At 53.9% G+C, this 137,029-nt stretch overlaps 3 protein-coding genes across 10 annotated transcripts in view; all 3 read right to left on the reverse strand.

Annotated features, from left to right (window-relative positions):
* GATD3 (glutamine amidotransferase class 1 domain containing 3) overlaps nucleotides 1-2,676 on the reverse strand; it is a 10,370-nt gene extending 7,694 nt beyond the window's left edge. The window contains exons 1-3 of one of the 3 annotated variants that reach the window (XM_045036523.1): nucleotides 2,462-2,676; nucleotides 2,031-2,083; nucleotides 242-355 (exon numbers count right to left, since the gene is read on the reverse strand). In XM_045036523.1, coding sequence (XP_044892458.1) covers nucleotides 242-355; nucleotides 2,031-2,083; nucleotides 2,462-2,590 — 296 coding nt within the window. In that variant the 5' untranslated portion in view covers nucleotides 2,591-2,676. Of the gene's footprint in view, nucleotides 1-241; nucleotides 356-2,030; nucleotides 2,084-2,351; nucleotides 2,423-2,461 lie in introns of those variants that run through there. The other 2 variants (XM_023238654.2, XM_045036522.1) reach the window with 2 other exon arrangements.
* A 2,477-nt stretch (nucleotides 2,677-5,153) lies between these two features.
* On the reverse strand, nucleotides 5,154-21,243 carry PWP2 (PWP2 small subunit processome component). 2 transcript variants are annotated; one of them, XM_011285786.4, is made up of 21 exons: nucleotides 21,092-21,243; nucleotides 19,492-19,604; nucleotides 18,363-18,457; nucleotides 18,050-18,149; nucleotides 17,094-17,237; nucleotides 16,107-16,242; nucleotides 15,626-15,846; nucleotides 15,204-15,347; nucleotides 14,955-15,025; nucleotides 14,397-14,533; nucleotides 13,797-13,945; nucleotides 13,499-13,646; nucleotides 13,131-13,281; nucleotides 12,147-12,327; nucleotides 11,023-11,170; nucleotides 10,490-10,598; nucleotides 8,659-8,724; nucleotides 7,691-7,909; nucleotides 7,415-7,565; nucleotides 7,193-7,267; nucleotides 5,154-5,727 (listed from the first exon to the last, which is right to left on the reverse strand). In XM_011285786.4, the coding sequence occupies exons 1-21, from the start codon at nucleotides 21,107-21,109 to the stop codon at nucleotides 5,553-5,555; spliced, it is 2,751 nt and encodes a 916-aa protein (XP_011284088.3). In that variant the 5' UTR covers nucleotides 21,110-21,243; the 3' UTR covers nucleotides 5,154-5,552. The 2 variants fall into 2 exon arrangements, with proteins under 2 accessions (XP_011284088.3, XP_011284087.3); XM_011285785.4 differs by lacking the exon at nucleotides 21,092-21,243 and adding an exon at nucleotides 20,391-21,049.
* A 3,000-nt stretch (nucleotides 21,244-24,243) lies between these two features.
* On the reverse strand, nucleotides 24,244-111,803 carry TRAPPC10 (trafficking protein particle complex subunit 10). 5 transcript variants are annotated; one of them, XM_023238658.2, is made up of 23 exons: nucleotides 111,586-111,803; nucleotides 92,275-92,356; nucleotides 87,684-87,819; nucleotides 76,619-76,815; nucleotides 72,269-72,464; nucleotides 70,558-70,669; nucleotides 67,782-68,029; nucleotides 55,401-55,547; nucleotides 54,687-54,801; nucleotides 53,335-53,411; nucleotides 52,467-52,558; nucleotides 50,453-50,593; nucleotides 50,022-50,134; nucleotides 45,546-46,060; nucleotides 44,414-44,555; nucleotides 43,226-43,384; nucleotides 42,185-42,291; nucleotides 34,885-34,985; nucleotides 33,409-33,535; nucleotides 32,364-32,534; nucleotides 29,151-29,328; nucleotides 25,992-26,186; nucleotides 24,244-25,650 (listed from the first exon to the last, which is right to left on the reverse strand). In XM_023238658.2, the coding sequence occupies exons 1-23, from the start codon at nucleotides 111,650-111,652 to the stop codon at nucleotides 25,412-25,414; spliced, it is 3,657 nt and encodes a 1,218-aa protein (XP_023094426.1). In that variant the 5' UTR covers nucleotides 111,653-111,803; the 3' UTR covers nucleotides 24,244-25,411. The 5 variants fall into 5 exon arrangements, 4 of the variants coding, with proteins under 4 accessions (XP_023094426.1, XP_023094425.2, XP_044892459.1 ...); XM_023238657.2 differs by having other exon boundaries at nucleotides 42,185-42,414; XM_045036524.1 differs by lacking the exon at nucleotides 111,586-111,803 and adding an exon at nucleotides 92,553-93,676 and having other exon boundaries at nucleotides 42,185-42,414.
* Nucleotides 111,804-137,029: the final 25,226 nt, after the last annotated feature.

A 137,029-nucleotide genomic window follows, 5' to 3' on the forward strand; every position in this document is an offset into this window, starting at 1 on the left:
AAAACAAAGATAGGAGGAACTTAGCCGGAATTTTCTATCCTTTCCGTGTTTTGGGAGGCATTAAAAGATAACAACAGCACGACCACAGGACAGCCTGAGGACGGGGGCTCTGAATGACTGCGTTCAGAACTCAGAGCACCGGCAGAGTCCCCGCCAGGACAAATCCACCCAGCATGCCGGCTCTCAGGGAGTTTGTACCAGGCCCGTGCCCACATTCCGGGACGGAGGAGCAGGATCACACCTGGTCTCGCTCTCAGAAGGCTGCCCCTTGGTGTGGTCAATCACGTGCATCTGAGGGACGTCAGGAGCAAAGATCTGGACCTCAGCCCCGCCACGACTCAAGTGAACCAGTACCCTGCATGGAAGAAAATCACACAAACTGAAACATGCCCAACCCAGCTTTACCTCTTAGCGTGTTTCTACAAGCAGGGTTTTTGCAGAGCGCCCTGCAGAAGTCTCCCGTGCACGTTAATATCCTACTTGCTTTACAAAAAGTTACAGTCGGCCTGCCGATGACCCAAATGACCACAATCCAGATCCGCTGTCCCTGAACTAGCCCGCAGAGCCCAGCTAGTCCCCAAGCTCCCTTTACAAACCGGGGTGCAGGGACCGGTGATTTGACTGGTGTCCCAGCCTGGACCCCAGGCTGCTTCAGGGTGGTCTTCCTCCCACAGGCCAATCAACGCAGCCCTCAAGGGTTTGAGGGGGGCTTCCGGTCACGACACTCGCTCTCTCCCGCCTCTCCCATGATAGTCACAGGGCTGGGAGAGAGATATGCAGGTCTCCCTGAGGGCTGCTGTGTGCCAGGCACAAGTCCAAATGTGTCCCAGACACGGGGCTCTCACTGTCCCCCTTTCAGAGGAGGAGACATGAGGTGGGTGACCCGGTAGAACCACCCTGGGACTCAGGCTCTCGTCCTTGTAACCTGCAGGGCTCTCCACACAGGGCTCCCTGCCCACACCCCGGAGGTTTCACGCAGCCCGCTTGCTTTCTTGTGCCCCTGCTCCGAGCCCCGCTCTGGAAGCTCTCCTGGCCCTCTGCCGCCTGCCAGCTCTGCCCACTCCAAAGACCACTCCATGTCCAGTGCCCACACCCGCACACGCAGGCAGGTGCAGGACGGGGAGGGGCCTCAGGCTCCTCTGGGTACGCTCGGGCCCTGCACTTGGGAGGCAGAGGTTCCCCAACCATGACCTAACTCTCCCTGCCCACCGACTCCAAATCTGACATGTACCAGTCCTGCTCACAGAAGCCTTTAATAAAAAGCCACATGCTACTAACATCTGACAGGTTACATCAAAAACACCGTCCACAGCTGAAGGTGCCTCGTGCCTCACAGCCTTCTTTTAAAAACTTTTTAATGTTTATTTCTTGAGATAAACACAAACCGTGAGCGGGGGAGGGGCAGAGAGAGAGAGGGAGACACAGAATCGGAAGCAGGCTCCAGGCTCCGAGATGTCAGCACAGAGCCAGACGCAGGGCTCGAACCCACGAACCGCGAGGACATAACCTGAGCTGAAGTCGGAGGCTTAACCGACTGAGCCACCCAGGCGTTCATCGCCCTAGAGTCATGATGACGCAATCTGACCTCAAAGTTAACTATGGGTGGGGCGCCTGGGTGGCTCAGTCGGCTATGTGTCCGACTTTGGCTCAGGTCATGATCTCGCAGTCTGTGAGTTCGAGCCCCACATCAGGCTCTGTGCTGACAGCTCAGAGCCTGGAGCCCGTTTCAGATTCTGTGTCTCCCTCTCTCTGACCCTTCCCCATTCATGCTCTCTCTCTGTCTCAAAAATAAATAAAAGTTAAAAAAAAAATTTTTTTTTAAATAAAAATAAAAGTTAACCATGGGTGTTAAACACGAGATGTATTCCATGGTTGTCTCTGGGTGACAACGCTACAGGTGGCACTTAGAGAACTTATCTCTGGCTCCCGCTGTGTGCCTCCCCGTGCCTGGTGGCTCGTTTCCTCTGCCTTTCTAATCAAACATTTCTCCAAATGGCTCAGGAAAAGGCAAAGGGTCCTTCAGGGCTTACGCTGAGGCCTCGTGGAGCTCAGTCCCGTCGTAGACTCCGCATCCAGACAGCACCTGCGGGACAGGGCGGGAGGGGGGGGGGGAGGGTGTCAAAGGGGACTCCACCTGGAGGCAGCCGGCCAGGGGGAGGGGCGTGAAGAAGGGACTTGCATGGAGAGAGGTAGGGGGCGGGCCTCGGTGGGGTGGCGGTGAGGACCATAAGAACCGCCGCGGGCAGAGGTGAAGGAGGGCTGGGGGACGGCACGGGGGGTGGGGGTGAGGAGGGCCCGACCTTGGGAGGGGGAGAGGAGGGGCTAAGGGGGGCGGGAGAGCAGGACCCGACCTCGGAGGTGGGGGGTGAGGAGGGCCCGACCTCGGGCGGAACTGGACGGGAAGCGGCCGTGACCTCTGGCGGCAGCCCCGCCCCATGCCCGCCCGCCGAAGTCCGCTTACCAGCGCGACCCTGGCCCGGGGCCGCGGCGCGGAGCTGTGTAGGGCCGCGCGCGGGGCGGGTGCATGGAGCGGCGCGAACGCGGAGGCCGCCGCCAGCCTGGGCGCCACCAGAGCCCTGACCGCCGCCATGACTGCGCGGGGACAGTGGGTCGCAGGGGCCAACGACCGCGGAGGCCCGGGCGGAACGAGCGTGCTTCGCGCCTGCGCACAATGCGCCCGCCCCGGCCCAGACTCCCGTGAGCGCGCCGGTGGGCGGGGCCGCGCCTGCGTACCGTCCGCCCGCGCCGGCCCCTCTCCCGCGAGTGCGCTGGTTGTTGTCTGCGTGAGTCGACGCAGTGTCGTGTCCCGCCGCCCGGGGAGCTGCTGCTGCCCTGGGCTCGGGGTCCCGGACCCCGGGGCGGGAAGCACCCCCTACCCAGCTGGGGCGGGCTGTGGCACCCGGGTCGGGCGCGGCTCGAGGCCGATAGAGAGTCAGACTCCAGACTTCGTTATTGTCAGCACTCTTGGGAGCAGCTCCTTGATGGCGAATAACCCACGTTCACATTTCAAGTCGTCTTTTCGTGGTGTTTGACTCGGGATCCGGATGGGAGCCCCCTCGAGGCTCCGCCTTCCGCATTTCCTGCAAGTTGAGCTTGGTTGGAAAGGCTCCCCGGGTCGGTTTGGGGCGAGGACAGCCACGGGGATGTCTGTTTTCTGCTGCAGGCGCGCGCTGCCTCGGATGCACAGTGTCTCCATGCATTAAATCCTTGCTGAGTGGGGATAGCAGGACTCTTTCAGGTACTAGCTGGAATTCTCCCGTTAAAAATACCTAGTTGTTATCCTGGATTCAGTCCACGTGAGCCGCCTGGATAAGTTCTTTATTATACTTTCCCTTAATCTATTATTTTGCAAACTAACAGGTGTCCAAGAGTTTATATGTAATATATATATTATATACATATGTATAAAACGTTTATTCATTTTTGAGAGACAACGTGTGAGTGGGGGAGGGGCAGAGAGAGCAAGAGAGACGGAGACAGAATCTGAAGCAGACTCCAGGCTTAGAGTCGCCAGCACAGAGCCTGACGCAGGGCTCGAACCCACGAACAGAGAGATCATGACCTGAGGTGAAGTTGGACTTAATCCACTGAGCCACCCAGGTGCCCCCAAGATAATTTAAGTGGTCACTTTTGGAAGCCACTGGAGGACTGCAGACATATTGTGCATTTCAACCCAAAGCTGCCACTGTCATTGATGTTTAAATTTTTCCATTTTTTAAGACTTAGGGTAAATCTCTGCATAGAGATCTTCCTGGGAAACTACAATAACAAATTCAGGATATTCTAAAAGAACCAAAGATGAGCTTGGAACAATCACTGTCTTTATTCCTGAACCTTCAGCTGCGACCCCTCCATTTCGACAGATGGACCCAATTTCTTCTGGTCCCAAGAGAGCCATTCTCAATCCTTTCCCTGCAGCTGGGAACTCTCCCATGGGGATTCTGGCTTCTACACGGCTCCTGGGGGACCAGCGGGTGGGTGCGTTCATTTGTCCCCTCAGTGTCACCTCCAGAACATGAGCTGATAAGAGCGACGGGGTCACGGGGATGATGCTAACATGCACTATGTCTCCATTTTGGGGAAGGGAGGGCTACGATGGCAGATTCTGATTCAGTAGGGCTGGGAGCTGAGAGCCGCCTCCCTGCTGAGCGTGTAGGAGGCCGGCCACATCTCCAGGCCCTGCAGGGCCCCCACCTCCCACTCCTCTCTTCTCTCCAGGGTCTGCTCGGCTACACTTTGTCAAACATAACGCCGCCGGTTATTTTACAGGCAAAAATGGGTTTGTTGGAGACAGGAGCCCTACCACCAAGCTGAAACTACAGTCAAACCACGGGGCGGTCCAGTGAAGGCTCGTTTATAAAGTTGGGGCTGGGGGGGGTGCGTTGTAAACAGTCCATTGGAGTAAACTGGGAGTTGGAAGTGTAGCGGATCCCCGTTGGCTGGGCCGTTTCCGGGGCGGGAGGAAAGTCTCTCCTGGTTGGGGTCTGCAGTGGACAGGTAGCCATGGGGCTGAGAGCCGCCGCTGCTGGCCTCCCAACTGCACTCTAAACCAGTTTCCACTATCAATGTTCGTAACTTCAACGTGCACATGTGAAACTTAGCAAGAAAGCAGAGGTGAGTTGGAAAGACTGGCTGGTTTTCCAGCCTCCGCGAGCGTGGGGAGAATTGTGGACACAAACACCCGGTGACACCTGCACATGGGCCCCCAAGGGTTACAGGGCCCCCGGGCGCTGGCCCCACCCGCACCCGACCCTGTAGGCCTCCAGGCAGCCTCAGGGAAGAGCTGCACCCAGGTCGGCCCAGTTTCCTGACCCTGGTGGCCCTGGCTACTGAGCCCCTGGGACAGGCCCCCAGCTGGGGAGAAGCTGGTTCTGTGCCCTGCTCGGTGAGGCTTTCAGGGGCCTTCCACGGAAGAGCAGCTCGTGTCACCCCCTGCGCCTGCGTGAGCTCCCCAAGGGAGCTGTCCGGTCTCAGCTCTGGGGCTGCTAGCGCCCCTCCAAGGTCAGAGTGCACTGACCCCCAAGGCAGGCAGCCCAGCCTGGGGGCCGCGAGGGTGACCCCGCTGCCCTGCTCCTCCACGCCCCCTGCACAAGGAGGCCAACAGACAGGGGACCCTATCCCCCTGCACGACCCAGGATATGTTATAAACATTCTCAATTCAGAGTTCAGATTTAATCCACTTTCATGTACAAAACCTCATCTTTTTTATCTCTAAATCTGTCGTCAAGAGTGTATTAAAAATATAAATAAATAGTCCTACAAAATTTGAGCCTATAAAAATGAACCCTTTTGCTTCTGTAAAAGGCGTTTTCAACAGGAGATGAGCAACGTTCGCTGTTACACCGCGGGCCCCAGGCCTGTGTGACAAGCCTGCGCTCTCGCTGCCGCTGCTGGCACGTCTGGTTCTTGTGGGAACAGGAGTCCCGGCGTGGGGACCTCCGCAGCCCTCAGACGGCCCTCCCACTCGCTTCCGGGCCCAGGCCGCGTGGTTCCATCTCTCCGGGAGTCTTAACCAAAACACGTGGGATGTGGGGTGGCGAACGCGGCCGGCTCTACACCAGCTGTCTGTCCCCGTCTTCCTGTCCTTCCCCGAGCGGGTGCAGAGTGTCATCGTCGTCAGACGCATCCGCTTCCTCCTCGCTTCCCAGCGGCTCTGAGGGGCGCTTTATGCCCCGCTGCTTGGAAACTGCCAGAGCGTACTGGATGTTATAGCGGTTCCAGTCACAGCTGTGAAAAGCGCACAGGAGTCACGTCAGTAAGGGCAGCAGACTTTCTCTTCTATCCAGACTCTGGCTCACCCGGCACCCGCCTTCCCTGTGACCCTGAGAAAAAGCAGCCAGGGACTACAGGAGCCCCCTACCTGCCCCTCCTAACTCGGTTTCTGAGCCACCCAGCCCTGCAGGAGTGGCGGCCTTCAAGGACCCTTCAAGGACCCAGCCGTGAGACCCACCTCTTCTGGTCTGCCCTCACCGCCCCTGCCCTTGCCCGGACCCCATCCCGATAGCTTCCCCAGCCGCACCAGACACGGAGGAAGGGGCGGGTGCAGAGCTTGAAGGCCTTTTAGAGAGCAGAGAGGGACGCTCCCAATCAGGTCAGTCCCCACGTTAACAAAATGAAGGGAAAAAAATCACACCCTTGTCTCCGTGTAGGAAGCCACCCGGTGAGAACGAGTAAAAGGTAAGGGACTATCGAGGTGGAATGCCCTGGTGGCTCAGTCACGGCTCTTGATCTCAGCTCAGGTCATAGGTCGTGGGATCGAGCCCTGCGTCCAGAGCCTGCTCGGGACGCTCTCTCCTCCTCGCTCTCTCCTCCTCCCTCTGCTTACGTGTGCATGTGCTCGCTCGCTCTCTCAAAATAAATGAACTTTAAAAACAAACTGACCCCCCCCCCCATCTAGGTTTGGCAACGTAACCGAAGTGTTGCCTCCCCAATCAATACACAAAAGCCAACGGCACCCTACGCGTCAGCAGCACGGACGTCCAAGGAACGAAGCATTTATCACGCATCTACGTGAACGTGACGGAAGAATCCGTCTAACGAGAGGCACTTGGTCTCTGGGACTGAGCTCTGTCGAGTCACGGAAGCCTCGACAGAGAGAAGGCTCTTCTGAGCATGCGGCAGACTTTAACACAGACCCCTTTCGCCCCCTGGCGTGTTCCAGCGGGCGGCCAGGACACTAGAAGGAAGGGCTTGTTGTGGGCTGAACACTGAGGAGGCAGTCAAGGACTGACACAGGCCTGGCCTCTAGACACCGGCAGTCACCAGCAAGGGCAGAGAACACACTCTGGAAACAGGGCTGGGACACCTCAACACTGACCCGAAGACCGCAGGCCCCCTACGTGCCCAGTCAACAGGCCCAGAAAAGGCCAAGCGGTGGTGATCACGGCCGCTGTGACTCTGCTGAGCCTCAGGGCAGGGGGCAGAAGGTGCACGAACCACGAACGAACTGTCCGGCGACAGGACAGAGAACTCGTTTCGTTGGGGGATCGCTCGAAACTCCCGGCCACACCCGCAGCCCGCCAGCCCCGAGTCCCGCCGTGGGTGGCCCGTGCGCTCAGTTCACCAGGGAGGGAGGGAACACCTCCCAGTGTTTTGTCCCCAAAACAGACGACTCAGGGGGCAGCCCCCAGCGTGGAACCAGCCGGTGACGGGCCACCCCGCCCCACCCACTGACCCCACCAGCCACACGTACAGTTTGGAGACACTGTCCAAGTGCCGCTGGATGCTCTTCTGAAGGAACTGAACGGCCGGCAGCACCTTCCCTGCTCTGGAAAGGAGACTTGTCTCAGCGCACAGCACTCGCCGAGGCGCTAGCTGTGCCCGCGCGCGCGCGCGCACAAAGCTCCCCCTTTGACCTGCAGCAAAGCGCAGCTGAGCGACGGGAGACGGGCGTCACAGCTGACGCGCCCCTCACCTAGACTTCAGCTTCTGCCCGTGCACCAGGAGCAATTTCTGGGTCCATATGAGGTAGAATTCCAGGTGGCGAGACACTTCGAAGGAGGAAGCCAAGAACTCCAGCACTTTCTCCACGTACAGCTCAGGAAGCGAGGAGCTGACGACCTCGACTGCAGGGGGAGGAAACCGTACTCGCTCTGCAAAGAACCGTCCCGCGGGAGAGAAGGCGAGCGCGGCCTAGACCCCACCCCGCGCGCGCAGGGGCCGAGAAGCTGCCGGGCCGTCCGGCGCTCACCCTCGTCCCAGGGCACCGACTCCAGGACCTCCTGTAGCAGCGTCCGCTCGTTGAGCCGGAAGGCCATGAGGATGGCCCTGGTCAAGTCCTGCTGGCGCACGGCCGCCCGGATGCGTGCGGGGGTGACGTCGGTGTCCAGCTCAAATGGGTCAAACAGCATCTGGGCGTCCAGGGAGTAGACGAGGAGCCCCTCGGTGGTGGTGGCCGCCCAGCAGCGCCCTGGGAATTAGGCAGTCGGGGGGTTTCCTGAACACCCACTTTCACCTTCCCCGCTTTTACTTAAAAGGCACCGAATAAGTCCCCGCGGTCCCAAGAGTATCAGCAAGAAAAGGGCACGGGGACGCCTGCCCCCCGCTCCCACCCCAGCCACCAGCCGCTTCAGGGCAGAGCCCGTGTGCGTCCGCTCGCGTCCCGTGAGCACCAGGCCCGGTCAAGTCCTCCGTGAGCCCGTGGGCTTCCGGCTCTGCGGCAACGTGGCGTCCCCGCCGTGGAGCCGGCGAGACTGGACCACGGTCTGCGCCCCGACTCGCACGGCCGTACTCGGCCACGTGCCGTTCTGTGCCCTGCTGCCTCCGCCTCCCCGTCGATGCTGGGGAGTGTCGGCCGTCACCCCCCGGACGAGCCCACGGCAACCCCCCCTCCCGTCTGCCCTGCGGGACCGCATTTACCTAACGGTCCCAGGCCCTGCGGGCACAGACCCTCCCCTGCCGCGCCGCAGACTGGCACACGGGAGGACGCTCGGCGCAGCCGCCTGCCTCCGCCTCAAAGCCCAGCGTGTCGGGAGCGAACAAAGACTACACGTCACGCGTGGAGGACAGCGAGGCCCAGAGCCAGCCAGAAGCTGTGACCAACCTCGTCACTGGAACAGAGGTGCCAGGCCCACCACGTGCACCATGGGCCCGGAAGCCCATCGGGACCAACCCCCACGCTTCCCGGCACCCACGACCCACTGGCCGGGGCTCACCCACCGGTGGGAGAGAAGCGAAGCGAAGTCACCCGGATTTCAGGCTTCAAGCGCCGAGAGCTCATGTCACCTGGAACACAGGGGCCTCGCGGTTACAGGGCAGCCCTCCCCCTCCGCGAAAGGAGGGCTGCCCTGCTGCTCCAGGCCCAGCGGGAGCGGCGGCTCTGGCCCCTGGGCCCCGCGGGGAGTCTTGTGCCAGGGCCCCAGATGCTGTTTCACGGGCGCCGCTGGCCTCCGCGGACGAGCCCCTGGAGCACACGCTCCTGTGGGCGTTCAGCCTGGCCGACAGACACCTGCCCTATTCTGCGAAAAGGCCTTGGCACAACCCAAAGGCTGAGGGCAGGGTGGCTCCAGTCCCCACCGGCCACTCTGCCAAGCACTCTGTGCGGTGCACGAGACGCACGACCTCACAGGGCAGCTCTGTGGGGTGGGGGCTCGTCCTCACTGGTCACCACCCCATGCATCTGTAGGGGCTCGTCCTCACTGGTCATTGCCCCGTGCATCTCCTCTGGAAACCTGTTTTAGTTTAACTTTTTGAAGTTTATTATGACAAAGAGAAAGAGAGAAAGAGAGCAGGAGTGGGGGAGGGGCAGGGAGAGAGGGAGAGAGAGCCTCCTAGGCAGGCTCCACACTGTCAGCACAGAGCCTGATGCAGGGCTCGAACCCATGAACCATGAGACCGTGACCGGAGCCGAATTCAAGAGTAGGAGGCTCAGCCAACTGAGCACCCCCAAGGCGCTCCTGAAATTTGTTTTCAAATTTGCGGTGTGAGGGGTGCTATGTTCCAAGCTCAACGACACGTACATCACCTGAGAAAAGGCTCCTCTCTGCCTGGCCCCCAGCCACCTGGAAGCCAGCTCAGCAACACTTCGTGTGTATCTCCCCACAAATTCTCTCTGGGGGCTCTTGACCTTAGGGGGACCAACACATGGGGCTGGGTTCTCATGAGTCCAGCGGACCCCTCAGTCCCCCACACTCACCACCAACAGTGCCTGTTCTGCTCGAGTTGTGACAATCAAAGGTCTCCAGACACGGGGCGCCTGGGTGGCTCAGTCGGTTGAGCGACCGACTTCGGCTCAGGTCATGATCTCATGGTTTGTGGGTTTGAGCCCCGTGTCGGGCTCTGTGCTGATGGCTCGGAGCCTGGAGCCTGCTTCGGATCCTGTGTCTCCCTCTCTCTCTGCCCCTCCCACACTCATGTTCTGTCTCTCTCTGTCTCAGAAATAAACATTAAGAAATTTAAAAAGAAAAAAAAAAAAGGTCTCCAGACAGGCTGAGAAGCACCCTTGCCCATCACTGAGGGCTTACAGACCCCACTCTCGTTAAGAGGTTCCTGAGAAGGGGCTCGGTGCAGGCAGGGCTGCTCCAGGGCCCACGGCGATCGTGCGGTCCTGGGTCCGTCACCCAGCCGGTCGCTGAGGAGCCCCCACTCCCCAGCGTGCAGTATGGGCCCGCAGGCACGTGGTGGGGCACGAGCCAGGGCTGGAATGAGCCGACCCAGGCCAGCACGGGGAAGGGGGGGCGGGGAGCTGCACAGCAGCTGCTTGCCCAGGGCTGGCACAGGGGCTCTCTAGCAGGCGGTGTCCCCTCCTGACGGTCTACCAGGCCCCCGGCTCTCCTGCCCCGTCCCTGTGAGGGGCGCGCACCCTGTGGGCCTCCCGGACCGCCAGCTCCCTGACCCCGGAGCCCTCCCCGTGGCCCACGTGTGGGTGAGCGCGAGGCACAGGGCCGGGTGCCAGCCGCTGAGCCAGGCTGCTGTCACGCGGGTAAAGGAGGTGGGCAGCGCAGCCTGCTGCGGCCGGGGGCTCTGGAGACACGAGGGGTCCTCCGCTCACCTTTCTTCACACCCGGCAGTGGGATCGCGACTCCGTCCTCTGCCCCGGCGTCCTGATCGATTAGCGCCAGGTTGCCAAACTCTGTCATCTTCCTCCGGTTCAGAAATTCCTAGAAGGGCAAAGCTCCAGATGTCTCACTTGTCCCCTGTCCCCTGCCTTCCTCACGTGCCACAAATACTGACGGAGACCCGGCCCCGTGTGGGATGCACGTGGGACACGCGTCCCTACCCGCTGCGCAGCAGAACCCGCCCTCAGAGCTGCTGTGGACGTGCAGGGGCCCCGCTGCCACCACCACGGCAGTCAGATTCCCTAACGCGCTGCACCGAGGGCTCCCGTCAGCCTCCACGAGGCCGGCACACGTGGGGCGTCTGCCCCCTCAGCCTGACGTCCTCAGGGAAACGGGGACGCCCGCGCCCAGAATCCCTCGGGAGGGGGCGGGGACCCAGGCAGGCGCACACACGCCTAGAGCCTCCTCCCGGTCCCCGTGGCGCCAGGACGTGGGGAGGGCAGCCCAGGCCCGGGCACCCGCTCACCTCCATGGCGTCCAGGGAGAGGTTGCGGGAGATCTCGAACTTCTTCCTGAGGATCTGCTCCTTGACGTGATAGATGCACACGAACTTGGACATCCCTCCCGCGAGGACGCTCTGGCCGTCCGCAGAGTAGCACAGAGCAGTGAAGGCCCTGAGCAGAGGGGACACACACACGCTCACCCCCAGGGACCCCTAGCGTGTGGCGCTCCCTCAAAGGCCAGCAGGCATCATCCGCGGGGCTCTGGCCTGGGGCTCACAAGGCTCCGAGGCAGCAGGCCCCCCAAGAAGGGACCTCCCAACGGACATGGCCCTTTCACAAAAGGACCGCATGGCTCCAGTCACGATGTTTCCTTGCTGAAGTCAGAAGGAAAAGGAGGCCACCGTGCCTGTCACCCGCAAGGCAACCACGGGCAGGGGGGCCTCCTCGGCCCTGCATCCCCGGAAACCAGGTGCCTACGGGCCTGGCCACGGGAGACGACTGTCCCACACACCAAAGGGCACGACCGACAGAAGAGAAAATAAACACGTTCACGCTTGAAAACACACCAGAGAAAGCGAAGAGAACCCACAGAGCAGAAAAGAGATTTCCAAGGGACAGGTCTGTCGGGGAGCTCCTGTCTCGAATACACACACAACTAGAGAAACACACAATTAAAACAAACAAATGCCCTGGACAGACGCTTCTCCAGACACGACGTCCAGACGGCCGCTCGGCCTGCAAAAGCGTGTTTGACAGCATCGGTCCTTAAGAAAAAGATAAGTCAGCGCCACATCGAGACATCACCTCACGCCCCGTCCCACGCGGCTGTGATTTAGAAAAACTGGCAGTAATGGGTGGGGACGGGGACGGGGACGGGGACGGTGACGTGGGGAAACCGGGACCCTTCCCGCTGCCGGCGGGGATATCAGATGGTGCCGTCACTTTGCAAAACACTCCAGCAGTTCCTCGAAAAAGTGAACCTGGGTTACCTGGTGACCCCACCCCAAGAGCCACACCCAAAAGGAGCAGAGGCAGATGTGCAAACACCAGTCCCCGACGGTCCACAAGGCCAAGGGGGGGAAAGACACGGACACCCGCCAACCGCAAACCCAACCCGGGCTCTGCGCCCGCTCACTGAGGCACTCACTTCCCCTTGGCCGAGTGCTTGGCGGTGACCTTGTCCAGCTCCTTCCTACCCGTCTTGAGGTCGTGCCTGCCCTCGATGGAGCCCGTCTGCACGGCGTTCTCGGGGTCCCAGAAGGTGATCTGTGAGTTCAGTGTGGCGACGGCCAACTCTGCCCCGTCGGGACGGAAGGTCACAGCCAGGGCTGAAAAGAGACGCGTGATCAGGGCCAGAGAAGGAGCCCAGCGCCGGCAGGAGCCCACACCCTCTGTCCTCAGCCGGTGTCAATGCAGGAGAGCCAGGCGGGCACCAGTGGAGGCACACGGAAGCTCCCCCAGACAAGCCCCAACCTGCGAGGGAGGCCCCGGGCCGTGCTAGCGACGGGCAGGGCTCCAACTGCCTCAGGGGGCGAGAGGGTCCAGGTGGGGTCACCAGCCTGCTGGGAGGGGCCGGGGTGTGAGGGGCCAGGCCCGGGGGCGGGGGGGGAGGGGCGGTGCGGCACACGGAGAGCAGGACACAGGTGATTGACAGAACCGCGGGACGGACTGGACACAGACGACCTGGAGGCCCTGCAGACACAGGCCGCCGGCCGGCCGCGAAGAGCACAAACCAGACCCGAGCGGGGTGGCGGGAAGCAGAGACACCGCACGGGCCGCGAGTCCCAGGGGCCCACGACGCGGACGTCACGTGTGCGGGGCAGGAAAGCTTCGCCCGCACGCGCAGACGGCCGGAGCCCGGGTGGCGGGGCCTCCCAGCCTACCATCACCCCGGAGTCCTCCCCGAGGCTCCGCCCGACAGCGCTGGCTGCTTCTCGGGGCCGGCAGCTGAGCAAGCGAGCGCGCGAGGCCCCCGACTGTCCTACAGAGGAGCCTGACACCGAGGGACACCACGCCCGATGTCCCTCAACCCACAACCAAGATGGACGGGCAGCGCCCCGTCTAACGCAGCCTTCCTCCCTGTGTCAGAACTCCCGCCCGCCAGCCCCCCTCCCCTGGCCCGTGCACCCACCATCCGAGGTCAGGCCCAGCGTCTCCGTGGTCCTCCAGCTGTCTGCCATGTCCCACAGGCGCACCGTCCTGTCCCAGGAGGCGCTGGCCAGGACGGACTTCACCGGGCTAAAGCACAGACTGCTGATGGGGCCCTCGTGGCCGGACAGAACCTGTGGCGACCGAAGAGGAGGTATGAAGACGCCACCCGCCCCGAGGGTGCTGCGCACGAGGTCCCGCTGCCCCGAGGATGCAGGACGGGCTGGCTGTATCCCCGCAGGACGGGAGGAGCCCCGGCCGGAAGCCGGAGCTGCTTGCTCCCCGCGGGTCTGCAGAGGCGCCCCTCCTGCGTGTGGCTGCGCCCCCGGCCCCCAGCCGTGCGACTCTTACGTCCAGGAGTCTGCCCGTCTGCATGGACCAGATGAAGACCTCGAAGGAGTCCTGCGCCCCGGCCGAAACGACCTCCCCGCTGCAGTCCACGGCAACGCAGGAGAACTGGGTGGGCCGTGGAGACGTGAAGGTGCGGAAGTTCCGGTACCTGCCCCGAGACACGAGTCCAGCTGGCAACGCTCAGTCCGGGACACCCCCGCTCAGGTTCCTGGGCCCTCCCCGAACCCTCGTCTGTATGCCCGCGACCCTTGCCTCGCGATCACGGCCCGCCCCAGAGAAAGACTGTTAGAAAGGTCACCTGTGGAGGTCAAAGGCACGCACGGTCCCATCCATGGAAGAGGTCACGATGACATAGCCAGTGACAGTGAAGGTCACGCCGGTGACCCCACTCGAGTGCTCCGTAAAAGTGACGAAGCAGAAGCCACTGAGGGTGTTCCACACCTTGACCTGCAGCGTGGAGAGGGAGGCCGGCACCAGCTCAGGACCACGCACACGCACACGTGTGCACACTCCACCGTGTGCCCACCGAGCCCAGAGATGCCGTCTGCCCCTTGCCTCTCTGCCGCCTCCACGTGAGGGAGGGTAGAGGTCTGTGGGGCCTGTGTCACCCTGGGGCATACCCGCACCCACATGCCACGGCTGCCACCACGGACAAGCGGGCGCACGTGTGCGGGAATCCGAGGCAGAGACACAGAAACAGCCAGCTGGCCCCGGGTCATTTGTGAACCCCTCCCCGCGAGCCCAGATGGAGCGGGCAAGCCCGTGAGTTCCGGGCTGAACCCCAGAGCTGGAGCCTGGTTCTCCCCGGCTGGGCCAGCCCCCGGTGCCCCAGCCAGCAGACAAGGCCCCACGTCCTTCCCACCCCAGGCCACGGCCCTGGTCACCTGACCAGCCCCACCTTGCCGTCATCCCCGCCGGTGACGATGTACTGCCCGTCGGGGGAGTAGGCCAGAGACACCATGCTGTTGAAATGGCCCTGCTGCTTGAGCACGTAGGACTCACTCTGCCACTCCCACACCAGCAGCTGGCCCAGGCCTACGGAGCACACGTGGGGAGGGGCTGGGGACCTGCCCACCATACTGTGCCCCGCGCCCCATCGGGTCCTGCCTTGTGCCGGCACCGGACCGCCCGACCCACCGAGGCCAGTGCCTCTGTCACCCTCCACCTGAGTGAGGGAACCCGGCAGGGACGCTGCCACCCCGTGTCACTGCCTCGCGGCGGCCCCGTCACCTAACGCAGCCCACCCGAGGCCCACGGCCATGGGCCCGGCTGACGGAGACAGGGGCTCAGCAAGCGAGGCGTCGCTCATGGACTTGCGCCGCTGCTCCTGACGAGGGCCGCTGGCCGACCGGCCGTGCTCGCTGGCACCGGGCCCCGGAGGCGAGGGGGCAGCAGGCGGTCGTCCTGGGACAGGAGCTCCGTTCTTGTTCTGGCCGGACCCCGCACAAAGACGAACCTGCACAGCCAAAGGCGATCCAGTCTCCGGAGCCGTTGACAGCGATGGAAGCGACCCTCTGATCGGAGACACTGGGCAGGAAGGCGGGGCATCTGAAAAGGGCGGGCAGGCGGCACCACGAGCCCACTCTGCCCACCGCCCGCCTGGCCGTCCCACAGCCTCACCTTGCACGGCCCCGCACTACGCCCCGCCATCGTCCGGTGGGGCCGGCGAGCACGCGTGCAACCCGCCATTCCCCCCGGCCCTCACCTCAGGGAGTGGATGAGGTTGAACTCGGGGAGCTCGTGAAGGTGGAAGATTCCAGAAGCAAAGCCGGTGACTAAGAGGTGGGTCTTTTTGTGAAAGGCCGCGGCAGTCAGGTTGTTGAAATCTCCCTCCTTATTGAAAAAGTACCTAAATGGACAGGGGGGTCAGAAGAGCCGTGGATGGAGAGCCGGGGCGCCAGGCCCATCTCATGCCTGTGCCCCAGGCCAGGCGCCCCGGCTCCATGCAGGACACGGGCCCTGCTGCAGCGGCCTCTCCTTCCCTCTGCCCGAGGCTCTCCCCTCCCTGACCCTGCACCTGGGACACCAGGCGGCCTCCCGGCTGGTTCCCAGGCCCTCTGTGCCTCCTTGTCACATCTCAGCCTTGGAGGGCGCGAGGCCCCCGCCAGCCTCTGTGGGGACACCTACTTGGCCAGCCGAGAGTATTTCACTTTTCCCTGCTGCTCCTCCGGGGCCGGTGCGGTTTTCCCCCGGACTGTGGTCTCCTCCTCCCGCTCCTCCTCCTCCTCCTCCTCTTCCCCCTGCAGCAGATCTGCCTTCCAGCCCGTGGGGGCTTTCGGCCTCAGGCCTTCGGGGGAGGTGTCACACTGCCACACACACAGGGCCCCGTCCTGGCTGATCGTGTACAGCTGGAAAAGGAAGCGTGTGGGAGCGGGCCTGGGTCAGCCCGCGCCAGCCACGTGGTGGACAGAATCCCACGCAGCTACATCCGTCTGCAGCCTGCCCCTGAGCACTGGCAGAGACGATGGCCAACGGGCAGCCAACAGGTGCCGCTGGCTCCTGAACACCCCCAGGTAACCCGGGGGGCACCTGTGTCTACGGGGGCGGGGGGGGGGGGCAGCTGGCGCGTAGCTGAGATCTGGGACGCCATCGGGCGAGTGAAACGTACATCTAGGCTGCTGGATTCAAAGAAGCAAGCCACGATCGCGTCCTTGTGTCCTCCCAGCGCATAGTAGATGAGGTTGTCCCAGCGCTCAGCTCCGAAAACCCACGTGGACATGTCTTTGCTCCCGACCGCAAAGCACCTGGACAAAAGAGACTCAGCTCGTCCTCGGGGTTTGTGGTGGAGCTCCACACAAGCGCAGGGGAGAGACCCAGGGAGAGCAGCCGGGCCTGCACTGCACCGATCTGCGTGTCTTGGTGGACGGGTCACTGCCCTCCCCACAGGGCAGCCCAAGGGAGCCCTGAGAATGGACCACCATGCCCATGGGGTGCCGCGCGGGGGGCCCTGCTTAGGGCATGAACACAGGCAGACGCGGGAATAGGCATCGCCTCGCGGAAGAGGCAGGAAGGCATGGCTACAGGGCGCCGCCTCTGCCCATCCATAGAGGAGCCACGCACTAGGAGCACGAGGCCATCTCCCGCAGACGCACTGGGAACCGCCCGCGACTGAGCCCCACCTCTCACCCGGCGGTGGCCGGTGTGCAAAGCGGCACTGACCCCCAGCCTCCACTGTCCCCGTGCACAGAGTACAGGGCAGCTGGGAGCGAGCAAGCGGCTGAGGTGCCTTTCAGGGCGGTTAGGGGCGCGGCCGTGAGGGGACGGGGCCGGCCCCCGTGTCGGGAGCAGCTCCCGGCTCTGCCGTGGACACAGCTGCTCCGCCCATCTGGTGGCACCGACTGGGCCGTGTCACACCGGATACAGCATCCCCAGCAAGGCTGCCATCCCGCGCTCCGGTGTCCAGGGGCGGATGCCCCAGGCAGCGCAGGCCCCACTCAGAACCGGGAGCCCATCCTGCCTCCAGCACCTCGTGAGGCTGGACGGAGGCCACTCCAGACCGAAACTCTGGTCTTCGACAAGAGTCACCAGGCTCCCCCCCCCCCAACAAGAGGCCAGCTACTAGGCGTCCCCCTCAGGCCCCGCCCGCAGGCCTCACCGGGAGTCGTCCGTCCAGTCGATGCACGTGGTCTCATCGTACGGCCCAAAGTAGGTTTTGTCCAGGACGAACGCGTTGAATTCCCGCTTCCTCCCAGGGGCGTGGTACATCTGAGCGATGTTGCCTTTTGTGACAACGAACTTCCTGCCACAGAAAAGGGGCCACTGATCCATAAGACCCATGGAGTCCCGAGACCAGCTCAGCCTCTGAAGACAGTGCACGTGCTACGAGGCGATTTCCTACGAGAGGCAAAACATAGGGGCCTGCCTCTCCATGGCCCCCAGGTCCCCTCTCCTCCTACAGGGACTGAGGCCAAAGAAGGACAGGTGGACGGTCAGAGAGACAGACCGACCCTGCAGGCACCCTGAATGCTGCCGCACCTCTGGCCGCCCGCCAGCCTGGGACAGACGCCCCGGGAGCCGGAAGGACAACAGGGCTCTGCACGACGGGCGCTGGGGAGTGGCCACTGCCTTGGAGGCCGTTCTAAGCAGTTTCTGAGGGTGGACGTGGAACGGGGGCTCGCGGCCGAAATCCAGGGCTGCCCCCTCCAGGGCACATCCGGGTCAGCCTGGGTGTGAGCATGCTGGGAACCGGCCCTCTCTCCTGTGGCCCTTGAACCCAGAGCAAGGCTGGGTCCAGCCAGGGCCCTGTCTGCACACAACATTCTCACTGTGCACGTCGAGGCTGGGGGTCAGTGCCACTCAGAGACAGGGGCCCCTCTGTGGCTCTGCTGTCTGGAGGCGGTCCTGGACAAGGACCTTCGGAATCTCCCGCTCAGGGTGGGAGCCCCAGGCCTCAAGTAGGGGGAGCGGGGCCTGTGGCCGTGCAGCCCTGCGGGAGCCCAGACGCGCATCAAGATGAGGCCTGAGCACAGGCTCCCGCGCTGCCACCTCCCGTCGAGAGAGCCCCCCCCGAGCCCTGCCGCGCGGGTCACGGAGGCCGCGCCCAGCCCTCACCTGCCGTCAGGGGAGAAGGACACGCTGTGCACCGAGCCCTTAAAGTGGAAGTGATGGAGCACGGACCTGCAGACCAGGCTGACCAGCAGCGCATCCCCCCCTGCAAGAAGGGAAAGTGGCGGATGTGCGGTCGCCCCAGACGGGACACCCAGGCGCATCTGCGTCCCCCCCCCCCCCCGCCCCCAAACCCCCATCCCAAAGCCCACCCGGGCCGCAGGCAGGACCGCGGAGGCCTACACCCCCAGCGGGACAGGGTGACGGCCTCGTGTGCCCCAACCACCTGAGCCGCTGTTTCCCGGCCAAGGGCACTTACCTTCATCGACGATGATGGCCAGGCGGCCGTCTGGGGACAGCCCGACACACTTAACGTTGTACCGAGTGGCCAAGGGCAAAGTGCTGGATTTGTTGCTAGGAGACAAAACCAGAGCCGTGTCCTTGGTCTCAGTTGTCAGACGAGGGGGGCAGGGGTGGCCTGAGACCCTTCTCCTCCCCACCCTTCCTGTCCCTTCCTGGCTCTGGGGCCAGAGCTCCCGGTTGGGAGAGCAGAAAGAAAAACAGGTCCTCGGAGAGTATCTGGTAAAGCAGATTAAAAACCTTAAAACTGGGCTTCGGTTTGCCAATTTTGTTTGTAGAACCACATCTGGGGACAATTTTCCAGACGTTACAAAGTCGGAAAACTGGAAACAAGCTACACGTTAACAGAAAGGATTAACCACAAGGCCGGCGCACGTAGGCAGCGCTGTTCTTACAGAGCTGGGAGAGTGTGCAAAAACGCAAAAATAACGTTAAAGACGGGTAACCGCTGCTTAGTCTAACTTGGTTCCCTACTGTCCTACTTTCTAGTTTTCCTCCAACGAGCGCGTGCTCCTTGCTCCAGCAAGCCCCAGAAGATGTCATTTAAACGCCATGGCAGCCGTGACGGTCAGACCTGCACTTGGCCCTGAGTTCCCCCACAAGCACTGCTCTCAGGAGCTTCAGAAGTCCCCCTCGGCAAAGATGTGGACCATCGTCCCACCGTACAGACAGGCTGAGGCCTGCAGAGCAGGACAGAAACCTGGGCGACAGGAGGGTCTCACCCCGGCCACACGACTGTGGGAAGCAGTGACAACCGCTCAGGAGTCCTTCCCCTTGAGAAGGAAGGACAGAGCCACACGCTCGTCCGGGAGGACAGCACACCCAGCAGGCAGAACTGAGCCGCAGTGAGCCGGCGACAAGGCAGCCCAGCAGCGGGAGCTCTGCCCTGGAGGTGAGGTCAACAACCTAGATACTGGGCTTCAGCTGAGGGACCAGGCGCACTCCTGACCCGCTGACACTCCGTACACCCTGGAACAGACTTTCGGGCTGCGGCACTTAACGGGGGCACTAGTGAGAGGGAGGCGCGGTCAGCTTTTGCCCACACGCCATAGCGGTCACTGTCATTAACATCCTGGTGACGCACTTACTTTTTAAGGTCAAACACCGTCACTCTGTTTCCCACAGGACTAATAACTGAATTTCCATCGCATGTAAAATTTAAGTTTCCACACCGATAGACCGTCCCCAGCAAATTCGAAAACTGGAAAGAAAATAAAGCCATCTTAACACAACAAAAGTACAGAAGTCTCAATTTTGGGAAAGGGCTAAACGAGGCCTCTCTCTGGTCAAGGAGACAGCACAGACTCCCTGCTCCCCCCCAGGTCCCTGGTCATTCCTGGGGTCCCTCCACGCATCCCCTGGGACACTTGCTGGCCACCTGTGCAGCCCAGCCTTGAGCGAGAGGGAGGAAAGCAAAGTGAGCCCAACCCCCAGGGGCCATAAGCTCCTGCTGAGGTGGGAGAGGGGCACTGGGAGTATGTGGGACGCGTACAAGGACAGAGGCGTTTGCCAAGTGCAGAAGAGAACAGGACCCATGTTTCAGGAGGAGAAAAGGGCACTCCAAGGGCATCTGGGGCTCAAGGCTTCTTGAACAAAGTAACCTGCTGGGATCCAGTTTATTAGCTTATTCATTCATTCATCGCCAAACTCATGTGTTCCCTGGACATGCGGCTGGATGCTGGGGTCTGTGCCCTGATGCCCTCATAGTCTATGTCCAGGGGGCGGGGCACTGAAGAAGGAACTACAGAGCGTGTGTAGCGATTGGAAGAGAGAGGTAGTTCCGAGACTGGTCAGGGAAGGACCCCTGGAGGGGCCGCCAGAACCAGAACCTAGAGAGAAGGAGCCAGCAGGGCCAGCGTCTGGAAGTGACGGCCCTCATAACCTCAGGGAGCTCAGAGGGAGAAGCCTGGCCAGCCGAGAACATTTTAGGCAGAGGCCGGCTGTGATTCAAATCCCCCCCCCCCCCTTTTTTTAAGACCATGCTCACCACGGCAGGAACAACAGGGAGAGCAGAGAGGCGGTTCGGTGATGCTGTCCCGACCAGGAAGGTGGCCCCAAGGAATGGAGACAGCGGGTGAAGTGCAGCCGCCAGAGAGGAGCTGGCTATGGGCGGGAGGAGAGCCGCCACCCATCCCCTCCTGGTTTGGGTGGCAAGGGAAGAGAGCACTGAGGCGCAAGCGCCAGCAAGTGCGGGGTGGCGCTGAAGAAGGCCTGCGCTGTGGCCAGAGCCAGGCCAAGGCGCTAAGGACCTGGCACGAACCAGGGAGAAAGGCACGCGACCAGGCAGGAGGCCGGGGGCAGAACTACCCTCAAGAATTGGGACCCACAAGGTGTGGACGGGGTAAACCTCCAGTGTCCCCACCATCGGGCAGCCACGTGACCCTGACAGCGAAGGAAAATGAAGGCGACGTTCCGGGGCTCGGCTCCGCGGCTCCTCTGCCCGCGTGCAGCCGGGAATCAGGCCTTCAGTCCAGGGCTGGCCTGTCAATGCTCATCCCGCTAGGGCTCCGTTCTCTCCCGCCCACACCTGCCGCTTGGCGGCCGGGGCCCGCCTCTCCGTCCGGGTCCGGGATGTCCGCCCATGGCCCTGGGGCCGGCCGCGCAGGTTACAGGCTGAGAGACAGTGCGGCCCCACCGCCCCCCACCCCGGACCCAGCGCCGCGGCCCCGGTCCCGCGCCCTCGCTCACCCGGTAAGCGAACTTCATCGCGGCTGCCGCACGTGTGCTGTCGAGCAGCCTCTGCCTCCAGGACTGCCAACCCCAAGAGAGCGCTTCCGGGAGTGGCCGCGGCGCCGCACCACGGCGCCCCCAGGCGACCCGGAGGGACGGTGCAGCCCGAGACTTAGCCCTGCCCACAGGCCACGCCCCCTTCTCCCTGAGGCAGTGTCCCGGCCCGCAGGTCCCGCCCCCACCCCTCCCCGAGGCGGAGTCTCAGCCTCCGACTCCTCCCCGAGGCGGAGACCTAGCTCTCAAGCCCGCCCCCGCTCCTCCCCGAGGCGGAGCCCGCGAGCCACGTCCCCACCCCAGGCGGAGTCCTATCCCGCAGGCCCCGCCTCCGCTCCTTCCAGAGGCTGAGCCCCGCCCATGCCCCTTTCCCGTGGTGGAGTCCCCGCCCGCAGGCCCGCCCCCGCTTCCTTCCTGAGGCGGAGCCTCAGCCCGCAGGCCCGCCCCCTCTCCTCCACCAGGCGGAGCCGGAGCCCTTGAACCACGCCCCTACCCCCAGGCAGAGTCCTATCCCGCAGGCCCCGCCTTCGCTCCTTCCCGAGGTTGAGCCCCGCCCAGGCCTCCTCCCCGAGGCGGAGTCCCAGCCCGTGGGCCCCGCCCCCGCCCCGGCCGAGTCCTCCGCAGGCCCCGCCCCCACCGCACCCCGAGGCGGGGCTTGAGACTGCCGGCCCCGCCCCCCGCGCCCGGAGCCGCGCACCTGCGGGTACCAAGCAGGACTGGGGCTCTGTCCTTCTCAGGTCCCGCTTGCGCCGCTGCCCAGAAGGTTCACGTCCTGAGTGGGTGAGGCGCTCTGACCCCACGCTTAATTATTTAAGCTCTGCATTATGAATGGGGGGACCAAAAACAAGGAGACTGAGTAAACTAAAGAAATCGTATCAGCGATGCTACCAAACGTCACAAAGGCAATTAACTTCATTGGCAGACAGAGCTACAAAAACAAAAAGCAAAAAACAAAAAAACAAAAAACCCCACAACCCCAAGCCCTTAACACTCAAATGTCTTTGTTCCTGTAGGCTGTTGTTCCTGTAGGGTAATGAATTATGAACCAATCCCTCGTGCTCCCCACAAAGCAAATAATCTATGCTTCGAGTCAGGAAGAAGGATTAGGGAGAGAAAACCAGAAAATTCTTTAACTTCACACACTCAACTCTCATGCTCCTCACCAAAAGAATGAAGTTCAAAACAGCAAAGTTTCTTCTTAAAATCTGTATTTTCAGAATTATAATGCTTACATTTTAAACAGTCTTAATACAATGGTTTTAGTCTAACAATATATTACAGAATAATGTGAAAAATGACTCTCGTAGTAAACCATGAAAATGGAATTAATACCTGCAGTGTCAAAGTCACCAACTTGTCACTTTTTCCAGTCACAGAATCCCAGCAAATTGTATTAAGGATACTTTTGGGTCTTACGGCCTGACGTATATGATGAATAAATTTAGAGAAAGGGGGCACTTTCATGAAAAATCAAATTCCAAAATCACGTAGGGTTTATATTAAAGATCACAGTTGACTGCAGAACATTTAGATCAGTGTAGTTTGTTCTTTAAAAAGTAGTATCCTTTTCATTCAATGCACACTTCTGGAGTGTTTCTTTCATTTCATTTTGTAACTCACTCTTCTTTTAAACACTAAAGAAAAACTGGACAGTAGCCTGTGTGTATTTTCTCTACTAACTATGGGATATCAACCAAGACTCCCTTATATAAGAATCCAACCCACGACCGGCTGTGCTGACAATGGACCGTAGGTGATAGTCATTTTCAGATTAAATACAATTTCCACATTAGATCAGAAGTTATAACTTTTCCAATCATAGGAAACCCCATGAAATTCACCAAAATTATAACTTATTTCCTTTTCCACTTGCTAGTATTTACATGTTCCACAGATATTTGTAAAACAGCTGCACATTCTGCTTTTTAGCTGCACATTCCATATCTGGCTTCACAATTATTTAACAGCTGCTACATCTTTACTAACAAAACCAGCCTGTCGCAAACACATGACCCTTCTTTTATTGTAAACACAACGAAAATCGAATTACTGTCTTCAAGAAAAAAAAAAGACGAAGGTATAGGTAACATTTTTCTTTTGGGTAAAACGAAACAAAATAAAAACAGAGGCACCCTTGTAACTTAGGTTGCAAAAGATCTCTCAGGTGATTGGGGGGAAAAAAAACGAACCTCCAATAAATTTTATTTCATATAAATTGAGGACAGTAAGAAGCCACCATGAACATTTTGGATTTCCCCTTCCTTTTCTCCCTCTCTATATATTACGTAATTAGAGAATTTCATCCTGGGACTGGAACCTAGACACACACACACACACACACACACACACACACACACACACACACACAATCAAACAGAAATAAGGTAACCGTCGAATCACACGTCCCCTTCCGGAGTGTAGAGGGAAAGCCGCGTTAGGCACGGTGGCTCCGAGACTGACCACGTGAGGTGTTTCGGGCGGAATCACATCTCAAATGTCTCTTCATCCACAGGGCTTGGCAGATCCGTAGGGCAATCATCAATTTTTACAACAAAACAAACATTTTAGAAACCCTAAACTATCATTAGACTCCGAAGCTCTAATTTGCCTAGCTGACCAAGCGTATTAGTTTTAAAGTGCACCTAAGGAAGATTAATTTCTGAAAAGTTTAATGAAACTCACAAATATTGATCTTCTTTACGTATCTCCAATTTCTGTAAACGAAAAAGACACAGGGTGGGGTGCGGGGGAATCACACCACCTTATTTTCTGAGTGATTTGAGAGATAACACAGAAGCGTGGGAACAAGGACTCTGATCTGCCCCTTCACCGCCGCAGCCCCAAGTCCCCGCCACCCCCTCAACGCCAGCCTCCTCCAGCCTCTCTCTGGCAGGTGACAAGCAGGCCCCTTTCCTCTCCAGCTGGGCGTGAGGCCGTGCCCTCTGGGCCTGACCGCACCCCCTTTCTGCATCAGCGTGCCGGGCTCCGTTCTGACCACGCTTTCCCGGGGAAGTAAGAGTTCTCTATCTCTTATGTACAAAAATACATTGCTTTGGAGAGCTGGAAAAGGTTTCATACAGCCAACACTTATTTACAAGCTGTGACTCTCACACCAGTAAAAACAAACACACATTTATTTTGTCCTTGATTTTTGGTGCAACTTCTACATAAACATTACATCAGTTAGTCTGTACTTTTAAAAATAATAAATCAACCATATGTACAATTAAATTTACAACCGAGAGCAAATTAATCCATTGGTACGGTTACGACTGCAATTTTAGTGGACCGGCAGAGAATATTCCAAGACTTCCGTCATTCCCACAACCAGACTAGAAGCACACTGACAGGGCCCCGCCAATCTCCACTGAAATGGAGCCTCTTAACCTCTAGGACTTAAGGTGCGGAAGAAAGTATCGATTACACAGCGACAATGACACGGAAAGACTTTTAAGGTGAGAAGAAAACAATGTACCAACCCCCAATGTAATGATAATTAAAATAAATACATATTTAATTCCAAGTGCATATGATAATTCAATCAATATCATGGGGAAAAGGGGTTCCAGAAACGTTTATTCCTAAACTATTTCAGTACCAGTGGTCCCTTAGGCCCTGGTCTAGTCTCCCCAAAGTACCTTAAAATGGCTCCAGCTAACGGAGGCTCCAGACCCTCCCAGTGTGACGTCCCAAGGCACAGAAGGGGCTCAGTTCCCTCCCCCCTCTAGCACTCAGCCTCGCTGACCCGCTCTCAAAGGGTGTTATTCTCGAGAAGCACAACTCATCTGGGTAAAGGATGGTGTTTTATCCCTCAGGAGCCTTACAAATCCAATCGGTCCAGAAAGAGGGCAGCCGTGTGCCCAGAAAGGCATACACGTGTCACTACTAAGACGGCGAGGGTGGCCGTGTGTCCCCCTGGAAGGCCCACGGACTCCATAAGGAGCCGGCAGACCGGGAGGCTGCCGGGTGAGAGAGCAGGGCACAGACCTTCCAGGGGCAGGGAGAGGGCTGGCGGGGGTGGGGTCCAGGCAAACCCCAGAGGCGCCGGCACAAGGACAGGGAGGAAAAAAGAAATAACGGGGAACCTTACACCACGGACAACACGGAAATGACGCTGTCACTCGGCCGACCGGCTGCGCGCTGACATTATCTGACGCCTCCACGGCCAGGCAGAATCACCGCGAGTCCGGTTAGCGCTAGGATGGGACGATGGGGGAAGAGGAGGCGGGACCCCTTCAAGCGCACTCACGAACGGCCCGGGGCGCGCGAGGACCCGAGGCACGGTCATGTGACGCTGACTTCGAGGACGTGGTCGTCTTTGCTGGGGATGACCAACACCTGCGTGCCCACGCTGGCGTTGAAGACCTGGCCGGGAGGCAGCGCCTGCAGCCGGGGCATGGGCAAACCCCTGTGCTCGCCGCCGGAGGCCAGGTGCGCGCTGCCCCTGCACCGGCCGCCGCCGCCGTCCGGCTGCTCGTCCACGTGCTTGTCCACCGACAGCCCGTCGCTCTCTATCCAGCTATCTGCAAAACGCACAGGAAGTGAGGCGCGGGCCCGCGACGGGGACCTGCTACCTGCCCCGGGGAGCCGCAAGCCACCCAAGCTGACCTTCCGAGCGACAGAACGTTAAACGAGGCCACCCCTAAGGGGATCCGGCGCGCGGGCCCTCAGAGGACCCAGCCCCGGAGCAGGCGCCTACAACCCGTAACCCCGAGCGGGTTTTCGGTTAGACGCCACCGGCACCGAGCACACGCGACTGGTCAGGAAGCGCGGGCCCTGCGAGCGGAGCCCCCCTCCCCCCTCCCCGCACGGAGCCGTCTCTCGCTCCCACGGCGGCGAGCGCACCCCATCTCTGAGTCCTTACCAGCGTCCAGCTGTGAGGAGTGCGCGGAGTGGTGGGGGAGGTATTTGAAGAGCCTGACGTCGGGAAGGGGCAGGTAACCCGCAAAGAGGGGCATCACCTCCATGTGGACGCGGTGAGTGGCCCGGGCGGCCACAGGCATGGAGATGACGCCAGAACTTTTCCCACACACCGCCCAGTTGCTACTGTTGTCGACCACTGAAACACAGACGAGAGCACTGGTTTGGCCCCGGCAAGAGCATTCGGTTTTCACACCCAAAGAAGAGGCGTCAATAGTCCCACGCTCCAGAGCGCAAAATCCCAAACTGGACACAGTCTGTATTTTAATGTCTCCTAACAGCTTCTGAACATAAAACACATCGGTTTAATAACGAAAATACGTGTTAGACGCATAGGGAAAATCACTTTTTTCTCCTCAAGTTAAGAAATGAACAGCAGCAATTCAATTTCACTTGAAAACTTCGTGTGTGATGTTTCAAGACGGTGGCCGCCCTGGCTGTTCAACCTGGAACGCGGGCAGGGCAGGACGCTGGCGCGTCTGGTAAGCGGCGGCATAAGACTAGGGGTCCCGATCCCAACTCCGCCGCTCAGACAAGCCTCTCGATGGGACGGAAAGAGACGTATGGAGAGCACCTCCACCAGCGCCTCAGAGAGCCTTCGCACAGGGCAGTCATTGGCACCTTCTACAACACAAACGTGAGGTCACTCGGCACGATGTGAATCCCCAACTGGGAAGGCACTCAAAAGCAAAAAGGAGAGGAGCCTTGTCCTCAAGAAGTGGATGACCCTGCAGAGAGGTTACGGCGTCCCCTCTGTAGGGGACGCAAAGCAGGAGCCAAGGGGCTTCAAGGACTGGAAGCTTCACGAGCAGCAAAGAAGGGGCAGCAGAGGGCAGGCTGCCTACAGACGGGGAGGAGGAGCCTCTGGGGACAGGTGGTACCAAAGGACACGCAGAGGCCGAAGCCGCATGTGGGAGGGACACGCTGGAGCGGTTCTGTGTGTGGTCCCCAGGGCAGCACGGGGCCAACGCTGCCTTCACACTCCCGCCTTCCCCCCACCCCCCGTGTGGCCCTGCGCGCTGGGCGGGCAGGACCGCGGGTCCCAGCGTGAACCGAGGCCCCACAGGCGGGAGAGTCGAGGCGGTGGGCTCCCCAACACCACACATCTGGGGATAAAAACTGCCAGTTTTCCTTAAGCAGGTCCTTCCTGAAGCAGTCAAGTTAGTTTTATTAAATGCAACCCTTAAGTAAACATCTTTTTAACTTTAACTCAGAAATGGTTACGGACTCACAAGAAGTTGCAAAGCATTAGAGGGAGGTCCTGTGTGCTCCTCACCCTGGGCCCCCCGAGGCACCGTCTCCGGTAGCTCAGCACGTGGACCCGGGCGCAGCACGGGTCACAGACGACCGAGCTCACCGCGGACGGCATTGGCGGTGCCGTTCAGTCTGGGGAATTCGGCAGATGTGGTCTCGGGAACGAGTGGCGGGAGCCCGTCACTTCCAAGGTGCCAATGATACAATCTCAAACTCTGATCAAAGTTGGGCTTTTGGAAAGCTTGGCTTTGCCACTGGGATCCAGGCAGTGTCCCAGGACTCAGACCACCCTAATGAGCTCAGAGGGAGCTGGAAACGGGTGCGAACGTGTCATACGGTAGAACAGAAGGTGACAGCACATGCAGGTCCGCGTGCATCAGGAGGCCCGTTTCCCAAGTGACCAAGCCATGGTGTCACAAAATGCTGCCTGGGTAGAAGAGCCTTTCAAACCACAAGCCAGGGACGCCCGGGTGGCTCAGTCGGTTAAGCACGTGACTCTTGATTTCGGCTCAGGTCATGATCGCAGGGTTGTGACACAGAGTCCCGTGCTGGGCTCTGCCCTGCGCGTGGAGCCTGCTTGGGACTGACTCCCTCCCTCCCTCCCCCTCCTTCTCCCTCTGCCTCTCCCCACCCGCCCCCGCACCATGCACTCTCACTCTCTTTCCCTCTCAAAAAAAAAAAAAAAAGAAAGAAAGAAAGAAAGAAAGAAAGAAAGAAAGAAAGAAAGAAGAAAGAGTCAAACCACAAGCCAGATCAAAGGATTTAAAGAAACTGAGTACGAAAAGTTCATTCACATGATTTCAGATTCCACCCTGTAACTGGCCTCTAAAAGCCCAGCGCTTGTCACGTTTTGGTGTAGTATCACAGAAGGTTGTTTAAAATACTGCCCTGTACCAACTACAGATCTACGCGGGCCTGGGGTCCCATCACGCACTCCAGCCAGCACCATGGGTCACCGCAGACCGAGTGCGGCAGAAAGGAAGGCTCAGCTGCCTTCCGTGGAACCAGGAATCAGATTTGAAAGAACTCAAATCAAGGTCATACGTCTATTTTCTTTTCTCTCCTTTTTTTTTTCCAGTTTATTTATTTTGAGAGTAAGAGAGCATGAGATGGGGAGGGGCAGAGAGAGAGGGAGAGAGTCCCAAGCTGGCTCTGCACTGTCAGCAAAGAAGCTGAGCTGAAGTCAGACGCTTAACCCACAGTCACTCAGGCGCCCCTTCTCACTCTTTTGTCTTGTTTTGGAAAACAGCTATCTTTCAAGCATGAGTTCGTGTAATGTTATTTTTTAAGTAGCTAAAGAAAGAAATATTTGGCTCCTCAACCACTTTTTAGAGCCTAAGAGGTCCCGACACTCCACGCCGACGGCCCTGGCGGAGGCAGAGCGGGGCTTCGGGGGGGAGTCAGCGAGCAGAGGGGCCCAGGCGGGGGTCAGCGTCAGGTGGGGGACGGAGCGGGGGATTCCAGGAGGCCAGAGGGGAAAGGACAGGGGCAGGGACTCCAGGGCGCATGGGCCGCTGAGCGCCAGAGTTCCGGCCTCGCTTCCACGGCCACGGGAAGGCCCCGAGCCCCAGGCAGAGAGGGACGGCAGCTCTAGGGGCCCCCCTGTTGTCAGCACTGAGCCCAACGGCTGCTTAAAAATACCTGTAGGAAGAATGACTCCCCAGAACCAAGTCCAACATCCTGCCAGCCTAGGAACCTGCTATACAACGCAACATTCAAATGAGCTTTTTTGATTCTAGAACATTCTCTCTTCAGACAAAGAACACTATACTCTGAGAAAGGGAGGGCACCATCACTTCAAGCACTGGATTAGCACAACAGCCAGGGGAAAAGATGCCTCCAGACCTACCTTCATACATAAGCTTGGTGGAAAAATACTCGTCGGATTCTGTCAGTGCCTCATCCTTATCCACCTCCAAGAGGTCGGAGAGCCGCGTGATGGACACCTCCAAGGAGCAGAGCGAGCCCGTCCTACAGTGCTCCGTTCCCGAAGGGGGCAGGATCTCAGCTCTCACGTTATATAACGTCTGGGCAAGAAAGAGACAGACAAGCACAGATGCAGAAACAACCTGGAGAAACGCTATTCTGGGCCACGGGGGTGCTGCCCACAGACGTGCCAGAGCGCTGAGGGAAGGGGCCGGCTCAGCCCTTCGCGGAGGCGGCCAGCAGAGCTGCTGCGCACGGCCCCTAAACAATCGCCCTGGAGGGACGGCGTGCCTGGCAAGTCCCCACCTCAGGCACCTCAGTCTCTCTCTTTTTTTGGGGGGTGGGGGGTGGGGGGTGTTTATTTTTGAAAGAGGGTAAGCAGGGGAGGGGCAGAGAGAGGGGGACGGGAAGACAGAGGATCCATCCAGAGCGCCTGGGTGGCTCAATGGGTTGAGCGTCCGACTTCGGCTCAGGTCACGATCTCACGGTTCGTGGGTCTGAGCCCCGCATCAGGCTCTGTGCTGACAGCTCGGAGCCCGGAGCCCGCTTCGGATTCTGTGTCTCCCTCTCTCTCTGCCTTTCCCCACTCGTGCTCTGTCTCTCTCTCTTTCTCGAAAATAAATAAACATTAAAGAAAAATTTTTTTAATGGGCAGAGGACACGAACAGACATCTTTCCAAAGGAAAAAAATGCAAGCGGCCAAGAAGTGCATGAGAGACGTTTGGCATCATTCACCGTCAGGGAAGCGTGGCAACAGGGCCAGGGCGAGATGCCACCTCACGGCCCCGGGGCCGGCTAGAAGCAAGGAGACACCAAAACAAGTGTCGGTGTGAATGTGCAGACCCGGAGCTCACACGCTGCTGGGGGGTACTCAACGGTGTCCCTTCGAAAACCAGCACGGCAACTTCGCAAAACCGTAAACAGAGTTGCCACAGGACCGGGCAACCCCACCCGGTTATCTGCCCACCAGGGCTGAACTCGCAAACACTCGCACGGGGACTCTCACGGCATTACTGTTCGGAACAGCCCCCGCCACGTGTGTCCCCTCCACGGCAGACACAACCCAGACGGCCAGCCACCGACCACTGGGAAAGGAAACGTGGTCTATGCACACGGCGGAATACTCTTCCTCCACTGAAGTCTGATCTAAGCAACACAATGTGTGAACCCTGGGAACAGTCCGCCAAGGCAAAGAGGCCAGTCACAGAAACAGCCGTGTGACACGCTCCCGTGTGTAGGAAGTGTTTGGAACAGGCAGATCTGCAGGTTGCCTAGGGCTGGGGTAGTAGGTTTCTTTCCAGAAAGATCAAAGTGTTCTAAAATGAAGGGGCGCCCGGGGCGGAGTAGGGGGCCTCAGTCGGTTGAAAGTCTCGCTCTTGATCTCAGGTCATGATCTCAGTTCGTGAGATCAAGCCCCACGTCGGGCTCTGTGTGGACAGCGCGGGGCCTGCTTGAAATTCCCTCTCTCTCTGCCCCTTCCCACCTCGTGCTCGCTCTCTCCCTCTCAAAATAAAGAAACACTTAAAAAATATTTAAAAGACAAAATAAATAAAGCAAAATGTTTAAAGTGTCCTAAACTGAGAGCCTGGGGGCCCCTGGGTGGCTCGGTCAGTTGGGTGTCCGACTGGATTTTGGCTCAGGTCAGACCCCAGGGTTGTGAGATCGAGCTCCACATTGGGATCCATGCTGAGTGTGGAAGCCTGCTTGATTCTCTCTCTCTGCCCCTCCCCTGCTCACATTCTTGTTCTCTCTCAAACATTTAAAAAACAAAAATAAAATGAGACCATGATGATGGCTGCATAACTCTGTCAATATGCCGACTGTGCTGAACCGTCTACTTCGAATGGGTGAAATTCATGGTGTATAGACTGTCTATCTCAATCTCAAAACAGCTTTCCTTAAAAAAAAGTAGCGTCTTTATTTCTGGGCCTCACAGAATGTGTTTTCTTTTTTAAATTTTATTTTAACGTTTATTTCTTATTGAGAGACAGAGAAGGACAGAGTGCAAGCCGGGGAGGGGCAGAGAGAGAGGGAGACACGGAATCGGAAGCAGGCTCCAGGCTCCGAGCCGTCAGCACACAGCCCAACGCAGGGCTCGAACTCACGGACCGCGAGATCACGACCTGAGCCGAAGTCGGTAGCGCCCAACCGAGCCACCCAGGCGCCCCAGAGAATGCGTTTTCAAAGAGCGATCCACCAGAAACGTCTCTGTGCTCTCCACGTGGAGAGGAAGCAGCAAAGCCAGAAGCGACAGCGTGACCGCGGGCGAGTTACCTCGTGGTAGTAAGCAGGCCAGACACAGTCACGGCCTCTGCACCACGGGAGTGGTCGTGGCGCTGGTGTTAAAACACCAAAAAGGCTCCTGCTTGTGCCACGAAAAGACGAATCATGCTGGTGACTATACCGGAATCTAAGTCTGATAAAGACAGTGAAATAAAACAGTCTTTTGGCTGAAAGGGGTTACCGAAAAACCCGCTCAGAGCAAGAGCCACACACACAAACACACCTCAAAGAGCCTGACAACTTTAGCAGTAGAGAAGGGAAGGAAACAGCACAAAATCGTGTATTTGCGTTTTGATTTCCCTGACACAACATCCAGCGTCTCACCAAAGAAACGAACACACAGCCGCGTGTCCTCATCTAGCTCAAGGCTACACTCAGCTCCACGCTTCATGCGCAGGTTATGGGAACGTCTTCGCAATACTCGTGAAGTCAGTTTCTACATATTGTCAGCTTTTCTTTTAAAAAATCAGAGATGTGCCTTATAAAGTAACCCCCCCGAGCGGCAGCCAGGATCAGGATGAAAGGACTCTAAGAAATAGTTCCAGGACATTCTGAATGTGGGCGAGGGAAAAGGGAGCAGAGATCAGGAGCCTTGGGTCTTTATAAACACCCATCTGAAGGCCATCGGCAGGCCTGCGCCAGGGCCACACATGTCACCCGAAAAGGACCCGCGGGTCTAAAATAAACCAGCCAACGACTGAGCTACTCCAAGTGTTAACTATTTTCCTTGATCTGTTGCCTCATTACTCTGAAAGACTTTTTTCCATCCGATCTTCTCTTAATTAAAAGGAGTATGATGCCACCTTCCATTTTCCCACCCCACACTCCCACCAAAAAATAATGCGATACATACGAAAAAATTTTCCACTTGAAATTCGTAAGTGTACGGCTTTAAGGGGATGGAGAGCCGTCCTCCCGAAGCCGGGGAGGATCCAACGGAGAACCGGCAGCGCAGAGAAGGGGGAGGCTCTCGCGTCCACTTCAGCTCCCACACAAAGAACACTGACTGCTTGCTGCGGATGTGCTGCAGAAAGAGTCACTGTCATTGCGCACACGGGCGCAGCGGACACCGCACCCCAAGCCGCGCTCCGAGCCCGCCGCCGGGACCCGCCTCCTGGTGCTCCCGCCCGTGCCCCACGGTCCTCCTGCCCTTCTCCGCTGGAAGACTGCACCAAGTCAGTTAAAGGTTTTAATCTTCTCTGACTCCGTAAGCTTCATGGCACAGGGGACCATAAAAGTGCTTCAAGAACGTTTATCAGTACACGGTGCCTCGTACGTTTCCAAACTGGGAAATGCCATCAACCGATGGCAAAGGTCGCCTTTACGTTCAGGCCAATGACTTTAGACTTAACATCAGCCTGAATGAAGCACCAGCACCGCCTGTGAGCACAGGGACGAACTGGGCCAGCGTCTGAAATGGGTCAGCTCTTAGCTGGGGGAAGTCCTTCAAAAATGCTCCAGATCACACATCCTGAGAAACCCTTCGAACGTCTGCGACGGCAAGGTCTGCGCTCAGCCGGGCAGCGCGAACGCGGGTGGGACGCCTTACAAAGCTACACGGACACGAGAGGTCTTCCTCGGGCACGGACAGGTGTTCCCAGAAAGCTGTGCACACAGCAGGGCAAGCTTAAGGCTGAACCCCTCTCAGGACGCAGAGAGCACCGTCCCCAATCCGCCCCATGCCGCCCAGCCCGCAGGAGGCACAGCACGCACGTCACGGCAACGACGCGGCCGTTTCGGGGCAGACGCGCTTATCGCCGGGACGTCACTCTCGGGGCTGCCAGGCTCGCTCTACAGGCAAGACTATGTCGTCATCAAAACCTGCTGGAACCACCGTCGCACCCTGGCCCCCGCCGTTTCCTGCCGGGGGTGGACGCTCCACCCCAGAGAGCCGTTACCTGCGGGGACTTCGCGTTCAGCGGCACCAGCCGTAGGTCGGCGTTACTGTCAGGATCCACGAGGTGACCGTCCGACAGCTCAAAGTCAAGTTCCGACAAATTCTGGACACAAACTTGAATGTACTTCCTGAAGCAGAAAAAGAAAGAATATGATTTTGAAACTTAAGAACTTCGGGAAACGTACTCTGGTTTCTTGAGAAGATCTTCCTGGGGAAGTGAAGTAGGAACCACTTGGCACGTGTGTTTCCACCTTCGATTTTACGGGGGAAAGTGTCCCCACCAAGACCCAGTCTCCCCAAGCAAGCTCCTTCTGAGGAAAACCGGACCAAAGAACGTTCTGTTTCTGACCCAGTGCCGTTACACGGCTGTCACTGGATTTCTGCACACGCAGCAGCTTGCGGGGAGTTAGGCTGGAGAGAGTGACGGTCCCGGAGAAACGAAGCGCGGGGTCCACGTCGACCCCTGATGCACACGACGACAAGTCTGAATAAAGCGACCCAGGCTCTGCTCGGAAGCACTGGTGTCGCCATTAACATCTATGGTTCCCTCCCCGTAACGTGAAGGAAACGCAAGCAAGCCGCTAGCAGAGCGTCCGCTCTAAACACAGTTCCGACACCGTTGTTCCCAAATGATGCAAAGGTCATCCGAGGTCATCAACGGATGAAAACAAAAGGCATTTTGTGACGGGAGGCCAGACTCAGCCCTGAGCCCAGGGAGCAGTGCGCACGTCACCACTTATGGTGGGACAGCGGGAAACGGTCTCCTGGCGGGGACACACGGCACAGGGCTCCGCCTCCAAGCACTCGCGTCCAATGGCCGAATTAGAGTCGAATCCAGCTTCTAGAGCAGAAGCGCTTCTCCCCTGGAGGCGGTTTTGCCCCTGCAGGGGACGTGGTGCTACACCTCAAGACACTTCTGGTGGCCACAGTGGGGGTGGGGAGGATGGGGAGGGCCACGGGCATAAAACGGGAGCGGCGGGGGTGTGCAGAACCCCCGCGGCCCCCCCAAACAAGGAGCTACCAGACCCGAGCGTCAGTAGTGCTGGGGCTGAAATCCTGGCTCAGACGGAACTAAGAGCTGCCTTTGGAAACAGTTACACAAACCCACAAGATTCTGACCAGTCAAGTTCAGAATGGTGGACCTTCTAGAGGAGAAAGGACCCAAGTTTGTCAATGGGTCGCTGGCTTGAGAAACAGGAGAGAAGAAAGTCTCTAATAATCAAATGGGGGCCTTGGTTTGGATCCCACTGCCCACATCCTAACCGCACAAAGGCATTTCTGAGACAGCTGGGGAAATGTGAATCCGGACCGGCTGTTACAGAGCAGCAGGAAATCCCTGTGAATCTCAACACGTGGAAAGCGGCGTCACAGTTACGTAAGAAAACATGCTCAGCGTCCCTGAGGCCGAGCTCTGCACAGCCAGGGGCTCCGTGGAGGAGGGCGTGGGGCAAGAGCAAGGCCCGGGGGCCACCTTTACCGTGTCCCGGCGGACAGAAGAGAGTGTGTGGTCCTGAAGGGCACGCTGAAGGTCAGGGCGATGACGGTGGAGTAGATGGACCACGGGCAGTCAATGGACACCTGAGGAGAGACGGAGGGACACGCGTTCAGACCACTCGACGACCACAGCCACCGCCACACCATCCATCCAAATCAGCGGTGGCTGCCAATCTCTTAGACATTCGATGGCCTTGCCATTTCTTATTTAGAAAGCAAACCTCCATTAATCCCGTGCACGAACAAAGGAGAAACATAAAACTACGTACACAGACGAGAAAAATAAACACGGAAGCGGCCAAATGTGCGGGAGTCACCAGAACGGTCTCCAAAGCTCCAGAGCTGATGCCGTGGCAAGGAACACCAGCGCCACCTCGCTCTTCCCACAGCAAGGTGGCCGGGACGCCAAAGGCGGTTTTTAACGTGCGGGAGGTTATAACAAAGCGTTCTGTCAAGTCGACATGATCAATCACTAATACAAAATGAATTATCCAAATAATCCACACGCCAACGACTACGTAACAGAGAAGCAAGCACTTTGGGGGCGCGGTGTGGACCCAGCTGATAACTCCGCTAAGGGCACGAGCCTTGCTTCAAGCTTCCTTTTACTTCCCCCTGGAACAAATGACACAGAGCACAGACGCATGTTCATCCAGCCCTGGTTTCGTGCTCACATTGAAGTAAGTATCAACTTCACTTCCTGAACTCTGTTACCAGATAAGGGAAGAAAATTTCAAGGAATGAAAATTAAAACATTATCCCTGAGGTGCCGACCAGTCTCGTGTTCTAAGCCTCATCTCTCTGCGATGACTGTGTGTGTTAGCCTGTTATCCTACTGGTTTAACGCATGTTTTTTTTTTTTTAATTATTCAACTTATTTCAACTAAAAAAACACACAAAAAACAAAAAAACCCAGTTCACCCATTTCTCCTATGCCTCATCTCTCACCCCTGCCTCTGGCATCCACCGGTCTGCTCTATCTATGAGCTTGGTTTTAGTTGTTTTTAGATTCCATATAGAAGAGAGATCGTGTGGTATTTGTCTTTCTCTGTCTTATTTCAGTGAGCGTAATGTCCTCAAGGTCCATGGCAAGATTGCAAATGGCAAGATTTCCTTCTTTTTTATGGTGAGTAATATTCCACGGTGCATCTACACAATGTTTTCTCTATCCATTCATTCATCCATCGCTGGACACTTAGGGCTGTTGCAAATAAAGCTGCGGTGAACACGGGGGTGCAGATACCTTTTCAAGTAACTGTTTTCATTCTCTTTGGATAAATGCCCGGAAGTAGAATTGCTAGATTGTAGGGTAGTTCTATTTTTAATGTTTATTTTTGAGAGAAAGAGAGAGAGAAAGAGAGAGACAGGGGGTGAGCAGGGGACGAGCAGACAGAGAGGGACACAGAATCCGAAGCAGGTTCCAGGTTCTGCACTGTCAGCACAGACCCCGATGCAGGGCTCGAACCCACAAACCATGAGATCATGACCTGAGCTAAGTCGGACACTCAACCGACTGAGCCCCCCAGGCGCCCCTATTCTTAATGTTTTGAGGCACGTCATACTGTTCTCCAGAGCACCGCCCCAGTCGGCATCCCCACCAACAGCGCACGAGGGCTCCGTCTCTGCACATCCCATCAGCCTGACTAGTAATGTTGAGCATCTGTGTGTCTTCTCTGGAAAAATGTCTATTCAGATCTTCTGCCCATTTTTATCAGGTTGTGGGGGCTTTTGCTAGAGTTGTAGGAGTCCTTGATATATTTTGGGTATTACCACCTTATCAGATATACGATTTGAAAATATTTTCTCCCGTTCAGTAGGTTGTCTTTTGACTCTGTGGATGGTTTCCTTTGCTGTGTAAAAGCTTTTTTATTTGATGTGGTCCCACTTGTTAATTTTTGCTTTTGGTGTCAGATCCATAAAATCACTGCCAAGACCAATGTCAAGGAGCTCACCACCTATTTTCTCCTAGGATTTTATGGCTTTAGGTCTTACATTCTAGCTTTTAATCCATTTTGAGTTATTTTTTTGTGCATACGACAGGGGTCCGGCTTCATTATTTTGCATGTAGCTGCCCAGTTTTTCCAGCACCATTTATTTGAAGACACTGTCTTTTCTCCATTACACATTCCTGGCTCCTTTGTCATAAATAAACTGATCATATATGCGTGCATTTATTTCTGCACTCTATATTCTGTTCCACTGATCTGTGTATGTGCTTTTATGCCAACACCATAATGTTTTGATTACTATAGCTTTGTAATATAGTTTGAAGTCAGGGAGCATGGTGCCCACAGCTTTATTCTTTCTCAAGAAAGTGGTGGGTATTTGGGGTTTTTTGTGGTTTCATACATTTTACGATTCTCTGTTCTATTTCTGCGAAAAATGCCATCGGAGTTTCAGTAGGGATTACACTCAATCTGTATATTGCTTTGGGTAGTTACGGGCATTTTAACAGTATTAAATCTTCCAATCCAAGAGCACAGGTTATCTTTCCATGTATTTGTATCTTTTTCAATTTCTTTCATCAAAGTTTTGTAGTTTTCTTACTTTTTTTTTAAAATTTCACTTATTTGATTGATTTTTTAAATTTACATCCAAGTTAGTCAGCATACAGTGCAATAACGATTTCAGGAGTAGAATCCAGTGATTGGTCCCCTACGCACAACACCCAGTGCTCACCGCAACAAGTGTCCTCCTTAGTGCCCCTTGCCTATTTGGCCCATCCCCCCTCCCACAACCCCTCCAGCCACCCTCATTTTGCTCTCTGGATTTTAGACTCTCTTATGTTTTGTACCCCTCCCTATTTTTATATTATTTTTATGTTTTTAGATTCTCTTATGTTCATCTGTTTTGTAGTTTTCAGTATGTGGGTTTGTCACCTCCCTGGTTAAATTTATTCCTAGGTATTTTCTTCTTTTAGATTCAATTGTAAATAGAATTGTTTTCTTTCTCTTTCCAATAGCTCATCATTAGTATAGAGAACCACAACAGATGTCTGCATACTCATTTTGTATCCTGCACCTTTACTGAATTTAAGTTTTTTGATGAAGCCTTTAGAGCTTTATACACACACACACACACACACACACACACACACACACGCAATATGCCATCTGCAAATAGTGACATTTTACTTCTTTCCCTCCGATTTGGATGCCTTTTATTTCTTTTTTCTTGCCTAACTGCTCTGGCAAAGACTTCCAGTACCACGTGGAATAAAAGTGACAAGAGCAGGCATCCTTGTCTCACTCCTGATCTTAAAAGAAAGGCTTTCAGCGTCCAGCACATTATTAGTGTGGGCTTGTCATACGTGGACTTTATTACGTTGTGGTATGTTCCCTCTATCTCCACTTTGTTGAGAGTTTCTACCATAAATGGATGTCGAATTTTGCCAAATGCCTTTCCTGTGTCTCTTTTCAGCCTTCACTTCGCTACTGTTACCATGGTGTATCACACGGACGGATTTGTGGCTGGTGAACCATCCTTGCATCCCTGAAATAAAGCCCTTTTGATCATGTGTATGATCCTTTTAGTGTATTGCTAAACATGGCTTGCTAATATTCTGTTGAGGACTTTTGCACATAGGCGCATCAGAGATTTCTTTTCTTGTGGCATCCTTTTCTGGTTTCGGTACCAGGTCAGTGCTGGCCTCGTAGAATGAGTTTGGAAGAGATCCCCCCTCTTCTGTTTTCTCGAAGAGTTTAAGAACTGTAGTAAGAACGTACTAAGAACTAATACATCTTCTTTGAACATTCTGTAGACTTCACCAGTGAAACCTTCTGGCCGGACTTTCATTTGTTGGGAGGTTCTGATTATTGATTCAGTCTCCTAACTAGTAATCATTCTGTTCAGATTTTGTTTCATCATGGTTCACTCTTGGTAGGTGGTATGTTCCTAGGAATCTATCCCTTTCTTCTAGGTTGCCCGATTTGTCGGCATACGATTGTCCATAACAGTCTCTTGTGATCCTTTGTATTTCTGTGGTGTCAGCTGTAACATCTCCTTGATTTCTGATTTGAGTCCTCTCTCTTTTTATCTTGGTGAGTCTAGCTAAAAGTTTGTCGATTGTATCGTTTCACAGAACCAGCTCCCAGTTTCACTGATCATTCCTATTGCCTTTTTAGTCTGCTTCATTTCTTTCTGCTCTGACGTTTGTTATTTCTTTCCTTCTACTAAGTCTGGGCTTTGTTCCTCTTTTTCTAGTTCCTTCAGGTGTAAAGTTGTGTTACTTGAGACTTCCGGCTTCTTGAGGTGGGCATTTATCCCTACAAATGTCCCTGTTAGACCTGTCTTTGCCACATCTGGTCAATTTGGGTATGTCCCATCTCCATTTTCATTTGTCGCAAAGCATGTTTTGATTTCTCTTTTGAGTTCTTGTTTGACCTAGGGGTTGTTCAGTAACCTGTTGTTTAATCCCCGCATATCTGTGAATATTCCAGTTTTCTTCATGTAATTAATTTCTAGTTTCATACTGTTGGGGTCAGAAAAGATGCATGACGTGATTTCAATCCTCTTAAATTTGTTAAGACTTGTTCTGTGGCCTAATATACAATCTATCCTGGAGAATGTTCCATGTGCACTTGAGAAGAATGTGTATTCTGCTGCCTGTGGACAGAATGTTCTGTAAACATCTGTTAAGTCCATCTGGTCCAATGTGTCACTTAAGGCCAATGTCTCCTTACTGATTTTGTCTGGATCATCTATCCATTGATATAAATGGGACATTAAAATTCCCTACTATCATTGTACTGCTGTCCATTTCTCCCTGTAGGTCTGTTAACATTTGCTTTACATACTTAGCTGCTCCCGTGTTGTGCACACAAACATTTACAAGTGTTGTATCTTCTTGTTGGATGGACCCCACTAAGTAACACTCTCCCCCTTGTCTCTTATTATAGTCTTTGTTTTAAAGTCTATTTTGTCTGAGAGAAGTCTAGCTGTTGTAGATTTTTGGTTTCTTTATTTGGTTTCACTTTAGTCTGTGTGTGTCCCTGTATCTGAAGTGAGGCTCTTGTAAGCAGAATATCCACGGGTCTTGCGTTTTTCACCCATTCAGCCGCTCTGTGTCTTTTGACTGGACACGGAGTGAGTTTGTTTAAAGTAATTACTGACAGGCACATGCCTGTTGCCATTTCTGTCATTTTCTGACTGTTTCTGTAGTTTCTCTCTGTTCCTTTCTTCTTTTCTCTTTGTGGTTTGATGACTTTGGTGGTATGCTTATGTTCCTTTTCTTTATTTTTTGTGCATTTGCTACAGGTTTTTGCTTTGTGGTTACCACGTGGCTTACATATGACAACTTGTATCTGTAACGATCTATTTTCAGTTAATACTGAAGTTTGATCCCATTCTAAAGCTCAACACTTTTACTCTTCCTCGCCCCCACATTTGATACTTTTGAGTCATGCTTTATATCTTTTTATCTGTGTGTTCCTTAATGAGTTATTATAATGGTAGTTATTTTTACTACTTACTTTTTTTTAACCTTCATGCTAACTTTGTGATTAACCCAGTACTTTTACTATATACTTACCTTTCCAGTGAGATTTATTCTTGCACACGTGTTCTCGTGAACACCCTTTCTTTTCAGCTTAAAGAATTCCCTGTAACAAGGCCGGGTGAGTGGTGATGAACCCCTTTAGCTTTTGTTTCTCTGGAGAGCCCTTTACCTCTCCTTCACTTCTGAGTCGTAACTTTGCCGGGGAGAGCATTCTTGGTGGGAGATTTTCCTTTCCGTGCTTTGACTGTATCGCGCCTCTGCCTCTGGCCCGAAAAGTTTCTGCCGAAAAGTCTGCCGACAGACTTAGCATCACGTACGTGTGCATAACAAGTGGTTTTCATCTTGCTGCTTTTAAGGTTCTCTCCTGGCTTTTACTTTTTGGTAGGTAATTATAAGGTGTCTGGGTGTGGGTCTCTCTGGGTTCTTCTCCCTTGAAACTCTCTGGGCTTCTTGGATCTAGATGCCTGTTTCCTTCCCCAGATTAGGGAAGTTTTCAGCCATTACTTCTTCAAGGAGGTTTCTGACCCTTTCTCTCTCCTCCTCTGGAAGCCCCATGATGCAAATGTGAGTCTACTTGATGTCTTATGAGCTCCTAACTGTCTTCACTTTTTGTCATTCTTTTTGCTGCTCTCATTGACTGAGTTCCACTGACCGCGAGTGGCTGATCCTTTCTTCTGCTTCATCTGGTCTGTATTTCAGTTCAGCCGTTCTGTTGTTCACTCTGCGATTTCTCTTTGGTACGTTCTTGTGTTTCCCATCTCTTTGTTGGGGTTTGGTGTCCATCGGTTTTTCTCCTGTTTGGTGAGCGTCTTCGTGACCATCACTTTGAACTCCTTATCAGTAAACTGTCTCCGTTTCACTGAGATGCTTTTTCCTGAGGTTTTATCGTGTTCTTTCCTGGGAACATATTCCTGTTTGTCCATTTCGCTGGACTCTCCGAGTCGGTCCCTGTACCAACTGGGAACACCCGCCTCTCCCAGTCTGGAAGGAGCGGCCTCGTGTAGGAGATGAACCTCGTCATTCAGTCCCGTCCCAGCTTTCGGTTGTCACTCAAACCTTCGTGCTGTCCCAGCACCTGCTGTGTCTTTGATACCTCCCGCAGTGGAGGGTGTGCCAAGACTTGTCATCGTCCCAGAGCGGAGGGTCTCAGCACGCAGATTCAGGGTGACTGGAAGCCAGGCCCACCGGCAGCAGCTTTTTAAGGTGTGCAAATACGTACAGTCCTGTGGGGCCATTAAAAACCCTCAGAAGTGACATCCGTGTTGCAAGACACGGACATGCCCGAATGAGCACAACGGCAGCTACGCAGTCCTTGAGCTGAAGGACCGTGGATGTGGACCTAGGCCATGGATCTCTCAGATAACGGTCAATCGACATCAACATCAAAGCGTACAACGATGGCGCTTCCTCCTGGCTAAGTGTGATGGGGCGTTTCAGTGGACAGAAATGGAAGCACACCAAGACACGGAACTCAGCCTAGCCTCTTCGTCAAGACAAATGGACGACAGACCCAAACTTCCCTCCCCTAAGCAAACATTCTCTCTGACGATAAACCGTCCTGCCCTCTTGAGTTGGTGCAGGAAACTCAGAGCCTGTTCGTCTCTGTCCTTGCACGACGTGCCCCTTATCTAAGAAGGGGTGATTCGAAGCTACACACGCTAAATCCAACGAGAGGCCGTGACATCAGGAAAGGGCAACCTGCCACTTCAACAGAAGCCCCTCGTTCGCGCGAGTGCGGCAGGCAGAGGCCGCCTTCCCGAGCTGAGCGATTCCGGCCCCTCCTTACTTTGTGGTCTGTGGTAGCCATGCACTGGCCGGCTTTCTGTGTGTCCTTATGCTTCCTGTGGGACTCTGTCATCCCCAGCACGCTGCTCTCTCCTCCAGTTACTGGAGCTGAAGGTAAAGAGAGAACTTCCAGTTCAAATTCAATCATGTGGTACGCAGGAGCAGCGGGCAGACCGATGCTTGTGACCTTGTCAGACGACTGAACCCGGAGCAATGCATCAGAAGCCTTTTCTAGGAAAGACAGAAAGAGTCACTTCTAACACATTCCCTCCGCTGTTCCTTTCTCTACTAGTAGGTGATAGGCTCAGCAGTGAAGGTCCAGCCCAACTCCTGCTGCTGCTACGTGTGCAGAAGAGTGTACTAGAAAGGATTACGGTGGGAGGGCAGAGGCAGGAAAATCGGGAACAAACCCTCTAAGACAGTAATACCGTCTGGAGGCTGGCTGGCCGTGGGCCAGAGAACGGTCGCTGTGCTAAGTCTGAAAGCAGAAAAGGGACACTTCCCACAGGGCCCACCCATGGCCTACTACTGTGTGTTCCCTGCATCACGTGCTCCCGCTCCGTCCCACCACCAGACCAACGCCTGCCCAGAAGGGGACCAGTGTCCTCTCTCCACACCTCCTGCCTGGGGACCGGGGGACATGGGACTTTTTTAGGGCTTCTGCCCAGTGCCTAAAAAGGCTGATTTGCTTTTGCTGTTTGGTGATGGGGGTGGGGGTGGGGGTGGGGAGGTAGGAGGAGACTGGAGGCTGACAGGGCATCATCTTGGAGCAGGGACCCAGGCCATGATGCTGCATTACAAGTCCTTAGCAAGCTCAGCACCGCCTGGCCACCAAACATATGCACGGCTCTCAGTCCATCCTCCCCCCAAATATAATGTCCCATCCAGCGACAGGGTCCTAGCCCACCTACAGGCAGGCCATTGCCATGAGAGAGCTGCAGGGAGAAGTGGTCCTCAGACACCGCCTGAGCGCGGCCTGGACGACAGGCGCCTTACAGCTCACACGGTAGGGTCCGCCTTCACCAGGTGACTGCCGCCTCACCTCTCGTGTTGGAGTAGATCACTGCTCTGTTCTCTGCGTGACACAGGATGAGCATGGCTTCCGCGTTGCTGAGCTGCAGGCTGTCCCCGTTTTTTACTGTATAATGGCCAGTGGTGACAGTGAACTTTACCTTCTGAGGGATACCAGCCAGAAGGCTATCTAAAGGGAAAAAGACAGCGATCAGTATCACGATCAGTGGACGGAAGGCCTACCGTGAGGTTAAAAGGATGCTCCGTTTCTCCTACTAAACCAGATGTGTTCCCTTTAGGTGCTCCATGATCCCTCCACGGCCCACCCCTCCACCCTCACTCTTCATCTCGGTGATGTGGGGTGCACGGTTGGGGGGGCCCTCGCTGGCAACAAGAGAACCTGAGACCCGTCAGAACCGAGGAGAGACCTGGGGATCACAGTGGCAACCACGTCTGTGAGGGTCTCAAAACCGATCTGCCAAAAAGGCAGCGAGAGAGAATCCGGGAAGGACACTAAAGACCGGACGTGGAATCGAACGTACTGCTGCTATTCAGAACCGCTTCTGGCTTCTTCGGGTTAGGTCTGGACCTTTGGGCAGAAGGTGCGGCCACCGCTTTCTCCCGGAAGGAAATGGAGGGCGGAGGTGGGCCGCGGTCTCTGTGAATCCCACCCCAGGACGGGCGGAAGGAAGAAGGCAAGAGGCGAGGAAGGGGGAGGAGGAAGAAACAGGTGAGAGGGGCGGGAAGGCGCAGGCAAGAACGGGAGCGAGGGCCATGGCCGGGAGCAGGGTATGAGCACCGCGACCATGGCGCTCGGAGCACTTGGGCCCTCGGGGCCACGGCACTAGGTTCGTGTCAGCAGAGGCCCTCCGGTGGTGCCCTGGAACCGGCTGGGACGGCTCAGCACCCGAGGGCCTTCCCTGGAGGCCATGGGGGGGCTTTTTTTTTAAAAAAAAAGAAAAGTAGGGAGTATGGAGAGATTAAATAGAAAAAATGCTTTCCTTGACTCTTCTTCCCAAATGGAAGAAATAAGCCAAGTAAATACGTCGTCTTCGGCCTAAACAGCTGAGAAATTCACTCGTCTGTGCTTTCAATTAAGCGCCACGTGGTCTTTGCGCCAGTTCCTCCTACTCTGAGGACTTAACGAAAGGGCAGTGGCTGCGGAGAGGGACCGGGGGACCCCTCGGGAAGGGCCCCGCCCAGCCCGGCGCCCACTCACCGGCCAGCGGCTCGACGCGCAGTTGCGGCTCCTGCGAGTACACGTCGTACTGCACCGGGGGGTACAGGTGAGGGAGGACGAAGCGCACCGGGCCCACTGAGGCGCACAGCTGCCGCAGCGTGTACGTTCCGGGCTCCCTGGCCTAGAGGCACAAGCGGGCAAGTCACCCCCACTCCTGTACCAATCCGATCTATCGATCTATGGATCCTCCGAGGGAGGGCTGTGCCGTCCTAGTGGCCCGTCCCCGCCCCGCCCTCCCCCCTCCGCCCTGCACTTCCAGGGCCAGCCGCGCAGGAGGTCGCTCGGGAGTGCCCTCCATCCCCGTCGAGGATTTCCTAAGTCACTGAGGCGTAACTTTGCCCTTCTGCTTCTAGTCCGTTATTTTCAATAGAACAAACTGGCGTTCTCTTCCGACAGGTGTTTAATGGAACATCCAGCATGAGATCGGAGCCCTGCTCTGGGCCTACACTAAGAACTCGTGACCAACAGCGAGCGGTACTTTGCGCTGGCCACGTCGTCAGTCCAGAACTACAGGGCTCTCTGCCTGAGGGCAAGGTTTGAAAGAGAGGTCAGAGCCGCTAATTTGACAGCCGAGCAGCCAACAAAAGGAAAACAAAGTTTAGTATGACAGCTACCTTCTTTGAAAGCATAGGCCAACAAACGGTATTTTTTAATACCAGCGAGAGCAAACAGAATTATCCATGTTAAGAACTTCTTTCACAATGTATCAACTGCCAGGTGCCTGGGTGGCTCAGGCAGTTAAGCATCAGACTCTTGATTTCGGCTCAGGTCACGATTCATGAGATCGAGCCCCACATCCGGGCTCGCGGGTGGAGCCTGCTTGGGATTCTCTCTCTGCCCCTCCCCGGCCAGCATGCTTGCACCCTCTCTCTCAAAATAAATAAATAAACAAACAAACAAACAAACAAACAAACATTTGTAAAAAAAAATGTATCAACTGCCATAAATCTGTTTAAGTATAAAAGATTTTTTAAAACGTCAGTCTATTTTTCTTTAAGGTACAAACAAAACCCAGGGTAGGGCACAGAGATGCCACACTTCCAACAGCTGGGGCGAGCTCGACACCCTTCCCGACCCGTCTTTGAAGTCAGCTCCCCACCTCGACACGTACCTGCGTCCTGAACGTTATCCTATTGGCCCCCGGTTCCAGAGTCACACCACTACATTTCAGCACATGGGCCCCGTCCTCCAGAGCCACACCAGAGGACGTTTCTAGGGAAGTGCTGCTCTCCTGCCTTCTCAGGAGCATGTGAACATTCTTGCATATAATCCCCGTTGTGTTCAAGGAATTGTCCGAAGGACTTCTCTCAAACATCTCATACAACTCCAGCGCGGGTAAGTTGTTCTGCGGTGCGGGGAGAGGCGAGGTCTCTGTCGGAAAGTTAATGGTCCCATTGGACGTCTTGTGCTTGGTCAGCCACTCGGCGGTCTTGCGGTAGTTGTTTTTGTCGATGCTGAAGTGGACGTTGATGGTGACCTGCTCCACTTGGACGGGCATGGGCATCTGGCTGCACAAGGTGATCTCCACGGACAGAACCCCCCCCACGTGGACCACGGCGTTGGAAGGGGTAAAATGGAGGTCTCTCAGTTGTGCAAAACAGTGCAGAGGGAGTACTATTTTCTGACCTGTAAACGCACATTACCACGAGTTAGTCGCCAGGTCTCACCTCGGCTTGCCTGCAGGTGGCGGGGCCTCGGTCGCTACCGGGCACGAGAAGCAGGAAGCAACGCTATTCAAAGGGGACGGCATAAACCCCCCGGCCCCGCGCCGTCTTCGCACAGCTAAACGAGGTATTTGGTCAAAAGGGAAGCATAAACACATGCCCAGATAACTCCTGGAAGTCATAAAATGTGAAGAAATTAAGGTCTGTAAGCTCTGTTTTGGCAAACCTAAGAGAAAAACAGGTCAATTAACCCCTGAATTTCAAAACAGTATTCATAAATAGTCCAATTATTAGAATTGTTTCAAAGAACTCCACCGCTTTCCCACCTACATAAAGAAATTCTCAACAAAAAGAAATTCTCAAGTAAAGACGCCCACGTTCCCCCCATATATCCGGAAATAAACCCAGGTGCCTGCCAGCCTATGAAACCAGCCAGTGGGGAGCCCTGTGTCCTGGACCCCCAGAGGGCAGCGAGGCCACAGCCTCCCAGTTACCAAGCGGGAGAACCCGCTGTACTCTCTGGCCTTCTTTCTGGTTTGCCAGAAAAATGTACAAGGCTGCCAGACTGGTAAGTTTATTAAACACTAATCAACTTAAGGAAAGACTTGCGGAGATTAATGTTCTAAAAGCACTTGAGGGGCGGTGTGGGTGGCTCAGTCGGCCGAGTGTCTGGCTCTGAATTTTGGCTCAGGTCACGATCTCCCGGAACATGGGCTCCAGCCCCACGTCGGGCTCCACGCTGACAGCACAGCACGGATCCTGCTTAGGATTCTCTCTTCCTCTCTCTCTGCCCCTCCCCAGCTCTCATACATGTGCTCTCTTTCTCCCTTTTAACTATAAATTATAAATAAATAAACTTTAATTAAAAGGAAGGAAGGAGAGAGGGAAAGAAAGCACAAGTGGTCAATCATAGACTATCTTAGTCCTACAGAGACATCGTCAAGGAATGCTGGCAGGAGGCGTGCCTGTGCAGTCTCACATACGTGTCACATAAAGCAGACGTGGCACATGGCTCTGCCAACGACCATTTGGGGCACATTAAAGAATCTAAAAGGGGCGCCTGGGTGGCTGGGTCGGTTAAGCGTCCGACTTCGGCTCAGGTCATGATCGTATGGTTCCCGAGTTCGAGCCTCGGGATTGGGCTCTGTGCTGACAGCTCGGAGCCTGGAGCCTGCTTCGGATTCTGTGTCTCCCTCTCTCTCTGCCCCTCCCCCGTTCATGCTCTGTCTCTCTCTGTCTCAAAAATAAATAAACGTTAAAAAAAAAATTAAAAAAAAAAAGAATCTAAAAAAACACAAACAAACCAATGCCATATTGCTCCTGAGAAACCATCCAGATAGCTCAATTTGAGTGAAATGCACCCCAGCAATCAACAACCGTATATCTACCTACCTGAAGCCAAAATCTTTGGAAACACTGGCTTTCAAGTACTTAAAAACTGCTATAGACTGCACTGTGGTCAACCCCATCCTCTTTTTTAAGTTTATTTACTTTGAGAGTGAGAGAGAGAGAGAGAGAGTGCATTCACATGAGCGGGGAAGGAGCAGAGAGAGAGGGAGAGAGAATCCGTGCTGTCAGTGAGAGCCTGACATGGGGCTCAATCCCACAAACTGGGAGATCGTGACCTGAGCTCAAGAGTCAGAAGCTTAACTGACTGAGCCCTCAGGGGTCCCACTGTGGTCCCCCTTTTTAAGTGGAAGTCCTAGCCCCCAGTACAATGGTATGTGGACATGGGCCCTTTAGGAGATGATGAGGTTTGGATGAGGTCATGAAGCGTTAGTGTCTTTATCAGGAGACAGTAGAGCGAGCGCTCCCCCTCCCTCACCCTCCCCCCCCACCCCTCTCGGCCCTGCCCCCCCACCCCACTTCCGTCTCTCCTGTTGCCACGTAAAGACACGTCAGGAAGACAAGCCTCATCAGAAACCAACCTTGCTGGCACCCTGACCTTGGAAGTCCAGCCTCCAGAACTGCAAGAAACAATGTCTGTTGTTTAAGCATCTGGTGTGAGGCATTTTGCTATGGCAGTCTAAGTGGACTAAGGCAGTAACTATCTTAAATGAGCACTCTTCTTGAAAAACTAAACACGAGGAGCTAAATGTTACAATAAATTTAACCTCACCACACAGCACCACTTATGAAATGGATCTGCCGAATCTCTGGCCTAAATCTCAGCCTTTCAGACCTACCTTCCTGGCTGATGCTCCCTTGAGCAAACACTCAACAAATTCCACAAGGTGGGGAGCCTGTGAGACAATGGGCTCGATGCCTTTAAAAGGTCAGCATCTTACAACCCAGATGTCACACAGTGGACAAAGGGATAAACAGAGTGCGGTCCATCCATACAAGGACTACTTTCAGCCACAAAAAGGAAGGAAGCACCGACACGGGCTGCGACATGGAAGAGTGCTAAAAACGTGACGCGCAGGGACATGAGCTAGTCACAAAGGACCACGTGTGGTTGCTCCATTTATGTGAAATACTCAGAATGGGCATCTACAGAGATAGAAAGTGGATCAGTGGTTGCCAGGGGTGGGGGTAGGAGGAAGGCTGGGAGAAATAAGTATGAGGCTTCTTTTGGGGGAGACAAAAATGTTCTAGAATTCACTGTGTGGCGATGGCCGTGCGTATCTATGAATGTTCTACGAGCCACTGAATTGTACGCTGCAAATGGGTGAATTGTATCTCAATAGAGCTAGTATATTAAAAACAGCATATTAAAAAAAGGAAAAGAGATGGGAAGAACTGTTCTAAATTAAAAAAGAAGTGAGGCATCTGACGGCTCAGTTGGTTGAGCATCCAACTCGATTTTGGCTCAGGTCACGCGCTCACAATTGCGAGATCAAGCCCATGTCGGGCTCTGCACGGACAGCGCGGAGCCGGCTTGAGATTCTCTCTCCCTCTGTCCCTCTCCCTGCTGACGCTTTCTCTCTCCCTCAAAAAATAAAAAAGTAAAAAGTAATTAAAAGAGAAGTGAGATATAACAATCAAATGCAATTTGTGATCCCTGCCTGGACTCTACTAAAAATATTTTATAAAAACATTTCTTTTGCACCATTGAGGAAGATTTGAATATAGACCACTTAGTAGCTGAAGTCAGAACCTTGTTCTTTGGGTGGCTGGGGGTACCCTTGATTTCAGAAGGCCACACTAACCAGTTTCAGGGTGAAGTGTGTCATGTGGTCTGGAGTCACTGCCAAGTTCAGCAGAAAGAAAGATACAGATACATGTTTGCCACACGGCAAACGTTAACAGCTGCTGAATCTAGGTGGGCAGCCTGTGTTATATACTGTGTTATTTTTTTACTTTCCTAGAGTATTTGAAAGTTTTCACAAGAGAAGTTTTAAAAGTGAGTCTGACCAGGGCTGTCAGCTGGTCAAGTTGAGTATCTGTCAGAAAGAAATGAGACAAATACCACGATTTCACTCATATGTGGAATTTAAGAAACAGAACAGGGACGCCTGGGTGGCTCAGTCGGTTACACGTCTGACTCTTGATCTCGGCTCAGGTCACGATCTCACGGTTCGTGGGTTCGAGCCCGACATCGGGCTCTGTGCTGACAGCGCGGAGCCTGCTTGGGCTTCTCTCTCCCCCTCTCTCTCTGCCCCTCCCCTGCTCATGCTCTCTCTCTCTCTCTCTCTCTCAAAATAAAAAGGAGGAAACAAAACGAACGAACGGAAAAGAGACAAAGACCTCTTAAATACAGAACACACTGGTGGTCACCAGAAGGGAGGCGGGAGGGGTGGGGATGAAGAGCACACCTGTCGTGACGAGCACGGAGCGCACAGAGAACCGCTGAATCGCCACGCCCACACCCGAAACTACTAGAACGCCGTGCGCCAACTCTGCTTCAGCGCGAAGCGGGTTTTCAGAAGTGAGGTTCTTGAAAGCACCCCCCGCCCCTCCCCGCAAAGAGCGGGTCTGACCTGGGCTGTCCGTCTGTCGGCTGGCAAAGCTGAGTATCTCCCGGCAGAAGTGCTTCCGTTCGTCCTCAGTCAGGTGGTGATCGCTGGCCAAAAGGCTACTGGTCTGAAGGTAGCTGGAGGAGAGTCAAGGATCTGAGAAGAGGCCCCACTCCCCCAGCGGCACCGGCACCAGGGGCTCCCGGTCCCCAGGGCCTCCGCGTGCAGCCCGGCGCGGAGTCTCCTCGGGGCCTACGTTATCAGGAGCTCCAGGACAGACGCGAGACGTGCCGACCGGGCCCCTAACTTACAGGCGGCCCAGTCCGTGAGCACGAGGCGGGCTTCTCCTCTCTTCGCTGTTGGGTGTCTGCCAAACGCTCACCGTGGGCCCCGCTGCTCGTACGGACAGAAAGCAAGTCTCCTATTTCGCGGGGAATATTAAACCCAAAGGATACTTTTCGGTCTGTCCAAGGTGTTTCTGACACTCGGCGAGTTGCTTCCTCGTGTGAGTGATGGGCAGCGCCCAGCCCTCAGCCAGGTAGTTCTTCAGTGCTCCCTGAAGGTACACTTCCGCCTTCTGTGGAGACTTTTTCCTCCTTGCAAATCAACACACAGAAGCTTTCGTCATGGCTCAGGACAATCCCGCCCTGCCCGCCACCCTCTGCACCGACCCTGTGCCATCTAAGTCCCTCTCTGGCGCTCCCCACGGGAGCAGGACGCGTGGGAAGGCCAAGGGCGAGGCGAGGTGAAGGACTCATCCACGGGGACGCGGCTGGTTGGCCAGGAAGCGCTGACGCCCGTGTCCACCCGCGTCGGTGCCACAGCACCTGCTAAAGACGGGCACACGCAGAAGCGGTCCGTACAGCCCGACTGAGAGGGAGCTCGGATCGGCTCTGAAACTCGGGCAAACGGCCCTCGCCAGGCCTCAGAGATTTACAGAGAACCCGGAAGAATTTAAATAGCAACACACATCGCCCAAGAGGATCTTCCAGTCCCAGTTTAAACCTTCAAGATGTTTAGAGTAGAACAGGGCACAACTGAGGAGAGCTTGCCAAAGCCTCGGTGACGACACGGACCCCCCGTCCTTCCCTGGAGGGTCCGGGCTCTCCTGAGCTCGCTAGACAAAGGCCAGCGCGGAACAAGCACTCGTCCGCTCTAGGCACCCTTGGGAGACCTTCCAGTGTTGACTAGCCTACTCTTGAAGAAGTAAGGTTCTCAAATTCTCAAATCACATAAATTTGCAAGCTATCAAACGACGCACGTTGGTATTCCTACGTCCCCGTGTTTCAAAGGGGTCAGAACCTTTAATACTTCTTCAGTTACTATCTCTAGCCAAAGATTCTCATGTTCTAGAGCAGGCAGTCTACAGGCCAGCGCCCAGCCCCCGGACACGGAGGCCAGCGGCCCCCCAGCGAGCCTGCGGCAAGCGGGGGCCGGGAGCCGAGCCTCTGGGCGGACCAGCGCCAGCCCGCTGGAGCCCCCGGCCTCGCCAGAGCCAGTGTCCGGGGGGGCTCGGCTCACAGCATCCGAGGGGGCGGCCTCTTCGCTCCAACGACTAAAAACTCACTCCTCAGATTAACTAGATGGAGGCTCAGGAGTGCCACACTCTAGCCCTGTCCTCAGGTGTGTGACTGGCTGGCGGTTACGAGCGCGTGTGGAAAACTAGGAAGTTCCCTCAGACGATTTACGAAGCCCTCTGCGGCCACTTTAATCAGTGAAAGTAAGTTATCTTTTCTGGTTTCGGCTAATAAAATTACTTTATTAATGACAGATTTCAAGATAGCGTCTCAAACACACATTTAAGCAAACTTAACCGTCTCTTCCCTTATGATTTACATCCCTCTCCAGGGCTCAAATAGCAAGCACACCGCCAGCTCCTCGAAGGGCCGATTTCATCAGCCATGTGAGAAATCCGCGGAGTCTTCTCGACTCCAAAGCTGGCGCTAGTCTGCACCAGGCACACCGCCCCTCAACCCGCCACGAGCACCCCACTCTCCTGGACGTTGACATCACTGACCTCGAGGCTGTCCATCTTCCCAGAAGACAACTGAGGTAACTGGGGAAAATGCTATGTAACAAAATACTTACGAATAGGTATCCCAGTTTATGCCACTGAATATAGATTTGTAACCATTTCCTCATAACTCTTTCATTAAGTAAAATTATTACATACCATAGATGTTATGTATACCACCTGCGTATATGGTTACGTTACACTAATTTAATTAAAGAAACACAAAGATCACAGAGAGATCACAAAGAAACACAGATATTAAGAGTAACAGGCTGAGAAATCTCTCCATTTGGTTTTTAGAAGAAAGAGAAAAAAACACCTGATAACGGTCGGTTGACATATTCTACGTTTTTCATTCTGCACATTTACGTACGCTTCGTATTAACCCCATACCTGACATTCTTAGTACATGCGTGAAATGTCTGAAACTCAAAGCAAATTTCAAATTCAATTACATGTAAAACTCTGCCAGGTCCTTCCCAACAAACTTAGCAGACCGGAGCCTTCCGATGCTCGTGTGCATTTCGATGGCCGCGTGGGACAGATCCTGCGGGAAAGCGGAAATCTGCGTGAGCCCGTAGTTGATCACTGGGCAACCCCCCACGTATCTACCCAGCACTGAAGCAAAAGGCTTCGTTGTTAACGACATCACTGTTTACTTTACATCTATTTTCGTGCTGAGTTTTTATGCAATGTGTGATTTATGCAAAGTCGTTAACTGGTACATAGATTATGAAGCCTAATGATAAAAGAAACAGGAGCTCAGCAGGCATAGAATATTTAACTTCTCAAAGTACTTTCCATATAGGGTAACATTTTTAGTATTTTTCTCACTTTCTGGACAATAGGGACAAAAACGCTCTATCAAATGCTCCCAAGTTACCTGCAAGTCAGGAGTCCGGCTGGCCCACCGAGCTCCTACCTACACTGCGCTTCCTACGGTCTCTCCAAATCGAAATCTTTTAAAATGAAGCACAATAGATTTGTTCAAGTCTACCGTATTTTCTGGTATGCACAAAACCATTCATTAGCCTTTCTTACAATTTCTATTGTATTGAACGTGCAGTATCACTCTGAACAAAATTATAAACATCCAAAGATGCTTTCATGCCTAATTATGGCACCATGGATACCAATGCACATTTAACGAACAGCAACTATCCTGGGTGTCACCCGTAGCTCCCTAGGGCACCCACCAAGAAGTGGAAAAGGCCCACAAGGAGGAGGTCCCGAACACTATCCCATTCTCAGCCCCAAGGTCAACAGAGCCTTCTGGAGACAGCCTTGGGCCGCGGGTAGACAGGTATCATTTGTAATACTTACTAAGTAGTGTTTTTCAAAAGCTTCTACTGATGATAATGCTTCTTTGAGCTTCTTATAAGGACTCTGAGCTGTGTTGGCTTAAAAAGAAATAAGAGTCCTTATTTACTCTCAGTCCTTTTTCATCCTTATTCATCCATACCTGTGTGTAAGAATTCTGAGTGATTCTGAGCCTGGCAGTCCTAACTAACCAACCCGCATCGTCCTGAGCTCTCAAGGGCTCCCGCCCAGTCTGTGCCCGGCCACCCTGACGCCAGCAGGCCATCCTCTGCACACACGGGGTGACCGTCAGTCACTTACGCAGAAGCCACTTGCATTCCTACACACATCCTCGGACCCGTCATGAGTCTACAGTCACCCTCGAATGCCACGGGGAGAGGCACTCACCTGCACCTGCTGCCTGTGGACCCACAAACAGCCGCGCCCCCCCCAGAACTCCATCCCCACTTCCGTGCTTGTCCAAGCAATACAGTCACGAAATAGTCTGCAACCCTTCACATGGTGTTTCATTCTTGACTGAGACCAGAGTTTTTTTGTTTTTGTTTTTTTTTTAATTTTTTTTTCCCACGTTTTTATTTATTTTGGGGACAGAGAGAGACAGAGCATGAACGGGGGAGGGGCAGAGAGAGAGGGAGACACAGAATCGGAAACAGGCTCCAGGCTCCGAGCCATCAGCCCAGAGCCTGACGCGGGGCTCGAACTCGCAGACCGCGAGATCGTGACCTGGCTGAAGTCGGACGCTTAACCGACTGCGCCACCCAGGCGCCCCGAGACCAGAGTTTTTAATTCCATCACTTCCACAACGATCGGAAGTGGTCTCACCCAAGTGGTCACCGTGGAATGTGAACACCGCACGGCCCGCCGGATACTTTCGGTTTGCCCGCGGGCCAGACCTCAGCAAGGCTTGGGCTAAATCACACTCTTACGTCTCAGTTCACACCTCCAAGAATCGGGAAGGCTCCTTTCAAAGGGCTTTATGACCTAGGAGTAGTTTACTGAGTAAAAGGATTTCTCTGGCCATACTGTTAGGAAACTAGGTCCCCTGTTAATTCAGAGGGAGACTGGTGCATTTTGACTCCACACAGGCTGTAAAAAGTCATGATCCGCTCATTCAAGCCTATGAGAGACTCAAACGTTTTTTAAAATCCTTCCAATTTCTTACACCATCTCTAACATTTCTTGACACTATTAAATGGTAAAACACTCTGTGTATTAACCTGGTCAGCTAACAAGGAGCACAATCTCCCAAATGGGAGCAATTACACTGTCAGAATATGAGTTAAATGTGGCAAGATGCGAGCGACGTCTTCGTCCCTGTCCACTGTGCCAGTGCACAGACACACGTCCAGAAGTACCTGTTTCGGGTCGCTCAGCTCCCAAACCTGCCAGAAGGTCAACTGTCCTGTTGAGGTCCTCTGAGTCAGGTCCTTTTTCCGACACAAGTCCGCACAGATAGCCCAAGGACTTTAGCTGTTGAGATAAACCCACCATTTTCCGTTATTTACAGAAGCGATCAGCAGAGAATTTATGAATTTGAATACACAAATTAAAATCCAACTAAATCCTAGAAGAAATTTAGCCTTCCTATCCAAATAATTCTTATCTGCATATAAAAACGTATCTCACTGGGACCAGCTCGGATTCACACCCGTGTGCAAGAATCCTGAGTGATTCCGAGGCTGGCAGTTCTGAGCTTACGCCACTAACCGACCCACACCGTCCTGAGCCTCCCCAGGCCTCCCGCCCGGTCTGCGCCCGGCCACCCTGACGCCAGCAGACCATCCTCTGCACACACGCGGTGACCGTCGGTCACTCACGCAGAAGCCACTTGCATTGCTACACACTTCCGGCTCACCCTTCTTCGTACCCCCTCCCCCAATTCCTGGCGTGGAACATCTTCAGCAGTCAGGGAGCCATCTGGCGCATCCCTGCTCCCAGACACGCCCTGAAGTAACCAGAACGGCCCGTGCAGTGACCCCGTGGACGCTTCTCCAAACGGCTCCCTCCGCCCGTCCGCCCCAGGCGCACAGCCCACGAACAACGCCCACATCTGCATCTGGCACGGTTACCTTCTCGGTGGCATAGCTCCATAAGCCCACGGTGTGGGCAATGTTCGAGTCTATCTGTGCCCGGTCACAACAACCTTCTATCCTCTGCAGCACCTCCAGACAGCTCAGGAACACCCAGCAGTCCAGAGCGCCAGGCGGGACAGAGACCTGGAGGGTGTAAGTGTGGCCGTGAGGACAGCGCCCAGGGAAGGCATCGGAACCCCCACGTCCTAGTGCGCCCCTTCAAGTGCGGCCCAAATAACGGGCCGCCATCTGCAAAACTATCAGGGGAGAGAAGGGACGGAACAATAATCCCATCGGCTCGCTTATGGAGAGGGGAGGGGTGATCTACGTCCAAACACGGTATTTGGTTTTATATTTCCAACGACAGGAGAGACCGGGCAGGGATAGAACGTTCAATAATATAGTCTGGAAAGATCATTAAGAAAAGAAGCCCACAAAAAGGGGGACTGTCAGCACTCACTCTAAGTCTGAAGAGGCCACGTGACAAAGGGCAGAGGCCAGGACCTCACATGAGCACTGGGCCCCACTTCAGAAAGATCACGCTCCGTACGTGAGATGCGAACATCAAGTAGCTGTCAGGTGACACTCGGGAATTATACAACGTGGTAATCTCCTCAGGCGTCGTTATGTTTGTTAAAAAGAACTCTTGCTGCCTCGAGATACACAGTGAACGACTACCCACAATTAAAACATGATGTCTAAGATCTGCCTAAAAATAATGCAGGGGAAAGCGGGCAGGGACACGGATGAAACAAGAGAATGGTCGTCTGCTGCGGCTGGGGACGGGTCACCCAGAAGTTCATCACATTATCCTCTCGACTGTTGTATTTGAGTCTCTCCGTTAAAGGACCAGTAAGATAAATATTACATTACCACGTACACAAAAAACCATCAACTGCACGGAACCAATTCTGAGATGCACTTTTTCCCACACTTAAGCACCTCTGAAGTAGGAATGTGTCTCCCGTCAATGGCATCTTAACACAAAGTTGACAGGACCGACCGTTTTTCTTGGTGGCACTAATGTCATGAGGGATCTTACATCTGGTATCCCGCTTTGCTGCGATATGTTAGTATGAACTATTCAAAAATGGGAACGTCAGAGGTAATTCTACACCATGTGACGAGGGAAGCTGCTAACGCTGACAAAAAGCCTCCTTCAACACACCCTGAGCACAAATAAAAGGACCTGGAACCAACTAGAAGGAACCAGGGTGCCGTTTCATGGTCCTGTAAAAGCCAAACTGCCCCGTCTCTGCAAAATGAGATGAACCGTTTAGATGTTTGAGGAGAAAACCTGGCAGAGACAACGGACCACACGCAGGGACGCGCAGAAGAACTGTCAGCAGGACACAGCCCGGGAGCCTGATGGGGCACGTCCCTCCCTCCCCAAACCGGGGTGGGCTCTCAGTCAGCTGACTCAGCTCGGCGGGCCCTCCTGCGAACTAGGTGCCACACGTCCTGGGTACTGTCACCTTCCAAGACCCTGCGGCCACAGGCAGCCGTTCTGTGGAAACTTCTGCTGAACGCCACCTCTCCTCGGGCACACACTGGTTACTTGCCCGCGAGAATAAAGCGCACGTATCAAGGCTGCGCACAGTGCTTCTGATTCGGACGAACCCAGAGAGGGAAAGGGAAACCCCGGTCGTCACAGCAGGCAGCTGCCGCAGGGAAGAGCACAGGGAGAGCCTTGGGAGGGGAGCACCTGAAGGGACCATGGCGGGGAGCACTGAGAGGGGCTGCTAAAGAGGGCACTGACAGGGCCGTGTGGGGGGAGCACCAGGAGGGGCCATACGGGGAGCACCGGGAGGGGCTGCAGGGAGGAGCACTCGGGGGGACCATGGCAGGGACCACAGTGAGGGGTGCAGGGGGGAGCTCTGAGAGAGAACACGTGGGCGGGGGAGCACCGAGAAGGGCTGCAGGGGAGCAGGGGGAGCACTAGGAGGGGTCACGGGGCAATGGACGCTGAGAAGGGCCAGGTGTGGGCTGGCAGGTTTCCGGGATCGGAGCACTTGCTGGGAGGAGCGAAAGTGGCCAAGAACCTGAGAGTGAGGCACCCAGAGGGCACCCGTGTGCACGTGCAGACCCTAAAGAGGCACACGCCGCGATATGAAGGTTTTAGTTCGTGGAAAGACCGTGGAATAGGTATGTTCCTGGCATCTTTCTTTTCTGCAAGGAGCAAGCACCGCCCTCTGGAAAGCAGTGTGTAAGAGAAAGCGGCAGGGTCAGCGAGCGGCAGCTTTTCTGGGGGTAAACAGGGCAGCACTCGTGGCCGCCACCGGCCGCTGCTGGAGCTTCGACTTGCGCCGCGGCGGAGGCCAGAGCCAGCAGAGCGACCCAGCCGGCAGGTGCCGCACAGGAACCAAGGGGAGGCGCTCTACTACCCAGACCCGGCGCTTGTTCCGGGACCGGAACGGGTGCCCCCCAGCCGGCCCCTCCCCTGGCTCCCGCAGGTCCGCTCGGTAACCTCAGCGCTCTCACTGGCTCCCTTCGCAGAGGTGACCGCAGCTCCTGGCACTTTCCGGCACACGCCCTCTTCCGTGGAAGCTCCTCCTGGGGGACACGTGCGCGTTAATCGGCACGGCCCGCGGCACCTCACAGCACCCCCTGATCTCGGGCTTCGAGGTGCACCGGCCTCTCGCCCTGCTACTTACGTGTGTCCGTCCGTCTTGGCTCCCAAGCAAATCCCAACTAAACACCCCAAAGGGACCAGCGACCCTCTGCATGCTTCTCAACACATCTCCGGGCCTGACAGAGCTGGGCTCCGGCAGCCAGGACTTCAGAAGTGGCTCATCTAAGACTTCCAGAAACACTCGTGAAACAAATTTCGCTTAAAGTATAATCGTAGCCATACTTTCCTCATTGCTTTAAAAAACTAAGTTACAAACACATACGGGGAGATGTGTGAAGGATACAAATCCTAAGTTTAGAGCTCTGTGAAGTTGTACAAATATAAGCAGCACTCAAATCGAGAACTGACCACTTGCGTTACCTTAGAAGGTCCCCTCGAGGCCCTCTTCCCGGTCAACACCCACCCCAAGAGGAACCCCCTTCCGTCCTCTGTCGCCACCGGTGACTTCTGCCTGATTGCTGCCCTTCCCATGAGCGGAATCACATGGAACGGACGGAACAGTGCAATCCCACCTTGCCAGGCTTGTCAGAGGCCTGTTCCTACCGCTGGGCCATACGCCTTCCTACGGATCCGCCACAACGTATGCGTCCATCCACCTGTCCACAGGCCTTTGGGTGGTTTCCGGGGTTTGGCTACTATGGGCAAAACTCTTGGTAGTGCTGCCTGCCTCTCTAGGGGAGCAGCCTTCTCAGACTCGGGAGACCCCCAAGCCCCGGAACCAATCCACACGGGAGGAGAAGGCGGGCAGCATCAGGTGCCCCTCTCCTGCAGGGATCCCTGCGGCATCAGGGCAAGGAGGAGAGATCAACACCGGGTCTCTCGGGATGCCTCACTGCCCACGGGAGCCACGGTCTCTGGTAACAGCTGCACGGGTACGGCAAGGGGCGGTTACAAGAGCCGCCATCAAGGGGGGCTGAGAACACGGGCTCCCCATCAGACGTCTGTCATCTCCCAGTCCAGGCGACTGGTGACCCGACCCGGTCCTAAGCCAGGCTGTCTGGAACACAACTGCACCAGCTCCATCCGTTTCCAGGGAACCCAAGCCAGGACGTCAGCCAAGGTCAGACCCTCCTGCTAGTTCACAAGCTCCTACTGTCCTTCGGCGGGACTCATTTTTCTTGGCACGTACCTAGGAATCTGGGATTGCTGAGTCCACGGACAGGCACGGGTTGCAGCTTGAGCAGACAGTGACAAAAAGTTTTCCAAAGCGGCTGGACACATTCGCACTTGTATCAGCCCGTGCGAGTTCCGATTTTTGTCTGGTGTCGTCAGTCTTTTCTAAACGTTCTTTCCGTCCACCGTGGTACAGCTTGAGAATTGCTCCAAAGTCCCATGAACTCTGGGAAAGAGGGCTTGTTTACAGCCACGGCAGCAAGTCTCCACGAGATCCAGTTCTAGACCCACTCAAACAACCCCACTCGCCTCTGCAGGCCGGTCTGGGTGCGGCGGCCCCTGCGGGACACACGTGCGTCAACAAACACTCGAGTGTGCCACGGGACTCACCCGGGTGGCGACAGCCCCCCGAAACCCACAGCCCCCCAACCCCACGCCGCCCAAACCCAGCAAAGATGAGCCTCTCCTCTGCTGAAGGCGAGCCTGCCACAGCTCTTTGTGTCACTTGGAACCGGGCGGTGGGCTCAGCAGCTCTTGACGAGGATGGAACAAGAAGGATGCTGACCACCTGTCCACAGACTTCTGGGCCTTCTGGAGAACCTCTTTTGTAAACGACAGACTTTTAAAACTGATTTCTTAATACAGGTGTCACCCACTATCCGCAGGCACAGCGTTCCCATGAACCTTCGGCAAGTCCTAAACGGCATAAAGTGAACACGCAGTTACCCCTAATTTACATGGAAAAGTTTTCTAGCGTTTCCAGACCCCAAAACCACCTCTTAGGCTCTCCTGCTCCCTGGGACCCGTTTCGCTAACGTGCACAAAATCGGTCGCGATCAAGCCCGGCGCTCAGGGACATGGCTCAGAGCTGCGGCGGCTGGAGGCTGCGGAGCTGCGTGCAGGTCCCGGGGCCGCGCAGGTGCACGCCGCCTCGGCTACGGCCCCTGCAGAACAGACTGGACGCTTCTCACGTTTTCTTCCCTAAAAGCAGGAAGCCTCTCCGAGACTTCTCCTGGTCGGTGAGAACAGGTACCAAGACAAGCCCTTTGTAAAGCAAACTTGGGAAAATCGGGGATACCTGTGTTTCTTCTTTAGTTTCCTAAAGTCCCCCCTTTCCTTGTACCGCTGTTATTACTAACCCAAGAGCTGTTTTACCATTTTCTAAGCCTCAAGTTAAAGGCATTCTTTTTATTCTTGTTAAACTTACATTTTTTCTAAGACCAAACACTAAAAACATAGCATCCTAAGCACCCCAGCGTGCCCACCCCCTGCTGGAGAATCACACGTGCAGTGTGCCCCCCCCCCGACCCCCCACCAGCCCCGCCGGTTGCCATCCCCTTTGCAAACCCATCCCTGGTTAGACGCTTCACAACAGACTGCTTTTGCTTAATCTGAACGTTGTACACACGGATTTAAAACGTACATATTCCTCAGCGTGTGACTTGTTTTGCTCCCGTGTCCAAGTCCACCTGTTTTCGCTGCTGTCTGCTAGTCCACTGCCCAAACAGACCACGACTGTGTCCCTTGTACGTGACAGACATCCGGGTGACTTCGTTTCTGGCAATTCCGAATCCTGCTGCCACGAGCATTTCTGCACGCATCTCCTGGGGCACGCACGTCCGTGTGTCTGTGCGTCCGTGTGTGTGCAGACGCCGGGGGCGGCCGGCTGGGTCCCGGGGTGCGTGTGTGTTTCGTCCTGGCAGGCACTGCCGCACAGCACAGCTCTCCCCAGGGAGGCGCCGGGTCCCACCCGGCCACGTGTGGGCATCTCTCTGCCACCAGTCTGCTTTCACTGTGATGAAGGAGATGAAGTACCTCTCCGTATGCTTTTCGGCCATTTGGGTATCTTCTTCGGCCTATTTTTCTACTGATCTGTCAGTCTTTTTTCACTGATTTGCAAGGGCTCTGCATCCAGGCCAGAGCCGGTCCTGACCGCATAACCCGCGGGGTTCAACTCCACGGCCTCTTCACTCGCTCGATGCTGGGCGTTTACACACACGTAGAAGAGAAGTTGTGATCTCCATGCAGTCCGGCCTGTCACTCTTCTGCAGTCCTGGGTAAGAAATACCTGCCGGCCTCCAGGCCATGGAGACGTTCTCCCATGCTATCTTCCAGAAGCTCCCTTGTTTCACCTTTCATGCTTAGACCAAAACTCCACCTGGGATTACTTGTGTGCGGTAGGAGATCAAGATTTATCTCCACATGTATCTAGTAGACACACAGAATAACTTTTCTTGAATCCATTTATTTAAAATATACCCCAGGGGCGCCTGGGTGGCTCGGTCGGTTAAGCGTCTGGCTTCGGCTCAGATGGTGATCTCACGGTTATTGAGTTGAGCCCCACGCAGGGCTCCACACTGACAGCTCAGAGCCTGGAGCCTGCTTCGGATTGTGTGTCTCCCTCTCTCTCTGCCCCTCCTCCACGCACACAGTCTCTCTCTCTCTCTCAAAAATAAACGTAAATAAACAAACAAATAAAATGTGCCCTGATGGGATCACCTGGGTGGCTCAGTTAAACGATTCTTGATTTCGGCTCAGGTCATGATCTCACGGTTCATGGGTTCGAGCCCCGTGTTGGGCTCTGCGCTAAGAGCACAGAGCCTGCTTGAGATTCTCAATCTCTGCCCCTTCTCCGCTCATGTGCTCGCTTGCTCTCTCTCTCAAAATAAACTCAAAAAAAAATTTTTTTTTAATGTGCCCCAAGTGCCCTAGTTCCGAACCCTGTCCTCCCCACCGGATTACAGCCTCAGTCCCTGGCTCTCCTTCCCGCTCCATCTAATCGCTGGCCTCCCTCTGCCCTCTGCCCCACCAGATCCCTCACCTTCCATGGCTCCGCAGCGACTCCTTACCGGACTATGGAACAAAGCCCAGGCTTCAGGATGACATACAAATATTTCCATAATCGCCTCAAAACCCAGCTTCTTGTACCTCTGCAGCCTTCCCGACAAGGCCCGCCTCGTCCCTTAGGTTCCAGCAAGACCGAGCTCCTTTCGAGTTCCTTCAGTAAAACTTTCTCTGCCTCACACGTGCTCGTATCTGCCGCCACAGGCCACATCCGCCTGGCAAATTCTCACTCGGTCTACTCCTTCTATGAAAGCAGGCTCCCAGGGATGGGATTTGGTCTATCTTGCTCTCTGCTGAAAATGCAGTGCCCAGAACAACGCTTGCCCGGCACAGCCCGGGTGCTCAAGGAGTGCCTGCTGAATGGAAGTCCTTTTCAACCCAGCTCGTACAAGGCCACCTCTAGAAATCTTCCCTGGCACACAGCAGGCGCCAGTTCGGTTTGCCGAACTGAACTGAAGCAGCCGTGCAGAGCTGCGGCCTCTGCGGCCTTGACACTCCTCCCGCCCCGACCGCCTGGCGACACCGATCTCTGATGCTCTGCTCACCTGGCTGGCTCAGTGCCCTCGGGCGCGGGTCTCCCGAGTTCTTCCTCATCTGCGCGCCCTACCCCCCACCCCGTGTTTACCCCCGTGCCCTGCAGCCATCGACTGATTCCCGAAGGACTCTTGGCAGCCCCTCTTCTCTTTTCCCGAGAGCCACCAACCCTCACCGGTTCTTCCTCGGCAACACCTCTGGCATTTACCTGTCCTCCCGTCCGCTCCTGCTGCTCGGCCAGCTCAGGTCCACGTGGCTCACGGTCACGCAACAACTCCACCTGTCCACGGAGGGGCCCCGCGGAGCGCCTGGAGCAGCACACACTCAACGACCCGGAGCTATACCCCTCAGCCCCACCTCTGCTTCTGCCCTCTGCTGAGCCCGAACCTCGGGGTACCAACCCTAGGGGCCAGCCTGGAAGGCACGCCTTTTCTGTTCCATCCAGTTTAATGTGGAAGCTTCTAGCACACGTGGCCCCTGCTCACAAACCGGCAGACTGGCCATGACTGGCCTCTTGTGCATGGCTCCGGCCAGTCTCTAGACCAGGTCACTCTTCTGGGATCCCGAGCCTTCCTGGCCTACCCTGTGAACATAATCAGAACCGAACCCAACAAAAGACAAATCGGTACTGAGGGGGACACGTTTTTATTTACTTTATTATTATTTTTTAATGCATAACTTTTCTTTTAACGTTTATTTTTTGAAAGAGAGAGAGAGAGACAGAGAGAAAAAGCGTGAGCAGGGGAGGGCAGAGAGAGAGGAAGACACAGAATCCGAAGCAGGCTCCAGGCTCTGAGCTGTCAGCATGGAGCCCTGCGTAGGGCTCGAACCCATGTACCCTGAGATCCCGACTTGAGCCAAAATCAGACGCTTCACCGACTGAGCCATCCAGGCGCCCCATGGAGGACACGTTTTTAAAAAAATCATTTGGGCATTGTAACAAATGTATAACGGCCTTCTAGAAAATATCTTTCTTATATTCTCACTTATAATTTGGTAAACACTAAAATATCTGCACATTATTACTTTTTTCTTACCAAAAGTGCAGGGAAATAGGAACTGCTCTGTTAACTGAAAAGTGGGAGGATCTTTCTGGAAGGCAGTTCTACAATGCATACTAAAAGCTTTAAAAACACGTGTCCTTGAAAGGGCAAGTCCACTTGTATGAATACATCACGTAAAGACAAACGGATGAGAATACACACTGACACAAATTGCAAATAATTCTGAGCAATTCAAATGTTCAAAATAGGACTGATTAAACAACTCCATTCCTCCGTAGACAGAAAGGCCGTAGACCGGAAAGGAAACCTCCTGCCGTCAGGACACGCAGTGACGTTTTCTTCTGTATGTTTATCTTTACCTCCCAAATTTATACAGAGAATATATTCAACTTTTGGTAAACGGAGAAAAAATCTTTTTGAATGTTGTACAAAAAAAAGAGAAACCCTGTGAAAGCGTCATCTGAACGCGCGCAGCACTGGCATACTTTAGGGATGTTCCCTCTCGATCCCTCAGAGCTCACAGGGCAGGCCCGATCCCCAGCTGTACACATTTTGAACGAGAGCTGGCCCAGGCTCTTCACCGGCACCCGTGATGTGGGACGCCAGGTCCCATGACAGAGGTGGGGGCTTGCTCCCACGGCATCTGGCCACCGCACGGCCTCCGACTCTCAAAGAAGATACTTTACATCAAGGGCTAAAATCAACCAGGCAGTTGTTATGAGGACGAGTTTTACAAATCATAAAGGCAAACATACTAGCGTCTTCTGCTAAAGAAACGTCGTAATCGGAAATGCACAAACAGGCTGTAACACTTAGGCTTAACAGACTTCACAAAAGCAGCCTGACCCCAAAAGAGCCACTCACGGGCCCAGCCTGCAAGCTGGCCGGGTCGCCGGCCTCTCCCTCCGCACACGGCACCATCGCAAGCCCCCTCGGCTGGGGTCAGAGCCACAGCTCCGCACTGGCCACTGACACGGATGAGAGAAAACACCCCGCCAAAAAGCTATCCCAGACACCGGGAACTGAGTCTATTTTTTAGAGTAGAATTAAATGTACAGAAAACGTAAATAATTTGAGGTCTTTGGGATTTTGAAAGTTTCTACAAAAACTTAAAAGAAACCCTAAGAGTAAACTTTTCTAGGTAACTGCTAACGGAAAAACTGTTACTCAGGACCTAACAGTGTTCTCCCTCACCCAAAACCAACCTACAGAGAGAGGCTGAGATGACAAGTTGAGTCCGAAGGGCTGACACACGCAGGCGCTGCGGCTCTGCTCCCTGGATGCGCATCACCTCTTGAGTCCTCACCACCCGAATGGCAGCTACGGGTCTGCCTCCATCTCACAGATGGAAAAGGGGAGCTCTGAGGGGTAAGTGAGTCAAAGTCTCGGCGGGGAGGGGTAGGTGGGGTCCAAGCACAGACAGTCTGGCTCCAGAGCCCCCCCTCCCAGCCTACGCTAGACTGTCTTCCCCAAAGCCGACCGATCATGGCCAAATTGCTGGGACAGGACAGGGGACAAAGGGAAGCTCCCACTGGACAGCTACAAGCGGACGGCTGACCACACGTGAGAGCAGGTATTGCGTGAGGACTCCGCAGGCTCAGCCGTGGGACGAGCGGAGTCGACAAAGGAGGTCGGCAGCTCTGGGCCCCGCGCGGTTTAACCGGCAGGCCACGCTTCCAGGGCCCAGCTACTGTCCATGGCCCTCGTGCGGCGGGGACGCCGACGGATGGTCCGGCACGCGGAGAAGAGGGAACGAGAAGGTGGGTCGCTAGCATGGACAAAGGGAAAGCGGACAGTGGGGTGTGTGTCCCCACCCCGAATCCAGCTGTGGTCCACGCAGAGCAAGCAGGACACGGCAGAAACGGAGAGGTGCCAAGTACAATCAACGTGATTGAAAGCGGGGGGCGGCCTCCCCCGGAGGAACGGTCGATGACGATGACCACTTTACTCAGGAAAGAAGGGAGCGGAAACATTACCACAAGGGATGTGAAGAGCACAACACGACACCAAGCGTGTGCCAAGCCCTCGGGGCACCTGCACGGGGAGGACGAGAGCCTGCAGAATCCTACCACTTCCGGCTGACTTGCCGACCCCGAGCCAGGAGCGGCTCCGAACAGAGCCCAAGCCACCTGCTGCTCACGTGCCTCTTTCCAGCCGGAAGGGTGCCCCATTTCCGCGTACTCCTGCCATGGCCAGAAGTATCACAGCGCTCGGGAGACGAGCTGGGGTGGGCGGCAGGGCCACGGAAGAGCGGGCCACCATGCACGTCCCCGTGTAGCCCACTGGCCCCGTCTGGTGCGTCGGGACAAGAAGGGATCCGTGGTGGGACCAGGACACCTGGGAGCCGGCATCTGAGGAAATGGTCCCCCCATGCCTACCCTGTGCTGGTGTCCCCGGGCAGGCCTCCCAGATCCAGGGAGCTGTACTTAACACTTCCACAGGCTCCCCCGCCTCCAGCTTACAGAAGGTGTAAGGACGGGGCCGCAGGGGCCCGGCTCCCTCCCTGCAGGGCCAGCAGCCCTCACCACTCTCCCAGTGTCTCCTCTCCCCCCAGACTGGCTGCCGTGCCGGGACCAGTCAATTTCCTAAGGCGAGAGAAAGCCTCTTGGACAGATTTTTAAATCCTTCGGTTTGTGACAGGAGGGGGACCAGCACTAGAGACTGGCTGCAACACCCTCCGCGGTTTCCCACCCGTGCCCTGTGCCGTAGACAGTGCTTCCTAATAACCCTCCCGGGGTCATCGCTTTGAAGGTACTGAGTGTGAACTGCGTGGCCTCTCCCACACACCCTGCTTCCCCCCCCCATCCGCTAAAGGTGACAAAATCTCGGAATCAGGTGAAGTATCTAGGCACACGAACACAGACAGCCCTGTCCAATTAATGAACGGTTACCTCACGGCCCCCTGGTCTGTACGGTCAGATCGGAGAGGCCAAAGCAGATCACCCAAGTCTATGTGGTTAGACGAAGCCAAAAGAGTATCATTTCAAGGTGGAAAATGCTATTTCCCTCATTTGCTCGGTTTAGTATCTAGGCAAAAAAAATAATTTGATACAAATTCTTACATTCCTGAGTTTGTGGCTCAGCTAGGCTAAGCATTTCTCCTTTAGAAATCAACTAAAATAATTTCATTTGGGTAAAAAAAAAAATTTGTTTAAATTAAGATTATTCAAACTAAGTGGCTATTACTTGGCATTCTAGGATACACAGGATCCAAGTCACCGTATAACGAAAGACACTCCACCATGGTTCGGCTCATGCAGTACAATTATACGCCAGGACCTCTTATAACTGCGGCCCTCGACACACTGGCAGGGGTGTGACAGAAAGAACGCGAGTCTGGCGTGGAGGGTCTGATGCTGAGACTCGCTGTGTTACTGGGTAAGTCTAACCATTTCCAGGCCCACTTTCCTCATTTGTAAGATGCAGTTCAAACACTCACTTAGTTCTTAACCGGGGAACGGGGGGGGTGGGGTGGGGTGGGGGTGTCTACGAATCCTCTGAAATTGTGTGCAAGATTCTGTATGTGCATGTGTGCCTTTTTCCGGGTAAAGAAACAAAAAAGGTGAGGACACCCCCCCCACCCCCCACGAGACCGTCAATAAAGTTCCCTTTACTTCACTGCAACGTGTCTGGGTCCGTGGGCCGTGGGCGAGCGCAGCGGGCCTGCAGGGAGGCCATCCTTCAAGGCAAACGCCTCACTAGCGACGCACAGCGTCAAGCCTCACTGCCTGGTCTCCCCCACTCACCCGCACATGCGCACACGCATTCACGACGTACCTGGCCAAGGCTCCGTGCTGCTGACGCACGTGGCACAGCCGGTGTGCGTCCCTCACGGTGCTACCCGTGTGTTCACGTGCAAGACAAAAGACGGTCCTGCAGTAAGACGGAGGTCCACCTACAAAACCTAACACTGCGTGTCTGCCAGGTGAGCTCTCCTTCTCAGGGAAGACCAGCCCGCCCCCTCCGCCCCCCGGCCCTGACCCCCAGAATAAGCCAAAGGCACCTGAAAAACTTATATGAAGAAACACCTTGCTTCGGGCCACACGAACTCCACCGCGTTGAGAGCGGAAATGACACTTTTGAACGGTTAATTCACGTAAAGGGGAACAAACGGTACGCTAAAAATTAAGAACGTTCAGAAAAAAAGAAAACTCTTCCGTCAGGCACCAACGGTTCGATGCCTGGTGTTGGGGCTCGGAGTCCTGTGTTTGAACAACGAGGCAGTGGGGAAACGGAGAACGGGGGACTCACTTCCAGGAGCTTCAGCTCCTGCACGCAGCCGTGCAGCAGCTCCAGGGCGCGCTGGGCCACCTCCCACGGCCTCTGCAGGAAGAGGAGCAAGGTGCACTGGCGAGAGAACAGGTAACTGCGCAGGTCCAACAGGGTGGCTTCCTGCCTCTGTATCAACTCCCGCTTCTCCATGTCTATGGGCTTTCGGAGGATCAGTCCGTTCCAGCTCTTCACCGGCTGGCAGAAAAAAGTCAGCCAGTTGGCACCATCTAAACAGACACACATCATGAAAGGCGCTGACGACACATTACTTCACCTCACCGAGGTTCTCGCTCGGGGCTGCGGGACCCCGGGTACCGACGGGCAGCTGAACAACCGGTCGCCCCCTCGCCACCGGTCCGCCCCCTCAGCGTTGGCACGGAACCAGTCTAGAGACGTGCGGACCGGGTAGTGACGGCCCGCGGCCCGCCCGGTACTCGGCAACCGATGACAGGCACAAGGCAGCGCGCCCGGGCCACGAGGCACACCGGCGTCCCGCACCCAGGGGGTCACGAGCAGGTCGGGAGGCAACGGGAGACTGCCGGGCTCGGGGTCAGGGAGGCCCAGGCTCCGCGCTCGGCCAGCTCCGGGAGAAGGCTCGAGGCCTGGGCTGGGGCACGCTGTGCCGGCTCCCCTCCGCCCGGGCGCCGAGAGCAGCCCGTTCACGCGACCGTGCTGTCTGTTCCGTCTCCCTCACCCATTTTCACCCATCCTTAAGCCTCACGCCTGTCTCTAACTCAACCGTGTCAGCTACCTAAATCACGCTCCTAGAGGAAGGACAGGAGGCACACAGAAGGAGTAGTAGTGGGGGGCAGAAGGTAAAAATTCTTGCCTGTCAAAACCTTCCAACGAGGCTCCCCAATTCTCACGGACAGCCCCAGACTCAAACACGGTCTTAAAGGAAGCATAAGAGCCCATGATAACTAGTCATTCAATCCATATGGCAAAAATTCAATCTATTCACTCACTCCAAAAGAGAGCGGTTATACCATTTCAGGCTATGTCCCCACCGGGTATGACTCCGTGTTGGCACGCTGACGTTAGTAAACATCTCGAGTGCCAACTTACAACAGCATCCTTCACTGACTGGGATTTATGCAGAGCTGTCCAAGTGCACACTCAGGGAGGTGCCCCCCTCGCACCCCCCCAGGAGCCTCCACCAGCAGGCCCCTCGGCCAGCCCCCTGCCTAGCGTTCCCCTGGCTGCCTCTCACATTCCACTCGGGCCTCTGTGCCGGTGCCGCCTCCTCAGACGGCCTCCAGGACCGCACTGTCCGAGATCACCCAGCACCTAGCGTCACACTCTGCCCCTTCACCCACAACCCCTCCTGCGGCCCTCACCCATTACACTGCCTGACGTCAAGTTATTTATTCTCATTATCACACTGTCTGACTTCAAGCTATTTATTTTCCCACCGTAAGTTATTTATGCTTCCCCTTCGTCAACCCCATGAAGGAAGGGGTTTTGTTTTGTTCCCTATTACATTCAGAACAGCACCTGGTACCTACACAGCTCTCAATAAGCATCCACTAAATCAGTGAACAAAAATGAACAGTCTTCTCATTGAGCTGCACAACTTGGTCCAGGCTTACTTTCGGATTTTAATTGGTCCCAGATTTATTTTAAAACTAAGAGGGCAAAGATTTTATGTGAAATATGCTGAAAGAGACGTGTAAGATATTTAAACATGTACGATGTGGATACATAAAATGTAATGTTACCTCTTCTCAAAATTTTTAAATTTAATTAGTAAATATTTTGCTCTGGCTATGCTTACATTTGTGTTTCAGCAAAGTAAGAGATCCAAAGCTGAACCTCCCAAACTTGGGTTTGAGAGAGAACCAATGGGTGGCGTTCATCGTTTCTAGAAGAAAGCCGGTGCCCGGGGCTTCAGCGGGCTGTCCCGGTACCTCATCGTCCTACAGGTTTTCTAGCAGACACCGCGGTTCCCTGACATCACTCCTTTCGTCACACACCGCATCGGGGTCCTCTCGGGACACCCGACAAAGATGTCTGGCACCACACTGTTTGTGGCGGCGGGACTGGGGACAACCCAGATGTCCCACGCCGAGGGACGCTCAGATAAACACTGCACGGCATGATGCAGCTAGTGATAGTAACAGCTCAAAACCTCATGTGCTAACTTGGGACGATGCCCGCAGAGGGCTGTTACTAAGCGCAAACGTCCACATGATATGTATGATGCCATTTCCAGCAAAGCAAGTTATCAACCAAAAAACAGTGAGAATGATCGACGTTTTTCTCTGTACATGGTCTCGCTGTGCTAATTTTGTACTTCCAAAATAATTCAAGACTTTAAAATTTTAAAAGAGCGGTGAACACTCATTACAGTGGCGTCGTTTAACACTCTGCAACGAGCACCCAAATATTACAAAGACAACCTGCCAACACGGTACAGGAGGCCCACTCTTAGGCTAGCAAGGAGGCGCAGAATCGGAAGCATACCTAGGCAGCTGTACGTTGTAGAGATGATTCTCTATACCTAACAAAAATACCTTCTTCTTAAATGCTTTTATTTAAGATTCTTCTAACAATGAAAACGACCAATTCTCAATTCTCATCTCACTTCCTATTAGAACCACAAAAATGCATCCTATGAAATTTGCATAAAGCAGCAAACGGTGATTTAATTATTGGGGGAACAAATCATGGCTAAATAATGGCAGCCCGCAGACTACTTAAAAGTGAGGAAAACGATGCTGAGACACGAGTTTGCTTCCACAAGTTCACTACTCACCCCCAGCACCAAAGTTGACGACGTACTGAGAAAACAGGGCGTCCAGTTCATCATACTGTACGAGGGCATCTTCGAATTGCTGCAGCATCTCAAATACAAAGGCCAGTTCCTCCTGGTGATCCAAGCAAAAGTTTTTAAAAAAGCAAACATGTCAGTCGACTTTTTGAAACAATGTGTAGCCAGGAAAGATTACAATGGAGAAAAGCCTGCGGCACTAAGAGTGACGCTCAGGCAGGGCGCGCCCAGGGGGTCGGTCGGTGGAGCCGCCGACTCGTTTTCAGCTCAGGTCAAGATCTCATGGCCGTGGGTCCGAGTCCCAAGTCAGGCTCCAAGCTGACAGCACGAGGCCCCCGCAGGACTACACCGGCCCGAGAATCAACCACTGCTCCCAGAAGCCCTGGCACGTTTTCAGAACGGAATTTAGAATCTAAGACCTTATTAGCACTAAGTGGGTTTACCGCTACCGGGAAGTCATCTTTTCTCCAGGCCCTGTCAGAGGGCGGGGCGAGGAAATACAAGCGTACGTACGATCCTCACACACACGGATCTATATTCCTGATCTATCCATCCACCTGTCCGTCCGTCCGTCCGTCCATCCATCCATCCATCCATCCCACCGTGGGTTCACAATGGTATCTCAGAGTCCAATCTGACACCACTGGGTCCACCTAGATTGTCCCCCTCCGGGTTTATAACTCTTAGAAATCAAGTGTAGATACACTTGAAAGGCGAAGTGACAAGGCCATCGGAAAGGTCGGTAACAGGTCACTCATCCCGTGAACATGAACACACATGATTCCCTCATGCGCGCCCGATCACCCAAATACCACTAAGACATAAGCAACAGAGTCAGAGATAAACGTCAAAATTTCTAATCAGAATTGGTCTTTTATTTGTTCAAAGTGCATTATTTCTTCAGTAATTAACACACAAGTGCAATTTAAATATGAAAATTTTTTTTGTCTCAACATGGTGAACAAGAATAAGGAAACCTAAGGGCCACGTTCCTGTCACTCTTTGCAGTTTTAGAAAGGTTCACTGGAAACTAGCCTTTATTAGAACCCTAGATTATAAGTCAAAACTACAGGGGCGCCTGGGTGGCTCAGTCGGTTGAGTGTCCTACTTCGGCTCAGGTCATGGTCTCACGGTTTATGAGTTTGAGCCCCGCGTCGGGCTCTGTGCTCACAGCTCAGAGCCTGGAGCCTGCTTCGGATTCTGTGTCTCCCTCTCTCCCTGCCCCTCCCCCGCTCATGCTCTGTCTGTCAAAAATAAATAAACATTAAAAAAAATAATAATAATAAATCAAAGCTACAGAGGAAATAAATGTCCCCGGGGAGCCCTAATGTAATCAGTGCCATGCAGGCAGTAGACATCTTTGTCCTCAGGATCAACACCACGGCGAGGGCCCCTCTGCCTGAGACACTTCCATGGTGGATACCCCAGAAGGCCCGAGATACTAACAAAACCAAAATCACTCTGAGGGACAAGGCCCTCTCGAAAACGGATAGATGCTGAGCAGGAGAGCTGACGGCAGAATGACCCAGGAGACCACCTCTATCTGCTTCATGAGCCCAGAGACGGAAACATCTGTTAGCTACTACCTTGTCTCTTGGTTTTAAAAACCATGCCGATACGAGCGACCACAAAAAGCCTGCCTTATTTATAAAGGAAGAGAAGACGGAAGCGTCTAGTTCTATACTTAGTCCCATACCTGGACCATGAAATAGTCACAGAAGCTCCAGCCTGGCTCCGTCCTCTTCTCCCTCAACGTCCTCATGTCGTCCTCAAACTTGCCCAAGTTTTTGGTAAAAGACATAAGAAGTGAGGTCCTGAGTTTGGTCAGGAAGGCATTCCAGGATTCCTGAGTTCGAGAAGAGTCCTTCAAGGGGTCGGAGAGCACGACACACCTGCAGAGACACGAACGGACGGTCTGGAAAACACTGTCCGAGCACAGCACGCAGCCCAACTGCTTCCGCCCCTACTTCCTTCCTTCGTTAAGCGCTGGCAACCACCAGGCAGACGCTGAGAAGCCAGATTAGGAGAAGGTTTCATCGTGAACTAGTTTAGCACCACAGGAGCAGCGAGTGCTGCAGAACCGCGGCAGCGGGCGGGGGTGTATGATGAGTCGTCTCAGATCCGGCCTCCAGGGCCCCCTGGAAGGTAAGGCGATCCCCACACAATCAGCTCCCAAGCCTCACTCGCACTGCCCACTTCACAAACGTCGCTGGTCCCCCGTACCTGACAGGACAGCGCTCAGAGTTACTGACATGGCACACGAGGGTCGTTGCGGCCTGACCCGGGCCGGCTGCCCAGCCCTTCTCACTATTCCTAGCCAAGCCCACCCAACGTCTCGAGCTCTACTCTCTCTTCATCCAGCACATTCCCGTTCACCCTTCCAAATCCGGCTCGGCCGACGCACGTCCTCCCGGAACCTCTCCCCCGCTGCCCTGTGACCCCACTACCCCCGCGGTGAGTGTCGCGCAGCATACACTCCCTCTCCATAGCTCCGTCTCTCCCCCTGGGCCCTAGGCCGCGAGCTCCTCAAGAGCAGGGTTTAGAAGTAATCAGTAAATAAAAGCTTAAAGAATATGGCTTAACATGTAGGTATGATACAATTTCCCTACAAAAAGTCTATCTGGGGGCACCCAGTGGGGGGACTCAGTCGGTTAAGCATCCAACTTCGGTTCAGATCATGATCTCACGGTTTGTGGCTCTGAGCCCCGTGTCGGGCTCTGTGCTGACAGCTCGGAGCCTCGAGGCTGCTTCAGATTCTGTCTCCCTCGCTCTCTGCTCCTCCCCCACTCGTGCTCTGCCTCTATCAGAAACAAACATTAAAAAATTTTTTTTGTTTTAAAAAGACTATCTGTGGCACGGAAATACCAAAGGCACAAAATTACAAGTTTCCAATGGATTTGGAAAAGGCAGTATGTTCATCTAACAGGTTGGAAAACATAGATTTCTTGATCTTTTATGATAAAAATTTAGAAAGAAGATGAATAAACATGAACTCAGAAATGATTTTAAAATACTGATGCTGTGAGCTTCAATATTTCTCCTTGGTGAATGTGTTGCCTTATTTACTAGCAAGTAGCAAAACGGACCGATTCTAAGTCTCCGTGTGCCATCACAGCCTTTGGAGGAAGGGCTGAACCTCTGGCATCACAAACCAGCGGACCAAAACGCGAAGCCCACGGCCTAGATGATCCCCCAGGTGAGCAACCAGTACCAGGAAGAAAATTTAAGAATCAGTAGCTGGTCATTCCAGTCACTCCACCCCACGGGCCTGTGACCACGAAAGACAAGGCGTCCCGCCAGCTCATTCCTACAGCCCCGAAGGACTGACGTGTTTTATGCCCTGCATGAGCTGCGAGAGTCTATCGGTTTGGCCATGTATCCTCAAGGCATCCTCCAGCCTGGGTCATCATCGACACGTAACTCTGACCGGACACAGGACTGTCCCCTAAAGCCACAGGGTGGATGGGGAAGGAAACTGCGGCAAACGCCGACCGCCCGGATGGTCCTCGTCTTCCGTGAGCCGGTGCTCACCAACCAGACAAAACGTTCATTACGTTCTCTCTCTTATTGTGCCTTCAACTTGCACAGTTTCTAGATTTTCTTTTTCTAACAAAAAAGAACTGCGCTTCAGAAGTTCGCGTTAAGCCCAGGCGGTTAACTCAAGAGAGACCGCCCAGAACTGCTCACCAGACCGGCAGGCGCCAGCGTGAAGGGCTCCTCGGCGTGTGCTGGCGGCCGGTGCCCAGGGCGGCAGGGAGCCGGAGGCCCGGGCCTCCACCAGTCACCGGGGCCGCTGCGAACACAGCTAACGGGGCAGCCCTCTGACCCTTTACCAAACGCCTGAAATACTTACCAAAAGCCTGAAAAATGCACAAATCGTTTGGCCAAGCAATTTTCATTTTAGGGATTTATCCTAAGGAAATAACTAAGGACGTACACAACACCCGAGCTCAAAAGATGTTTACAGTGCTGTTTATAACAGGCGGTAACGCGTCCGTCCAGTAGAGGACTGGGTGAACAACTTCCAATACTATCTCTGCTATGGAGTGTTACGTGCTCACTGACGATAATGGTGGAAAAATACATTTATTGTTCACGGGAACATTTTTACAACGCATTAGGCGGAAAAGGCAAACACAAAATGTAATGCGTGGTGTATCACGTGCACACACACACACACACACACACACACACACACACTGCCCGTGTCTAAGCGTGCGTAGAGAGGAAAAGGTTGAAAAACACATACCAAACACCAAGAGTTAAGATCAATTTTCGTTTTGCTCATTACCTTCTTCTAATAATCCTACAATGAACGTGCAGTGTTTATAATCAGAAATTATGTACAAGATTAAAGTTAAAGAAAACAGAAAGCCACCGCAGGGCCAGGTGGGCCAATGTTTCCAAAGGCCAGAAATCAAACAGGCTAATACAACAACTGTCAATACAGATATTTCCAAATTCGAAGGTATGGACCCAGCTCTTCACTGAAAAAATAATAAAGAACAGATTTGTTGAAGGTAGCTTGCAAATTAATGAAAATCAAAACGTTAGAAGGCATGTTTATATACTGAGAAATGCTGAAAATCTCAGGAAGTTGAATTTTATGTACAAAGAATTCGTCACTGAAGACAAGTTAGGTTTCAGTGGGCTCAGCAGGAACGTACTTGAAGCAATTAGATAAAATTACACCATAGCCTTAAAAGGAGTCAATGGGCACTTTGAAAAAATTATAGAATTCGAACATCTCACAGGCTTAGACCAATCTGCCCCATTACTACCAATTTACGTTCTTAATAAAATCCCAAAGAAACATGACCGGAAGGCCGTGTGGCCTGGCCGCCGGTGAGCCCCTCGGCTCCACTGCCCCACACCCTGCTTCCCGTCCCTCCCCCCGACGGGGCCCAGAGCTGGGCTCCCTGCCAGCCTCCCGGCAGCCGGTTCCCCTTTCCAGAGCGAGTGAGCCCGCACAGCCGAACCACACAGGGAAAGGATCCTCGGTTCTGGGGTCTTGCTGACACGCTAAGCCGATTCCTTTGGGACAACTAACTCAGGAATAACAGACCGTAGGAAAAAATCCCCCAAGTCCAGATGGCACAAAATTTCTCTAAGAGAAACCGTAAGCTCGACAATCTAACGTTTATCTCAAACTATAAGCAAAACAAGTCTGAACATCACTCAGTGCCCACAACTGTGTGGAACATAAAAAGGACGCCCACAGAGGCTCCTTCCCCTGAAGAACCGTCGATCCACCGGGGGGCCCTGACACTGGACGCGGTCACGGAATTCTAAGAGCGCGTGGCAGTGTCGGTCGGTACTCCGGCCACGGGCCCAGGGTTTCTGCCCGGGCTCCTCCCCTCGCTCCGTAGCCCGGCCCCCTGCTCCACTCTGAGCACCTGCCACCGGGGCGACCACAGGTGTGGCGACGCGGGCGCAAAGCAACGCCCGGCCCGCCCGGCCGTGAGACCACACCGTCGAGCAGGCACCAGGAAGTCTGCCAGCCTGCCCGGCGGGGCCGTGGCACCGCCGAGAGGGAAGTGACCCCCAGCAGCCAGAACAGGGCCAGACAGAGCCGAGCACGGGGAAAGGAAGTCCACGCGACACAGCGGCCGCCGCGGTTTCGTGGTTCGCTTTTGAAGCTTCTAAAGATACAGTCGGCATTTCAGAATTTTGGTTCTTAGGAACTCCGAACAGGTGTGAAGGTGAACACATGCACCACAGGCTTAAGGGACCCTCCCGTACACAAGGACACAAGGTGTCCCCAAGCCCTGGCCACACCAACACACGCCACGGATCCTCAAAGGGAAGCTGCTGTGCAGTCTCTCCCGCCGCGGTCACCGGGCAGCACGCCGGGGGTTACAGCTGCCCGTGTTTCACCCAGCAGACCGGGAGCTCCATGAGCGGGGTGGGACCCGGTGTGCAGCACCCACACGTGCTGACGTGTCAGGCGCCCCGTGCACTCGCTGAGGAAGTACCCCTACGCAGAAACCAGCCACCTCTATCACCCAGGGGTCTGCCAACGAGGTAAAATTAAAGATCCACTTACCTGTCACTCTGTTTATTACAAAAATCATTTCTTATTTTGTCCACAATAGAAGTTCGGGGAAGGATGTTGGTTTTGTTTTTTTTCTTGGCATCATTTTCAACTACCACTATGAGCCAGTCCACAGAACTATGAGCTTTCAGAACATTCTGCCACTTGGTGAGGTCGTCTTTTACCGTAGCTTTATACACTTCAGTATCCTAAAAATAAATAAGTCACTGTGAAGGAAAGTTAATCAACGCCCTTTAATTTAACAGCAACACGTGTGTACTAACAGAGAATACATTGGCCACCGCGCTTTATAGCTTCGCGATGGGGCCCTCCACGCAGAGCCTGGCGCCTGTGGGTGCTCTGGGCAGGCCCAGGGACGCCGAGGGAAGATGGTTCCAGTGTCACAGAGGAAGAGACCGAGAGAGAGCCTAGTAAGCTGCCCAAGGCAACACAGTCCACTGGCTAAGTTGGGACTTTAAAACTCAGGTCTGGGGCGCCTGGGTGGCTCAGTCAGTTAGGCGTCCGACTTCGGCTCAGGTCGTGATCTCACGGTTCATGAGTTCGAGCCCCGCGTCGGGCTCTGTGCTGACAGCTCAGAGCCTGGAGCCTGCTTCAGCTTCCCTCTCTCTCTGCCCCTCCCCTGCTCATGCTCTGTCTCAAAAAAAAACATTAAAAAAAAAAATTAAAAAAAAAACAAAACTCAGGTCTGCTATGCCAAAGGCCCCGTGCACACCAACTACGTGATTAGTCCCATCCTGGCAAGTGCCGTGTCAGTGGGGCTAAGCGCCCCCCACCACCACCCGGCTTGGAACCTGCAGGCCAGAGGCCGCGCACCTGCAGGAAGCCGGATGCCCGGGCCCCTCCGGGCGCCTCCTCCGCAGCCCCTCAGGCCTCTGCCGGCACCCAGAACCCCTTGAAAGCCAATGCCACTTGCAGGCCACATGGGGGCGAGGCAGCCTCAGATGCAAACCCAGGGGAAAAGGACAACCTAGGGCTTCCTGAAAGCCATTCCAATTCACGAGGACCAACATGGGAGCCGTCCTGCTCCTAAAAAGTCAACACCGCCAGACTCAGAGATGCACACGCCAGCCTGCACAGAAAGCCCACGGGCCGGCCTCAGCCCCTCCACAGACAGGCGGAGACACAGAAAGTTTACTTGCTATCAGCAATGGTCTATAATTGCCCTTATGCTCCATAAATCCACTTGGCAAATTCAGAGTGAAAAATCTAAAACCAACATGCTTCACTTCCAAATAGGACAAACTGTAATTTTTAGCTACTATTTATAAATACATAGATTTTCCCCTTTTTTAATAGAAAGATTCTTTGTCATCCTGCCCATACTTTCTCTGGATTTTTTAGTCTCTCTTGAATATGCTAAAGGGAACGATCCATGAACAAGAAACCTCAAATTCTGCACCCAGCCCCTCCTTTGGTTTAATCAGTAAGTGAAAAGTTCCAGAAGTCAGTACTTGTAACTTTTAGTCTGATTTTTAAGACCTCCATATCCTCAGTTTACATTACATACAAATACAATCTGGAAAGATCTTTTGCCGAAAAATTAACAGGAAAGCCATCCCGCAAAGACCGGTTTTCTGAGACTGCACATGCCCTGGAAGGCGTTCCTATGCCGCAGCCTCCACAGAAGGGCAGCTCCCGGACTGGATGCTCCCACTCCACGCTGCTGGTGCTCTGCCAGGCCAGGGGCCTAAGTGCATCACGCCTGCAGAGTGAAACCAAAGGCCACAGACACCCCGACCGCTTTGAAATAGGCCGCCGCCACAGGGCTGGGAGCAGGCACCCTCTGCCCAGTCCAGCCCGGGCTCCCAGGTCTACAAACCAGGGAGGGGCTGCCACACCCCCCGAGGGGACATCAGCATCCCCTCTCGGGACACTGTGCTTGGGACAGAGACCTCGCAGAGCAACACAGGCAGGGCGGAGCCCTCCGAAGTTCCGGGGGAGATGAGCAGTGGATGATCTGGGCCATGGCTTCCAACAGTGAGCAAACCCCGCACATTACTAAAAAGACCCGGTGACCATTCAGAAGAGCCCAGGCTGAGCCAATGAGGTGAAGGGTGTCCCCAGAAAGCAAAGCCAATACAGGAAGAAGCCACTGGCAGGGAGGGTGCAGGGTGGCCCCGCCCGGGGAACCAGAGCCATGCAGGGCAAGAAGGGTATCAGAGTGCAAGATGTGACACCCCAAGAGAGACGATGAAGGCTTGGGGGCTGGCTGAGGTGTCAGAGGCCCGGACGGCAAAGAGGGCCTCCCAGTTGGGGTGACCTCATCTGGGTGTTGTGGGTCAGCTGAGGTGAGGAGGGAGGTGGTCCCGTGGGGAGCGTCAGCCCCAGGGCAGGGAGAGGGCACCTGTGGGGGGAGAGGAGCAGGACAGCAGTGAGAGAACGCTCAGTGACAGCGATGATTCGAGTCAGCAGACATACGCACGACAAGGAGCGCCTGGCTGCTCGGAGAAGGAAGTCGCAAACGTGGAAAGGAAAGGCACCGGGACTGCAATCGGAACGCGCGTGTGTCCACGTGTGTGGGGCGGACACGCCTGTGCACACATACGTGCTCCAGAGCAAAGGGCACGTCTAGTCCAGGGCTTGGTCTCTAAACACCATTTCCCACTAGAAGGAACCAGCGCTCCCTGGAGAAGCGGCTGACCCCGGGGCTCAGGCAGGGAAAGGACGAGCTGACCTTGGCACGTCTTGTGTCAGGGAGAGCTCCGAGAACAGGGACGTGTCAAAAGGTCACAGAAGCCAAATCTGGGACAAACCTGGTTTGTAGACCTGGGAGCCCGGGCTGTACTGGGCAGAGGGTGCCTGGTCCCAGCCCTGTGGCGGCGGCCTATTTCAAAGCGGTCGGGGTGTCTGTGGCCTTTGGTTTCACTCTGCAGGCGTGATGCACTTAGGCCCCTGGCCTGGCAGAGCACCAGCAGCGTGGAGTGGGAGCACCCAGTCCGGGAGCTGCCCTTCTGTGGAGGCTGCGGCGTAGGAATCTTGTGTTAGGGAGAGCTCCGAGAACAGGGACATGTCAAAAGTTCACAGAAGCCAAATCTGGGACAACGTGAGCACTCAAAGTGATACTAACAGTAACAGATTACACTCCCCAATTCAAAGTCAACGGGTGCAGACGGACCTCAGCCGATAAGCAGGACAGCTGCCTCCAAACACGGTGAAGTGGCAGGGGGCAGACCGACCCAACCACCGGAAACAACCAAAACACAGAGAGGGAGACACGGGAGGCGAGCCGTGCAGCGGGCCAGCCGAGTGCTCGGAGCTCCCAGGCGCCCCGCGTGGCGCAAACACAGGGCCCTGGACACAAAGGCCGTGATGTCACAGGTCAGAGGTCAGGGGGCCCCTGGAGAGAGCGCTCAGAGGGGGCTGACCAGCAGAGGAGTGTACAAACTACCCAAAGCCAGGAGAGACCCATCCAGATGGGACCCAACACCCACAGGGCCTGGGATCAGGGCCTACTCCCACAGACCACGCTGGAAACCTCTGAATCCGCAGGGCACTGGGAGGAGAACTGAGGAAGGAAGGAGGAATTAGTCTTAGGCTGACCACTGTTTCAGACCCCCAAATCATGAAAGCAATAGCTAAAAGGATCTGAAGTAACTTAATTACGCAAAGCTGAAGAAAACGTCTAGAATTCCAAAAATAAAAGACTCACGATGTCTGGAATCCCATAAAAAATTGCCAAGCAGGCAAAGAAGTAAGAATATATGATCCATGACAAGTAGAAACATCAACCAACAGAATGGATGTGGCAATGACACACATAAGAGAATTAGCAGACAAAACCATGAGAATCCTTACTGCGGCCATATCCAGTGTGTTCAAGAAAGCAAAGAAAAAACTGACGTTAAGCCTCCGCTTAACATGGAAGATAATTGTTGAAAAAGGCAAAGACCCCTAAGGATCTTCTAGAGCTGAAAACCACGGCGTCTGAACTGCAAAATACCCTGAGTGGGGGGTTACGAGCAGATTAGATACCACAGACTGAACAATTAGTTAACTTGAACACACAGAAGCAGAAACCATCCAAATGAGACAAAGAGAAAGACTGCAAAGCCATCAGCACAGTGTCCCTGAGCAGTAGGGCTTCCAGGGGCCAATATGTGAGTGACTGGGGTCCCCAGAGGAGGAGAGGCAGGAACAGAACAAGTAACTAAAGTAACGACCAGAAATGTTCCAAATTTAAATTAAAATTACAGACCCACAAAACCTAAAAAAATCCACGCACAAGAAACATGAAGAAAAGCACACCAGGGCATATCACACAAGGTTTAACACCCATGAAGAGAAAAAAAAATCTCAAACCGCAGAAGGGAAAAAAAAAAAGTTTATGTGAAAGTAGCAAAGACTCCTCATGGGTCACAATGTAAATCAAAACACAGCGGCTGTCAGAGCAGAATTGTACACGCAGTAAAATATTCTGCAAACATAAAGACTTGCTCAGATCTGCAGAAACTGGAAGGACTCTCCCCTGTGCGCCAGAAAGGGGGGCAGGCACCAGAAGTGGTAACTCAAGGAGAGACTCATCTCTACAATGTAAGGGAATAAGGCAAAACCAGTAACAGCCAGCCTGGACGGCAGGGACAGCAGGGACCAGCAGGCAGGTGCAGGTGCACAGTGGCAGGAAGGAGGGGATGCCCAGGGTCTGCACCACGAACCCGGAAGTGACTGCTACAACAACACGGGAGTTTCTCTCTTCATCCTAAAATTCCAATTATGATCAACTTGCTCCAGAAAACTTTCCTTAATAGATAATAAAACTAATGCAAAACAACCGCAAAACACGGGCTCCCTACTAGGAAATGTAATTTTAAGAGGGGAAAAAAAACCCTCATTCATAACGTCTACGAAAACTTTAGCAATAAAAATGCAAGACTTAGGGAAAACATTAGAACACATGACTGAGGGCATAAAAAAAGGGCAGAGACAATGGAGAATAAAACCACATTCCCAGATGGGAAGCTTTGCGATTACTAAAATTCTTCCCAAATCAACCCGAACTTACTCAAGGCGATCCCAACCAAACTCCTCTGCTCTTTCCTTTTCTTTTCGACCTCTCCTCCTGTTCTGCGTGGCTTTGTGACAAACTGCTACAAGGCGACCCATCCCCTCTCTCTGCTCACACATCTACCGTCTACACAGCATGGGGCACCCAGCTCCTCTGCCCCCGCTGTGGCGCCTGCAGGCTGCGGACAAGGCAACAAGAAGGCGATCGTTGCCGGAGTGCAGGGACTGACGCTGCACACCCCCAGGTGGCCTTCCCGCGGGGACACCTGACTTCCTCATGGAATGGTGGCTGGAGGAGCACCTGGGGAGCTCAGTCAGTTGAGCGTCCAACCCTTGGTTTCAGCTCAGGTCATGATCTCGCGGTTTCGTGGGTTTGAGCCCTGTATCTGGCAGAGCCTGCTTGGGATTCTCTCTCCCTCGTTCTCTGCCCCTCTCCTGCTTGCATTGTTTCTGTCTCTCTCAGAATATATAAATAAACTTATTTAAAACAATTTATAAAACAAAGAACGGTGGCTGGGCTCTGAGAGCAAGCACCCAAGAGGACACCACAGAAGATGTATTACCTTTTATGACTTAGTCTCAAAAGTCACAGTGTCGGGATATCTGGGTGGCTCAATCAATTAAGCATCCGACTCTTCGGCTCAGATCATGATCTCACAGTTCCTGAGTTTGAGCCCCGCATCGGGCTGTGCGCTGGCAGCACAGAAGCGGCTTGGGGTTCTGTCTCTCTGTCTGTCTCTCTGCCCCTCCCCTGGTTGCTATCTCTCTCTCAAAATAAAAATTTTTTAAAATATATATTTAAAAAAAAGTCACAGTGTCCCTCCTGCCAGTCAGACGCCCATTCAGATTCAACTAGAGGAAACACGACCATTTTTCCTCTCGATGGAAGAAAGTCACTGCCATGTGGAGAAAAGCATGGGGGACGATGGAGTATGCGGATACAGTCACTTTTGGAAGATAAGTTTTGTACACTAGCAAGAGCATTTCTTTTAAAAGAACCCATATCAATACATATAAAAATAGAATGATTACAAGTCTGGTCCTGGCACAGAATAGACAGGAGCTAACAGAACTGAAGTGTCCAGAATACTGTGCATACATGATGCTGGTTTCAAACAAAGGTGACATTTTCAGTAACTGGAAAAGAGACAGACCATTAAAAAATGACGGTAGACCAATCTGCTACCCACTTAAGACTATACAATTAGACCCTACACCCCCACAGCTCCTGCCACTCACAAAAATACCTTGAAGCTATGCAGATCCAAGGATAAAACACAAATTATAAAATTATTACAAGATGGGGCGCCTGGGGGGCTCATTCGGTTGAGCGTCCGGCTTCAGCTCGGGTCATGATCTCACGGTCTGTGAGTTCGAGCCCCGCGTCGGACTCTGTGCTGACAGCTCGGAGCCTGAAGCTGCTTTGAATTCTGTGTCTCCCTCTCCCTCTCCCTCTGCCCCTCCCCTGCTTGTGCTCTCTCTCTGTCTCAAAAATAAATTAAAAAATTAAAAAATAATAATAAATAAATAAATAAATTTCTTACAAGAAAACATAGGAGAGAACCACTTATCTTCAGACAGACAAGGCCTTCCTAAACATGATATGCTCTACTCAGAAATCACTTTTTCAAATGACAGATTTCACTCCAGAAAAACCGTAATAGCCACGAACCTATGCACTAAGTGATACGTGACCCGTCGACGCAAAACAGAAACTGCAGATGCCACAGATACGTACCAGCAATAGAAGACTTCGACCTACCGCTGTCCGCTGAGGCAGGGTGAGTGGACAAAACATTGAAATATAAACGACACAAACAACAAATCGGTAAGGCAGCTCTTACGGATCTACATTTAACGTTACAACCGAAAAGCAGAGAGGGGTGCCTGAGGGGGCTCAGTCAGTCAAGCCTCTGATTTCGACTCCGTCAGGATCTCACGGTTCGTGAGTTCAAGCCCCTCATGGGGCTCTGTGCTGACAGTGTGGAGCCTGCTTGGGATCCTCTCTCTCCACCTCTCTCTCCCCTTCTTTGCCCCCCTCTTTCTCTCTCTCCCGCTCTCTCAAAATAAAGAATAAAAAATTTAAATAAATAAATTAATTAATAAATAATAAATTAAAAAAATAAAAAATAAAATAAATAAATAAATAATTTAAAAAATTAAAACATAAAAATTTAAAAAGTGAGAATACATTCTCAAACGCACACAGAATACCCACAAAAACTATTAGGTCACAGAGAAAAAATAAGTTTCATAAAGCAGAAATATTATAAACAACACCCTAATCACAGTGCAATAAAATTAGGAGTTTTAAAGTAAACATTTTAAAGAATTTCTTTCTGGAAATAAGAAAACTTCATGTTAAACTATGAGGTAAGAGAGGCAATACAAACAAAACAGAGAATTTCTGAAAAATTACTGAATACTGGGATTGAAATTCCTATCTTTAGAGACCTGTACTATTTATATTTAAAATGAAAATAAACGTATTCCCAACTAGCCCCCCAAAAAAGAAAACCAAAACCTAGAAAAAGAACAAAGTAAACCATAAGAAGCAAAAGGAAGGAAATAATAAAAATGAGAGCAGAAATTAATAAAGTAGCAAACAGATGAATAGTGTATCAGAAAATAAAACCCTGCTTCTCTGGGGAGAAAGAATCATCAAACTACAAACTAATAGCTAATTTAATCAAGGAAGAAAGGGAGAAAGTACAAATATACAAAGAAATAACAATGGGGAAATAACTGTTGCCACAGAACGTATGTTCTTCTTTTTCTTTTTTTTTTTTTTTTAGTATTTATTTATTTTTGGGAAAGTGCAAGTGGGGAAGGGGCAGAGAGAAGGGGACAGAGGGTGCGAGGCAGGCTCTGCACTGACTGACAGCAGCGAGCCCGACGCGGGGCTCAAACCCACAAACCGTGAGATCGTGACCTGAGCCCAAGTCGGACGCTCCACTGACTGAGCCACCCAGGCCCCCGCCACAGAGCACATTTTAAAGCCAAAAAAGACCACTTGGCGCACCCCAATGAAATTAAATTTTATAACTTAATTGAAATGCAGAATTTCTAAGGAAAAGGTAGCTTACCAAAACTGACAAGCGACTGAAACAGACCCGTTTCCACAAAAGGGATAGAGAAAGCGATCAAAGAGCGATCCCACGGGAAAGCGCCAGGTCCAGAAGGTGTCAAGGGAGAACTCCACCAAACCTGAGAGACTAGGCAGTCCCAGAGCCACATAAATTGTCTCACAAACAGACAAGAAATGAAAACTTCCAAATTATATTTACAAAGCAAGTACAGTATTGCCACCTAAACCTGATAAAGACAGCACCAAAGAAGTTATAGACCAATCACTTGTGACCACAGACGCAAAAAACCCTAAATCAACAGACACTACTACCACATTAAGAAAACAATACTTTGACCAAGTGTTATTTATACCAGGAATGCAAGTATGGCTCAAGAATAGGCAATCCATGAATACAATTCAACACATCCGTAAATTTAAGAGGAAAAAACCCGTATGACTGTCTCCACTGAGTCTGAAAAAGCCTTTACCAAAATTCGAGATGTATTCCTAATAAAGATCCTTGGGAAAACAGGAGCGGACGGAAGCCCCCTCACGTGCTCGTGGAAGTTTACGTGAGTCGTGGGGCCAGCTCCCTCCTTACTGGGCACACACCGCAGGCAGCCCACTGAGGTCAGGAACCAGGCGACGACGCCCACGACCTCCACTACTCCTTGACAAGGGGTCCAGACAGACAAAAGGAAGCAGAGGCATAAGAACCGAGAAAGAGAAGACGACACGATAGGATACGTGGAAAAGCCCCAGACTTTGGGCCCTAGAGAATCAGCAACAAAACTAACTCAAACAATAAGAGAAATCAAGGTTAACATCAACCTTGTTGAAAAAAATCAACAGCCTTCACATACACAAAACAAACCAACTAGAAGATACAACGAGGGAGAAAACCCACTTACATTAGCAAAAAAAAGGAAAATCTTAGAAATCTGACAAGAAACAATTAAAATCTACAATGAAGGAAAGTACAAAGCCCTTCCAAAGACCCAAAAGTGGACTTACGCGAGCAGAAAGACGCCCCTCGCTCGGGGTCAGATGTCCGGGCACCTGGTCTGCCGGCCAGGCAGGAAGACACGCCGTGAACCCGTTAGCCGCCCGCGAGTAGTCTCGCACGCCTCGGCAGCTGTGTTTCTAGCTGTCGCGCAGGTACAGCGACGCTGAAACTGTGTCTGCACGTGTCAACCGTGGTGATGCTGTCCCGAGTCACGGGAGATGCAAACACGGCATGGGACTCGGCAACCAAGAGCCCCGCGGGTGAGGCTCAAATCGGAGGCACGGGTGTCAGCCCACGGTCCCTCAGACACACGCTTTCCTAGCTCTGCCCGCCCAAGGGCCACAGGCACCGACGCGCCCTCACTGCCAGAGGCCTGAGGGCTCGCTCTGCAAAGAAATGGCCGATTCCGGGACAAGGACAGCAAAGACAGGAGAGCCCGGGATACCTTGCTGTGCTGGAAAGTTCAAGACACGTCCCTGAAAAGGACACAGGGGCCAGCCTACAGTGACCCTCCCTGGCCAAATCTGGGACGACCTGAGCAGCGAGATAAGCAAGATTACCTGATGACCACACCTTACGAGACAGAGGTCCACACAGGCTCTTTCCTAGAGTGGAGCACCGGCTGATCCATTCGGCAGAGTGTGTTTGCGGCCCCAAGGAAGACCGGTTCAGAGGAATTATTGTTGGGTGCTCAACCTAAGCGGGAGAGCCGGACGAGGGGCAAGATAATCCGGTGGTCTCCGTGGCCCCCCAGACATAGCTTATTAGTGGCAGGGGAAAACACTAACTACAGCATGGAGAAACCTTGACCACAAGATCAAATCTGACGTTGCCACCGAGCGGGCGTGGAGAGAAGGGGCGGTTAGCACCGCGGGCCCGGCACGGCTGTCCGTGGGCCTGCTCACAGGGTGGGCCCTTGGCTGAGGCCTGGGAACACGGATCGTGGGATGGTTCCCACCACCACGTGACAGGAGGGCCTCACGGGGCCCGGGCTCTATGGACAAATATGGCCTGTGCTGAACACCTGTTTGCCCTCTGGGAGTCTAGAGTTTTGGTACGAGGCAGGCAGAGGGTGCCCACGTGCCAAGACCCCAAAAAAAGCCCTGGGCGCTGATCTATGACAAGCTCCCCGGTGGACATCTCCCACGGGACGTCATGCTCACTGCTGGAGGTATAAGCCCACCCTGCACGACTGTCTCCACTGGGAAAGGCTACAAAGCAAAATCAGCAAAGGCAAAAGGGTCCAGGCATAAGCTTCTAGTCCTTTCTTATTATAATTACAAAACGCTACCTCTGCGTGCTCACGTTCAGGTGAAACTGTCACAACGTGGAATGACCTGTGTGTGCTATGTATCATGAAATGCTTGTTTTATTAGAGCCGAAACAGACAGGAAGAAATGACCCACAGGGTCTCCTCTCAGTTCAGGGCACAAGAGTTCTGTCAAGAGTGACGAGCTTCCTTCTGGGCTCATACACACACGATTGCAAAGTACACGTAAGGGCTGTGACGTCGAGCGTCACTCGGGTAGTTGTGGAGCTCCCGCTGTACGGGCACCATGGCGGTGGGGAAGCAGGGCCATCCCCTGCCCTCAGAAAGCCTACAAACCAGCAGGGGAGACCAACAAGGATTACGAAGTCAAGTAACCACCTGAGAGTGAACATGGGGAGTTTGGAAAAGGAAGCTCGGGGTCAATATTAATAATACCTAGAGGCCACGAGGGCGCGGGGGGCTCACAAGATCTCCAAACACAAGAAGACTCTACTTGGTGATGACCAAGAGGGCGACGCACTGGACCAGAGCAGAAACACGGAAGGACAAAGCCAGACACTCGGCTGAGGAACGGAGAGCACACCAAAATAGAGTACGTTGAAAAGTCAATTTGATTAATTAGAGCCGCCTGAACAAAAGCTAGACCCGTGAATTCTGAATCCTGCTCCAAGGCATTTTCTCGTAATTCTCTCCCTACAGAAATACTTACACAGCATTCCGTCCAATAAATATGAAGAAAGGGGAAAGTGAGCAGAGCTTTGTTTCCATCTTTGGGTAGCAGCTCCTCTTTGAATTGAACGAAGTTGGATTCCAGGTGAATCATCTTTGGAGCACGGCCATAGGACCTACAAACAATTTTCAAAACGTCACTGAGGAAAATGAAGGATGTTCAGCAGAAAGAAAAGGGAAAAATCCGACAGTAACTGTAACCATATCCATGAGTTTGGAAGTACACATATGCTATTAGTCCTGAATTACAGCGATAATATTCTGCCCAAAAAGATTCCATAAATTATCTCAACAAGGCTCAAAATTACGTATCAAAGCTCCCTCTCCATAAAGTCTGTCCTTTTACTCAGTGGCACACACAGGCTTCTTTGCAACACAGACTTCTGAGAAAAACGGCTTTTACTTAAGAGTTTCACTATAAAAAGAAGTTACTGTAAAAAAAAAAAGAGATTCCCAAAAGCGCAGTTGGAAGATATGAAAGCTTTAAGCCACACACATACTTGTGCGATCACCTGTATTATCCAAAACAGAGGACGACTGGTGGCAGAGAGCTGCCCCCCACCCCCCAGGGAGGAGGGACAGAGGAGTCCCGGAAGGCTGCAGACACCCCAAGAAAGGCTATCAGGGCATGGGTGCCAGATCACCGCTTGTGAAAAGTCCACCATGCTGCAGGTCTCTTTCCTCCACCCTTGGATTTTCCACCCCTAGAAATCCTACAGCTGGATTTTGTACGTTTTGTTCAATAGTCTACGTGTAATAAACTGAAACTAACCACATTTAACACGATCACGCGGATGCCTGACCTTGTGTATTTTCTACTTGCGGGCTCACTCTTCCTTCCTGTCCTTTGGGAAACCAATCAAATTTTCTTTTTCCATCCTTTTTCTCTGCTGGCTCGAAAGCTTAACCATCTATTTCTGTCCTCCTGTTTGTTACATTTTCACTTTTTAATATGCATACATTTGGGGCGCCTGGGTGGCGCAGTCGGTTAAGCGTCCGACTTCAGCCAGGTCACGATCTCGCGGTCCGTGAGTTCGAGCCCCGCGTCGGGCTCTGGGCTGATGGCTCAGAGCCTGGAGCCTGTTTCCGATTCTGTGTCTCCCTCTCTCTCTGCCCCTCCCCCGTTCGTGCTCTGTCTCTCTCTGTCCCAAAAATAAATAAACGTTGAAAAAAAAAAATTTAATATGCATACATTTTTTTCTTCAAAGACTAGAGTAAATGTCTCTCTTCTCCCTGAATACATCAAGTACTTTCTTCCCTCTGCTTCTTCCCCACTTCTAAAGTTTTAGATTTTTTAATTTTTAAAAGGGCTGACACCTTAACTTCAGAAAAACAGAAAATGTTTTTCTGACTCATTTACCGGCAGCTGTGCCTTTCATCCTACGAATTCTGGGTTCGTTTTCCTTCCTGTTGCGACGTGTCCTTTTATTCCTTCAGGGTGGTGAGGTTTCTGATCACACGTGTCTGAAAACGTTTCTATCGTTTTTCTTTCTTTCCCAACCGGCTCCACGTCATGGCAAGCAACGAACACAACATCTGAATGGCACTCGGGAGTAGACACGTGTGGCCTAGTGCAGCCAGAAGTGACAGATCCTGGCCCCAGCTGGCTCCCAGCCCTTCGAGGGACAAACCTTCTGAGTCCCACGGCAGCCGGGCCCACAGGCAGGGGCGCCGACTCGGTCTGCCGTTCCACACTGGAGTCTGACTAACACAGACTCGAGGTTGAAAGGTGTCTTCCGTGAGTACTTTGAGAAGCGCGGTCTGCCCCGCTGCATTTGCAGTGTCGTTAGAGACTGGTGTCCTTGTCCGTCTGTTTGCCTGGCACGGCTTTTGGTTTGCTCTGGTCGGCTTTCACCCCACTGGACTTTCAGTGGGCTCCAGCAAGCTTCTCATCTGCCTCGGGGAACGTGATGCCTGCCCCCGGTTCTCCAGCCTCTGCTCCGACACCTGTGGCTGTCCCCACATCTTGGCGTGTCCTTGGGCCCCGCACCTGTGCTCTCGGCACCGAGCCCCAGCTGCAGGGCGACAGAGCCCCGTCCTCCAGCTCACCGATGGCTCTCCACCACACACGTGTTCACTGCATCCAGTAAAGTTCCGGTTTCAAGTTTAGATCCAAGATCTACTCAATTACCTGTAAATTTTCATCAGAGCCACATGTACCTACTTTAACATGTCAAATGGTGTCCAAAAGCCTCTCTCTCTCTCACACTGACAAGCGGCTGCCTGGCCCAGCCTCCTCCGCCTCCCGGCTGTGCTCGCTCCCTAGAGCTGCTCTCACACATTAGCACAAACCCAGACGCTTAACACAACATTAACTCGCTCGCATCTCAGGAGGCCAGAAGTTTGAAACCAAGGTGCTGGCAAGTGCTGGCTTCCTCTGGAAGCTCCGGACTGCTTCTGGCTGCGTTCTGGTCTCTCCTCCCTTCCAGCAAACGGTGGCGGTCTTCGGCTGGCAGACCACCACGCCAACGGCTGCCTCCACCCCCAGCGGACTTCTCCTGTGTGCCTGTGTCTTCTCAGGACACCTGTCACTGGATGTAGGGCCCACGCTACTCCAGATGAGTAAAGATCCTTCTTCCAAATAAAGTCACACTCACAGCTTCCAGACGGACCTGTCTTTTGGGGGCCACAATTCAACCCACTGTATCTCCTCGAACGCTCTGAGACAGGATGTCCGACCGTCCGTGACAGATGCAGGCCAGGCTCCGCCTGCCCGTCCGTCCTCTTGCGCGCCCCGCACCCTCCCGACGGCCCTCTCGCGGGCGACTGCCACCCCTGCCGCGTGCTTCCCCTAGTGTTAAGTGTGTGCCACTGCTCACGCTTGAGCAACACACTCGGGCTACAGCAGCTCAGTGATGTGCCCGTGGTCTTCCGGCATTCTTCATTTCCCCAGCCCACGGTCACCATTTCTAATCCTTCCCAAGCTCTCCGGCAGAGCCGCAAACCCGAGTGCCACCCACACAGTCAAGCCTCAGCTAGCCCGGCAGTCCCTTTCCCCGGCTCACGGCCCTCAGAAGGCCGCCTGCTCCAATCGGGAAGGCACCGTGGGAGCACGAGGGAGCACGCTAGGACTTTTCCTGGGGCCATCGGCCCGTCCCGAGGAATTCTCCACTCTCCGGCCTGGGGAGCAGGGGTGGGGCCTGAGCTCCGCCACGCGTGGCTGCACCTGTTCAGATCCCGACCGGCCGCTGACAGAATGGCACTTCTCCCCGCTCCGCAGTGCCTCGTCAGCAGAGGTGGGCGTCCTCTGTCCCGCAGAGGTGGGCGACCGCTCCCTGCCCGCATCCCGCCTGCCCCCTTCCAGCGCGCCCTTGCCTTCGCCCGCCGCCGTCCTGGGCCCGGTCACCTGCTTCCCTGGGAGCCGCCTCTGCAGACACACGGGCTCGGCCTTCTCTCCCGAGGCCCCCGTCTCTCTTCCTTCCCCGGGAAGGTGTGGAGTCTCCGCTGCATCCCCCCCGCCCGGCTCCGTGCCTGCGCCCTCCCGCCTCCTCAGCCCTTTCCTCCGGCTCAGGGAGGCTCGGGAACACGAAGAGATGAGCACACGCTGAATCTACACAGTTTCTCCTTGTCTCCTCGTAACCCCTTTTCTTGCTTCGCGGACACACCTCTTTTATCTTTCTGGATGTTGAAATAACGTGCATGAGAAATCTTCTCCAGATACGAATTCCTCCTCCGCCGAATCATTTCTCTCATGGACGGCGCTGGGCCTCCTCAGATGGTGACCGATTCTCCCATTTTCTATCTGCCCTTTACTTTAAATTTAGTAACACATTTCCTTCTAATGCTACAGACGGACACAGACACGAGCCCAGAGCCCGTAGAGAGCCCTGGTGAGTGACACCCAGAAAGCCACATTCATCTGCATGGTGTCAGGGAACACACACTCTGGTCAGTAAGAAATAATGCAGTGACAGTGACAACCGGGACTACGTGAGTGTGAGTGACAACCGGTTAAAAGCAGATTACCTGAACTAGCAAGTCAAAATCCAAGCATCTTCCGGAAATAATAGATCTCATCTCAGCAGAAAGAAGTTTCCCAATGAGATAATTCAAACGTCAACCATTTCTCCGACCAAGTCATGAGATGAACAATACACAGGAAAGGGAAAACGGGACGGCTGATCTGGTTTCCCCCCGATTTTTATGTAACATTTTCCGTATACGTGCTCATCCTTCAGAGAAGAGCACAGGAGCTCAGGGAGGAGAGCGGTCCTGCTGAGAGCACAGGTGAAGGGGACACCTTCTGTTTCCGTGCGGGGTCAGAGTGCAGGTCTCGTTTCCAAAATGCCTGTGTCTTTAAGACACTCTGATCCACCAGGAAGAAGCACGCACGTCATTCCTATAAAAGAGGGCCCTGAACTCAAAAGATCAGTCTTGTTTCTACCACCCTATGTCTCGGTAACAAAGCCACACACTCCTTAAAGAGTGAGGCCAAGAGATTTTGTGACATGTTCAGTTTCGTTCCAATACGCTTTAGAACTCAGGCTTTAACTTTGACTACCTCACTTGCTCACAGAAATGTCTAAAAAGTGAAGAGGGAGATAAAGCCAAAAAAAACAAACAGGCCACACCTTCTCCATTCCATCGGTTCCCTCGGAAGCTGCTGGGAAAGCGTTGGATAAATAGAAGTAAATAAATTCTGATCCCCAGCACCTACAACAGGAATAAAGAGAAAGGCAGTTACAACATTTTTAGGTGAAAACGGGCAACATGGGCTCTGGAATTTATTGAGTTGCTAACTGTAGACAGTTTTATATTTAGCAAAATGACACCACAAAACAAGATCGTTCTATACCCTTAAATACTGATCCCAAAAATAAAAAACGAGTAAATAAATAACTGATCTCACCTGACACCCGTAACCCAGCTTCTCCCTTACGGCACCTCCACGAGGCAGGGACCCCTTTCCCCACGCAGAGAATGAGGATCAGAAAAGCGGAGCGCCCTGCCCGAGGCCACGGAGCTCAGGAGAGAGGGAGCTGGCTCCCTCCGGCTGCCTCCCGAGCCCGTGACCCCCAGCCATCGCTCTCCTTGACTTTGTGAGACCAGCCACACACGCCGTGCAGAAAAGGAAACCCCGAGAAGTGAACACGAATTTCTTCACTGAAACAGACTCGATATGCATCGACACGCTGGCAGGAGCTAAGACCTACAGCACGCTGTCCGTGCACGTGACACACACCACACCCGGCGGGCCTCACTGACCGCTCGGGCCGCCAAGCACCCGACCTCACCGACCGGGAAGGTGACGTGCAGGCGGCACGTGAGAGGCCGAGGCGCTCGGGCCACGGGGCTGCGGGCGGGGCCTAGTTAGGAACCGGGTGCCCGACTTCGGGCCGCACGCTCGGGCTTAACTCGGCTCTGTCATCGTAGCCCCAACGCAACGGGAAGTCCATTAGCTCTCATTAAGTCATAGCACGACCACATCATTCCTAAGCTAAAACAGAACCTTTTAACGTAGATGACTCAAACTCTTACGCTCGAGGATCCTCAAACTTGAAGCAAAACCATTATCCAAATTGCTTTCGTATTGATCTTAAGGAAATCATTGGGAATTGATGCGGGCCATTAACACAGTTGCTTGTTTTGCTATCGTGAACATTAAAAAAAACAAGACGAGACCAAACAAAACACCTCCCCCAAACCACAGAACGGTATCGAGTCCCCGCTGAGAGGAGCGGTGTTTCCGGGCAGCGGAGCATCAGGGGCGGGGGCGAGGGGACCGGACACACGGGCGCTGACAGCCTGACCGCCCGGCCCCGGCTCCTCGTCGACGCCACCTACCTAACCAGCTGAGTCAGCCGGGGGACACCGCCACCCTCCTGTGCCTCCGAGGGCCATCTGCGAGGTAGGAAAATAATACCGAGGGCTGCGGCCACACAAATAACCTTGAACGAGGCCTGACACAAAGTATTTTGGGTTCCTCCTACTACATTTTTTGTTAAAATAAAAACAATTTTTATGTTTTACGTTCAGTTGGCAGCCACCTTAGAAATCATTAAAGTAAGAAAATATTCGGTTAGCGTCACATTTCTTACCGTGGACTGCCATTCCCACTGTCTCTCTAGAAGGTTCCAAGATTAATGTACAAAAATTACCACTCTTGTGCTAACACGGCAGTAAGGGCAACCACACGGAAGCTGTCCCCTGTCTCCCTGGTGTTCGCCCGTCCTCGTCCCAGAGTCTCCAGCGGACATACATGTGGACACAGAGCGGAACGATGAAATGCCCCCCCACCAAGTGAGCTCCCAGGAAAATCCTAACAGTAAAACTCATGTAAATGGAGACTGTAATTTTCTTGAATTCTCTCATGGAATAAATCTTTAATTTGTGTCCCAAATTTAATTTTAAAAGATTACAGGTCAGCCAGCACAGTAACTGTGGGCTTAAATGTGACCGGCTGACCTCAGTGCCTGTTCTGAACTGAACTGTGTCCCCCCACAAAAGTCACATTGAAGTCCTAACCCCAGTGGCTCTGAATGGGACTGTATTTGGAGATCAGGTCTCTGAAGAGGCAATTACGTTAAATGACGTCTTTAAGGTCTTCAGGCCCTGATCCCACCCGACTGGTGCCCTTCTAAGAAAAGAAAATGTGAACGCACAGAGAGAGACAGCAGGGATGTGACAAGATTGTGGGAGGACAGAGAGAAGACAGCTGTCTACATGGCAAGAAGGGAAAGCCTCAGCAGCAGACCCTACTGAGACCTTGATCTTGGACTCCCGGCCTCCAGAACTGCAAGTTTCAGTTGCTTCAGCCACAAAGGCAGCCCGAGCAGACAGAACCGTGCCCCCCGATTTGGAGACCAAATCCTTCTAACCCACTGAGGCTCTATCTACACTGTGGAATCAGAATAGAGAAAAGCTACCACGATGTTCCAGAATACACACCTATCATCATAATTCTCTTCCACCTTCAGATCGAGGGTTATGAAAACCTGCGATGCCCCCTGAAAACGGGCTCTGGAGAGTCGGAGCACGAAAAGGGAAAGATAACAGTTGAAGCTAAAACTCTTAAAGAATGAAATCTCAGCTAATGTGATAAGTAATTAGCAACACATACTTTGTAGAGTCCCCAAAATAGCCACAAAGTAGAAAAGTCCTTAGAGCTTTGAGGTCTGAATGGTAAGACAGAACATCCAAGCTGATGTTTCAACTTTAATCCCATGGGCAACAGAGGGAGAAACACCAAGGATTCAGTTCTTTGAAAGTAGCTACGGGGGCACCTGGGGGGCTCAGCCGGTTGAGGGCCGACTTTGACTCAGGTCGTGATCTCAGCAGTCCGTGAGTTCAAGCCCCACGTCGGGCTCTGTGCTGACAGCTCGGAGCCTGAAGCCTGCTTCAGATTCTGTGTCTCCGTCTTCCCCTCCTTCACTTGCACTCTGTCTCTGTCTCTGTCTCTCAAAAATAAACGTTAAAAAAATTATTTTAATAAAAAATAAATAAATAAAACATTAAAAAAAATTTTTTAAGTAGCTACTAAAAGCAAAAATGAGGCTTAAGACTGATGTGCTCAAGTTTAGAGAACCCTGTTCAGGAAATTGTCCTGTTTACTTTTCCACCCTGAGAACCCTATTAAAAAAGTAAAGTCAAAGTATTTATTGCAACAACTAAGATCCCTGTGGGGGGGGGGGGGGGGGGGGACGGGGGAGGGAGGGAAAGAGTGGAAGAGAGAGGGAGAGAGAGGGAGAGAGAGGATGGGAAAGGGGAGACTTCAAAATAATTACTAAGGGTAATTCAAAGCATAATCCCATTAATATAAACCTCTCTCCCTGCATGTGTGACTACACGTATGACCCCGCTCTCGTCACTCCAGGGGACACGTGGAGACAGGAGGACTAGGGAGCACACAGTGGCCCCCACACCCATAGGCGGCTCCAGGGGGCTGCGGACCACAAGTCACCCTCTGCGCCGGCTACTGCCTTGCCGGCAGGACCCTGGCAGGAGGGGGGAGAGGAGCATAGGCACAGGAGCCACTCAAACGCGAAGGGAAACATTGGGACAGTCACCTTGCTCTGAAGACAGGGCTGTAACCACCTGGGGCGCCGCCCAGACCCGCTGAGCAAAGTCCAGCTCAGACACCCCTAACAAAGGCAGGCAGAGTCCCAGGTTTCTGATTATATGAACCTGTTTTCTTATTACTTATGCCAGTAGTTAACCGGATTTTCTGTTACATGCTGTCAGATGACTGGCCAGACCTTCATTATTTCCTGAACTCTTACTGTATTCTGAAATGTTTACAAGTATATATTTATATGTATTAATCATGTTATTCAAAAGTTTTTATGCTAAAAGCAGATAGGAACTAACTAAACACAGAGTGAAAAAGAATTAAAAACTATGACTTCAGTGATTTAAGCATAAATGGGTCTTTTTCAACAAACTCAACATGTTTCTCAGACCTTTAAAACAGAAGGGCTTGGGAACTCAATTGTAGAGAAAGTAATTAGGAACTTACACCAACATTAAAAAGACACTAACATGTCCAATTTACAAATATGACTTCAGAAACAGATGTGTCACTTCGATTTTAGATCACCGACAGTAGGAAAACAGCTATTTTTGAAACAGCTCTACTCTTCAAAGAAGTCCATCACAACTAAAAATAGAAACCTGTCGGCTACAGTCTTTTCTGACCCAAGATGCTGTCACTGAGATGAGAGTCTAACCAGAGCTTAACAGCAGCCCCAGATGCCCCACCCCCCACCTGACGACACCACGCGAGCACCAGGCCAGCCACGAGCTGCCCGCACAACCCTAGACCATTTGTCCTACAGCAACCAGAAGAGCCTACGACATTCACCTTCAATCACGTTGAGCACGAAGCCTTTATCTTAGGTCCGCTACAACTACAAAGTCACAGAGTTATTTAGTGTCCAAATTTTTGAGACTCAGATTCTGAATTTTCTTTCTTTCTCTCTTTCTCTCTCTTTCTTTCTCTCTCTCTCTCTCTCTTTCTTTCTCTTTCTCTCTTTCTTTCTTTCTTTCTTTCTTTCGAGAAAGAGGTGAGGTCATGACCTGAGCCGAAACCAAGAGTCAAACACTTAACCAACTGAGCCACCCAGGCGCCCCCAGAGTTTTCATTCGTAACAGTGGACAACAGCTGGAACAGAATCAACGTTAGGTTGACACTTACAGACTAGAGGACGTCAGGATGCCCTGCTTCGTGCAAAAATGCCTCAAACAAGGCCAACAACTGGCACTTGACCCCCTGGGAGTCTCCGTCCAAAGCAAACCGTCCAAAGGGGTTCTATCTGAGGGACAAGATCACAGGGGTGTTTGCTTTCTGCATTTCAGGAATATGGGATGTCTCAACTAAAATAACATAAAGGTATTCTCTTTAACCTGAAAGAAAAACGCCCGTACCTACCTTCAAAAAGCTATAAATCTGATGTTCCTACGATGTTTATGCAACAACTTTTAAACGATTTTAGGACTCAATTATGACAGGAGGATTGAATTTGGCACTAAACGGTCTACAGAAAAAGTAGCATAAATTACCAAATGTGGTTTGAGTACTTGACAGCTATAAATTATGCCTCAGGGGAAACACAAGGCTAAATTAAAAGTTACTTTCAGTTGGGAAGGACACAGGGTTTTCACACTTGTAGAACCATTACTTCCCATGATTTTTTTTCCCCGAGACACGTGGGAAGGGCATTTCGGAATCTACGTCACGGTCCTGCCTTCCTCAGCCTGTGAATACGTTCCCTCACACGGCAAGGGTGCAGCTAGACAGGGCTGCTCCTCGGGTGATCTTAAAGGGATTATCCCCGGATCCTCTGGGAGGGCCAAGGTGCTCACAGGAGCGTAATTCAATAGGGGAGGAGGGAGGCAGCAGGGCCAGAAGAAGCAAAGAGGTGGCATCCTGAGAAGGACCCAACTGGTCACTGTTGCCTCTAAAGGCGGAGGAAGGGCCGTGAGCCGAACAATGTGGGCAGCCTCTAGACGCCGGAAAAGGACAAGGCAACGGATTCTCCCCCGGAGCCTCCAGAAGGAATCAGCCCGGCGGCCCCGATTTTAGCCCAATGAGACCCATTTCAGACTTCTGACCTCCACGACTCTAAAATAATATATTGTGTTCTTTTAAGGCACTGAGTCTATACAATTTGTTACAATACCACAAGAAAAATTAAAGCGCTTAATTTGCAACAACGACAAATTTTGCATAATACCTTTCTTCTGAGGTTCTAGGAGGGCTTGCTAAGCTACAGGCGGTTTGGCACCAGGTGAGAGCTGGCCACAAGAAGTCAGAGAGGGGCCGTCCATTTACTGCCCAAACACAGCACAGTGCACCGGGGACACCCTCAGCACTGGGCACACGCGCTCTGCACTCGCAAGCCGGCCCGAGGAGAGAAGGCCACTCCGCAAATGGAAACTGAGGCCCGAGCAGGTGCATCTCCCTAACCTGCCCAAGGTCAAGCAACCAATAAGCCTCAAAGCTGGGACTGACTCACGTCCAGGCAGCCTGGCTCTGCACTCAACATTCTTCTCTACGGCTCTGGGTTGCGTCTCTATTTCTTAATTTTATTGTGTGCTGATTAATCTGCAGACAGGCTCTGTCGATGCTGCTTGGCTGAAGATACAGGTTCCAGGAGACCCTTCCTTCCCTCAACAGCGAACATTTCTGTCATTTGCTTACCAGTTACCAGCCCTTAAACATGCAAAGCTATGAAATCTTAACACAGAAGTATAAAAGGATCGGGGCACTATAACCATGAGAGAGTTGCAGAGAAAAACAAAAGGTTCAGCCAATTTGCAGCTGATGGGTAGCTTCCCTCATAATTAATACGTGTATTTTCAAGCTCAGTATTTTTAGTTGCAGATTGATGTTGGGTAAAAGATCTTAAATAAAGCTTTTAAATATCTGTTGATACAAATTTCTCATACAGTATAATTTTTCTTCAAATTCTTTAGTATAATCTTAGTAAAGGGAAATAGTAATTTCTCCAATAAAACACTCCTCTCACTTGATCTCAAGCTCTTGAAGACGTCCAGATTATTTTAGCCTGTTAGCAAAGTGGGTGTCCTTGACAATCTAACGGCAATGTCTTATCTTAAAAGCATTAGACTTAGCCTGCGGGACTCCACAGGTTCCCGCACGGACGGGTGGCCAAGACGGGACGGGTTGTAACTCAACGTGAACGAGTGCCGGTGAGAGACCGAGGAGCCTGCGTTTGGAGGCCTGGGTGTCCTCGCTCTGAGGACCTCCTCTCCGGGACCCTGGAGGCTGCCAGCTGTGGGGTGCCCGGACGAGGGACGGACGACCAATTTCGAGGCCCTTCCAAGCGAGGGATTCGATGATTCTACCTTTGAACAAATACGTCAAAGGAAATATATAACGTATCTAGCCTTCGCCTTATAGAAAAATCTTCAGAAAGAGCCACTCTTCGGGTTTGCGGTTAACGAACGCAAGCTACGGTTCAGCAGCCGGCAGCGTGTTCCCGTCTGAAAACGGGGGGCTGAAGAGAGAGCACCGTCAGTGACCCGAACACCGCACGCACTTGCCCACAGACCATACATGACTCCGTTGCTCAACAGCTTTTCGGAGAACGGACTTTCACACGGACGATAAAAACGTCCAAGGTCACAAGCGGGGAGTTCCCACCAGCCCGTTCAATCATGTGTAAAGCATATTTGCTATACTTCCCATACCATGTCAGCACAGTAATGAAAATTAATGAATGCTTCAAACCGGTAAGTCTTTCGTGGGGAAACCTAATGTCAGATGCATAGTCACAGGATATAGAAACCCTCCCCCGTGGTCCTCCCCGAGTATCTGCACATACAAGGTTTTCACATTTGGGGCTGGGAAGTGGGGAGTGAGGTTAATGAGAAAAAACAAAGAAGATCCAGAAGTCATTCAGATTCTAGAAGCAGAAACCCAGGTGTAGTCTGTCCTGTAAGACGGGCAACCGACCTCTCGCTTCGGCGTATAAACTCTGCCCTCCCTTCATCGCGAGGCGCATGCTTGGGAAGCAAGTGAGCCCTCCCTCCCACAGCGCTGCACCACAGAGGCCAAGAGTAAAGAAAAGCAATTTCCCACAGTCAACATGATGGGGATGACAGAGAGCTCCCTTGTCGGGTCGTCCGCTCTCCTGCCAAAATACAGATGTTAAATCACGAGTCGTGTATCCTGCCCCTCCAGCGCTGGAGTTCGAGGTACACCCACTGCACCCCGCTCTCACCGCTGTGACATGTGCACGTGGCCGCTCTCCACGCTGCTCTTCTCTCCCCCAGCAGCCGGTCTCTAGAACAGTTACTACCCCGGGTGTGATCAAAGGGGAAAGGTACAATCTACGCTGGCAGTGATCAAGTTGTGTGCCGCGGGAGAAAGCAGGAAAGGAACCACAGCCAACACGCAGAGACGACGCACAAGATATAAAGCCCCAAAGCCGCCTTCCTTTTTGACACGAAGACAATTCAGCACACGCCGAGAGCGCCAAAAGGTTCGAGTAAACAATTCTAACCAGGACAACAGTCCCCTTCTCTGGCATTCACGGATCGAACACGGCCTAAAACTCAGGAGATGAAACATAAACAGAAGACTGGATGAGTGCATCTAAATAAAGAACACTGAAGAGTTAGCCCTTGTCGGTTTGCATATGTTTAAATAAAGAAAATATGGAGAGGTGGCTCAGTAGGTTAAGCCTCCAACTCTTGATTTCGGCTCAGGTCATAATCATGGTTCGTGGGTTCGGGTCCCACGTCGGGCTCCACTTCGGATTCTCCCCCTGCCCCCCCCCCCCTCTCTGCTCTTCTTCTGCATATGCACACACTCTCAAAATGAACTTAAAAAAAATTTTTTTAGTTAAAAAAAAAAAAGAAAAGAAAATACGAAATGACTGTAGCAGTCTGAATCACACACAGCATTTACGAGTTCAAGAGATCATGCCTGCCACAGGCCCGCCCCTGCTCTGGGGCTTTGGAGACAAGGGCTCCTAAAACCGCTCTTCCCCTAGGGTTCCCAAAGACCACCTTCTCAGTGAGGTCCAGCTGTAGCTTCCAAAGGGCGCACCATCATGGAGGGGAATTTGGCAACATCTAGCAAAATCACGTGTTTTCCGTAGCTCCGGCAATCCCTGAAGGGATCTATCCCAACAGACACACGCACAAAGCTGTTTGATTCAGGACTATATGAAACAGCAAAATACAAAACCATTTCTCTCCCCGGATGGGGGCCAAGGAGAACAAACCACGGAATGGCTACGTAACAGAGTTCTGCGGGACTGAAAACACCAACAGGAAAGATCTCCAGGAAATGTTGAGAAAAAAAGCGAGGGGGGGAATGTGTGTGTGTGGTCTGCAATCTCCTACCCAAGAAAGGGAAGTACAAATACGTATGAATTTTTTTTTTATGGAAGGAGAATACTTGGAGAAGGAAGGGACAGGGTGGAGCGGACCCAAGTACACACTGCCTTCTTGTCCATGTACCTTGCTTGGAAGATACGATTTTGAAAGCATGTAAATATTTTACATTATTACAAAACAAGGTTAAACTTCTAAAAAGCTTTCCCTAAAAAGTCAGAAAAAAATACAACAAATGAAGTTAAATGTATGTGCAGTGGGCAGTATAAGCACCAAGAAAGAAGTCGGACAAGGGAGGCAGTCCGACTGCGCTCCTAGTGGGATATATCCAAACATCAGAGAGCTATTAAAAATGTTTTTTTTTAATGTTTTTATTTATTTTTGAGACAGAGACAGAGCATGAGCAGGGGACAGGGAGAGAGAGGGGGAGACACAGAATCCGAAGCAGGCTCCAGGCTCTGAGCTGTCAGCACAGAGCCCGACGCGGGGCTCGAACCCACAGACCGCGAGATCATGACCTGAGCCGAAGTCCGACGCTCAACCGACTGAGCCACCCAGGCGCCCCTAAAAATGTTTTAACTCGGAGTTCACGAGTCACTGTCGACGGCTGAGTGAAAGAGACTGCGTTAAGTGGCTCCCTGGGCCTGCAGCAGCCCCATCACCAAGGTGTTTGTTAGAAATGCCCGTTCCCAGGCCCACCCCTGACCCGCTGAGCCAGAAATTAGGGTGGAGCCCGGGGTCAGGTTCTAACAAGCCCTCTAGGGGATTCTGATGCAGCTCTCGCTCTACCTCTCTCATCCCCAAGTACCCACAGAACGGGGGGAAGAAAGAAAACTGGAAGAGAGAGCAGTTAATTAAACCTCAAAAGAGAGATAGAGGGAAATCGGGATCTGAAGACAGACCAGAAGAGCATTGAGCTCAAAACCCTACTGGTATACTAATTAATTCAAAGATTTAAAAAAAAAAAAAAAAAAGACATTGAAAATGTAAACACCAGGGCGCCTGGGCGGCTCAGTCAGTTAAGCATCTGACTTCAGCTCAGGCCATGACCTCACAGTCATGAGATGGAGACCTGAGTTGGGCTCAGCACAGAGCACGGAGCCGGCCTGGGATTCTCTCTCTCCTTCTCTGTCCCTCCCCAGCTCGTTCTCTTTCTCAAAGTAAGTAAATAAACTTCAAAAAATAAAAGTCCCGGTCTTTCAGAGATATGCTGTCTTGAAAGGCACACGCTGTCTTCGCTCCGGCTGCCATGACAAAGTACCACGACAGGAGTTGTTTTCTCCCAGTTCTGGAGCCCGGAAGTCCAAGATCGAGGTGCTGGCCATTCAGTGCCAGGTGCCTGATTTCTTCCTGGTTGGTGCCTCGCCCATCCTGGTGCTCAGTGGCCTTTCCTTGCCGTGCAGGGGGAGGGAGGGCGCGTGCTCGCCCTCTTCTCATAGGCCTCCGACTCCATCCCCGGGGCCTACATCCCCTCCTAACCCGCTCACCACCCAAAGACCCCCGTCTCGCAATACTGCCACACCGGGGAGCAGGGCTCCCACCTAGGAACTGCGGGGAGGGGAGCCAAACCTTTGGTCCATAACACATACACTTACGGATAAGTGTATACACTTGGGATTTGCTTCGGAAATAACACGGGATTAGGGGGATGGGGGTTTGGACGTGCAAGACTGGCCAATCTGTCCAACTGCTGAAGTTGGGTGACAGGTTCGCGGGGTTCCTTTACCCTATTCTTACTACTTTTGTACACATTTGCAAGTCTCCATACTTGCAATAAAAAGTTGAAATGCTACAGTTCTCCCACTTCTCTTCCCTTTTTCTTTTTTCCCACAGCACTTATCAACAGTTACATAATTTACTACACATGCGTACTGTCTACCTCCTCTTGCTGGAATGTAGGCTCTACGAGGGCTGGGGTCTGTGCTCACGGATGCACCTGCACACATCACCGCTGTGGAGCCCAACCCTACACCAGACAGCCAGGGCCCCCGCAGCTCAGGGCACCCTGCAGCAGAGATTAACGCCAAGTGCTGGGGGTCAGAATACGCTCCCAGGCTATGAATGCAACTTTAGAACGGATAAGACCACACTGAGGATTTCTAGCGTGGCTGACTTACTCGGTTCTGAGACTTAGGAAGCGAGATTTTTATTTTACTTAACTCTATGGCAAAGGATTTCTCTGAGGGGTAATTTTAGAGACAAGTCCCCCCCTCAGTGTGGGCAGATGGTGTCTGCCTCCCCACCTACTGGGCAAAGTCGTGGCACGGGAGGAGGCCGATCCTCGCTGTGCCATCAAATACTGAGGGACCCTTGTCGGGCACAGCCGAACCCGCCCTGGCGTCTTCCCCTTCAAAATGACCCGACGGCCCATCCTATTTTCACCTCCACACTTAGAAACCTACTAACTGATCCACTGATCCAAAAGTGCCCGTAAACGGGGAGCTGTGAAGCTAGTAAAAATCACTACCTGAAAAGGTTATTATTAGTCCCAAGGCTCTACCTAAAATTTTAGCTCTAAAATGTACACAATTACTTCTGAATGCTAAACAGATCTGTTGAAAACAAGAAACATTCCAAACTTACAACAGTTCCCAGTGAAACCAAGGTCTAAACCTGTTGTCAGTTTCCTCATAATTTCTCTGCTCACTTTCTTTAAAATTTTGCAAACAAGGACCTAAAAGAACATGAAGGAACAAAACACCAGGGAACACAAGCACAAGGAGCCAAATAAAGGCACTGACCGCCCAGGAGAAAATAACAGAGAGAGACGTTACCAAAAACGTTCACTTTTTCTAAGAGACCATCCCACCTCGTGCCAACATCTAGAGCCCCAAATCCCAGATGCCGAGGAATCATTCCCCTGGTCAAGAGACCGGCAAAGACAAACCTCTACGACCGAGGCCGCGTTACGCAACCAGGGAAGCGCGAGGGATGTTGGCTGATGTGCGCCCGGATGCCAACGCAGACACTGCGGCAGGGAACGAACTAGGCCCCCCAACGACCTGTCCGCCTCCCGAACCCCTAAACCTGCGGCTGGGATCTTACTTGGAAAAAGGATTTGTAGATGGAATGAAGTTCAGGATCCCAAATGAGATCACCCCAGATCATCCGGGTGGGCGCTACATCCCACGACACGCGTCCCGATAAGAGACAGGGGAGCAAATGCAGAGAGAGACAAACCACGCGAGACAAGGCGGACACAAGACAGAGACGAGAGCGGCGCAGCTACGAGCCAAGGGATGCCAGGGGCTGCTGGCGGCGTGCAGAGGCAGGAAGGGTCTTCCCCAGGAGCCGCAGGAGGGAGCACGGCCTACAGCACCTCGCTTTTCCACTTCCGGTCTCCAGAACTGCAGAACAGATTTCCATGGTTTTAAGCTAGCAGGTTTCCGATAATCTGTTACAACAGCCCTAGGAAACTAAGGTATATGGCATAAAATACAAAATAGAATGCACTTTTTTTCCTAGCACCATTCCAATTCGTGTTTTAGTCATGTTTTTGGCTATACCTCTTAAATGTCAAAGTAAACGCAGCTGAACATGTAACTCAGAAGCGGTCCAATCATCAATAAACACATAAAAAGAACTAATCATCAGGTAAATGCACCGCCCAACAACTACAATGAACTTGGGCTGAACAAAGAGATCCTGGATACAATATCAACAGCACTACCCAAAAAAATTAATAATGAGACTTCATCAAAATTAAAAACGTTTGGGGGCGCCTGGGTGGCTCAGTCGGTTGAGCGTCCGACTTCAGCTCAGGTCACGATCTCGCGGTCCATGGGTTCGAGCCCCGCGTCGGGCTCTGTGCTGACGGCTCGGAGCCTGGAGCCTGCTTCCAATTCTGTGTCTCCCTCTCTCTCTGACCCTCCCCCCATTCATGCTCTGTCTCTGTCTCAAAAATAAATAAACCTTAAAAAAAAATTAAAAAAAAAATTAAAAATGTTTGTACTCCAAAAGACAGCATTCAGAAAATTAAAGACCGCCAAAGATTAGAAAAAAATATTTGCAAATCATGGATCTGAGAAAGGACAGGTATCAGAAAATACAATGAACTCTTATAACTCAATGACAATCTAATTTAAAAAAGGGCAAAACAGGAACTCTTGTGTGGCTCAGTCAGTTAAGCGTTCATCTCTTGATTGTGGCTCAGGTCATGCTCTCTGCTCAACAGTTCAAGCCCCACATCGGGCTCCGTTCTGACAGCACAGAGCCTGCTTTGGGTATTTTCTCTCTCTGTCTCTCTCTCTCTCTCTCTCTCTCTCTCTCTCTCTCTCTCTGACTCTCCCTCACTCATGCACACATGGGGGCACTGTCTCTCTCAAAAAATAATAAACTTAAAAAAAAAAAGGGCAAGGTGGCTGGGTGGCTCAGTCAGTTAAGCATGTGACTTTGGCTCAGGTCATGATCTCACGGTTCCTGAGTTCGAGCCCCATGTCAGGTTTTGTGCTGACAGCTCTGAGCCTGAAGCCTGCTTTGGATTCTCTCCCTCTCTCTCTCTCTCTCCCTCCCTCTCTCTGCCCCTTCCCCACTTGTGCTCTGTCTCTCTCAAAAATAAACAAACATTTTAAAAAAATCAAAAAAGAAAAGGACCAAATATCTGAATAAACATTTCACTAAAGAAGATATACAAAAGGCTACTAAGAATTGGCAAAAATGCTCAACGTCACTAGTCGTGACGGAAATGCAAATTAAAACCCAAATCAGACACCATGTCACGTCTGCTGGGATGGCTCTAATAAAAAAAAAAAAAACACCGACAGGTGTGTGTCCACGGGCATACAGAGCTTCTGGAACCCTCGCACACTGCTGGTGGCCATGGCCAAGCACTACAGACAATTTGGAAACCAACTGAGCAGTTTCTTAAAAAGTTAAACATAAGCTTATCACACAACACGGCAGTTCGGCTCCTAAGAATCCACCCACAAAAAATGACAACACGTCCACACAGATAGACCCGCAAATGCTCTGGCCACACTATTCGCAACAGCCAAAAAGCGGAAACACTCCGAACGTCCACCAGCTGGGAACAGCTCAACAAGACGGGGTCCGTCCCTCGGGCGGCCCGCTAGCCACAAATGAAAGGAACGAACTCCAGATGAAGGCACAGCCTCCAAGGACGAGGACGATCAGCCTCTAGACACCGCTGAGGACAAAAAGGCAGCCACAAGGCTGCACGCCACGGGATTCCGTCTGGACGAAATGTCTGGAAAACACCAGTGCAGAGGGACAGCTGACGCGCGGTCCTGGAAGGGTCCGAGCGAGGGAAGTGCACGCCGGGACTTCTCTTAGAGTGGGCTCGTCTGAACCCCAGGGAGAACCGGCTTCAAAGGGCTGGGGCGGAGGCAGGGAGGCGGCGGGGAGGCCGCTGGGGCAGAGCCAGGAGAGCAACACTAGCTGGTGCTCAGGGGAGCGACAGCAAAGGTGGGAGAAGTGGCTGAATTGTAGACAAATGTCAGAGGTCAACAACAACTGTGGGCAGACTGACTGCCAGTTGTGAGAGAAAGAGAGGAGTCCTCAATGTTCCGCTGAAAAACCAAATATTCTCTGCGACCAAAACACCGAGCGCACGTGCATACACGTGCACTCCCGCCCCGAGCAGTTACAGAGGAAAGACGCCCGCACGGGAGGGAGCAAGGCCAAGGCCGCACAGGGCACAGGGTGGCAGAGGCTCAGGGAGGTGGGAGCGACCGGTGCGCCCAGGGGACCAAAGGCCGGCGGCCGGTGGCGGCGGGATGGGAAGCGCCAGGCACCGGAGGCGCTGGGGGACCAGCGCCCCGTGACCGCACACACCGAATCCTGCGGCTCCCGGGAGCACACGTTCTGACGACCGGCCAAAAGCTTTCTGAGACGAGCAGCGCTTCCGCCCGTCACTTGCACGCCCGCAGAAGGCGACCCCCCCAGGCCGCCGGTCCCCACCAGCGTGCCAGGCCGCCCCGTGCTCCGCTCCTCTCTGGGCACACGCGGTCGTGACGTCCGCCGGACTGGACTACCTCGTCCCGGCAGAGCTTAGGAACGAAAATCAGACCCTGGAGTTTCACCTGCATAAACCAAATCACACTTCACTGGAAACTCTTCACAAACACATCTTGTAAATCAGGCCTGTAAGCAAATTCAAACAGAAAAGGAACTTTACTTCTACATTACCCTTTCAAATCCACCCTAGACGTAATACACTAGTAACGTGGGTTTCCAAGCCATGTACCCTGGTGCCTCCCGGTACCGCAGCAAACGCACAGAGGCCCCATCAGACAGTATTCTGAATTTACGAGGAAGACAACAGTGCTGAGAGGTACTGAACCCCACTCGACGTATTCAGTTTCAGTATCAGGTCCTGCTACATTCCTTTCAAAGACATCATTATATCATAAAACAGGGTGGTTGCTAGGATAAAAGGAAAGTACCATAAACCCTCCCCCCCCCACACACACACAGAGGATGGCATTGTCCAATCCGACTCCCAAGCTACAGAAGTTGTACAGTGCCCAACAGGTACAACCATCCCATTTATGTTACTGTGGTTGGTTATCTAAGAATGAAAATGAAAATGTTTCCTTTAATTTTTGTGTATTATTTTCTCAAATAACTACCGTTAAGACATAATACTTACTTAATAACATTATTTGGACCTAACTAATAAGTGGAATTACGAAGTATTCTTTTCTTTTTAAATTTTTTGTTTAACGTTTATTCATTTTTGAGAGACAGAGCATGAGTGGGGGAAGGGGTGGGGGGAGACACAGAATCCAAAGCAGGCTCCAGGCTCCGAGCCGTCAGCACAGAGCCCGACGCAGGGCTCGAACTCATGGACTGCAAGATCATGACCTGAGCTGAAGTCGGACGCCCAAATGACTGAGCCACCCAGGTGCCCCTGAAGTCTTCTTCTTAACTTAGAGACACCATGAAAAAATTACTGAAACGCTAAAGGCACTGTGAATAAAGAAAAGTTGAGAAATCACTGCTTGGTAGTTAACTTTTCTTGCACATTGGTTCTTCTTCCGAGCGCTTATCGACCCTATGAGATTGGTACTATCACCATCCCTACTTCACAGATAAGGAAGAGACCATGACGTGCTCTAGGTCAGGCATGAAAGACCTACCCGTGTTAAGCACACACACATACACAACACACAAACTGCAGGGTGAGAACCTCTGGTAGCACCTTCGGTCCCTGCCCTCCAAATATACCTCACGGAACAGCGGGAGGTTCCCTAAGGACAAATGTTTCTCTCACATCTCCACTATTGATTCACTATTGGCTTAAGAATTTAGGGGCGCCTGGGTGGCTCCGTCGGTTGAGCGTCCGACTTCGGCTCAGGTCACGATCTCGCGGTTCGTGGGTGTGAGCCCTGCGTCCGGCTCTGTGCTGACGGCTGGGAGCCTGGAGCCTGCTTCGGATTCTGGGTCTCCGTCTCTCAGCCCCTCCTCCGCTCATGCTCTTTCTCTCAAGAATAAATAAACATTAAAAAAAATTTTTAATATGGACCAAGACCTACATTTATGTGCATCAATTTAAGTTACTTTTCTGGTACTCAAACTGAGACAGTGATTAAATCACAAGCATCATACTTTCAGGGTGGGTGGAAAATTACAACGTGCAAATTGAAAAAGTATAGGGGGTGGAGGATCAAACTCCAACCAGGTTCAAAGCATTTACATACGTGCTCGTTTTTGTCGCCTTTTCCCCCTTTCAAAATGTATAATGTCAGATGTAAACCCCAACCAAATACAGAGATTCAGAAAAATAAAGTATGCAACCTAAGAAGTGACCGGTAAGATCATTTGGATGAAGCACTATTATTTTTCGAATACTGTGCACTTCCAGGGGGAGAGACGGTATGTGCCATTTTAGGCGTGATGCCAGCAGTCAACAAAGAAACACCACAAATCAGTGGAATTACACTAACTCTGCCCACTAAATGAGAGCCGGGAAAGGAACATATCTTTCCTGACATACCTTTGGAACAGAAACCTAAGCCTTCATTCCACAGTAGACAACTGACCCAGTGGCCTGGGGGGGGGGGGGGGGGGGAGGGGGAAATCTAAGCCCCAACTTAAATTTAGATCAAATAAACTGCTGGGTTTGTTTCAGACTGTGCATCTTTCATGATTAATAACTTATCCTACAGGTATTCAAATCGTTCCGATCGGGGAACTCGTCACGCTATTAAGCACCACTACCTGCTCGGCCGACCTCCCTGTGCATTTCTCTGGGATTTACTAATTTAGCTAGTCCCGGGTCTACACACACCCCCTGCTGAGGGAGTCGGGAGGAGGAAGTGAGCAGCAGGTTCAGAAACTGCTAGTGACGGGCTGAAGGTCAGGATGCTTTACAGGCAGCTTCAGAATCTTATCAAAATAACCCAGCCAGCTTGCCAAGTGATAACGCAGCCTACTTACCCGAGTCTCTGGGCGCTTTCCGCCCTTCTCCCGGCCACATACGTAGAAGCACTTCCTAAACGTACCCGACCCAGTCCCACCCCACATTCACTTCCTCACGATTCACTTCCACTGAAAGTGAGACGTCCTAAGCTGTACGAGAAACATCAAAACCAAGCACAGGCTCTGCCTTCGCCAGGAAAGGAACGAGGCCCGACCTCCCAGGTGCAGGGCGGCCAAGAGGCCAACAGACTTGGAGAACAGAAGTGCTGCAAACTAAGACGGGTGCGTACGATCAAACATCTGAAGAACACGGAGCCTGGGGCGGATTCTGTCTACGGCTGGGACTACCAGCTCCTCCCTGCAAAGCCGGGCCCGGAGAAGGGACCAGACAGGTGCCTCCCGGAGCGTCAGCCCCTGGCACGGAAACACCAAGCTAACTTCACGTGTGAACGGGGAAGCCACGTCTCCTAGAACGTGGCACGTTTAAAGGGACCTTTTGTACTTTCCCAGCGAACATTCTCTCAAGCCTCCTGACCGGTTGTGTGCCTTTTCAGACCCTTACTCGGTGTGCTTTCCACACAGGGGACAAGCCTTCATGACAAACCTGCCGGAAAGGAGAGTGTGTCCTCTAGCGGTCACGCGCGTGTGTATAAAAGCGAACATTCAACACCCCTGTGGACCGCTGTCCTTCGGGGTAACAATTCACGCACAAAGCCAGGACACCCAGGAGCTTTCCCTCCAGGAAGGTGCGTACAGAAGACAAGCCAAGGGGCAGAAGCTGTAATTAGATTCTGGGGATCCCCCAGCGCTCCCAGCGCCCCACACTTGGGGGAGGCGTTTCCAGGATCTGGATTACTCCGACCCGGTGAAGACCGCGGCCAGCAGGGCCCCTCCTCCCGGAGGGTTCAGAGCGCAGGGCCTCCGCAGGGCCACACGCACCTGTCCGCCCGGGCTGAAGGTGTGCGGGGGCAACACCTTGAGTAAGACTTTCAGGTGACAAATACTCCGGGGGAGAAAAGAACACAGCCATTGCTGAACCACGCCAGGGTCCAAATTCAGAGCAGACCCAGCCCGTCTCCCTAAGGAGGTCTACCACGTCACGACAGAGCAGCCCGCTTCAACCTTAAACACGCCACCTCTCAGGGTCCGACGAGAGGGCGCACACAGGAGTGCGTCCTAACCAGAAAAGGAGAATAAAGGGAGGAAACGGGAGGTGCTCAAGGCCCGCACAGCGGACTCCACGAGGGCCTGGGCGGCCCGACTGTGCTGGAGAAGACCACTGGCAACAAACCGAACACTGTCACAGGTCAAAAATCCTAACAGCCTGCAACACCTCCCTGCAAGACATCAAAACGTCAGCCGACCTTTCGACATCTCCTATAGCCTCCGTGTTCCTTTAAGCATCGAACCCTAAAGTTCCTGTAAAAAGTAGAATTTTTGTTTCTGTAAAGCAAACGGGCCCCGCGTGCAAGCCTAGATGTGGCGCACGCCCGACAGGGAGCCACCCGTCTGGCTGTCCCGAGAGCGAGCCGGCCAGGGGGACGCTCACCCGTGCAGCGGGTCTGTCCTCTGGCCGCGGGGAGGGCTCGCGGGTAACGCGCCCGGAACTGGGGGTGGCTCGCAGCCCAGCTCGGCCGGCAGCTGTCAGGCCGGTGGCCGCACACTTGGCACCGCTGCGACCCATCACCGGCGTCGCGTGCTCGGTCTCCCACTACGTCTACCACTTCCCCGAGCGAAGTGCGCACGCACGCAAACTTCGTCCACGCTCGCAACTCTCAGAGCCACGAGACCCTCCCACGGGAGCGGAGGGGACGGCGGGCGGGAAGGACAGGTCCGCCCCCACCGGGAAGGCCGGTCCCCTCCGCGCGCGGGGCCGCCTGCCAAGCCTCGGGGCTGCACGGGGCCGCACGGCGGGAACCCCCGTTCCGCGCCCGCGATTCCGGGGCGCGCGCGCCTCCCGGGAGCCGTCCAAGTGCAGCGGCCCCGGCCCGCCAGGCCGTCCCGGCGGGGTCGGAGGTCGCCTTCCCGCTCGGAGGGCCCCGCCGCAGCCTCCGCCCCGGCCACACCTCCGTTCCAGGAAGCGGCCGGGCAGGGAGCGCGGGGGCCGGGCCGCAAGGGCCGGGGGCTGGGGACGGGAGCCCGGGCCGGGCGGCCCCGCAACGGCCGCCGCCCCCTCCCGCGCCGACGGGACTTACAGGTGACGATGGGCTTGTTCTCCATGGTGTAGATCACCGGCGGCAGCGGCGCCTCAGGGGCGTCCATGGGCGTCCGCCGTCACCGGCCCGGCCCCCCGCGCCCCATGGGCAGCCCCGAGGCCGCGCCGGGCCAGCCCGAGCCTGAGCGGCGCCGCGACAGGGAGGCCCGCCCGGCCGCGCGAGGCAGCTCCCGAGCCGGCCGCCCGCCGCCGCCGCCGCCCGCCGGCCGCTCCACTTCCGGTCCCGGCGCCGCCGCGCTACCGCTTCCGGGGCGCGCGGCTTAAAGGGGAGGCCTCCGGGCCGGGGGCGGGCGCTGTCCTCCGACAGCCGGGGGGCGGGGCGGGGGGCGGGGGACGGGCCCGGCGCTGCCCTGCGGGGCTCCCACGTGCGTCCCGGAGCCGCGGCTCCACGCGAGGTGGTCCCGCGCTGCGGTCTACTTGCGGGCGCCCCCCGCCAGCAGGGTCCCCTCGGCGTGGGGGACGCGGGACGCGCGGCTCTTCCCTCGGGCCCACGGCCGAGGGGACGCCTCCACCGCCCCCCAGCGTCTGGCCACCCGGCTGCGCGGCCGCCGCCCCCCCGTGCGGATCTCCTGGGACTCGGGGCTCGGGGGCGGCGGCCACCGCGACTCACTGGCAGCACCTGGACGCGGGCGCGACCCCGGGGGTCACCGACAGCACGCGGACACGGATGACCCCGGGGATCACTGGACACTGGTGTGACCCTGAGGGGCACTGGCAGCACGTGGGCACTGGGACGACCCTGGGGTCACTAAGGGGGAGGGCATGTGGGCACCGGTGAGGCACTTGCTCACCTCTGTGACCTGTTGCCCATCACCCAGCTCTTGCTGTTGTAACCGGACACCCAGTGCCTCAGGGGAGCCGGTCAAGGCACCAGCTTAACTCCCACCGCTGGGCTGAATGGCGGTTACCCCTTGCGAAACTCCCGGTCCTGTGTTTTCGTGTGACACTGGTTTTAGCAAGTAGCGTCGCCGCCGTAAAGCACAGCAAGATTACACACCTTCCGGCTGTAGCCAGAGACCCTGCAGCCCTGCGGTTCCTGCTCCAGGCTTTCCTGGGAGGCAGCCGCACACAGACCCTCCCAGGTGGTTGGAAGGAACTGCCTCTCTCCGAATTTCCACAGCAGGTTGCCTCCACGCCTGCCTCCACCTTACTGCAAAATGCTGGAATGAGGGGCTGTGCCTTTTACTTGTGTCCTGAGCCCTCCCTCGTGCCCAGCCACACAGGGCCTTCACCGAGTGGGCATGTTTGGGGAGTGCCACAGAATTAAACCCTACTAGAACGCGTGTAAGTTTCTTGTGCAAGGAAGGTGGTTTGACTTTTGCAAACGAGAGAAAGTAAATGCACGGGCGAAGTAGTCTGGGTGTGATCAAAGCTGCCGAGCGAGTGTGTAGAACGTAGCATGTGCGTTGTGGCTGGGCGAGGAGGCCAAGAGCAGAGTTTCGGACAGCTGGAGCCCGTGAGGCGGAGCACAGGGGAAGAAGGAGCGAAGGAGGGCCACAGAGCCAGAATCCATGTGGCCTTGGCTGGGCTCAGCGTGGGTGGGATAAAGCTCCCTGGGGCTTCCCAGAACATGGCCGTGACAGAGTCAAGCATGGCACAAAGGCGAGACGTGAAGCTGGGCTACAGGAAAGACCTCACTGGTACCTCATTAACTCCCAGGGCATTCAGCTGAGACACTAGATGGAGGACCATGTGCCCAGGGGTCAGCCAACTTTATCGGCGAAGGCCCAGATGAGTATTTTAGGCTTTGCAGGTCACATACGGTTTCTGTCTTACATTTTCCTTTGGGACTTTAAAAAAAAAAAAAAAACAGTTATTTAAAAATATAAAAACCATTCTTAGCTCAACAGCCATACAAAAACAGGGCATGGCCCAGAGGTGGTCTGCGAGCCTTAGGTTGCCAACTCCTGCCCTAAAATAAGGCCCACGCCAGACCTATCTTAACGCAGTATAGTGTAACGCAGTATAATGCAAAGCCTTGACATGGTCTGCGAGACAGACAGCATTTGGATGTTAAATCTTGCTGAGTTCTGGGGCTTGGGGACACCTTGAACATTCCTCAGATCCACCCTAACTAAAAGCATAAAACTATGCCTCTCCAAAGTCAAGGTGATAAAGTCTAGCTGAACTGCCAGCAAAAACAAAAGTCAAGACGCTTCGGTGGAAGATGATCCAGAGCCCCTACAACTTATGATTTACCAATGCCCAATATATACTAAAAACCTACTAGGCATAAGAAAACTAGAAAGTGTAAACCATAGTCAAGACAAAAGGCAGTCATTAGAAACCTGCCCCTAAATGCCCAAATAGCGTATTCACAGGTTAAGGCTATAAAGCAGCTGTAATACACGTGTTCAAAGAATGAAAAGAAAATATGCTCTTAATGAGGAAAGACAGAGAATAAGTATAAAAACAACCAAATGAAAAGTCTAGAACTGAGAAGCACAATAACTGAGGATTTCACTGCCTTACCAGCAGGTTGGAAAGAGCAGAAAGACTCAGTGACCTTGAAAGACAAATCAAAACAAATTATTCAATCTGAAAAAGAGAAAAAAGACTGAAAATGAAATGGGCAGAGCGTCAGAGACCCATGGACAGGATAAAGTGACCTAACACACACGTAATAGGAATCCCGGAAGGAGAAAACCGTCAGAATGCGACAGAAAATTCATTTGAAAAACTAATGGCCAAAAACCCACAAATTTGCTGAAAAACCTCGACTTACTGGTCAAGAAACTCAGTAGAGCCTCCGTAGAACACATGCAAAGAAGCTTACGTACAAGGATATCAGGGTCAAAGTGCTAACAACCGAAAAAGAGTGTCGTAAAAGCAGGCAGCAAAGGGCACACGGCCCTCTGGGGAACAATGATAGAAATTTCCACTCATTTCTCGTCAGACACGGCGTCAACCGGAAACTAATGGCATAGCCCTTTAAAGTGCCAAATTAAAGAAAAAGCTTAACCCAAAACTCTACGTCCAGCAAAGTATTTATTTATTTATTTATTTATTTACTTTGAGAGAGAGAAAAAGAACAGGGAATGGGCCAAGAGAGAGGGAGACAGAGGATCTGAAGCAGGCTTTGCACCAACATCAGAGAGCCCGATACGGGGCTCGAACCCACGCGAGATCGTGACCTGAGCCGAAGTCAGACACTTAACTGACCGAGCCACGCAGACGCCCCAAAAGTATTCTTAAAAAATGAGAGCAGACAAAGATACTTTCAGATTGAGTTGCAAGAATCTGTGGCCAGCAGGCAGGTGCAACAGGAAATGGTCAGGGCTGTTCTGCAGAGGGAAAGGAAGAAGATCGAAACTTGGATGTGTAGGAAGGATAGCTCTGGGAGTGGTTAACAAATGGGTAAACATAAGTTGTTGCACTTTTTTCTTCTTTCCATAGTTCCCTTAAAAGGGAACTAGTTAGGGGCGCCTGGGTGGCTCAGTCGGTTAAGCGTCCAACTCTTGATTTCGGCTTAGGTCGTGATCTCAGGGTTCATGGGTCTGAGCCCCACATCGGGCTCCGTGCTGACAGCTCAGAGCCTGGAGGCTGCTTCCAATTCTGTGTCTCCCTCTCTCTCTGCCCCTCCTCTGTTCCTGCTCTATCTCTCACTCTCAAAAATAAATAAGCATTAAAAAAAAATTTTTTTTTAAATAGAACTACCAGGGGCACGTGGGTGGCTCAGTCAGTTAAGCATCTGGCCAGCTCTTGATTTCAACTCACATCATGATCTTACGGTTTGTGTGTTCGAGCCCCACGTTGGGCCCTGTGCTGACAGTGTCAGTGCCTGCTTGGAATTTTGTCTCTCTTTCTGCCCCTCCCTCACTTGCACTCTCTCTCTCTCTCTCTCTCTCTCAAAATAAATAAACTTAAAAAAAAATAGAACTACCATATGATCCAATAATTCCACTACTGGGTGTTTACCCAAAGAAAATGAAAACACTAATTTGAAAAGATATGTGCACCCCTGTGTTTATTGCAGCAGTATTTATAATAGCCAAGGTACGGAAGTTTCCTTTCTGGAGGGAAGGAAGGGAAGGGCCGAGCCTCCCACTCCATTGCAGCCAGCCTCTGGGTTCATGAGCAGGAAGGGGGCTTCTGGGCTCTTTTCCCTGCGAACAGACCTATCAGAACTTTTTTTCACATGGGAATTTGAAAAATGCTTGAATTCAGCACAAATACTGGTCTGGCGATTCCGTCTCATAATGGTGAACATGATGCTATTCCCATTAATCAATGTCTATTCTCTTTCCAGATCCTCTGCTCCTGATAGCATTCGGGTTTTTTAAAGGTCGCTGGAACTGGTGCCCAAATGGTCTTTTCCTGGTAGCCCGTTACCCTGTCTCCAGGCTCCAAAGAGCCTTTAAATTATGTATGGGGGCCCTGCATATTCTGTGCCTGCAGGAAGGCACCACAGCGCTTGCTCTGTCCCGCCGCTCAGAGACCCGGGCCAAAGGAATGGCCAGCCAGCAAATGTTCGTGGCAGGTTAACTTGAAGTAGCCCCAAACCGGAAACAACCCAGATGTCCTCTGATAGGTGGCTGGTTAAACGGGCCTTCCGCACCTGGAACACTACACGGCGGTAAAGAACCCTGCTGGCAGGTGCAGGGACCTGGGCGGGCCTTGAGACAATGGTGCCGAATGAGGACATCCAACCCCAAAGGTCGCATGCTCTGCGATCCCATTACTGAACACTCGTGAAATGACAAAATTACAGAGATGGAGAACAGGTGAGTGTTTGCCGAGAGTTAAGGAGAGGGTGTGGGTAAGCAGGGAAGGGGGCGGAAGAACCCTGGTGGGGACGGACGGTGCAGCATCTGGGCTGTGTCAACGTCACCGTCCCGTCGGGGTGGGCACCAGAGGCAATGCAAGGTGTCGCCCCTGGGGAGAAAAGAGGTAAAGGGCACACTTAGAGTTGCACGTGAATCTACATTATCCCCCCAAAAAAGTTTAATTAAAAACCCAGCTGACATTGGGGCGCCTGGGTGGCTCGGTCTGTTGAGTGTCCAACTTCAGCTCAGGTCATGATCTTGTGGTTTGTGAGTTTGAGCCCCACGTGGGGCTCGCTGCTGTCAGCTTGTCAGCTTGTCTGACCCCCTCTCTCTGCCCCTCCCCTGCTTGTGCTCTCCCCAAAATAAATAAATATTTAAAAACCCAACTGGCGTTAAAGTAGTTAACAGGCGAGTCTCCAAAGGATCCACAAGGTGAGCTGCGTGATGCTCTGAACATTTTGGCCCGTGCCCGCTCCTCTGTGATCGCGCTTGGTGGGCTCACCACGTGTTGGGAAGCGTCTCCACGCGCAGCACTGCGCTGGGCCAGGCAGCCTGGCCCCTCCAGGTCAGACGTTTCCCTACACGCATTTCGATGCGTCCCGGCATCCGAGCCATCTGTCAATTGCATCCTCGGGCCGGCAGATAGTCCACAGAAGGCAAGTGGAAGCAGGAACAATTTTGCGGAGAAATAACCTTCGTCGTGAGGAACCAAGGAAATGCCATACAAACGTTTTCTTCCTCCTAAACTAACAAAAACTTGCCGGGGGTGGGGAGAGCCGAGGAAGGTGAGGGTGGCCATCGCGTTGACTCCAGGGTGCTGGCGGGGCGTCGGTGGCTTCCCCGAGCCCACCGTTGCAAAAGGCAGTGATTACGTTCCATCCTTTGACCCGGCAATGGCGCTGCCTGTCGTTAAGGACGCAGTCTCTCCCCAGCCTGGGTGACTGGAAACACACCTGCTGCAGCACTCTTCACGGCATCGGCCAAGTGTGGGAGCAAGCCTGCTGCTCTCATCCCCTCAACACAGGAGGGGCGGGGAGGAGGGGTGCACGGCGGGTTAGAGGGCAGAGCTGGGGCGCAACCCGGGCCCCCACCCCTCCTAGAAACCGCTGTTGTCCTTGTGCGTTGTTTTCAGAGAGAACCCGCTCTCCACATCTGCTTGTGCAGAGACAGTACCCTCTTCCCAGGTTTTACTCTGCGTGATGTGACTCGAATAATCAGGGATCACGAAATCAGACCTGGCCCCGCGGATGACATTTCCCGACATTCTGCCCTGTGCTCCTGTGTTTAGCTCCGCTGCCTTCTTTCTTGGCTTTCGGACAGCCTGGATCCTCGCTTTATCCTTTCTAGCTGAGGTTCTCCCCCTGAGAGGCCTGCCCCTCACCTGTGTCCTGATCAACGGAGGTGGGAGTCAGGGGCAGGAGCGACCGCCTTGCCGGAGACCCTCATTGACCTCCATCCAGCTTTTCCTGGCTGTTCTCACGCCCAGGGAGCTGCCCCTGCCCTGCTGGCACCACCTGGGCCGGCCCCTGGCACGTGTAACGTCAGGCGCCAGGGGCAGAAAAGGGTGGTGGGAGGCAAGGGCCGGGCCGCCCAGGACAGTCACCTCCAAAGGCCCCAGAACTCATTGGAATAGGTGGGAGGGTGGTGTCAGCTGACCCAGATTTCTGTGTCTCTTCCCACCAAATCAGCGGCGTGTACGACCGTCCGGTCAAAGGGGCCTGAGTGGTGCATACAGGCTGTACGAGACAACCCAGCCCAGGCCACGTTCCCACACTTCACTCTGATCGGTGGCGGCTGGATGGCCGGGGTACTGGTAGGGTCCCACCTCTGAGACCTGCTGGTCTCCACTTTCCTGCCCTAAGCCCAGGACCTTCTCCAGGAAGTTCACCCGGCAGGCCCTCCCCTGAGTTGGGGGGGGGGACAAATGTGCACACACACCCGCCCCCACTTTCTCAGAGTGCACTGTGCACAGCTCCTGAGAGGGCCCCACGGAGTCGAACCCGAACAGAAAACCGGCTCTGTGGGCAGGCGGTCGCTCGTTGACCGGCCCTCCCTCACCGTCCCCACTCCCTTCTTCTTTTCTGGAGCCACCGGCACACCGACCACCTGCACCTGAGTCCCAGCTCACGGTCCCCCCAACACAAAGCCAGTCTGCCGCACACGCGTGCAACGGCATGTGCGTCCCGCCAGCAGCCTGCGAGGGGGCACCCATGGTTGCCCAAGGGTCTAAACCACATGTGTCCACGGCCGGTTACTGAAAATCAATGATTCATTTATTGTTTAATGCTCTGCCCCAGAACTCGCCGGGCTCAGAGAATCACGCCTGATAAACGCTTCATTTTGAACACTGAGCACTTAACTGTTACAGAAAATCCAGCTTCTCCCTGCACGTTCTGAAATTTTTTAATTTTTTTTTTTTTTTTTTTTTTTTTTTTGAGAAAGACAAACAGAGCGCAAATGCGGGAGGGGCAGAGAGAGAGGGAGACACAGAATCCGAAGCAGGCTCCAGGCTCTGAGCCGTCAGCGTGGAGCCCTGTGTGGGGCTTGAACTCAAGAGCTGTGAGATCATGACCTGAGCCGAAGTCAGACGCTCAACCGTCTGAGCCACCCAGGCGCCCCTCCCTGCACCTTTTAAATGAAAATGCAAGTCCACAGCGCAGAAGGGCCGTGGCTACCCAGCCAGGCTGCCACACCCCCCAGCCCACTTCTGGTAGGCAATGAAGACCTCCCTCCAAGGGGTCAGCCAGCTGTGCCAGGCAGACTGGGCCCGGGGCTCCAGATGAAAGGCCACAGACGACTTTAAAGAGGCTGGCGTGGTGTGGGTACCGGTGGGTGGCTTGCCAGGGCCCCTCTGTCCTGCCTCGGCTGTGGCCAGCACAGCAGCACCAGCTGGGTTCTCCTGTGCCTCATGCTCTTGGGCCCCCAGGGCTCCTTCCCCCAGACCCAGCAGCCCCCACTGGCCCCGGGGCCCTCCCTGCACCCTCTGGTTCCTTCCTTTGCAGAGACTTGCACAGACACGCACAAGTGGGGAAGAGGGCGAGGGGGAAGGAGGCCAGATGCCCTCCGGGCATTCCAGCCCGGTCACTCACACCATCCAGACTTCTGCATGGAGGAAGAGGTTGTGTCTTTACTTCAGGTAGGTTCTCCTGTGAAGAGACACAAAGACAGAGGCTGACCCGCTACCAGCAGGAAACTGTGTTCTACCGTCCCGGTCCCAGGCAGAACTAGGACACAGAGGAGCTGTATTCGAGGCCCGACGATGAACCGTAACATACACGTCGAGGAGATGCCACTGGGCCAGCAGCAGGGCCGGCCACCTTCTCCCGGGCACCGGGACAGGAAACTGTGTTGTCCGTCCACAAAGCCGCTGAGAGACCCTCGATCACTTTCCAAACTGCAGGAATACCACAGCCACTTTTTCCGATCATAACGCAACAACACCAGAGATTGGTGCACAAACAGCCATTCTGCTTGGGAAATCTACAGATCTGCTCCTCGGTGGCTCTCGGGTCAAGGGGCGGATGTCAGCCCGGAGGCACAGTTCCCGAGAACAAAGTCAAGGAGGAGCTGCCTGGAACACACACGGCCTCAGGTTCACACACATCAATATTTAAAAAAGGAAGAACGAAAATAAATGAGTTCAGCACTGACTTAGCAGGTCAGAAAACTAGATGGCAGGAAAGCAGAAGGAAGGTGACAAAGGAGCAGGAGGTGAGGAGCAGGGGCCCGGGAAGGACCCGCCTGGCGCGGGGGGGGGGGGGGGGGGGGGGGGCGGGCACAGGAGAGCGGGTGAGGACAGCAGGGGCGGTACAAATGCCCTGGAGTAACCACAGAAACGAGGGAAAATGGTTCTCAGTGACTAATGTGCACTGATTTAATCTAAGCAACTACAGTATTTGTTTAAAATAAATCTTAAGCTGGGATGACATTTAATTTTCTAGGGAAAAAATGGACTCTGGAATATATAGAAAGACTAAACAGATAATTTCCAAACAAAAAATAGTGAAAGTTGTTAAAGCCTCCCTCCCTCCTTCTCAAAAAATACCGCTCGCTCAGAGGGCTTCCCAGGGCAAGCCCACCGTCTCTGAACTACAGCAGAGCGTAGAAAAAAAGGGATAACTTATGTCTCTTTTACATTAAAGAACTATAACATGAATGCCAAATTGGATAAACACTGCACAAAGGAAGAGAAATCTAGAAACAAGTGTAGCTTACAAATATCAATGCAGAAGTCTTAAATAAAACATTAGCAACTAGAATCCATTAACATGCTAAAGAACAGTCGACCAGCAAATGCAATCTGTTGCAAAAGTAAAAAGGTGAGTTAGTATTGGAAAATCTGCTCATATATTGCATCCTAGGGATAGATCTAAGAAGAAAACCCTTATGATTATCTCTATTAATTCAGGAAAGGCATTTACCAAATTCAACATTCTTGATTTTTAAAAAAAAAATGCTCCAAGAAATAAGAATGCTGGATTCTTCCTTAATACAGCAACATATATAACGCTACAGTCGTGTAAATACCAGCTCATCAGGCAGCTCTGTATTTAATGAAGAGGATCTGGAGTTATTCCCTTGAAGTCAGAGACGAGACAGGGATCCCCCTACCCCTATTGCTATTTAACATTGCACGAGGTACTGGCAGAGAGGGGAATTAGACAAGAGAAAGAAATTCGAGGCATAAAAAGTATTATTATTTTGGCAATTAGATGACTGATAAAGCACCCTTTTTTACAAATATTTTTAATGTTTATTTATTCTTGAGAGAGAGAGAGAGCACAAGCAGGAGAGAGGCAGAGAGAGAGAGAGCACAAGCAGGGGAGGGGCAGAGGGAGAGGGAGACACCGAATCCGAAGCAGGCTCCAGGCTCTGAGCTGTCAGCCCAGAGCCTGACGTGGGGCTGGAACTCACGAACCTCGGGATCGTGACCTGAGCCAAAGTCAGACGCTTAACTGAGCCTCCCAGGTGCCCCAAGCACACATTTTAAATAAGCACAAGTAATAAGATAGTTTAGTGGGTTACTTATAATATTGAAACTAATCTGCATTAATGAATTAGTGCCCTGCGTATACGTCTACAACGATTGATAGATAATGCATGCGTGCATACGTGTATGTGTACCATATAAAAGATGCGACAAAGAGGGCCCCCCAACAGCTATAGCAAAAACAGGAAGTATCGAGACATACGTGTAACATGTAAAACACATATGGGGAGAACCTTCAAAGACCCCCCCAAAGTGGCCCGGGTGAAAACACAAAGTGTGCTCTGGGCTGGAGGACTTAACATTGTGGATGGGCAGCTCTCCCCAAGCCGCTTTCCAAATTTAAGGCACTCCTTACCATAGCAAATATCAACAGGCCTATTTTTTCTGTAACTAGAAAGGCTAACTTCAAACACGGTGTTAAGAACAAACAAGAAAAAGTAGCCAGGAAAATTTTGTGAAGGAAGAATAACAAGCACGCTCTACGAGGTGGCGAAGTCCTCTACGAAGGCTTAACAGCGCAAACGGAGAGGGCTGGACAGCGTCCCGCCCGCCGACCGGCAGGACCCCAGACAGTGGGAAACAGACCCAAACAGGAGCAGCTGGAGGGTGGGGGCGGGGGGCTCAGTCGGTTAAGCGTCCCCTTCTTGGTTTGATCCAGCTCAGGTCATGATCTCACAGTTCATGGAATCGAGCCCCACGCCGGGCTCTGTGCTGATGGTGCGGAGCTTGCTTGGGATTCTTTCTCTCTTCCTCTCTCTCTCTGCCCCTTCTCCACTCGCACTTTCTCTCTCTCTCAAAATAAATAAATAAAGTATTAAAAGAGAAAAAAGAAATAGACCCAAATACACATGGGCATTTAGTGTGAGACAGAGTTGGAATTTCAAATCGAACATAGACACGGACTGAAATGAAAATCTTTGGGAAGTGGTAGGAGAGCCCAAGACCAAGAGGCATTGAATAAAGAAGTGTAAGTTGTATTCCTGTCATTTTCAGAACTATCTTCAGGAGTAGGGCCAAAGTAGTGTAACACGACGTTTCTGCTCACTTATCACTACTGTGGCCCAGGCTGATTCTGAGATTCCCTACAGCAGGGTGATCCTGGTTTAGCGCCGTGGTTTTAAAAATGCTATTGAGTAGTGCCTACTTTGTGCTCAGGGGTTTACATATGCTTATCTCATTGAATCCCAGCCACCCAGAAGATAGATCTTATCCCCATTTTATTGTTGTGGATCTATTTATCAAATAGAATCGATACTAATCTTATAGGGCTTTGGGGAGGCTTATCAGATATTTGAAAAAAAGAGTCATCACAAAGACAGGCGTTAGACGAATTATGTTGGGACAGCTAAGTGCCCAACTGGGAGAAGAGACATTAAATCCATGCCTCACACTCTACCCCGGGGGTCCAGTCCGGGCAGATCAAACATCTGCATGTAGAACATGAAACCATGAAATCGTTACAAGAAAATAGCATGAATCTCTTTAACCCTGGAGTGGAGAAGGCCTTTCTAATAACGTGTCAAAATCTAGAAACCAAAGAATACAAGACTTACAAATGTGACTGTAAAAATCAAGACATGCCTGGAAAAAAACATCATAAACAAAGTCAAAAGATAAACACCCTGAAAAGAAAGGTAATATAGATCACAAAGGATTAATCTTGCTAGTAGACAATATATAAAGAGTTCCTGAAAATCAAGAAGAAAAAACCCAACCAGATAAAAAGGTAAAGACGTGAGCCACCCCCCGACCTCGGGTGCCAATCACGACCAGCAGGGCCCAGCGGACCCATCGCTTCTGACCACGGGCTGCAACCAGGGTTCCCACGACCCTCCTGGGCTTCCATCAGTTTGCTAGAGCGGCTCCCAGATCTCCAGGAAACACGGTCACCGGGTCATCGTGTGACAAAGGAGGGGACAAAGTTGCAGATGAGCAGTCGGATGGAGGGGTGGGTACGGCGGGTCCCAGAGGGTCCTGAGCACAGGACCTTCTGTCCCGCAGACTTGGGGTGCGTCACCCTCTCGGTGGGGACGTGTGCACCCGCCCGGCAGCTCTCTGGGCCCCACCTGCTGGGATTTGCAGGGCTTCCTCACACAGGAGTGAGGTGGCTCATCACCTCCATACCTGGCCCCTCCCCCTCCCCGGAGAATTGGGGGTCGGGGCTGAAAGTTCCGAGCTTCCAGTCCCGAGCTTCAGGTCCCCAGAAAGACCCAGGACCAATCCAGGAGCCCACTGAGTCACCTCATTAGCCCAAAAGATGCTCCCAGTGCCCTTGTCACCTAGAAAATTACGGGGCCTTCGGGAGCTCTGTGCCGGGGACGGGGGCAGAGACCAGCACTGTAGTTCCTATTATCTGACGCTCATCAAATCAGCAAAAGTCTAAAATTGACAACCTATTCAGTGATGCTGTGGTGGGAAGTAGGACCCCTGTATTGCCGGTGGCAGACAGAAGGTGGCCAAGCCCACGTGTGGATTAGCGGCCTCCACCCACGTGCCACCCCCACGCTGTCCCCCCTCAGAGCAGGTGTGTTGGGGGGGGTGTGGGGGAGGGGCACCGGCAGGAAGGGCCCAGGACACTGGACCTCTCTGTGGGTACTGGGCTATATGGTAGTGTATTAACTAATCCAAAAAATTCAACAGACGATGTTTAACCCCCTCCTATCACTTGAGAACCCTCCTGGGAACGGGGTGAACTTTATGCAGAGAGAGACATCCTAACCCAATAAAACCGGATGAGTTCCAGGGCCTTTCCAATAAAGAGATGCCTTAAGGACTTTCTTTAACATCAGTCAGGCCCTTTCCATCCAAGTCGAGGCCCCTGTGTCCCTGGGGGGAAGATGCATGGTAACCATGGCAACTGCTGCCAGCTTACTTTTCTCGGGCCCGTCCCTTGCCTTCGAGGGTCCTGGGCCCACGGAAGCCCCCTGACTCCCGAACACCTCGGTAGCCAGTTTGCTCAGGCCCCAGTTCTAACCTGTGGGGGTTCAGCCCTTCGGGGGTTCTACCTGTGGGGGTTCAGGGGCTTTGGGCTCCCCGGTGCGCTGTTCCACTTTCAGCACATGTGTTGCTGAAGCCCGGGCACTTAAAGCCCCTTAGACTCTCGGTGTGGTTTGGAGGGCTGGGGAACATTTCTGGGAACACAGGTGCTGGAAGTAGCATGTTCCAGAGACACCCAGCAGACATCCCGACGCCACCCACTCCAGGGCCTCCACGTGGACGCAGGACAGCCAGGCAGGCACGTTCCCAGCCACACTTCAGCCTGGACCGTTTGCAGGGCAACGTGCTGGCCAGTGATATGCAGATGGCCGTCTCTTGGGCCAGACGATGGCCATGACCTTGTCCGGCTGCCGAGCCAGGTCAGTATGGACCCTTGTCATGGGAGAACACCACCTCCTTCTTGTTTAGGCCACCGTTAGCAGGGTCTCCTGCTGGTGGCATCCAACGCCACTGAATGCCACCGTGGCCGACCCCTGCGTGTGGGCATGGCTGAGGGAGGAGGGAGGAGCCGCCCACGGGGGCGGGGTGGAGGTCTGCAGTGTGATGACAAAGTGCCACCCACTGGGCTTGGGAGGACAGGGAGTTCTGTCACCACGAAGTCTCTCGAGAGAAGGCTGGACTCAGACTACAGGGGCCACTGTGGAAGCAGAGGAGCTCAGAGAGACAGCTCCTCCCTGACTGAGCCCTCGGCCTGGGAGCTGTCCTCAAAATCCACTCAGCCTCCCGTAAGCTGGTGTCTGTCAGGGTTGCAAGAGCCAAATCCTGCTGTCTGAGCGGAGGCTGGTACAAGCTGAGAGCCAGCTGGAGGGCAGGAAGTGGGGAACACAGCTGTGCTGGGTACTGATGCTCTTTGGTGCATTTGAGCAGAAAATGGGCCAGACAGCAACCTCGGCTTTCATAGCCACAGGATTAGTCCTCACGACGTGGCTGAAGTGCAGAGCCCGAACCACGCCCAGTAGAAGGGCCGCGACACGATTAGAACCTGTGACAGAGCTCAGGGGAGGGGGGGTAGAGAAGACAGAGGGAGACTAAGGAGATGCTGATTCTAGGGCTCCCTCGGTCCTTCCAGAGGGACCTTGGGGATGGATCCTCCCAATGCCGCCAAGGACCTGGCGGGAGCCACGGTCATGCATTTTTAAGTGGCCATTAGTCGGGGCCACCCTCTAAATGGGTTGTGTGGCCTTGGAGGCTCCAGCTGGGTGGCAGGAGGGCCCCGGGGTGACTGCCGGAGGTGGTTACACCTCCATTCGGGATGGCCTCTGGGCACGATCCCCATGTGCCTGCCAAGAACAGGCCACTCTGCTTATCCTCACTCGGACACATCGTGTCCCCAAGTGACTCCTCAGGCCAGGCTGGGAAAGCTACCCAGCATCAGTGTCTCCATGAGCCGCGCTCTGGGCCGGGCGCGTGCTCAGGCCCTTAAGGGGAATTTGATCTCGGTCCCTGAATTAACTGATCTCACTCCCCATGCGCTTGTGAATCTTGATTCTGCATTTTCAAAGTAAATGACACGACCTATTGCTTACTCTTGGGGTCCTCAAGTTCCCTTTATTTGAACAGAATTTTAATTATGAGAATTAAATGAAAGCGGTTTCAGCCAGTTAATGGTTTCAGGCAGGACACCGGCAGGTGTGTCCTCAGCAGCTTCCCCGGATGTGTCCCTGGGTATTCAGTCACCTTCTGTCAGGCGGTGCCGAAAATCAGGAGGCTCTGACTCTAAGTCCGAGACTCCCTCGGTTTGCCCACGCCTAAGGGGTTTCAGGACACAGGACCTTCAGGGCTAAAAGGAAGACAGCGTCCCGAAAACTGGAGGGTTGTTCACCTTAATCAAAAGGGAAGCAGAGCTGCATGGACAGGTCTCCTGTGCTAAGGACGAGGCCATGATAGGAACTAAATGGGACCTTGAGACTCAGAACGGGGTGAATGTTACTAGACAAGCCTGGGAATCTTGAACCCCAAATCCCCCTGACCTGTGGGCCAGCAGGATCCCTCTCCCCCAAACGGGAAACCACTCCCCCTTACCCAGAGAGCCACAGAGACCCCACCTGGTCAGATGTCTCACAAGATCCCCATCCCCCCCCCCCCCCCACCACCACCACCACTGCTCTCCCTGCTTACAGAGCACTAAGGCCAGGCCTCTGCCTAGGTCAGGAGAAGTGTCAGGGCCCAGGGCCCTAGGATTCTGGAGTAATGCCATGCCTTCTGCAGCAGACAGCTAAACGCTGAGAGCAGTCCCTGGCATGCTCCCGGCTCCTAGAAGCTACTGAGGGCCGCACTGCGGAACAGCGTGTGAGAGGGGCACTATCCCCCCCCGCCCAAGCTACGTACCCGCAAACCCGCTGGGTCACAAGGTCGGGCAGGCGCCACAGCGGTCTGTCATGTGAGGGCCGCGGGACATCTGGGACCGAGCCCGAGCCTGCCAGGCACACGGTGCGTGGTCCAGACCCTCCCACGATCCGGGTTGCCCTGACACCGGCCTCCCAGCGCACGCCTGGCTCCCTCTCACACGCCTGTGGTGCTCCCCACAACCGCTGATGGAGCATCACAGGCCTGATTCACGAGAGGCTCCGCGTGATTCGACGGTGCAGACCGCACAGGCACCTCGCCTGTACCCTGGCCCGCCAGGCGTGTCCCAGGGGCCCGTGGTGAGAGGGACCCTCCGGCATGCAGGGTTGGACAGGGCACTGTATGGGGGGAGGAGTGGTGTGAAGGGTTTGGCTTGCCGGTCACGCGTCTGGAAGCAGCAAAGTAGGAAGGGCAGAGTCAAGAAGGTTTGGGGGCCAGGTGTCGGCTGTCGGCAGGATGCCTTTGGGCAAGTGAATTGGTCTAAGCGGGTGGAGCAAAGTTTGTGGGTCTTATGTCCTGTCAATGCCACCAGGGAGAGAACATGCAGAGAACAACCAGGGGGGACGGAGGACTCCTCTGGCGGATGCCAGCCTTCCTCACTCTCCGGCCAGACCAGTGCTGGCCCGATGGGCTCCCGGACTGAGCTGCCCCTATGCAGGGGGTGCAAGGGGCCTGGGAGGGGAGGCAGGCCGTGCAGTGCAGGGGTATAGGCGGCGGGGGGGGGGGGGGTAGGGGGGCAGATGGCACGGTGTAGGGGTGCAGGGGGCTGCTTGTGGGCGGGCAGCGCAGTGCAGGGGTATAGGAGGCAGGGGGGGCGGTAGGGGGGGCGGACAGAGCAGTGCAGGGGTGCGGGGGGCCACGAGTGGGCAGGCAGTACAATGCAGGGGTATAGGAGGCCAGGGGGGTGGGTAGGGGGAGCGGGCGGTGCGGTTCAGGGGTATAGGAGGCCAGGGGGGTGGGTAGGGGGAGCGGGCGGTGCGGTTCAGGGGTATAGGGGGCCAGGGGGGTGGGTAGGGGGAGCGGGCGGTGCGGTTCAGGGGTATAGGGGGCCAGGGGGGTGGGTAGGGGGAGCGGACAGCACAGCGCAGGGGTGCAGGAGGCCGCGGGTGGGCCAGGGGCACGGTGCAGGGGTGCAGGGGGCCGTGGCGGGAGGCGGGCAGCGCAGTGCAGGGGTATAGGCAGCGGGTGGGGGGGTGGGGGGGGCGGATGGCGTGGTGTAGGGGTGCAGGGGGCTGCTTGTGGGTGGGCAGCGCTGTGCAGGGGTATAAGAGGCTGGGGGGAGGGGTCGGACGGCGCGGTGCAGGGGTCGCGGGGGGCCGGCAGCATGAGCTCCCTCTCTCAAAGGGCGACGTGGCTGAGTGGCCCCCCTGCCAGCCAAGACAGTGACGCTGAGCCTTTGAGAGGGTCTTTTTCTCAAGGAGTTCAACAAGCCACTTGGGGTCTGACTGGAGACAGGAGACCCAGTCCACACCAGAGGGCGTGGGCACTTCCGGCCACAGGCTTGTCTCCCCGCCCACAGTCCTGTGCCCACGTCGCTATTCAAGCCTCCACTAGTGCTGCATTTACCGACCCAGGACCTCGCCAATCATAGCCTCCGTGCAAGGGACTCGTCTTCTAGCAAAAGAGTTGTGACTGCAGAAATCACTGGTCTGTCATGTCACATCACCCCAGAGTGTCAGCCTCTTGAGACGCCAGGCCCAGCCAAGGCTCTGCCAAGGCACCAACCCGGTGGGCTTGGGGTGTTAAATCCCAGGACGTTTAGCCAATAGCTGAGCCTCCGGTCACATCCCTGGTCATCAGAATACACAACCTGGGAACCAAGAGATAGGCGTGGGACCGGCGCCTTGATATTTGTCCGGGAAACACTGGCAAAAGGGTGTCTCCCATCCCTGCAACCTCACTCATGGCCACTGAGAGTTCTTTGTGCCAATAGCCTGGCAATCAAAGAATGGGGTCACTTGACCGGACAGGGCCGTTGTCCCGCCTGTGTGGGTACACAACGTGGCCGGGGAGGAGTATTTTTAGAACTCAGGGGATTTTCTGGGGCATCTCTTGCTTAGACATTCAGTGATAACAGCATGTTTATAATGTTGCAAGTATTCAAAGAAAGGACCTAAAGCAGGAGAAAGAACATGACACTGTAGTGAAAAAAATCAGTATGTTTAAAAAAAAAAACAACCCTATGACAAAAACGCAAAAATTAAGATTCAGACTCAGGGGTCTGTTTAAAGGCAAGGTTAAATGCAGCCACCAAGAGAATTTGTAAACTCGAAGACAGACAGGAAGCTACACAGAATTAGCCAGAATGCAGGGCAGAGAGACAATGAGCTGGGACACAGGAAGGAGGGTCGGAGCCCAGGGGACAGAAGAACAGGAGAAAAATCAAGAGGGGATGGGGCAGAGGCAGTGTGTGAAGAGATGACGACTGGAGAATGTCTAGAACTGGAGAAAGTCCATTCTGAGATTCAGGAGGCAAGTCAAAGTTCAAGCCAGATGAAAAGGAACACGTATTTAGACTCCTTGTTTTGGGCAGAGCGCCAAGGAGTGACTTTCAAAATGGAAAGGACAGATCAGCACCTGGGGGACGGACTGTTCGCGGACTTCCCAGCAAGAAGTGGAAAGTGTCAACAGTCCGGACAGAAAGGAATGGCAGCCTATAATTAATTATTCCCACAGCCAAACTCCCATTTCAAAACCAGAGTAAGAGGAAGAATTTTCAGGAAAACTAAAAGTGAGAGAATCTACCCCCCAAGGGGTCCGACCAAAGGCATTCCAGGAAGGCTTGTCTCAGGAAAGAGAACGATCCCAGGGGAGGTTCTGAGACATGAGACGGCTGCTGAGCACAGAAACTGCTAAACGTGGGTAAATCTCAGCAAACTGCATGTGAACATAAAAATAACAGTAACCGTAGGTGTAAAAATCAGGAGGAACCACGGATGCCCGGAAGTGGGGGCAGGTCACATGGAGGGGGGTCCAGCCCACTCTGCACTGGCCGAGGTCAGAAGAAGGCTGAGTCACGGTTAACCTCAGGACTGGTCACATTAAGAAGGCACATCAGTGGGGGCGTCTGGGTGGCTCAGTCGGTTGAGCATCCGACTTCAACTCAGGTCATGATCTCATGTCTCGTGGGTTCGAGCCCCGCGTGGGGCTCTGTGCTGACAGCTGGGAGCCTGGAGCCTGTTTTGGATTCTGCGTCTCCCTCTCTCGCTGTCCGTCCCCTGCTCATGCTCTGTTTCTCTCTGTCTCTCAAAAAATGGATAAAAACAGGGGCGCCTGGGTGGCTCAGTCGGTTGAGCGTCCGACTTCGCTCAGGTCACGATCTCGCGATCCATGAGTTCGAGCCCCGCATCAGGCTCTGTGCCGACAGCTCAGAGCCTGGAGCCTGCTTCAGATTCTGTGTCTCCCTCTCTCTCTGGCCCTCCCCCCATTCATGCTCTGTCTCTCTCTGTCTCAAAAATAAATAAATGTTAAAAAAAAATGGATAAAAACGTTAAAAAAAAAAGTGCCTCCAACTCACATAAAGGCAAATAAATGTTCCTTACACTTGCTGTGGTGGTCATTTCGCGATATATACAAATATCAAATCATTATGTCGAACACCTGAAACTAACATGTCAGTTATACCTCGATAAAAAAATAAAACTTAAAAAAAGAGAATGCTTTTGCCACACTCCCCACCCCGCATTCTGCCGCAATCTTCCTAAGCCTCTTCCGGCAGCTTCCGTGCAGGATGCCTTCCCCCAGCCTTCCCAGGCCCCTCGAGCTGGAGAGCCCGGGGCCTCGTGCCCCCCTGCCCCTCGGTCTGGGCCGTGAGAACTTGCAAAAGCCTCCCGGGCATCGCGGCCCCGTCCAAACCCTGCACTGAGACGCCACCAGACGGGAGCGCAAAGCCGCGTGTCTGGGATGACCCAGCCCCTCTTACAACGCTCAGTGCTGCACGGACCAGTCAGCGTTGGCAGCGAGGGGACCCCTGGAGCCCCTCTTGGGACAGTCCCCAATGAAAACTGGGCGATGAGGAAAACAACTTTGTCCTTCGGAGTTGCTGCCTGGACATCTCACGGGTCGATAACCTGCTCGCACCCAGATGCCCGCCCTAAGTTCCTGCTCTGCTTTCCCGGGCGTGGTATAAAGTGACCGCTCGGACTTGAGCCCGTGAAAAGTTAGCCATCTCCGGCCCCTGTCCCCTGCTGTCTGTCTCCTGCCCGCTCACGACCTGGGACCGGGGACGGCCCTTCCCTGGCTCATCGAGCACCTGCCACTGGGACCTGTAGGTGATAAACGCGTGACTCCACTCCCTTCGTGGGGCTGTCCTGACACGGCTGGTCAAAATGGCTCGGGGGTCTCCCACCCCGCCCCAGGTCAGGGTCGGGGCCCCTCAGTCAGCAGATCATAATTCGGTCCGCCAGCGCGAGCTTCATAACACGCCTGGTGACTTTAAATCGTCCTCTGCACGTTAGGGTGCCCATCTTCCACTGCCCGGAACTGTCCCCTCACAGGCCCGGGGGCTCCGACACGGACACTCGCGGGTCTAACCTCGTGGGCGCCCTGCTCCAGGTACACAATGGTCGTTCCAGGAGTTTCTGTATCCTCTGGGTAGGTGCCAGGTAGCGAATGCAGGCGGCCTGGTCCCGTGGAGCCCGCACCCCCGACATACGCACTGCCCCCCGTGCCTGAACCCCTTCACGCCCAGCCCTAGAGAGTCTCCCACCTCTGTCCCAGGGGAGTTGGGCTCAGGTCGCCCTGGGGCTCCCGCCCCTGCAGCAGCCGCCCAGACCAAGCTCTGTCTGCACCTCAGCTGGTGTCCAGCTCTGTTTCTCTTTGACCGTGCCTGGGGCTGGTGGCTCCCTGCCTCTTCCATCTGCCCCTGTCCCGAGGGGAGTCCCTTTGGTGGCTCATTCTTGCAGGGAGGGAGCGGGTGACCCAGGCCTGGCCGGGGCCAGCTCCCCCTGCTTCTCTGCGTGCTGGTGGGCGTGGGAGGGGCCGTGTGGCCTCAGACCCAGGACCCACTTGATGTTGGAGACCCGAGGTCCATGTCCCACGCTTTGCGTCCCACGGCCCGAGCCCGGGACGCCCACCCCCTGCTGTGCTCTGAAGAAGGAGGCCTTGCCCCTTCAGGCGTGTGCAGGCCGGGCAGCGGCCGAATGTGCGCAGGGGGAAGGCCCGGGCGGCCCGCCTGTGCTCCGTAAAGGAGAGAAGCCCTCTGGAATTTTCCCGGGAAGAGGCCAAGCGATGACCTACTTATGAGCGGTTGTGACAGAGGAAGAAACGCTCCTGCTGAGGGCCCTAGAAGGAGCGTCTCAAAGAGTCTAGGCAGGAAGAGCCTTCAGGATGAGGGAGACCGGTCTCCCCCACTGGGGACCGAGAGTGGGGACCAACAGAGGGGCCGTCCTACGCAGGCTGGCAGAGAGCGGCAGGTGTGGGTTTTGGTCGCGCCACCGGCCCGTTCCGCAGCCACGTGGATCCCGGAGTCTCCCGACACTGACCCGCCGCAGGAAGGGACGCAACTGTGCTCCCTGGCGGTCACGGCTGACTTAGCGGCGCTGTGTCCACTTCTGCACCGGGAGGCATCTCTCCCTGGCCCGGAGGACGCCGGAGACGTGCAGGGCTGTCCTGGGGCAACAGGCCAGCTCGGGCCGAGGGGACGCTCCGGACACAGAGCTGCTCCCAGTGACCCCCGTCTCGCCGCGGCCACGGCGTCCTGTCCTCCACACCACACTTTGCGCTGGCAGAGGGGCTTCGGGTACCTGGTCTCCACCCGCATTTCCTGATCGGGAGCAGCACCGAGCGGGAAGAAGGGCCGGCGATTCGTTCCTGCTCTGCTGTCGTCCGACGTTGAAGGTCACATCCTGAGCCCGTGGGCACGGTTCCCGTGTCGTGTCCAGATGGCACGGTCACCGGAGGTGGCAAGGTGTATCCGACGGCCTCGGGCTGGCCCGATGGGTCAGGTCTCCGGAAGTCCGGTGCAGGTGGGAGCAACCAGAGACACCAGTGGAGTCCTTGACCGGAAAGACATGCGTTTGCACACAGGCTGCGGGGAAACTATGCCCAGGAGGCTCTCTGGTCCCGCATCGCGGCTGAGGGTCCGGAAGAAGCCTCCACAGACAGCCGGGGCGAGGTGCGCTCTGCGGCTCCCGGGGGGCCTGCCGAGTCTCTGGGCCCTGGCGAGGCAGGTGTCCCTCCGTGACAGGTGGCAGATGGAAGGAGAATCCCACCCTCCAGAAGCTTCCCTGAGGGGACCTTAGATCTTGCAGGGGTTTTGCGGACAGGCTACAACGGCTGTCCTCTCCCCGGCCCGAGTTGGCTTAGGATTCCTTAGCATTTGCTTGTCTCCAAGGACGCCCTCCAGGCCCCTGCACACACCTGCTGGCTCAGGGAGCCCCTCCCGTGCCCTCCTAGGGTCTCCCCTTGCACACGCAGCGCGTGGGGAAGGGGGTCGGGGCCATGGCCGCACTGGGTCTTGCTTTTCCTGAAGGGAGCAACTGTCTGTGGGCACAGACTCACACATCCCGTTCACCAGACACGTTCTTCTGGAAGACGGCCGGAGGGCCTCCCTGGGCTCCACAGGTGTGATCTTAGGGGCTCGGGCTCCACTCCAAGCAGGTGGGGGGATCCCTTGAACCCCCTGCAAGATTCTCCCTGGGGAGGAGCTGAAAACGCCACACCCCTCACCCCCACTCGGCACACACTCCAGGCTTTTATCCTGCCCACGTGTTACAGAACGTGCCTACGGGCGTGACGTCCTGCCCACTAGCTGCCGGGGCTGGACCTGGATCTAGTGACCTCACCCACAGCCTCGGAGATGTCACAGGACACCTTCATTTCCTCACTGAGTTTTTAGCCTTTAGGGAGCACTTTCTTCAAGATGACCTTTCTTTCTTTTTTTTTTTTTAATTTTTTTAAATGTTTATTTTTGAGAGAGAGAGAGACAGAGCATGAGCAGGGGAGAGGCAGAGAGAGGGGGAGACACAGAATCTGAAACAGGCTCCGGGCTCCGAGCTGTCAGCACAGAGCCCGACGCGGGGCTGGAACTCACGGACCGCGAGATCGTGACCTGAGCCGAAGTCGGACGCTCAACCGACCGAGCCGCCCGGGCACCCCTGGGGTTGTTCTTGTATGAGCACCCCGTGTTTCCCCTTACAGTCCGGGGTGCGTGTATACCTCTGCGTGTTCACATACATGTGGTGGCACGTGCACGGAGGCACACACACACACGTGCATAAGCTGACATATGTGTGCACGCATGTGTGTGTGCTGGCACACGTGTACAGACGCGCGTGTGTGCTGGCACGTGTGTGCACACGTGCTCGTGCACACTCACTCACACTCCTCATTGCCTCCGGTGGCCAGCGGCCGACGCCCACACACGGAGGCTCCCCCGCAGAGCCAGAGCAGAGTTGGGACAGGGGCCCGCAGAGCAGGCGGGGCTCATGGTCGAGCAGGGAGGGCCCAGGTGTCCCAGGTGTCCATGAGACTCCAGGGGAGGAGCCCGTGGGCGCGTTCCACAGCCACCCGTCTTCGTCCGTGGCCGGTCATGTCCAACAGGACCGGGCACACGGACAAAGCAGAACCGTGCGCGTAGGTGACGAGGGTCTGGCCGGACCCTGCCGTTCCAGAAGACCAAGCGGGACGGGTTTTGCCTCCTGGGAAGATAGCATCGTCCCACCCCAGGTCCCGCGCCTGTGTTTGTGTACGTGTGCACGGACGGGCGTGTGTACATGTGCGTGTGCACGGGCTGGTGCAGGGGTGCTCTGGGGACCAGCTTTTTAAAAACGAGTGTAGACGTGGGGCTTTGGGGAGAGCCAGAAATGTGAGCCTGGCCTCGGGTGGCCTGAGCGGAGCGTGGACGTGGACGTGGCCCCACCCCCACACAACAGAAAAGCACACCGCCGGGGGGCCGTTCCGGAGGACAGGGGACACCGTGATTCTTTCAGCTCAGTTTATTTCCACAAGACAGACACATGAGAACCTAGAATAGGTTCTAACAAGAGTCCGTTTCTTTATAAAGAAGAAAAATTGTTCCTTGGTTTTCTCCACAGAATGAATTTGTTCTTACAAAAAAATAATTTTTGATATATACATGCCTACATTGGAAAACCTTTTGTTCTTGATGGCTTTTGAGACCCCTTTTGAGGCAGAGGGTCACTCAGCACTTTATGCACCCGCCGACTTTCTCCTTTGCCCTTGCCAGATGGTCACCCTCCTTTGCAGTTTCCCCTTCCAAAAGCATCTTCTATGAAATGGAGAAGCCTGAAAAATGCAGCCAGCAGGACAGCCTCAGACAGAGCGGCCCCTCAGGGGGTGGCGTGTGTGGGTGGCCGGCCCGCGGGGAGGTCCGCCGCTTCCCCCCGGGGCGACCCGGGCGAGAAGCAAAGGAACCGAAGGAGGCCGAGGTCGCGCTCATCTCTCCTGTGGAGGTTTCGTCCTCCTCTGGGACAGCAGCATGGCGCCCGCAGCAGTTTATCTAGAAGGTACCATCACTCAGGCAGGTTCGCACATGCCCGTGTACAAAGTGATCTTTACGGAGCGCGGCAAACACAGCCAGCTGTTTGGGACACACGCTTTTAAGATCTAAGGTAGCTCCCCCAAGCCCCACCCCACCCCCACAGGCTCCTAGAGGCCAAAAATACCGCTCTCCTCAACTACATACAGCTTGTGAGTAGCAAAACTTGTAAAAAAATGAAGTGTACAAAAGGAAACATTCATATAGTACATTTGCACCCTGTATATAACGTATCACTCTTCGAAACTGGCCGACAGTCAGGTGTGATAGGTCATCGGTGATGGAAGAAGAACCCTAGCGCCCGTCGCCTGCACGAGTCAATGGTTTGCGTGGTTTTTCCCGAGAGAGAGATTCCCGTCACAGTTACAGTGCTTATGGACGGTCTTTACGTTCAAGAAGCCAGTTGAGTTTCCCGGCATCGAGGCAAGTCACGTCTGATTGTCACAGCGCACGATTCTGAGACAATAAATACAAGCAGAGCAGAGGTGTGTCTCCACTGAATCAAGTCGCTCTGGCTCAATTCAACCAGCCTAAATCACTCAGTGCCTTTCAGTGCCTCGTTCACAGTGCGATTTCTGTCCCCTTTTGCAACAGAAAGAAACTAAAAGGTTTATGAACAAAGAGACAAAAGGCTTAGAACCGTCGAGCAATCGTCTTTGAAAAGAATATTCGGCTGGTGGCGGGGCTGACCAGTGTCAACTCCTCCAGCCACCTCCTGGGTCCCCAAAAAGTGCTCTTGTCCTCTCACGTCCCCGAGCAGTTGGTGGGAACGTCACCGGTTTCACCAAACCGGACGGCGGCAAATGCCTGCGGTGACACTCGGTGCGTGTGTGTCCATCCCCCAGCCAAGCGGAACGGAGCGTCACGTCCTCCGCCCCAGACCCGACCCTGTGTGTGTGTGCGCGTGTCCGGGCCCCAAGAGGCGAGGACGTGGAGCCCGGGGGGTGACGTCCGCGTGCACCTGGTGGCCCCGGGTGCTCACGGAGGCTCGCTTATCTTCAGGAGCTACCTCGCGGGAGAAAGGGGCGGCACATGGGCCAGGGACGTGCCGTGTCCAGAGGAAGCAGGTAGGCGTGCGGGGCCCTCCGTGTTGGCCCTAAGCCTGGTTACACCGCGGGAGGGTCAGAAGCCACATCACACCGCTAAACACCGAGTGCCGCATGCCGGGGAAAGCATGCAGGTCTGGGTGCGAAATCTGAAGCGTGAGTTTACACACGAGGTTGAACGGTGCGGCCGAAAACCAGCAGGCTGGAAAGATCCTATTTGGCTGGTCCTAGAGGCGTCTCGGGCAGAGACAAAGCAACATGCAGAGAGTTACTTCTCCGTCACCCCAGAGAGGACACAAATCGGTAGCCACGTGGGCCCGGACAGACGGGAGCCTCCCGAACCGCACGTGACTGAGCCCAGTGCTGTTTCTTCAGATCGGCCTCAACGCTAGGGAACTACATGGGCGGAAGGAAGGGTTCCCGAGCCACGGTGCACGAGGAGGGGTCCCGGGGACGGACAGCTAGAGACCCAGCACGCGTCAGTGAGCATTCCTGCCCTGTTTACAATGGAGTGCTGCTCACGCCGTTTTCGGTTGCTCTTTAGCGGTCTGTGGATGCAGAGCTCGTGTCTACGAGAGGCTGTGCTTCCTGAGGACGGGCTGGAGGGGACACAGGAAGGACGCGGCCACCAGGCCCTGTACGGCCGGTGCCACTTCCTCCTTCGGATTAATCGCAAACGAGGACGGGCTCTCTTTCTGACCGGCGAAGCCCTTCCCCAGGGCCTCCTCGCCTGCATGCAGTGGGGACCGTCACTGACGCCACCAGAGTCCCCGGGTGCT

This window comes from Felis catus, chromosome C2 (assembly GCF_018350175.1).
Source record: "Felis catus isolate Fca126 chromosome C2, F.catus_Fca126_mat1.0, whole genome shotgun sequence".
Classification (NCBI taxonomy): domain Eukaryota; kingdom Metazoa; phylum Chordata; class Mammalia; order Carnivora; family Felidae; genus Felis; species Felis catus.

What these genes read in the sequence shown, in the direction of transcription:
- PWP2 (XM_011285785.4), bottom strand. Translation starts at nt 20,768, where the DNA reads ATGGTGGGGACACTGGAGGTTTACCCCGTCCACACCTTGTGGGTCCCA. An exon ending in AAGCACTCGGCCAAGGGGAA is followed by an intron (nt 11,171 to 12,146) that starts GTGAGTGCCTCA and finishes CCCTCTGCTCAG; the next exon opens with GGCCTTCACTGCTCTGTGCT. An exon ending in ACTGCCGGGTGTGAAGAAAG is followed by an intron (nt 8,725 to 10,489) that starts GTGAGCGGAGGA and finishes CCTGTGTTCCAG; the next exon opens with GTGACATGAGCTCTCGGCGC.
- TRAPPC10 (XM_023238657.2), bottom strand. Translation starts at nt 111,652, where the DNA reads ATGGACGCCCCTGAGGCGCCGCTGCCGCCGGTGATCTACACCATGGAG. An exon ending in GACCTGGCAGAGTTTTACAT is followed by an intron (nt 50,594 to 52,466) that starts GTAATTGAATTT and finishes TTGATTTGCAAG; the next exon opens with GAGGAAAAAGTCTCCACAGA. An exon ending in TTCAAGTGGAAAATTTTTTC is followed by an intron (nt 29,329 to 32,363) that starts GTATGTATCGCA and finishes TTTCTTGCCCAG; the next exon opens with ACGTTATATAACGTGAGAGC.